Source organism: Lepidochelys olivacea (assembly GCF_965140295.1).
Source record: "Lepidochelys olivacea isolate rLepOli2 genome assembly, chromosome: 25".
In the NCBI taxonomy this organism is placed as follows: Eukaryota; Metazoa; Chordata; order Testudines; family Cheloniidae; genus Lepidochelys; species Lepidochelys olivacea.
In genome coordinates, this window is record NC_140435.1 from 14,901,846 (window position 1) to 15,042,133 (window position 140,288).

Consider the following 140,288-nt stretch of genomic DNA (forward strand, 5'->3'; position numbering starts at 1 on the left):
CACCACTTGGGAAAATCCCGTAGCAAGAATACCAGCAATCGGGACAGCTGCATCACAGGCTCCACGGAGAGCGTGACACCCCACTATCTGCTGTGGGGAGGGACAGACGGGATGGCCTGGCATGGTTTCCCTGCGGGTGGGAGGAAGACTTGTTTTCCTGCCAGCTTGCAGAGGGGAAAAGACAGGGAGTAGAATGCAGCTGATGCAACCCAGATAGAAGCACTATGGAACTGCAGCCAGAGCCACTGGAGAGCTACCCCAATCCTGCCTCCCTGCTCAGGTTTCTTTGCTGTGGATTGTTTTCAATTCCTGCTTCTGGGAACCCACCCCTTTTCTGGGGGAGGGGAATCACGGCACACACCTGAATTGGGGTGATCGCTTTCCAACTCGTTAGAACTGGTGCCAAATCAGGAGAAAATCACACATGGCTTTTTATCGTCACAAGGACGTCCTGTAGGCAGCAGCAGGGGAGCTCTGTGAAAGTGGGAGCTGTGGGCAGTTCAGCGGGTGACTCTGTTCATAACGATGGCCCTCTGCATTCTCTGTCAGCTAAGGATCTCCAGATCTATCCAGACAGTCATTAATCCTCACATCCTCCCTGCCTCAGGCATCCTTACTCCAGCATTCACAGATCAGGAAACTGAGGAACAGAGAGGGGAACCATCTTGGCTTTAATCATGTGGCAAATCAGCAACAGGCCTGGGAGTAGAACCCAGGAGTCCTGGCGCTCTTCTTCTAACCCCTTGACACACTGCCTCCTTTCCCAAGGGTACTGCTTTGGGTAAGACTTGGGCCTGGCCTACACTACAAAGTTAGTTCAACCCAGATACATCACTGTAGGGTGTGAAAAATTCACCCTCCCAAGCATGTAGTTAAACCAAGCTAAGTTCCTGTGTAGACAGCGCTAGTTTCATAGAAGAATTTTTCCGTCAACTAGCTACTACCTCTTAGGGAGGTGGATTACCTATGCTGACAGGAGGGATTCTCCCACTGGCGTAGATCGCATCTACACTGCAGCTGTGCCACTGTAGCTTTTCAGTGTAGACAAACCCTGAGCTAGCGGTTCCATTAAAAACCTCAAGACACAGGGGTTTAGCTCTGGCCCCTTTCCTTCCTGAATTAACAGTAAGACCTCTGTGAAGCTGGGACTCTGCCTGGAAGTTGCCAGCCAAGCAGACAGCCTGGGTCCATCTCCCATCACTGCAGGCCTCCTTTTGCAGCTGATTCTTTACCGCAGCACGATCTTGTGCTGCAGGTGACACTCATTGACGACATCTGCCCATATTTTGGCTGCTGTGTGCGCGCACTGAGGCTGGGATGTACAATGTCTAACTGCAGGCCCAGGGACATATTTCACTAACTGCTGCAATCAGCCGTCCCCTCAGCTAATAAAGAAAAAAACCTGGTCTGACGAGAGACCGTGGCACAAAAGTGTGTGGCAGGCTTGTCTATTACCATAATCTGGACTGAAATTCGTCCGTGTAGTTTGTAAGGCCATATGGCCTTATTCCTGCTCTAGGAATATTTTTGGGGCAGTTCTATGGCCTGTGTTAGGTCAGACTTAGATGATCACAATGGTCTATTCTGGCCTTAGAATCTATGGTCAGCTCCAGGTGACTGCCCCTTAAATGGCAGTTGGGTGACTTCTGCCTCTCATGCTGACTTTTAACCTAGACCCAGAGATGACCTGACCATACCACAAGATTTTTGGCTGGTCAGTATGAGACATACATACTTAGGGCCTGGCGTTCAAAAGCAGGGAGCCTCCACGACTCCGCTTGCAGTCACTGGGAGCGCTTGCTGCTGGCACCTTCTGAAAACTAGCCTAGGGAATCTCAGGCTGGGCACCCAAAAAGCCAGGCCCTCAAATCAGTAGCCACTTCTGAAAATGTTGGCCATGTGGGCCCACCAGCATGGTGCCCTGTTCGTTTGCCTGCACTGCCACCTACTGGAAGAATAGGAGTACTTGTGGCACCTTAGAGACTAACCAATTTATTTGAGCATAAGCTTTCGTGAGCTACAGCTCACTTCATCGGATGCATGCAGTGGAAAATGCAGGGAGCAGGGCTCCAGGCTAACAGCAGAGAAGGGGAATGGTTGCTGTTCACCTGTCCTTCCTCAGTCGCAAGGGGACAGTGGGAAATTCTTGACATAACATGTGCTGGAGGAGATGAAATTGCTGCGGGGGATTGCAGAGCCCACTGAGTAAATATGCTGGGGATCGGGTGGGCAAAGCAGCTGCAGAGCAAGCGATTTAAATTAATAGGTTTCAGAGTAGCCGCCGTGTTAGTCTCTATCAGCAAAAAGAACGAGGAGGACTTGTGGCACCTTAGAGATGAACCAATTTATTTGATGAAGTGGGTTTTAGCTCACGAAAGCTTATGCCCAAATAAATTTATTAGTCTCTAACGTGCCACAAGTCCTCCTCGTTCTTTAAATTAATAGGGTTACTGAAACGCACCTCCTCAATGAAATCCCTGATCAAGGTGCGGGAGGTAGAGGGGAAACAAACTTCCAGTCTCCCCACAGTGATACCTGCCAGGAATGTAAGGACTGCCATGGTAAGGCATTTCATTGTCTATAACACACTCTACAAAAAAACTCTGGGCTAGATCCTCAGCAGGTGTAAATCAGCACGGCTCCACTGAAGGCACTGGCACAACATCGACATACACCAGCCGAGGATCTAGCCCTATGTCATCTGAAGCTACAAATCAGCTGCCGAACCTCAGCAACACACCGCCACATGACTTGCTTACATCCAGTCTCTGCCACATCCTTGGTCCCATAAGATTCTGAACTCCTCAGTTTCTTATCAACTTCAGGGGGAGTTGCGGACACTCAGCACCTCACAGGACTGGGTCCACAAAGTACCTGTACTGGGTTGTAAAGTGTTTTCCCACCACTATAGTGCTTTAGGGATAACAGTAACTACAGGTGGTAATACCCTGGTCTGCTAGTCAGCCTCTGGCAGTAGCCAGCGTTGGATGCTTCAGCAGACAGAAGAACCTAGCCTCAGGCTGAGAGACTGGCCTAGTACTCAGAAGAGCTGGATTCAGGTTCTGGCTCTTCCACAGACTCTTTGTGTGACCTTGGGCAAGTCACATAATCTCTCTGACTCAGATCCACAGAGGTATTTAGGCTCAGTGGAAGTTGGGAGCATAAATACCTTTTGTGGGTCTGGGCCTCAATTCCCCAGATGTAAGATTATAATCCTCCCTTTTGTCTTTTGAGATTGCAAACTCTCTCGGGGAGGGACTGTCTCTCACTGTGAGTCTATACAGAGCCTAGCACAATGGGGCCCTGATCTCAGATGGATCCTCTAGTGCTATTATAATGCAAACAGTTATAGGTACAAAAGTATTATTAGCCCTATTTCACATGTAGGGAAACTGAGGTGCAAAGAGGGGAAGTGACATGCTGAAGGACACACAGTGAGTCAACAAAGAGAACCCAAGTCTCCTGACTCCCAGCCATGACCTTGATCCACTCCACAGTTGTGAGATAAGGGGGAGGAATTTCTTCCTGAACCCTGCTAGCAACCGCATTACACCATGAAGCATGAGGATTTAGGAACACTTGCAACTTTGAATCCTCACCCATGTCAAGGCAGATGCTGTTCTTGATAATCTAAGCATTCGATTCTTTTTGGAATCTTAGTAAGATAATTTTCTTAATGTACTGCAACAGATTCCTCTCCTTCATCAGATCTCCAGATTAGTAAGTAATTAGCACGTAACTGCATCGGGACCTTATCACTATTTTTGAGATCATTCATGCAGCTGTTTGAACTCATCCTGCTCAGCGCTCGCTTCCTCCCCGACATAACATGGGTAGTAGTGTCACTCCCCCCGGGAGGAGCCTTTTGAACACTGTAATGTCTGCCCAACTAACCCCTAAGGCTCACAACACTCAGGGCACGCTCTGAAATGCTTCAGGCAACGAAATTATTAGATTGGTTTAAAAATCGTGAGGTTTTTTTAAATTACATTTGGGGTACATTTTATTTACTTCTGGTTTTATAACCTTTACAAGCTTTTCTCCGCCAGCACAAAGGCTAGAAACCTACTTTTTTTTTTTAATGAAAGCTGAGATTCTCATGTAGCCACATGACTCCCAGAGCTGGGACTTTAAGATCAATATCAAATAATCTGAGGCTCATGATAAAATAATGAAAGCTGGCAAGGCTGTATCACCCTATGTATCTATCTAGCTACCCATATCCATCCACCCATCCCTATGCATATCCTTCTAGCTATCTAATCTGAGCGCATAGATCCCTTAAAAAAGTAAATACAAGCCAATCTTGCTTATATGATCCAAAGCAAACCCAGTGTGAAATCTACATGGGATTTTAGAATTGGCTCTTAAAAGCCTAAAATAGTCTTTTACTCAGTCAAATGAAACTATTGTGCATGTCAAACTAGGGAAGATTTCAACATTTTTTTCTTGCGTTTTGTAAACCACTGACCAGAAGCAAATGATAGCATCTGGAAAGAATGTGGAATAAGCAACACATCCTTAGAAAAACACATAAGCTACATTCATCCCTGGTGTAACTCCACTAAGGAGTTACACTATGGAACAATTTGCCCCTGATGATATTTATTCTATACCCCTCTTTGAACGAATGTTCTTCCTAGGTGCAAATCCACTCATTAAAATATAAGCAGAAGGGGCCAGATTCGTAAAGATTGATTTCTCTGGGAGTCAGGCATGCAGATGCTTTTGTAAACCCCACTAAGTGCCCAACTGTATCTTTAAGTGCATAAATACCTTTAAAAATCTGGCCCTATATCTCTAAAGTGTTTATGAAAATGTTACCCCTATTCTAATGCTGTTAGCTGTCAGCAATATGGAACATAAGAACGACCATACTGGGTCAGATCAAAGGTCCATCTAGCCCTGTCATCCAACAGTGGCCAATGCCAGGTGTCCCAGAGGGAATGAACCAAGTGATCCATCCCCTGTTGCTCATTCCCAGCTTCTGGCTTGGGACACCATCCAACTCCCATACAAACACTCTCTCTTCCTGAGCTTGACTTTACCAGCACCCAAATTCATGGGATATTGTCCACTTAGGCTCCAGTTCACCGAAGCACTTAAGCAGATGCATAAGTCCTACTGACTTCAATGCTTATCTTTAAGCACACACCCAAGTGCTTTGCTTAAACCAGGCCTCAGCCAGCATCCAAATGAACGGGCCACTCTTCATTTAGCTTAGGGAGATTGGAAGGGGGTAGTGTTTTACAAAAACCCAGTAGGGACAGAAATGTTTTCAGAATCTTTTGCTTAAATTTAAATCCCTCTTTTTGTTACTGAAACCTTCCGCCTAGTGTTGTGAACTCAAATACACTACCACCTGGCTACTACAGGAGAACCAGGATAGATATGTGTCTGTAACTGACTAGGAATCCACCAAGAGGCTAGTACAGAAGGTGTGGGGGAAATGTGAAACTGACTAGGAACAGAAAATTGAACTGAACTGTACTCTTTAGTTGCCAAGCTGAGTGCAGTGAGAGAAACTGGGCAAGTTATTTTATCTCCCTATGCCTCAGTTTCACTATCTGCACAACGGGGAAGAATGATAGTGACCTCCTTTGTATAGTGCTTAGAGATCAATGGATGAAAAGTGCTAGTTAAGAGCTAGGTATTAATACTATTACTTACAGTTGCGTCCAGGGTGTGCCAGGCACTTTCTAAACACTCCAGAAGGGATGGCTCCACTCCTGCATTAAGGATCTCACAATCTAAGGACAAACAGACAGGGGTTAGGGGGAAAGGGAACAACAATAGGCAATTTATATATGTCAACATGACTGGCTGAAGTGTGTCTTTAATAGGGCTTAAATGTGATTGAGGTGGAGCCCTGTGGGAGATGTCAGAAAGGTCAGACCATGCATGGGAAGCGGTATGGAAGAAATATTTTAAAAAATTATGGAACTAACCTGGCATTTGCTGCCATCCCACTGATCACTCTGCTTGTATGCTCTATCCATTCCCCCACGCTGTGTCTGTTTTGTATATTGATTATTATTTATTATTTGTATTATCATAGTGCCTAGGAGCCTTGGCCAAGGGCTAGGATCTCTTGTGCTGGGCCTGTACAAACACTGAACAAGAAGATTTAGATTGTAAATGCTTTGTAGCAGGGACTATCTATTATTCTGTGTTTGTCCAGCACCTAATGCATTGGGGTCCTGATCTTGGTTGACCCCCTCGGCACATCATAAACATGATTAACGATACGATAAGTTGGAGATTGCAAGAGAGGCTGACAAATGGGTGAGGAGGCTGGGAACATTACACAAATAAGAAACAAGCGGCATCCAGAATGAAAAGTAAATATGATTCTTTAAAATGTCTGTATAAATAAGCTCAGGTGTTATTAGTAACACGGCTAATAACTGCGTTTGTCTCAACAGAATCCCTTTCACCTACAATGATGGCAGGTTGTCAATTACAATGGAAAGAAGAAAAGCCACACATTTGAAGATCCTGCTGAATAAGAGACTTTCTCAGTGAAGCAGCACTCAGAGGGACTAAAAAATATCAGAATAACGGTAGCTGGAAATAATCTTAAAGCAAAATCCATGTATCTTCTAAATGATATAACTTCAAATCCATGTCTCGAGATGGTAAATTAATATAATTTCAGATTCTGTCTGCATTTCGCAGCTGTTAGATGTGTGAAATGTAGTTTTGTAGTCATTGTTCAGACCGGACTCCAAAAACATCGATCCATACTGACCCAAATGGAAATCACTAAGGAGATCCCAACGACATCTGAGCTGATGCCCCTGTATTAAAAGCAGCTAATCAATATCAAAGAGATAGGCAATCCCTTGGAATTTCCCAAGGCAGCCTTCAGATGATAGTAGCTTTTGATCACTGCTGATAGAGGATGGAGTTGAAGTAGTGACTTAAGAGGCGAAGTGCTCTGTAGCCTAGTATCAGCATCCTTGAGCCATCCTATCCCCCAACACCAGTCTCTTCTGATTGCTAAATAACTTCCATCACTTGGCATCAGTCTCTGAGCCAGGGTTAATCCAGATGTTCATTGTTGTGGACATCAGGATAAAGATAAAGAAGTAAGTGCTTTGTTTTCCATTCACAGGGCTTTTGTCTTACATTATTGCCATTCCCAGCCATGGCCCAGGACCCCAGTGTGATAGGAGAGGTTCAGGCACAGAGCAAAAAGGTGGTCCTTTCCCTGAAGAGCTTACAGTCAAAGGTCTTGATAAAGTAGTGGCACCCTAAGCAATCATCTTGCTCCTGGCCCATCATCCCAGCCCAACAATGATACTGAGGGCTCTTAAGATCACCCAATTCCAGCAGCTGGCGGCTTTAAGAAAAACCCCAAAACAGTGTGATTCATGGTAAAAATCATGCAAGTTGGCTGGCCCTTTGTGCTGCCCCATGACCCTCAAACTTTCCTAACAAAACTAGCCTACCCCCCAGAGCCAGCAGAGGTAACACCATGTGTTGGGATCATTACAGCTCTCCCATGCTGAGAAGGGTCTGGCCAGGACAGTATGAAGACAGGAGACCTCCACGGATTAAAGAAAGTGCTGTAGGAAGTGGTATGGGGGGATGCAACCTGGGACGCTCTTCCTGCTGTCTGTGCTGAATCAATGCTACTGTACAGGGCTAGGAGGCGCTTGGTTTTGAATGAAATGTAAAACCAAGGTCCCAAGCATGTGAAGGTAATCAAGATCACTAGAAGCTTTTAGGAACTGTAGGATTATGATTCATGAGCTCTCGTCTCCCAGGGTAGTTTCCAACTTGGGTAACTAACTTCTGCTGATCTATATCCTTCCCCATTTGCATTTAAAATCAGATACAGAATTCTTCTTCACTTCACTTCCTGTTGTGTAGCATAGTATGCTGTCCACAAGCTGCTGCCTTCTACCGCAAAGGTGGCTGCATTTCAGATGCTGAAGAAGCATTCCTTGCATGCATGCAATCTGTGCAGGGCATTGTGTCGAAGGTGTTGCGCTATTGTCATTATTATTATTTTTATATTTTAATTATTTACCGTCCAAGATTATCCTGAAGGGGGAGTGGAGCCAGTTAGATGCTGTGAAAAGACAGTGCCCTGAGCAAAATACGAGGCTGAGTGAGCTAGAACTGAAGCAGCCACATCAGGAGTATTTGGCAGAGTACAGGGGACGGGTGAAGGTGTGAAGTGAAGCAGGGAGAGACGGAAAAGAGGGATCAAGCTGGTGAAAAGCAGAAAGAAGAGGACAGGCCAGGAATTAGAAAGGAGAGGAGGGAAAGCGTATCCTGCTTGAGTGAGCCGCTGTAACCAGATCCCCTGCATGCATTGCTGAGGTTTTACACAGGTTAAATTTAGTACCAAACGTACAGCTCAGCAGAACAGGTTCCTGGGGAAGATACAGTTGGACTCGAAGGAGTTTGCATCATGCTTAAAACAGGCAGTGCCAAGCCGCTAACCATTCCTAACAGGGGTGGGGTTGGTGGAGCAGCCTTCTCACCTGCTTTTCCCTTATAGGGTGTTGGAAGAGCTGGACCCCACACCCTGGAGGGAAGCTTGGGCTGAGGACCAACTAGTACAATGCCTCAAGAAGGAAGGGAAGGGAAGTGGGCCAGGCAATACACCAACGCTGAGAAGTACCAACTGGTGCTGACCAAGGAAACTGCCACATCGGGACACACTAACGGTCCCTCTAGCTGGGACTCCTGTGGCTGATGCCAACTGCTCCTGAGCAGAGACATCCAACATCTGCCAGAAGAGGGTATTGTCAGTGTAATACTGACAACGGCCACCGGCAAAGTAAAGAGAGGGGCAGGGGTGCCTTGGGGTGGGCAGAGTTAGGATGGTTTTGGCTGTTCGAGTGGGGAGGAGGGAGGTCAGATTCCTCTTCACCAGGGAGGGTGTTAAAGAGGGGATGGCAAAGGAAAAGGATTAGAGGGGTTCGTCAGTGTGCAAAAGAGTATGCGGAGGCTCATTCAACTTTTTCCTTCTCTCACCCTGACTCTGTACTTGCCTGGTCAGATGTTCTTACTTGAGTGCCTGGTAGCGAGAGGATGTACTGATAAACTCAATGGAGGCTGGGGTGCTGGTCACATTATGAAAGCTGGGGTCTGGGTCAAATCTGCCCTGCCTGAAGATGATCTTCCTCCACCCTCCTGCTGCCTGTATAAAACCCTCACCTCAGCATGCCTGTCCCTCACCCAGGAGCACTGGAGGAGCTCATCCTGCTCCTGAGCGGCCAGCAAGCGATGTTGTCTGAGCAACACAAGGCACCTTTCCACCCCAGATGACTCAGTACCAGCGCTCTTGCCCTCCCCACCTTTTCATAACTCATGAAGCCAGAATGTCTGGCTCTCCCTCTTGGCAGGGCATAGACCCATCTACAGCCAGGGCAGAGCAGTCAGAAGAGCAGCGGTCCCTAGGTTGTCCATGGAGGGGTTCCGGTCTACAGCACCAGGCTAGTATTTTAATTACATGTGCATATGTAAATCAAGCACATGATAAATGACAAAAATCCCAGCAGCACAATGCATTTTATTGGCTGAATCCTAAGGGCTTGATTTCCCTGTCATGCCAATGTAATTCTTCTGACTTCAGTGGAGTTACTCCGAACCTACAGCAGTGTGAGAGCCAAATCAGGCCTTTAGTTCTTACTTAAACAAAGCTCTCCCTGAGCCGAATGACACAAGGCTTTCTGCCCTGGCCTGAGAGTACCAGCGCTGACTGTGCTACTGAAAGACTTGCTGGCTGGCCGACCATCCTATTTACACACTGTACCTTGATGTCATCACATTGGTCCCAAAGACATTTTAGGATGTTTCTAGGACAACATTTTAAAAAGAAAGTGCCTTACAAGTGTGTTCCATTCTGCACCTATGTTCATATGCATAATTACCACAACAGCATATGGGGTGTCTCAGATGGTGTGAGAGCCTTCTCCTCTGCAGATCTCACCAACAGTGGCCAGATTGTTTGGAGGAACAGATGAGTTCAATTTTAGTCAGCCAGCAGGAAAAAGGGAGGAAATATAGAGAGACAACCTCCGTAAGGTTGGCTGGAGCAACTCCGTGGAGGGTTTTAAAAACAAGTAAGGCACTAGGTGCTGCAGTGATCCCAGTGGAGTTGGCTTGAGTTTGGGGATGATGGAATTATTGTTTTTGGTGCGTCCAAGAAGGAAAGATGTAGCATCCTGCATAGCCTGGGGAGCTAGGACTCAGGGAGACCACAGAGGATGGAGTCACAGGAGAGCAATCAGGATAAGAAGAGAACAATGTTCATCTATAGCATGGAGGCAATGCTCATCCCAGCAAGAAGGGCTATATCTTCAGAATTGCAATCCCAAGTGTTCAAAAATCATCAGCTAGGCCTGAAAAATAGAGATTTTTTTTAAATTAACAATTGTGGGGTTCTTGTTATTTTTCTTCTGGTGTTGTAGCCTTCAGAGGTCATGTTGTTAGATTTTTTCTGGCTACAAACTTACTTTTAAAAAATGAAAACTGAGATTCTCATGTAATCACAGGACTCCAGGAGCAGGGGCTTTGAGAAAAGCACCCAAATGCCAAGAGTTGGTAACTCTGTATCTTGTTCTGTGCAGATGCTACACTTCATGCTGGGACCTGTTGTCCCCTCTGTGTCAAAGATGAGGTTGGCTTCTGACACAGTCTTTATTTAATGGGGATTAAGGTGTGCCTTCCAGGCTCCTGCCAAATCACCTACATGGATGCACATATCCAAGTGCCTTACGCAGTCCACAGGAATGCCCTTAGACAGGCTATCTATTCTATGAAGGTTCTCATACCACCTTCACCACCACAGTACCTGAGCACTTTTCAGTCATTCATTAAGTGGTATGACTAATATCTGACGTGCGAGTTGTTCTTGCTGTTTTCTCATGGAGACAACTGTGTGTGCAATCCAGGGTTTTGATATTTTTTTTTAACATACACACTGCTCTGGGTTTATATTAAAGAAGGCAGGTTGGAAAAGTGCACTTTGCCCTTGGAACAGAAGGTGGTGATGTTTGAGATGATTATTAATTCCTGGTGGAGTTTGTTCCACAATCTGGTCTTGGATTGGGCCCGGAGAAAGCTCTGTCTCCTGCACAGACATGCTTTACCCTCATTGTGGAAAGTTCCATTGTGCCACAGGAGCGGAGATGTTACCACGGTTTCCATTCCAGAGCTTTAGGCCCTTTTAGCTGCCCTGTGCCCAGACCATGGACCGTCTTGAAGCTCACCCTATATTCTATAAGAAGTCAGCATAGAAAGCAGAGAACAAGTCTGATGTGCTTGCAGTACCCCATGTTGATCAGATGTGCTGCAGTGTTTTGCACTAACCAGCAGTTCCTAAGGGCGGATGGCTTCATGCCAAGCGTGGCATTGCTATAGTCCAGACGGAAGTAGGTGGGATACCAAAGGCCTGGTCATCGTCCACCAGGCTGGGACAGAGCCTCCTGGCCAACTGAAGATGGCAGAAAGCGTTATGTGTGGATGCTGCTATGCGAGAGGTCAGCGGGGAATCCAGCAGCGCACCTAGCCCAGGTGCTGAGTTCCCAACTGAGGTGGTGCATCTTCAGAGGCCGCAAATGCTTCCACGTGCTCCCCTCTGCCCGCCAGCATCACCTGGGCCCTGCTCACCACGCGAGCTGGCTGGATGTGGGGCAAGCCTGTGTGAGGCAGGATGGGGAGCGCCAGCAGCCATGGGCCAGGGAGCTAGTAAAGCCCAGCCCAGCAGCCTACAGGGCAGCTCCCCGGTCACGCAGCCCCTTGGGGAGGGCAGCCCACCTAGTTAGGCCCACCTGTCTCTCCCGGTGATACCCAAATCCTTCTCCCCTTTGCCCTCTGCCCTTTGCCCTCTGACCCTTGCTCTCTGCCCTCTGTCATTTCACCTGCCCCACCCCACAGGTCCACCACGCGAGCCCCACCCTTCGGGTATGACTGAAGGCCTCTCCCAGCCTATTAAAACCCTCCGCTGCAGCCGGAGGCGGGGTGGGGAGAGAACACTAAATGAAACGATCCAATCGGAAGCAAGGAAACCTGGTCGACCCCACCCCCACCCCTACTGGCCAATCAGAGGAGGAGAACGCGGAGGCGGGGCTGAGGCCGTAGCCAATGGGAGGGCACGTCGGTCGCTCGGGAGGCGTGAGGCCCTGGAGTGGGGAAGGGAGGTAGCGGGACGGGAGTTAGAGGGTGGGGAGGGAGGTAAACAAAATGGCGGCGGCGTGTTAGCTGCGGCGGCTGGAGGAGGCGGGGGTGAGGCGGCCCGGAGCGCTCGGAAGTGAGGAGGGGGTGGGGAGAGCGGGGAGACCGGGGCCTCTCACCAGGGACAGGGCCGGGGGAGAGGCGGGGGCGGGGTGCCCCCTGGGGGGGGTCCCCTTGGGCCGTGTAGGGGGATCGGGCCCCCCGGCAGAGCTCCGGCTTGGGTAGGGGGACCGGGGCCCCTTGTTCAGGGAAGGCCGTTGAGGGGGGGGGAAACAAGTAGCCACAGCTTCCTTCCCATCTCTGTGTCAGAGTAGGGCCAGCTCCCCCCCCCCCAACTGATCTCCTGTCGGGGGGAGGAAGTCCTGCAAGGGGGGGACGGTGCACTCCCCCCGACTGATCCCCTGTTGAGGGGGGAGGCTGGGTGCGTTTTGGAGGGTAAAGGCCAGCTTCCTCTTGGGGGGGCTGGGGGAGGTTAACTCCTTTTGGGTTGGGTGTACTGGGGAAGTTCATTTTTTGCCCCTTTTTGTGGGGGGGCTGCTGTGTGGTGACAGTCGGGGGGGGGGAGAAATTAGCTGGATCAGTCCTTCCTGATTGACACCTGTGGGGAGGCTTGTGGGGGTTGTAAATGGGAAGAAAGATCTCAGCAGCATTAGCGTCTCCTGAGTGATCTCTCACTAAGGGTGTGTTTTGAGGTCTTGTAAGGGGGAAAGAGCCCATTCCTCCTATCACACTTTAAGGAGGGGTGGACAGGCTGGGTGAAGTTTTAATAGGATTTGTGTTGTCTACCTGACACCTAGACCAGTGGTGGTGACACATCATGTGTCAGGCACAATCCAAGTGGTTGAAGGATGCCCCTGGGAGATTTTGATAAGCGCAGAAGGCCTCAAGCTTTCATAGGGGGGGAAAGAGAAGAAATTAGAATAGGTGTTGAAAACGCCTTCCAAGAAACTTCGTTCCAGCTACCAAACGGCTGAGAAAACCATCCGAGTTCCTACCTGGGAGGTGAGGGTATCAGGGGAGAGTAAATGACCCTGCAGTTCGCAGTTTGGAATTGGGAACCATGACCTGCTAGTAATGGAAAGTCATGAAAGAGACTTGACCATCTTTTTGTTATCTGTGGTTCTAAAGTCCTAGAGGATGACCTAGCACTTAAGAACCAGTTTGTGACCCAGCTGAAGGACAAGCGAGAACAGGTTGACCTGAAAGAACCCAAGTGGTGGGATCAGGTCAAAAGTAAAACAAATCCAAACTGAGAAAGTACCTGGTGAGACTTTTTTGTTTTTATTAATGAGACATTGAGTTATTGGAACCAGGCACTGGAATTTGTAGGACCCTTGGCTGGAAGCAGCTAATAGTGTTTTTTTAAAATTAATGTTCGTACAATCTTCTGGATAACTTTTATTTCAAGAAGGAGTAAAAGGGAGCGTTGGAAATTAAAGAACCGGATTAAAACCCTGAGCACTTAAGGAAAACAGGTTAAGGAACATAATCTAGGATGGATGTGCAGGAGCCGCAGGAGCTGAGTATGTTTGCAGAGAGTGAACTGATGTCTGTGGGGATGGACACGTTCATCCATCGCATTGACTCCACGGAAGTAATCTACCAGCCACGGCGCAAAAGGGCCAAGCTCATTGGCAAATACCTAATGGGGGACTTACTTGGAGAAGGGTCTTATGGCAAAGTCAAGGAGATGTTGGACTCTGAAACCCTCTGTAGGAGAGCTGTCAAAATCCTAAAAAAGAAGAAACTCCGCAGGATCCCCAATGGGGAGGCAAATGTTAAAAAGTGAGTATGAGATTCCTGTAGCTAATAATCAAAAGGTTAACTTTGGTCAGTATTTTCCAGCTGGCATTCTGTATTTTGTACAACACTGTGTATAGTCTTATGTTTTGAAAGAGGTTTACGAACTATACACATGCAAGAGTTGCTTCCCCTTGAAGTGCAACCAATTGTGGGGTGAAGAGTGGCTCTCAAATACCACACAACTGTGGGGAACAGGGAAAGAAAGCTTCATCTCAGAGGCATGGCGGAGCAAATGTTTCTACTTTAAAAATTGGCATGTTAGGGGTTCCCTCACATGTCAGAGCAGAAAGAACAACCCGTGTTTCTAAAGTCTTATACAAAAGAGGCACATGGCTAATTGCATGGTGCTCACTTGATCTAATTAAGGTTGTATAATTAAAACAAACTCTGCCTAGTCCTGTACATTATGTAGTATTATCAGTGTGCATTGCATTTAGCAGCCTGTGCCCTAAGGACCTATTGTTATATGCCTAGGTACCTATTACATAGGTGGCAGCATGATCCAGTGCATTTGCACCCAGTGTGCATCAGGAGACCTGGGATCTAGTCCTGGATCTGCTATTGATAAGTATGACCTTGGGAAGTCACTTATCTCTCTGTCTCAGTCAGTTTCTCCATCTGTAAAATGGGGATGAAACTTGCCCACCCTTTGTTTTTGTTTTTTGCTTTTGTTTTGTTTAAAACATCCCTCAAGATTTTTGGTTAAAGCACTTTAAGTGAGAGCGAAGTTATGTGTTGGTAGGTGTTTGTGCACACACCGTCCTGCAAAGTAGTTAAAGTATGTTGTAGGGATAAACCTGGTCTGTTTCATTAGCAAACATTGTTCATTTTTCTTTCCATTTCTTGAAGTTACACTTAACATACAATGACCCTTCAGAGACCACTGCGTTTTCCACAACAAACTGCTCAGTATAGCCATGCAAGATATGATTGTTTATCTGGAGTGACCAAGACTCTGCTGCCGCCAAAAAGAATTAATTGCAATAGCTTATCTTGAAGTAGGAGGAACACTTGCAAGATGTTTTAGACGTCTCTTGTGATTTTTCTGGTGTTCAGCATGCAGCTGCTGCATGCTGTGTGTAGAGCCCTGACCTAGTGGACTCTTCATGTTTTGGTGTGGAGGGGTGTGTGGGGAGTGTGTTTTGTGTTGTGTTTTTTAAGATTAGCTGGATGATACTTCATCCTGTATTAGGCCTTCTGTCGATTAGCTCTTCAGGTTTACCTTCTAACCTTGAGAGTACAGAGTGAATAGGTTCAGCTACTGCATAATGAAATCAAACAGGGGGACTTTGCTGTGCTGGCTCCAGTTCATTATAAAAGTAAACTGCTGGTTAATGTGTAATAAAATGTTTCCTGCAGTGCATTTCTTGTTTTTTTTTCCCCTGTAGAGGCATGTGTATCACTTTGTCCCCTTCTCTTCCCCCCCCCCCCCCCCCAAGTTCTCCAGTTACATCCAGAATGTCTCCAGAAGAACAGAAAGGCTGCCTTCTCCTTAATTAAACTTATTTTAAAAGCTCCTCCCTCTCAGTTCATAAGAATTCCCTGAATTAACCTATCAGCTTAATGAGGGAGGGCAACTGTGGAAGAGGCCTTGTTCTGAAAAGAATCACACAATATCAGGGTTGGAAGGGACCTCAGGAGATCATCTAGTCCAACACCCTGCCCAAAGCAGGACCAATCCCTAAATGGCCCCCTCAAGAATTGAACTCACAACCCTGGGTTTAGCAGGCCAATGCTCAAACCACTGAGCTATTGCTCCCCCCAAACTTCGATGTAGAAATCTCCTGTGTCCTGTTTACTGTTTTCAGCTTCTCTGTGGATGTTTTTGTTCAGTTTTATCTAGCTTGTTTAGTTATCAGAGCAGTCTGGCCAGAAGATATTTTAATTTATGTGACCAGCATGGGCTGTCTATTCAGTTGCCGCAGGCTATTACTAGCCATAGTTCCAAAGCACTGTATCGGAGTCAGACTTTCACTTCAGTCTTCTAGCAAGGGTCTATTTTAGCTCTAGAACTGTGCTAAACTGGTCTGGTTTTTATCACCTTTTCTTCCCTCCCCCACTCGTTTGTTCCATCCACTTGTTCCATCTTGTCTTTTAGATCAGTCTCCACCAGTTTAAACTTTGTGCTCAAGGCTTGTTGCTGCAGCATGTAGAGATATGGGATTATCTGGCTGGGCAGCATGGGTGGGGACCAAATCCCAGTAGTGACCTAACCCCAATAGCACTGCATCTGAACACTGTTCTAATGTGGCTTGGTTCCAGTCATGCTATCCAGCCAAACTCCATTAAAACTTCAGATTTGAGCAGCCTTACTTTAAATGTGATTTAAACTGTTTACCCCAATGAGCTATTCACATGCTACAGAATGGTTATTAGTCCACTTTCTAAACTAAAGCTAACCTCTCTGACACATCCTGACAAGATTCCACTTCCTTACTCCAAGATTATGAGAATGAATGAGTCTGCTGTCTATAGTTTGAGCTGTAACTTTAAATATATTGGTGCCTACTCATAAACCGTGCAGGAGTGGTTCAATGAGAACACGGTTGGCCCAGTGTTGTTGGCACACTTGCAGTTGTTTGCTCTGCAGACCCTTTGTGATTGGGCCCATAGTTAATAGGCAGACTTCCCCCTTATTGCTCTGAGCTGAGTAGTAATTGTCCCATTGGATATGTGCCAACAATGCTTAAAAAGGACTGAATTGCTCTGAGCGGTTAGCTTAGGATACAGAACCTCTAACCTCCTGATTAGCAGTTTGTATGTGGTTCAGTTTGGTATGTCCTGAAACTTGCTGCTGCCTGATCGCTGCTCAGTGGCTGATTTGACCTAAGTTTGGTCTTGGCCTAATTCCCATTGGGCAGGTGTCCACATCACAGAAGTCACGTCTGTGACTAGCATTAGCTGGTCTCTTTTGGCCTCACCAGAGGGGCCCAAGATAGAATGGGCTACAGGGACTGAACTCCCTTCTCCTCCCTAGAGATATAATAACATCTTCCAGATGAGGTTGAGGCACACAACTGGGGGGAAGGGAGGCTTGGCTTGCACTCTTTCCCTTTACCTGCTGTGGGGATAAATGTTGATCTAACACCATTCACCAGCACAGCATTCATTACAAAGTTAATACTTTAAATTCTTTACAACTTTTTTTGTAATCAACCGATCCCAGTGAAGAACTGGGTGAAGAGCACTGCCTCTCTCTGCATAGTGGATCAGATTCCCAAAATGTCAAAGGATATCGGAAATAGTCCTTAAACCTCTGTTGTCAAAGGTGGCTGTAGTGTGTGACCCCATAAGATCAAGGAGACTGTGACTTGTTAATCCTGGGGGGGTCTAAAATTAACTTGCCTTGAGATTTCTCTTGTGTTCGTCATAATGAGAGACATGCGCTGTTCATAGAGCGCAGGGATTGTATTTCCAACCTCACCCCTGCATCACTGCTTTCTATTTTTGGGGAGGAGGGGTCAAAAGGTTGTAAAAGGCTCGTAGATTTTATTGCAAATGTACTGGTGAAGTTCCTGATTTGTCTCCTTAACCATGGGGCAGTCTGCTGCTGGGCAAAAGTTTGATCTGGCTGTGACTTTAGTTATCTAACCTTAAAGCATCCCGGTTGTTAGCTAATGCCATTTGAGAGCAAAATCTCTCCCTTCCTCTGGCATCAGGACCAGACCACTGCACACTATTCCTTCCCTTTCCATGCCCCCATTGATGCATGCAGACAAAGGGCTCCTCCAAGCAAAGTGAGGGTTGACATGGATGCATTGCATTTAGCAGATAATATGGCACTTTGCAACTGGACTTTCAAATTCAAGCATAACTGAGTTTGGATAGCAAAGTAATAGCTGAGTGACACAAGCAGTAAGTGGGAGATTTAGAACTGTAGAAACCTTGCATCTGTTCACCTCCAGTAAACACAAGAATGTATGAAGCGTCAATGAGTGTAGTGCTCCCAGTTGAATCTCTACTGGGTGTTTGTCCCCAGCACAGAATAACTGCATGATGGCACGATTATTGGTCTTTGCTCCAGCTAGACCAAGGACTCTAAATGTATGATGTTGCAAGTGAGGGTGAAAGTGTCTTGGCACGGTGTCTGGGGACCTGGGGAGACTGTACAGAACGTTCCTCCGGTAAGGTTGACTTCTCAGTGCTAAGAGACCCTTACTTGCTTGAGTTTTAAGGGCGCATCTGTCCTACATATGCTGTCTGGGCACCAAGTTGCAATATAGGCACTGTCCTCGCAGTGGTGAATAAGCCAACGATGCTAATGGCCATGCTCTAGCCCTGATTTCTTGCTGGCCATAGCACTGTCCTCTAATATGATTGTGCAAATGGGCCCAAGCCATAATACTCCTAATCAAACCATGTTATTACAGTTTGGCACAATTATATTGTAACCTGGTGCCCTATCATGGCTGCAGTTGGGTGAAGTTAGAGCCCTTTCTGAAATCCCATCATAAAACAATCATGCTGTCGGACCTGGTTACAACATGTGAGTCTGACTGTTAACACACAGTTTAATCCTGTCTACACTTTTTTTTTTTTTTTTTTTAAATAATGGTTTCTGGCTAATGTCCAAGGCTGTTAATACATGTCCCTGATTCATTTACGTGGCAAGAATAAGTCTTGTAATTTTGTCTCCTACCACAGGAGCTTCATGGGCCCAGAAGCTGTGACCTCAAATGTTCATTTGAGTCTTTTGAGCGATTTGTCCTCCCCCTGCTCTGGTTCATCATTCTGCTCATGGCAAATGATCTTTTAAGGTTCCTATAGATCCTGATGGGGATCTTGAGGGTCTAAACTCCGCTGTGTGTAATAGTGGGCATCCCATTTTGTGTGGGGAAAGGTTTGGCGTGGCCTGTTCTTCCAGACCGTGTTGTGGTTAGCTGCTACCCCAGCTAATACAAAAGGTGAGCTTAGGAGGGATGCTAAAATAGGTGAAAGAAAACCAGAGACTTATTTGTCTCCAGCAGCACAAGTTTAATAAAACTAAACCTTAATAGTCTCTCACTTAATTAAGTGCTTGGGACTTTCTGTGCATGTCCCAGGCGTCCTGTACAGTACTTACCATGCTCAGCAATCACATTCTGGTTTGAATAACTTGTTCGTTACAAACCCCTCAGGGTTTGAAATGGGTATGTCAGCGAGCAATGTGACCACTTGCTGCTTTGATTGACAAATCAAGAGCCTGTCAACCCTGTCTTGTGGGCAGCAGCCTATAACGGGGCTGGGCACCTGTTAGCGTCCTGCAATAGGTCATGCATTTTGCGCTTAGTGGCTGTCTAAAGCTGGCTTGTAATGCACCATCAAATCGCAAGTTTTGTTCTTTAGGTAAGTCAGAAAAGGCTTCGGTGCCTGACCTGCATGTCAACCTATTTGAAGCCAGATGCCTGGATTTAGCTGTGAAATAGTGGGGCCCTCTACCTAGTGTGTCAAAAGAAGAACTCCCGGGGGTGGTTGCTCCATGAGCATGTGTTTGTAACATCAGACACTTAACCCTGACAGAGGGTGTGGGGTGCGTCAGCGCCTGCAGCTAGTAAGGAAAAAGAATCCCGCTGTCTTAACCCTTTTCTAGGATTCCTCCCAGAGGCGCACACAGAAGTTAGAGCTGGAAGAAATCTGTCGAGCTCTGAGTAGATCTGCCTGTGCAGGCTTATATGCTAGTACATTTCTGGTGCTTAAACGTCTGGGAAGATGAGAGCTATCGGGATCCGATCACTGTGTTTAGTAGTGGCTGTTGGAACACTTTGTACCTGTATTTCAGTGTTAACCCGTCAGAGGCCTCCAAATACAGCTCAATAAAGAGGCACAGAAACAGCCGTGGGTATTTCTTGGTATCGCAGTTGAGGGTGGGGAATGGTGGCAATAGTGCTATACTAAGAACATGGCCTGGGCTGCTGCAGGAGAGGGAGCATGCAAGGGACTAAAGCTTGGGAAGACGATAGGTCATTGTTGACCATGCAATACAAAACAGTATCCCCCTGTGCTAAATCTGTGTTCATGTTAATAGAGCCTGGCCTATCCCCTCTCTCTCATGAGAACCTGTGTGATAAGGGTTTCTATCTCCAAAATGGGGCTAATGAGTCAAACCTATTCAACCACAGCAAAGTTTTTAGGTCAGTAGTATTGTTCCTGAGCTGCCTCTTCTATTCTTTCCTCCTCCTAAAATGAATCAGCAGTTGTACTGCAGTGTGGCCTGGGGCGTAGAAGGCTGACGGCTGCTTCTGAGGTCTCTGCAGCTTCAAACTGGTCATCGATCAGGTGCTTATGTGCACTTCCTGAAGGAGGAGGGCATCTGTTTCTGCAGGGCTCAGAGCACCCGCTGTCACAGATCGTAATATTCCTGCAGTTGTCCCCAAGCTTGGGCTCCTTGTATACTGTACTATCGTGCCTTTGGTTCAGTCCTACCCAAATGTTAGAAGCATAAAAAATGGGCAGAAAAACAGTTAAGCAAAGGGTGGTGAGCTGCAGTGGGGGAGAGCTCCCAGTGATGGATTGGTGGGTTTGGAAAAGAAGTCTTAAGGCTTCCTGCATTAACAGCGTCTGCAGCAACCAAAAAGCGGGGCTAATGCCAATATCTGCCAGGCTTAGCTTTTCTCAGTGGTGAGGTTTTCACTGGCGATAGGTAAAAGCAGTTTGCAGCAGATCATGCACTTTACTTTGGTTGGAGGGGAAATCCTTTGTATGGTGTAACTGATTGTGTATGATTTAAAAAAAAAAAAAAAGCGCTTCTGAAGTGACTGATCCTGCTTTGCTGATGGTGTGCAGCCTGGTTAGTCACATTGAATCTTGTCTGGAAGCTCCTGTAACGGGGGAAAAAGTGTTTTTTTGTATTTATGATGTAAACACTTGCCAAATGACTGGCTAGAAAGCAAACATCCATGTCTCACCAACAATCTCCACAATTGTCATTAATTGTCCCCTCCACTCCTCTTGTTAGCAATTTTTGGAAGACACCAAGGATTAATGAGTCTGAACTCTCCTCTCATTCACAGGCTCACCTTGAGATCAGGTTGAGGCATGCAGCTGGCAGTGTGAGAAAGTTTGCACTGTACCTGTTAAGCTGTATTTCTTCCTTGGATAAATGGAGAATTTGAGTTTCTGAGGCTGACATGATTTTCTATTACTACATTCACATGCAAAGCCATTCTAAATCTAGTAGAAAAATGTTCTTTGGACCTGTCTAGATTACAAAAGTTGTATTGTATTCAAACACATTTCTTTCTGATCAAGGAAGAATGTGATGCTGAACATGATTTGCTCTAGTTTAAGCTGACCACTAAGTCAGGGTCATCTAACTGGATTGTTCACAATAGTGTTCAAACACGATAAAATTTTTGATAGACCCTTGGTCTACCAAGCTCTGCAATGTGCAGCTCTGCTGTGACCCTTCAGTATTCCTTCACTTGATCTTAGTCAAGCATCTGAATACCTACCTTATCAGGATTTTACCTGCATTTGTGGGAATATGGATTTATTGATCAGAAGTCTCTTGCATCTCTAACATGTTTGATCCTCCACTCATCATCTGCATAAGATTGTTCATGTTTGCTAAAAGTCCATTTCTTTAAAGCAGTTCCTTACTCAGCTGACAAGAAAAACTTAATAGTAGCCAGAAAAAAATTAAAGGAAGATCTGTAAAAGAAAATGGAGAATAGATCAAAAATTTAGTTTTGATTCTTTACCTGTTTTCATCTGGAGTAAATAAACTTTCACCCCTAATTTTGCAATTTCCTTTCTCATCCTCTCCAACCTCATTCCATATACATACCAAAGAGTCTTGTATCTTACTGTGAATTCTTTAATTTAAAGAAACGATTCCTATATGTTTGCATCTAGACGCTTCTGGTTTAGTGCGGGCTTGCTTTTCCTGATTCTGAGGATGGTTTTGCAACTTTATGGAGTGATTCACTCTTTATTCCTTTAGGACATGGCAACTGTCAGTAATGCTTATGGGGGCTGATCCAAAGTCCACTGACTTCAGTGGAAGCCTTTCCATTGACTCACTGGACTTTGGCTCAGGTGCCTAGTCTCTAAACTGTGGCTGCAAGGATGTTTCCTATATTTGTTTATGGTGTTTTAGCAGGTGTATGTTCATTCCAAGGATAATACTGAAATCAGACTTCAAAGAGGTGGTCAAAAGAACCTTGAATTATAACAATTATCAGCTTACATCAGAATCTTTTCCTGTTCTTGGAAAACTCAATATTGACGGTACATATATTTGGGAGGGAGAAAATGAAGTTTTGCACATTTGTAAATGTTCCACTCCCATGTTTGCTGGCTAAAAGCTATAGCACTAGGCTAGCGCATGAGAATTGAAAAGTGAATATGATTAAAAACAAAAGTAACACTGACCAGTCCATTATTGTCGCAATTGAGTGAAATGTTAAAATATAATCTTCTTGTGTCCTTGCAGATAGCAAGATTGTTTTTAGCATGGTTTAAAAACTGATTTTAGTTAACTTTTGGGTTAGTAGCCAATAAACTTTAGTTTGTTTTGTCAAGAGGAAAAAGGAAAAGTTAACTTGTACTTCAAAGCAAAATCTCCTGGGGCCTCATTGGGTCACAAAAGCCATGTGGATAAATACCAATGTAGCTGTACACTCGTGAAAAAAGTAAATGAATGATTCATCATTCTTCATCAATACTGGCAACCCCTTACAACGAAATCTTAACAGGGTTAAACCTATTTATAAACTAACAGAAATACCTTGTGGACCTAGCGGAAAGGCATAATTTGCTGCTTTCTGTTATATCTGAAAGCAATTCTTGCCTGTAGCTCCAGCTTGATAAGCTAGCGTTAAAGTGAGCAGAAGGCCTCCCACCTCTCAAGGGGCAAGCGAAAGAAGATTGATGGCTGCTCGCTGACAGCTTTCAGTCGGTCTACATGTGGGCTCATTATAGCTTATTATGAATGATGTTGTATTGCAATGTGCTCTGTGTTGGGGTGCCCCTGAAGGTCACCTAGAAACTGACTGAGTGGCCCACCTGCTAAGTGGTGGAGTACATCACACTGATATGTGTCACTCTCTGTGGTCTTCCCCATCCAACAGGTCCATTTCAAGGTCCTGCCCCTTACCTTTAAAACCCTATATTGGGTAGGACCTAGTTATCTGCAAACAGCACCTGTCCCTGTGTTCAGGGATGCCTAACAGAACTCATTAAGGGCAGGGCATTCTCAGTGGAAGGTCCTCACCTGTGGAATTTCATTACTGAGGAGGTTAGGTTGAACTCAAATCCTGCTACCTTCTAGGGTATAGTTTAAGACTTTCTGCAAACTACTTCCTAAGAAGGTTGAATGGCCCTGGTTGCATTGGTAAACATTCCACCTAGAGCAGTGTCTGCCTAAGACCTTGTCTATGCTGGGAAAATGTCATGTTTTTAAAGTGTTAAGCGTGATTTTTTGCTCTTAGTGTGGTCAGGGATATTAGGGTTTAAAAACACATTAGCTGCTTATGATTAACTGTAGCGGGGACCTTAACATCTCATGCTTAAAGGTATATGCTGTTCACTAGCATGGGGTCAGGAAGGAATTTGCCCCTCCCACCATCTTCTTGCTCCTTCCCCCTCCCATCATGTACATTAGACAATTAGCTAGCTGCATTACAGGTTTTTTCCCTTTTGTCTGAAGTATCAAGTACTTGGTACAGCTGGAAGCAAGATACTGGACAGATGGGTCAGTGTTCTTATCCATTTGGGCAAGTCTAATAAGTTTGACTGGAGATAGCATAACCCTTCCCTTTAGAAGATACTGTCTTTTCCCTTCCCTGCTTATATTTTGGCATGAACCCATACTCTTGCAGTCTGCCTTGTCATGGTGGCAGTAAGCAGAGGTGACGCCCACATGAACTTGCTAGGTATAAGGATATTGCATGTGTAACTTCAACAACAAAGCAAATTCACAGCGTGAGGGACCTGTCTCAAATCTACTGGTTTCAGGAAATCTGACACTAAAGAGGAAATTTGGTGACATAAACCATTGTGCCCAGGCAATAGTGATAAATAGGATGTGTACAGAAGGAACCTCTGTATTATGATTTGAACAGTGCCCAGCCCCATTGATTGGTGCTGGGAGTGGAGGAAAAGGGGTGTGTAAATTTCTTCTTAAGATGGTCTGGTTATATCCTCATACGTTAAAAAAAAATACCCAAAAAACAGGTATGCCACTGGTTCAATCCAAAAGCAAAAATTCACCTTCTCCCTTCTTCATAAGTCTGGGTCAGATTGGTCTAGTTAGTATCCATAGAGGAGGGGAATCCCACCCCCGCACACATACTTCAGATAGCATTGGTGGTGGTCTCTGGCCTCAACTTAAAACTTCATAGAATATCAGGGTTGGAAGGAACCTCAGGATGTCTAGTCCAACCCCCTGCTCAAAGCAGGACCAATCCCCAATTTTTGCCCCAGATCCCTAAATGGCCCCCTCAAGGATTGAACTCACAACCCTGGGTTTAGCAGGCCAGCACTTTGTGTTGCATTTAAGTTGCATGTTAATTTTTTTTTTTTTTTAATGGTAGCAAGTGAGGGAGACGTGGAGCCAGAGCAATGGAAAGGGAAGCTTGGAAATTTTTAAACGAGTGTAAAAGCACAAGGAGATCATAGAGTAGGGAACTCTGCTGCCCTGGCTGAGGGGAAGAACAGGATGAGCTAGGGCCCATCCTGATGTTGGTGGGAGTTCCAGGTGCAGAGATCTTGCAGTTCCCTAAGGTTCTTTCCTATTGCCATTAACTTGAGGATTGCTAGGATGGATCAAATGCCTTACTGACATTTCTCCCATGAGAAGTTTGGAAACAGAAGTGCATTTGTAGGTGATCAGAGTCTGGCAGTTGTCTGTTCTTACTGCTTTGTATCACACCACTCGCTAAATTTAAGAATAACCATTCCTCTGGGAAGTGGCCTGGCTGATTGGTCTCAATACCAGAGGTGGGTGCATTTCAGTACCTTTAAAGAAAACAGCTGCATAGATGTTGCTGCTTGGACTGGAGCATAGGTTCTCAAGTCCGCCCCTTCTTTCTCTTTCTTCCTCACTTCCCCGCCCGAACCACGATGTCTCCACAGCTATTTTTAGAGCACTAGATTGAGCCCGTCCAATGCAAGTCTGTGGACCCAAGCAAGAAGAGATTCTCCCAGATGCAGTGTGGATGTGCCCTTACTGTGCAGTTCATGGAGTGCTTCAGGCTGAAAGGCACTGTAGGACTGTACCATATTTATTAACCTGATAGAGGCAGACTAATTTAATGCTTGTAGCAGTACTTGAAAGTATGAGAGAATGAATCACATGCGTCGGGCATTTAAGAGCCTCTTCAGTATTAGTAATTTTCTCTCACCTTCCCAGCCAGCAGTCTTTTAAACTCCCTATTCTCCACTTGTTTATCCTAAGCTCTCAACCTGTCTCCCTTCATTATGAAGAAACTTGTTAGACCTACTCTAATGCTGACTGCAGTTTCCATGCTAATTTAATCTACTTCAGCCTTTTGGTCATGACTATAATTAGAGCTGCTACATCACTTTGCAAATCTATCTACATGTAAACTAAACAGACTCTTCTGAGCTTCAACTTGTTATCTTACGGTCATGGGTTAGTTGCGGGATTTGTTTGTTTTGTTTTTTTAAAAAAGTGGTGGTGATGGTAAAGGACAGAGGGCCCAGATGGGATTCCCGTAACTGCCCTTGAATTGCAGGAAAATGTCTGTCAATTACATGATTTTGAGAAGAAGCTCTGCTTAAGCAGAGCTGATTGCACTTCTGATTCTTAGGGTTCTTTGGAAAGATCTGTTAAGGGCAGTTATTGGTATACCTTAACAGAATCTAAGTGGTTCATTTGCACTGTTGATGGGTCATTGCTATTACTAGCTGGCTAATTACAAATGAGGAGTGAGAGTTGTGGACAGCAGTATAAAACGCTAAGATAAAAGCAAAAATGTGAAATCACTGTTGCAAGTAAGGGTGTATCATTACTAGGGATCGGGGTGAAGGTGTGGGGGTTTATTTTTCCTCATACTAGCTAATGCATGATAACTAACGTGAGGTAAAAACCTAGTGAAGCCAAGGCAGTTTGTACTTTTTACGAGTCTTACCTTGTGTTCTTTACATCAACCTAAGAACAGACCTTTTCTCCTAGTGAAGGCAAAGACATAGCCTGCAATAGGAATGGAAATAGAACCCGCATCTGCTGACCTTCAGTGCGGTGCTTGATATTATATGTCACCAAATGCTATTATCACTTGATGCGTATAGCTTTTTCAGGAAGATAAACTATTTCCCTTTAAGAAGTGCTGGAAGGGTCACCTGGAACAAGATGACCAACTGTTGAGACTCTGTTCATGTTGGCTGGCTATGGTTTTGTAAATTCAGTGCTTCCATTTCCCGACTTGTTCCAGAGGCCCTTAAACTGCTGCTTAATCTGGCTTCTCCTTTTGGGTAGGCCTGGGAAGAGGTGGCAGTAGAGGTGGTAGGAAAGACCAGTCAAACATTATGCTACAGTTGAAAGAAATCTTGGGCTCTAGCTCAGTTCATCTCTACCTTGATGCCTCGGAGGGAGGGGGACAGGGAGAGAGACGTATACATATACACTCATCCTAAACGTTCTCCCCAGCAGAGCAATTTCTGGCATTTCATGGAGGACCCTCTCTGTCTCCACCATAGTTCCTCTGGTCAGAGGTTCATGCCCATGTCTCAGAAACTGGTGGAGCAGACATGTGGTACATGTGGCTTCAGTCAAAAGTACTTCCTAAGCAGTTTTAGACAGGGCTCTAACTCCTGCTTAACAGAATGAGTCAAGAGAACAGTCCTACCTCCTTAACCTGTTTCTATGATTCTTGGCCTTGGTTTGCTCTTGGCATTGCACACAGTTTAAAAAAGGAAGTTACTGGATATACTGTTTTAGCAAAGCTAAAACTCCTAGGAACTGGAATCGGGACGTGGCCTATAGCTCTGATCAACCCAAGCCTGGCTTAGACACTGCCCAGATAACAAAACCAGGGCTCTTTCTCACATCCAACTCTAAAGGTTGACGTGTAACACTCAGACTAGCTTGTTCCCACTTCTTCTCAGCGATTAGTACAGATACACCTTTGTGTTCTTCATTGGAGCCTACCTAAGGCTTATACAGGCAAATTCTGACCCTGGAAAATAATTAGGAAACCATTGCAACATTTTGATTTTTACAAATGACTCATTCTTCTAGTTTCAACAAAGCTACAATACACCATGTTGGTCTGGAGATGCCTTTTCTCTGTAGCTGGCTTTGTAGCAAGCAATAGCCTGGTTGTACCGTGTCCCATAAACAGGGCCCATTTGTTGTAACCATGCACGGAAGTTTGGAAGGTGAGAGACGATAAAATCTTAGGGCTTTTCTACATGGGGAAAATGACTGGTGTCACTGTAGCTGAATAACTATTGCACTGTAATTATTCCAGTATAATTTCCCCATGTGAACACTATTCTGGAATAAAAATTACTTTTATTTCAAAATATTCTGTTTGCAGGGTTCCCTGGTGCTTTTTTTTTTAAAGACAGAAACCACTCTTTGTAGATCACCTTTAACCTGTGTTGCACATTAGCCAGAGGTTAATGACTCGTAACTGAGGGGGTCTGTATAGGGGACGAAGTAACTACTGGCTACCAGTGCCCTCGCTTGTCCTTCCTGTGTTCTTGCTAACACATCACTAGTAATCAACCCGAACGGAATGTGACTCCCAAGGTTTGCACTGCGATTACTTTATCGTGCTAAAGGACATCAAGGACAGGTCTCCTCCATTGTTACACGGTTTGTCTGCACGGCAGCAGCACCAGCCCCGAGATATGATCCTCCACTGTGCAGTTGTGCTTTGGGGGGGTGGGGTGAGCCACTGCTAGACTCCTTTAGGGTATTGTGCGGTTGGGGTTTAAAGCTGAGCAAAGAAAGGCTGTCCCCCAAGCTGTTGAAACTGCCTTGGCAATATCTCTCCTCATGCCTCTCTGCTGCTGTCTCCTGGATCAGTACAGCCATCTGAAGCAGAGTCCAAGTCTTCAACACTATTACTTGTGTTATCTGATAGAAGAAGAAAAAATTTTTATGCATCCGATGAAGTGAGCTGTAGCTCACGAAAGCTTATGCTCAAATAAATTGGTTTGTCTCTAAGGTGCCACAAGTCCTCCTTTTCTTTCTGCGAATACAGACCAACACGGCTGCTACTCTGAAACCTTTTTTCATATTGGCTTTTGATCTTAGTGAGCAGCCCTTAGGTGGGTGGAATGTAAAAAATGCAGCTGGCTCTGATGTTATGCATTGCCTCTGTGTGCTGGCATCAGTCAGGCATCTTGCAATGTTTACATATTTCCTGAAAGAGAGAGTTTGAGGTCTGCTAGGCACTGTGTGTTATAACCCTTTCAAGGTAAAAAACTGTCTTCCCTTTCTCAGCACCTTCCAAGTGAGGATCTCCATGCACGGAGATGCAACTCAGTTCTTGTGAACCCTTGAGGGATTTTCAGGATTCTTTTTTTTTTTTTTCCCAAACTTTATTGAACATGGTTTGTTTCCAATGTCTATGATTTCTAGAAGTAAATGCATCAAGTACAGCACTGGAATTGTACCATAAGCCATCAGTCCATCACAAGCCACTTAGGGTTCAAACCTTTGGAGCAGCGGTTGCCCAGCCTCCTGCCATATGTCAGCTTTCCGACAAGCACATGCTTCACAGCGCTAAGCCATTTCTGTGTTTTCCATGCACTAACTGGACCAGTACAGTATTGAACTAGTCTATTCCTAGCTTGTAAACCTAGATGCAACAGAGCCCAGTTCCTTCACCCTGCTTTCTCTGCTGGATGCAGCAGGCAGGCAGGCAGGTGTCTCCATGGGATCTGTCGACATTCCCTTCTCCCCAAATACAAGAAATGTGTTACTAAGGTTTTGTCCTCAAGCCAGCAGAAAACTAACCAAGCTTATGACTGGTGCCGTAAGTGAACTAGGCCATTGGACTCCACTGGTTTCTGGGGCCAAGGCAATTGGAAACCCCAGGTACCTGTAAGTCCCCTTCCATTTGCTTGGCAGTGTGGAAATACAGAACGAGAAGCTAAGCTTGACAAACCCTAGCGATTATATTCTGGGGCATTAGCATCGAGATGTTTCTCTCTCGATAGCAGTAGGGAGAGAGAGGGAGTGCTTTAGGGTTTCTTTCTACGGGCTTGTCTGCACTGGCATTTCACAGCGCTGCAATGTTCTTGCTCAGAGGTGTGAAAAAACACCCCCCTCACCCCCCCAAGCGCAGCAAGTTTCAGCACTGGGGGCCACCCCCATGGAGGTGGCTTAATGTTGCCAGTGTAGACTAGTCCTAAAGCCTGTCAGTTGCAGGTAACCGTACGTTGGTTTACTATATATTTTTTTATGGAATATTAGTATCTACTAGTCTTAAATTGACTTTAATACATTGACTACTTAGTGACTGATAACCTGATTCTTTATCATCTTATGTGGCTGTAGCTTTATACAAGTTAGGAGGTCTTTTGGCCATTGTATAAAGAAATAAAACTAGGTGATTAACTTGCCATTTTTATGGATGCTGTAGAAAATAAAGGCTTGCACTACGCTGTCACATGAAGACAGTGGCATTGTTTTGGGCAATTAACTTGCTAAGTCACTCAGGAGATGAGCTGTGGAGAATTTGGTATGGAGATCTGGAAGGCACTTTGCTGCCTGTTCCTGGAACTGTCTGTCTTTTCAGATGCTGAGCCCAGGAACTGGGGAGCAAGATCAGAAACCTACTGTGAACTCTAGAAGGGCGGGAAGCTACATAAATCAGGAAGACTTATACTAATCTGAACCTGGCTTAAATGCACCCTGACAAAACGTTTTGTATTAAACTTGTGTAGGGGCATGGGCTGCCAGCTTCCAATGTTGTGGCCAATGTCATAGCAACTGTCCTTTAGCCACTTGTTGAATTCTGGGTTGTGCTGTCAATGAAAGAGCGGTGTTACAGCTAGGTTGCTCATGAAAAGGAAAACTTCTGTTCATAATCTTAACTCTTTCGCATTTCTGAAAAGATCCCAAAGCACTATACAGACTGATGCAGAAATGTAGAATTGCATCCTCTCCTAATGAAGTGCAGTCACTGCTGGGGTGGAACCCATTAGCAGTTTGACAGAGCACAGCAATTTAGAATGGGATGTAAATAATACTGTATCCAAAAGCCTCTTGGGGAATTTTAAGCAGGATATTTCAAGAAATGTTAGCATGTATACCGGGACTAATTTCTTTATTCTGTACTGAGGAAAAGAGTTACGTAAGAGCTAGCGGGTGGTGGTATTATTACATTACTTTATTTTAAAAGTGCATTGGTGGGATATTAGGCCCAGAGTCTGCAAATGACTCCACAGAGACAGAGCTCTGTATGGCTGCAGATTACAGTGATGAGTGGTTGGGATCTGTATTGTGTCTTATCCAAAAGGAGGTGGTGGTGACAGTGGCGGATTAGCCACTGAGCCAACGGGGCCTGTGCCCAGAGCTCCCGGCCAATTGGGAGGCCCCGGGAAAATGGGTGACCCCACATGCCGACCTGCTTTGTCTGCTCAGTGCTCCAGCTGGGGAGCGAGGCTGGGGCATGGGGGCTTGCCCTGCTCTGCCTGCCTGGCGCTCCAGCAAGCCACTGTGCCCTGACCCCATTTACCCAGCAGGAGTGCCGGGGGGGAAGGGGAGCTCGGAGGCAACTGAAGGTGGGGAGGGGCCCCCACTTGTTCTGGCCCAGGGACCCCACAAAACCCTAATCCATCCCTGGGTGTTGAGTGCTGGTTACCACTGAAAATAAGGCTGCTTATTTAGGCTCCCAGATTTTGATTTGGGTGCCTAACTTTGGACATGGTGGCCTGCAGATTTTTGGTTGGTGTATCTCTAAGTAGCATGGAGTCCCTTCCTACCTGTGTGTACATTCCCAGACCACCATGCCAGGGTACTTCAGTGCTGAGTGAGTTGACAGCTATTATGCACCTCCTGCAAACCCCTGTTTGTTCTCTGTTCTTGTTTATCCTCTTCCAAATATTGATCCAGTCTTGCTTCATTTGGGACATTTGGCAGAGTCAAAGCACAGGGTGATTTTAGCTGTAGGCCATGTTAATGGACACTGAGTGGGAATACTAGTATTAGAGTGGGGTGAAAGAGCTCTACTCTTAAATGAAGGAAGGGGGAGGTTGATTTAAAATTTCTAAATCACTGCACAGTGAAGACATTTTAGATGTCTATTGAGTCTACCCAGTATCCCCTACAACAAGTGAGAAGTCTTAACTTGCTGATTTCCAAACATTTAGTAGGACTAAGGGCTATCTTCTTATACCATTACCATGTATAGACTTGGAAAGGTTAATGCAGCCTACTTAAAAAAATTTCCCTGTATTGTCAACTTCTGTCCACAGCTTGAGGGCCATATTGTCTCTGTGATTTAGTTGGGACTATTCAAGCAACTTGTCTAATGCATGGGAGGATAATGTCATCTTTGTGTCAGTTCCAATTTATTGCAGATTTGCTTTTCTTTTTCGGATTTGTGGCATATTGTGGGCCTTTGTGGCAGGTTCATCAGAAATGTTCACAAGCACATGGCAGTGGAATATCCAAAAATGGAAAAGCTTGTTTTCTTCTATAGAAGACAAACATCATTTTGCATAACTCTGTCGTCCACTTTGGGTGGAAAAACACAAATCAACTGCCCATGCTGTAGATTATTTGGAGCTTTAATTGTTACATTTAACTCATTGGCTCACTCCAGAAGAGGCTCATTGACATTAGCTATACAGTTAAATTGTGTGGAACTTATGGTACTTCTTTTCAGCTGGTAGTTCACCTCAACCATAAGTGGCCAAACTAAGACTTGCCCATTTAAAATAAGAGGCCATGGAAACCTGTGATATGGCTATGGAGGTGTGGTCTGCAAAGCCATACCCCAGTATGCCGTGCTGCGCTTGGCCAGAATGGCATTCCATTCTCTCCTCCTCTCAGGCAGCACCTCTTCCCAGGGTGATGGTGGCTGCAAACTGTGTCACACTGCTGCTTGGATCTGGCTCTCTGCTTCCTAGCAACGTGCTTGTGGAGCCCTCAGTCCAACTTTGGGTGTCCCCTTTGTAGTCCAGTGAAAACACCAGAAAGAAGTGGGCTGCTCCTCTTCTTGAAGTATTGTGTCTAGTTTACATGGTGTTTCCTGAATGGCCCATGTTGAATCCCTTTGTGCTGAAAACAGGTTCAGTGTACAAGTCCGCTGTGTGAACGGGAATAGCCCATGCACAGTGGAGACATGGGTGGCTGGCTCTTCCTGCTGGAGAAGAAGATGCTCCATGAACCTGGGGAATGTGGAATGGAATAATAGCTTTAGTTCTGCTTGTTAGCAGGACAGACGTTCTTTCAGACAGAGTCCAGGCTCACCTTGTGGCCCTTTAGATTGGCTTCACTGCTCACATTGTTCCCCTACTTTCCATGTGTGTGTTTCGCTTGTAACCCCTTTTTTTCTGGGCTTGGGGCCCTTGTACCTTTTCAAAGCTCTGTTAAAGCCACAGCTAATCTGCCAGCAGGTTTTGCTACTGAGTGATTGGAGGTTAAACCTTTCGCAAAGGTATGCTGCCTGCACAAAGCTCTCCCCCCCCCCCTAGTTTTAGGGAGCAAAAGACAGAACAGGGCTGGAAATGGGTGGAGGGAGTCATTTAGGCAGTCCCATGATTCTATCTCTAACTAGTATCCACTGGATAAGAGGGCAGGGGAGGCACCCAAGGTTATTTTGCTGGTGCTACCGCTGTGGAGAGGGGGTGGCTTATCTCCCACTTCTAAGAAATGTCTAGCCGTCCTCTGCAGATAGTTCTGCAGCACCTAAAGCCTCTGGCTGTTGTGCATTTGCTCTCTTAGCATATTGCTTGTAATAAGAACTTGGCACATACATTACTATAACTCTGCAACATAAAAGGAACCCAAGCACTGTAAGCTGTATTTGCCTTCCTCATTATGTTTTTTTTTTTTTTTAAATGTGTGCTTGGCGTACAAAAGCCCAGCCACATGGATTATGTTCTAACGTGGGGAGAATATTTTGATTAAAAGGGAGTGTCAGATTCTACCTGAGGCTAAAAGGTCTACTTCCTGTCTAACCCTGTAGCTTGTGAAGACTGAATTTGAATGCAGTCTTCTTGCCCTGTGTTTTTTAAGACTTCTAAAAAAAATTTCCCACATATGTAAGATTTTTTTTTATGTAAATATCTTCTGTTATGCTTCGCTTGCTGTGGCTATTGAAAATAAGCCACTCAGATTCACTCTGTTTCTAGTTGGCTTCACTTTTCAGGCCCTCCTGTGTTAACACAATAGTTTCCTTGTGTGGACTGCAAATGCTATGGGGGGATGTCTGAATGGAAACAAATGTACTTTAAAAAAACTTAACCATTTTATGTTTTTTTAAAAAAAACTTTGTCTTCGGAAACTAAAATTAGGGCTTGAGATACCAGTGTCCCATTAAAATGCAATATTTTTTGCAAACACTTTAAATCCATGTGAATGTTTGGCATTAATTTGGAACAAATCGTCACTTCAGTAGAGGTTACTATGGAGCTGCCTAGATAGTTTTCTGTTGCATAAGAGGAATTTGGATTTTTATTCAGCATGATCCACCTGTACCTAATTCTTGCATCTGCAGTTTTAATACATAGATAGTAAAAGGTGAAGGATGTGGTTCTAGTCCAGTGGAGACCTCTGGAACAAGCTGAACACTAAACAACTCTTGCTGGGCTGCTGCAATGATGTTGTGATTCACCACTCCCCTCGCAGTCTCTGAGATGTCTGTCTTCCCTTTTATGGCTATGGATCCAATGTGCGGTGTGATATGTAATGCACTTGGACAGTGATGATGTTGCTCAGTCTCAAGGCACCATTGATAGCTAACTCTCCTGTGTTAAAGCAATGCGGGAGATGAGGAATGGATTACGGTAATGCAGGAAAACTATAGATTTCCTTTATACACACACAAGTAATCAAGGGTGCATCTCCTTGAATAACCACTCCGGGAAGAGCGGTAGCATGTGTAAGCTTTCTCTTTGCATAATTAACATTCCTTAATTAATTCTCATATGGAATAGTAACCAGGAAAAGCTTGAGTTGAAGTAACAAGTCCTTGTCCCTTCCCCATCCCCATGTATTCAGTGCATGTGGGTACCCATCGGCAGTGACTGAGAAGGGTGTTATGCAGGTGCTGACACCTTTGTCTGAAGTATAGAATGTTTAATTGCAAACTTATTAACCTCATATTGCACTCTTTACTGTTTAACTGTCTAATGAAGTATTCTTGTTTTGTCAGGACACCTTATAGAACACTCAATAGTCATCCTTGCATTTTTAAATTTTGTTTGATTTACTGTTAGTGATCGTAGCTGTTCCGTCTCTCTCTCTCTCTCTCTCTCTCTCTCTCTCTCTCTCTCTCTCTCATATATATTAGAGGGGAAAATATCTTACTCCAGTTTGATCTTGTGTTAGATAGGAGGTCAGACCAGATGATCTAATTGGTCCTTTCTGGCATTAAATTTTATGACTCTGAATTTCTTTAGTTGATTTTTGGCATCTGCCTGAAATCATGCAGAGTCAGTTGATTAGTTTCCTGTGTTTTGTGGAAGCCTTGTGTGCATGATGAACAAGGAAGGAGTAGTCTTAAAAGTGGCTATAAAACAGCAGTTGACCATAGGAATTAAGGTAAGGTGTAGTACTTGGAATTGGTTTTTTAACTCCTTTTGGAAAACACTTGATTTCAAGTTGAAGCTCCCTTAAATGAGGAACATAAGAATTGTCCCCCTGAAACAGAATGATGGTGTATCTGGTCTATTATCCCATTTTTTGCAGTGCCTGAGGTAGAATGTATCAAAAGGAGTAATGCACCTAAATATCCAGTGTTACCCTGTGTTGTGACACAGTACAGTCCTTTTTCTTGCTTCTCTTGCTGCTGATGAATGCACTGATAGCCCTAGCAATTTTATTCTAGCTCATGTAACCACAGATGATGGTGTTCATACATTCAGAATCATGACGTGCAGAGAGAAAAGGTTTATTAGAACTGGGCATCCAAACAGCTTGGTAGATGTTATGTAAAACTCATGGTCCATCTCTGGGGCACAGACACAGAGGCCAGCTGTGAATTCTAGCCTTCTAGTGTCTCTTGCTAGAGTGCTTGATCTGGGAAAAACTCCATGAAGCTGCTTCCTGCATATTATAGAATTCAGGGTAGTTTTGTGACTTCTACCCTGAACTATTGATTGGAAAGGATGCAGAGTCCATCTGTAGTCACTGGTTGGAGAAAGACATATCCTGTAAAGGCAAGCAGTCTGCAGGGCCTGGATGTCCCTGTGCAGTGTCTTCCTTTGCTAGCAAGCAGTGTTCTATCTAGGATGACATGCCAATGGAACCCTCTGATCCGCTTCCTATGTGGGGTGACATAGCATTAGATTGCTCTTCCTGTTGTTGAGCTTGCAGTTGCTCTGCTGTTCCTTGCTTGACAAATGGGGAGGAGACCTGCCCCCAGTCTTCCTCTGTAAAACATTGAGTGAAATAAGCCTAGCCAAACTTGATGGATAACCTGGCAACCAGATCGACCCTGGAAAGAAAGTTGCAATGAAAAATGAGCTTTAGGTTGACAGATGCTGTAGTTCATCCCAACACTGTGTGCCAGCACGGCTGAATCTTGTGAACAATTCCACCATTTCCTTACTCTCAATTAAACATCCTCTTGCTGTGTTGGGAGGAAACGCAACAGCTTTGGACTAGTGCATGTGATGCAACAGAAACTGCCTAGAAACAATGCAAATACTTAGAGTGCTCTGTGTGTAAAACGCTGTCTGTAAATGTTAAAGCACTCTAAAGTATTATCTTTGTTTTTCAGAAGGGGGGGTAACTGAAGCCCAACAGGTGGAGTGTCTTGCCCACAGTCACGCTGATCTCTATCCTTGCGCATGAGCCTGCCTAAGCGAGTTAACTTTTTTGCACTTTGCTACAGCTTTACAGAGTGCAGGAGTTACCTAGACCAAAATCTGGACTCTGTGTGTGGAAATTGAAAGTTGGTACATAACAATAGATGGTGAAAGTAAATGAGATTTAAAAAAAAAATCGTCTGTTTTAATGAACTCAGGTGTTCTCAACACAAGCTTATTTTAAACCTAGGATTTATCTTGAGGGTGCCCCTCCTCGGATCAGAATTCTCTCCCTAGAAGCACCTGTCTTATCAATCCTGTAAACCGAGTAGCAGGGTGAAGTTGCATTACTACAGTTTTCTTTTACATCTTCAAAGAAAGCTAGATGTCTGTCAGAATTGAATCTGTCGTTTGACTTGTAACTGAAAGTTTTGGAATATGTAGGTACTGGGCAGGGCCAGCTCTTCAAAGTATTACTTGTGGTGTTCCCCCAGGCTTCGGTTTAGTTCCTCTCCAAGGTTTGTGGAGGAAGTATGGCACTATGGGTGGTCAGGAGTATATAATGGGCAATGTGGTGCAACATTTCTGGTGGTAGTGGTGAGTATCTGTATTTTGAAAAACAACCAAAGGTGGGGCTGGAACCTGGGTTCCCAGCTTCTAACGAGTGACTGTGCTGCTATCTAAATGTAGAAGAAAGCAGCATATATCTGCAACTGACTGTTTTTCTATAGTATTTACTGCTAAACAGGATTCTGTTATTGATCATGCCAAGCCAGGTCCAGCCACTACACTAGACTTTGGAGCTTGGTTCCCTGTGGAGTTTCTGGATTTTGGTGCACCAGGGCAGCTGCAGTTGTTCCCTGGTATAGTTCTGCTTTTGTGCACTGGTGAACCAGAATGCCTGTACCAGGAGTATTGAGTGGCCAGGCAGCAGTAATTTGAAAAGGATGCCTGCCTTCGATTGTAGTCAACTAACACAAGTATTTTTAGGTTCTGACCCTGGGTTAACAAACCCCAAAAACAAGCTCAAAGCTCTGTCAGTCAAACAGAATTTATCGCTAATCTTGGGTGAAGCAGCTGGGATTAGCATGGTCTAAAACTACTTTACAATTGAAGCAATTCTACTCTTATTTTTTTTCTTTCTTCCTCCAGGGAAATTCAGCTCCTGCGACGATTACGACACAAAAATGTCATCCAGCTGGTAGACGTATTATATAACGAAGAGAAGCAGAAAATATATCCTTTTGATTTTCACTCAGGTGTTGATATGAAGGTTTTAATGCTTGTTACTTAGATTGTGACAGTTCTAAATCCTCATAGATTTGATGTTCTGTGTCTCTAAAGGATTCTGCTTTAGTTGGTTAACACCCATTTTAGTATTTCCTGGGCTTGAAATTATTCACTAGTGTTAACAAACATTCTGCATCTCGGTAGCACTTTCCATCCAAGCACAATTCCTCAAGTTCTCCACATTTCCTGTCAAGTAGAAGAACTGTCTATAGATGGGGCACAAAGACTGGAACTTCTTGTCGGTCACACAGTAAATCAGAGCTGGAAATAGAAGCTAGGTGTCTTGGTTCCCAACCTCCTGCCCTTACTACTAGCTAACAGTGCCTTCCTCTTTGTAAACAGATCCCACACTGTGTGTGCAGCAAAATGGAGTAATTTCCTTTTTGTAATGCTGTTCCCTCATGGCCTCAGGTGTGGTGTTCTTTCCTTTTTTTAAACCATCCAGTTGTTCTCTGGAGTACGGATGCCTGCCAGCACTTCTGCCTTCCTTGTGCAGGAGTGTGTACTACTGAATTCTGGAGTCCTTCTCTAGAGGCAGTCTGCTGCTTGTTGTTCTTAACGGGTCAGAACTAGCTTCCAGACTGACTAAAGCCACCTTGTGTTTTTTCCAGATCCCTTGAACGTCCCTTGACGCTGCTTTAGGCTATGTCTACCCTGCACTTTTGTCAGTCGGGTGTGAAAAAAACACCCCCCGACTAACAAAAGTTTTACCGTCAAAAAGTACCGGTGTGGGCAGCACTTTATCTGCGGGAGATGCTCTTCCGCCAACCAAGCTACCACTCCTGTTTGGAGATGGTTTTATTATGTTGGTAGGACAGCTCTTTCTTGCCAACAAAGAGCAGCTACACCGTGTACCTTAGCGTCACAGCTGTGCCGCTGTAAGGTGTGCAGTGTAGACATGGCTTTAGACAGCCTAAACCTGATGATAGACCTGAGAGATGGGAAACGCATCACTCCCACGGAATATGCAGCGTGACTTTTCCAGACCAAACCATTATGGTTTTGAAACCGAGCCTTGGGTTGTGATTTCTGAAGAGAAACACCAAGACATCAAAATGATATTTGGCACTTCCATGGCCTGCTGCATCCTCAAAGCTCTGCACAAACGTTAAGAAATTAATTAAATACTCTGCTCTTTTACTTTGAAAAGGAGACTAAACCAAAGTGAGCAGCCAGACAGTTCCTAATGAGGCTGTTACACTCCAGCAAAGTGCCTTTTGGCTTAAACCAATTTGACCTTATTGAGTCCAACCATTGTTGTTTTCCATGTTAAATAGTTGCATTTATTTTCAATAATGGCTTCTAAATACGGAGTGCTCCCTTTACAGTACATCAGTGACCAGCTAATTTAATCCGGCACTTAATTAGATCGAAGCCTTTGTAACCAAGTCATCAGTATTAAAAACTGCATCACAACTTTTGCCCTTATTTTGATCGTTTTAGTCAGTTACTTCTGGATAATTCAATTACTGTCCACAGAAAGCTGCCATTTAATTTAATAAGCTGAAATTCCGAATGAGAAGGGAAAAAGAGCCCAAGGGAGACATCATGTGTTTGTAAATGGTGATGACAGCTCATAGCTGTCATTCAGAAATGCTTGCGTCAATAAGCAAAGCCAGAGAGGGTGATTTCTCCCCCCCACCTTTGCTTTCCTTCTTCTCTGTACCCTAATAATCTTTGAACACCTCTCTCCACCAGCACTGTGCTCTTGGGTAACACTGGAATTGACTGTTTAATTTCCAAGCTCCGGCTGCCTTATTTTTGTTCAGTCCACTGGATTTGCTTTTCTCCCATTTCTAAATTCCCGTGAGGCTTCTGAGTTTATTCCCAAGCCTGCTTGCTTTCCATGTGTAAACAGCTACATTGAGAGACAAAGCGAGGGCAGCCATTGGGCAAAGTTTCATGTTGCAGGAGGGGTCTTTACACTGGAGAAGTTATCTAAGGTTATGCCTTTTTCAGTGGAGACATGTGTTTATCACGTGATAACGAACATGGGTTAGCTATCCCACTGTGAAAACATAGTGGAGAGAAGGCACTTTTGTTTTACTGGCACATAAACTAAGTAAGGTCAGCCATGGATGGGGGTATAGTGCTAACCTCTCCTAGATGCCTTGCAGTAAACAGTACATGTGCCTTATGTCTACTTAGGATTTTACTGTGAACTAACCAGATAAGTAGCTGAACTAATTTTAAAACCAGTTAGAAAATTTCCCCAGTGTAGACAGCCTCCAAAGGTCCATGTTTTATAGCAAGACCTGCTAAGGCCCTGTCCACAAGGGAACTAGCATTGTGACAGGTCTGCTAGGTCTGCTTTACAAATGGTATAGTAGCGTAGCTGCACAATGCAGTGTAGATGCTTCCTACACTGGTGGGAGGGTTTTCTCTGACAATGTAGTTAATCCACATCTCCAAGAGACAGTAGGTAGGTCAGTGGAAGAATTCTTTCATTGACCTAGCTGCGAATACATCGGGGGTTAGGTTGACCTAACTTACGTGGTCAAAGGGCAAAATTTTTCGCAGCCCTGAGCGACCTAGCTAAGCTGATCTAATTTTTAAGTGTAGACCAGGGTCATAGTCGCATTGTATCCATGGCTGTTGCTAGCATGGCTCTCTGACTGCAGTCAGAGGGGGGACTCTTGCAGGTCAAGGAAATTGTTGTTCTAGCACGAACTGTCTGAACGTGGCAATGGCTCAGCTCATGTGAACAAAGCCTCAGCGTGGATTTTGAGGCTTTGGGGAACTGGATAGCAGGGAGGGGAATGATTTAAGTTAGATGTGTTGCCTACAAACATTGTCCATCAGAATCACCCTTTTTTTTTTTTTAGTTTAGAATTTGAATAACTCTTGGTGCGTCTCCTCTCTCCTCCCCCACTTCCCTCCCGCCATTATAAAAGACCATCTTTGGCTCTGGAAGCAAAAGGTTTTGCCATTGAAAAGTGAGTTTCCAGAAGAGCAGCAGAGAGACCTATTTTGAACCTCTGCTCCACCATGGCTTTGCCAGTGTCACCCACCTTTGGGGCCACTAAGGTGGTGGTAGTGAAATGCTTACGTTTGGCAATGCAGTGTTTAACAAGTTGCTTGGCTGGTCACAGGCTTCATTGATTGTGGTACCAGGAAAGCTATGATAAATCGATTTTTTTTTTTTTTTTTAAAAAGGGCTTTGGCAGTTAACAGGCCATTGAGCAGATCTGCTGTTGACGGGAGGGCGGCACTGGAGATGAATGGAGAGCCTCATCCAAGCAGAAAATAAACCCAATTTAATAAGCAAACTCCCGGCTGGCACCCTCTCCTGATGGCTTCTATTATCAATAAATGCAATTGTGTGTGGGAGGAGAGCCCTATTGACTGGAAGAAATGAGAGCTTCAGCCTTTTCATGGTTGCCTGTAATCAATATACTCAGTAAAACCTTCCAGCCTGGATGATGTCTAGGTTCTAATCTAGTTAGTCAGCTAGAGAAGGATCAGCTCCAGATAAGGGCAGGGAAGAAGGCACAGTCTGGCAGCTAGTTAAAACTGGAAGCGGATTGTTCTTTCTAGAAAGGAACAATAGCTGGCGTTCACTCTGGGAGACTCCCATGAAGTAGGAGCTAGCTTTAGCATTACTTGTTTGAAGGTGGGAAAGTTGCTGTCTTCCCACTTATTCCCTTCTTTGATGCAACCAGCCTGGTTGCTCCCTCGGTGGTTAGAACAAGTGAGTGAGATTTGAGAGATCTGGTTTCTATTCCCACTTCTGCCCCTGATTTGCTGTGAGACCTAGGGTCAGTCACATATCTTCTTTACCTCAGTTTCCCGCTCTGGAAAAAAGCCCTGAATGAGATATGCAGTATTGCTGATTTCATAGGCTTTCAAAGTGCTTTGAGAGCCTAGGATGGAAAGTGCTACAGAAGTGCAACTTCTTCATGAGGATCCCGTTTAAAACTGTGCTGTCGGTAGCCCTGGAACAGTTGTCACAGCATCTGTGGAGATCAGCAACTTGTTTTTTTGTCCTAGGCTGAAAAGGTATCTGCCAGGAGTGATTAAAATGGTGAGACTAATGCTCTGCACTCCTAGAGACCCTGTTCCCAGAGTTACGTTGCTCCCTTGTCTGCATCCCAAAGATGCTGTGCCCTTCCATAGCCACCCAATGTCTCAGGCTACCCGTGGGTTTAATGCGAGTGCCTGCAGGGTTTTCTGTTTGCCCGAGAGTCCCGTGGGAGGAGAAAAAAACAGCGACTGTTGCTTTTGGCAGCCAAGTTGCTTCAGTTGTTTACCCGCTAGGTACCTCACAAATGCAAAGCTTGTTCTGGAGAGGGGAACAAATGCCAAAGTGTCTGGGTGGCAAAAGCCACTTTATAACGCCTGACGTTTTAGTATCCAGAGGCTCCCAAAGCAGCTTTTCCCCACCCTAGAAATGCTACTGCCTCTGTGGTAATAAGCTGCCGCTTTTAAACAGCACACGGCAATACCCTGTAAATTTGGGACAGGAACTGAAGAATACCACGCTTCATTGCACGGCTGACTTTAATACACTGCTACTTCAAGAGGGAATATTGTCCAGGGAATTGGGAATAACCACTCCTAGCCTCCTGAAAGGTGTCCTGGGATCTCTAACTTCTTCAGCATAGTGAAGTCCACAATGTTTGCAATGAGACTTCAGCCTGCTGGTGGATTTTAGACCTGTCATTCGCTGCTTTAGGGATACACATCTTCAGGTGAAGACCTGCCAGTTTTGTTCTGCCTCCGCAGCTGCAGACAGGGTGGACAGACCTCTTCTTTGCAGAGCATCCTGGTCTTTGGATCAAAAACTTTTCTAAACCAACTCCTTCAATGTGACATTTCTGGTATATGTTGGGCTTTAATTAGCCTGGATCTGTGACACTGGTTGGCTGGCTTTTGGGGCTGAGCCACTTGATTCTTGGCTTTTTTCCTCATGAGCACTGCAGCAGCACGTGTCCTGCTTGACCCTAGCATGGCTAGTAGGCTGGTAGAGAGAACATGCTCATCCTGCAGCTTGTGTTCGAGAGTGAGATCTGCCCAGCACAAGAATAGACAGCCAAGGCCCCCCTTTCCTGAGCTAGGGAAAGCTGAGCTAGCTGGATAGTGCCCTTCTCCCTGTACAGTGGGGAGCACACAAAGCAATGGTGTAAGGGCAGTTCCTCTCTAAGGCCATCACCAACCTGCCTGCCCCTTCCTTGTCACAGTTCTCATTGATTCCCTGGGATTTGCCATTCTGGACAAAAATTGCTGAAGAGGAGCTCTGGCAAGTATTAGCCTTCTCTTCCCCCAGCCCTGGCCTGTGAGTGCCCGGACCTGGAGATCAAAGGAGCAGATCACCCCACGGAAACCCAGACCTTGACTCTGGAAAAAATTTCTCAGCCCTGTTTCTGAGTTCCCTGTCTCTATTGGGTTTGGACAAAAGCCATAAAGTGAAAGCAAGAATGCTTGGTTTCTTCCTAAAACAATGCCACCCCCCCCCCCCCCGCCCAAATCCTGTGTCTTTTAATCTGAGTCCAGCTATCTCTTTCAGAATGGCCAAAGGTGCTCTAGGAACCATGGGCCCCATCAAAAGTGCTGGTCTCAAAAGAGAGAGGCAAAAATCAGACATAGCCACCAATATTAGGGTTAGATGATGACACCTCCTCTTCCATAGGATCAGAACTGGAGGGAAATGCAAGGGAGGTCATTCCTTTGGGAATGCCGCAAGACCTAACTAAGGAAAGTTACTGCTGCATGGAGCCACCGCCACCGTGAGCCTTCCCTTTAAACAGGCAAGCGGCAAAATGAGGGAATCCTTTCCCCAGCTTCAAAATTGGACCCATGCATCCTTTTAAACGCTGTCCTAACGAAGGCAGAATGGGAGGGCCCAACAAAACATGGGCTTTGTGGCATAATGACCCATGCACGTACCATGCAAGGTTACTGCCTGTACTGCTGCTCTCCAGCAGCACAGAATCGGAACTGTGGTGATAACACAGTGCTTGCCTGGGTGAGCATTTAACCTCTGTGCTTCCTTAACTCTGCTTTCACGTATATGGTGATGGAATATTGTGTGTGCGGGATGCAGGAGATGCTTGACAGTGTCCCAGAAAAAAGGTTTCCAGTCTTTCAGGCTCACGGGTAAGTGCAGCTTCAGTTCTTAACCCACATTGTGTCCATCAATCTCTCCCACCTTTGCTCTGGCTCTTGAATTCAAGTGGAGGTTCTTCTGCTCTGTCACTTAGGCTGCTGGCTGCACTTTAAAGCAAAATTTGTTATGAGCAAAGAGTACATCAGGTACCATCCATGGAGAAAATTAAAAGCTGATGGGTGGGGTGGAGTGGGGGGGAAGGTTCTGGGATGCAAAAGCTTTTTTTCTATTGTGTTTTTTTTGGTGCCTCAGCAGCCTGAGATGCCTCCTTAATCCTCTTTCTGAAACTCTGCCTAGCATGTGCCTTAGCAGCTACAAAGAGACAGTTGAGGCCGTGCTGGGTGCTGTTGAGCTGCACCTTATGGAACTCCCTGCTGCATCTCTGTGGCTTGACAGAGGTCGATTCCTTCAGAACACTTTCTGGTGTGATCAGGTTTTCCTCTGAAAATGAGATTCCAGTTTGGAGAAGGGAAATAAAAGTCCCATCGCTAATCAATTGGCACAGAAGTAAACGTGAAACTTGCTGTTAAGTTAGATCCAGATTTTGCAGCAGGTAAAATGTATCTTACTGGTGTTCCATGGTGATTTTGTTTTACTGGGAGGGCATGTTAAGTGAATATGACAGAAAATGGAGAGCATCAGCAGTGTGACTCCAAATATCCTGCCCTGCACAACCTGAGTGGGGCATTTAGAATCTAAGTGAAATCCTTTCCTCTCAGGCAAGTATGGTAAATGGAAGGGGACAAAAAGGAAAGCCCTTTGGAGCCGTTCAGCCAAAGATGAGGGAAATTGAGGCATTTTACTGATGAGACTGACCTCTTGTGAACTGAGAAGGGAGATGTAGAGTTAAATACCAGAGAAGAAATTACAGATCTTTGCTGATGCTTAATCTGTCTAGTACCCAGTCTTGTTTTGTGTATTTTGGTAACGGCACACTAAGACTTCATGCTCCCTTGAAGCTCACAGCTGAAGAAACTTAATACTTAAAGGGTATTTAGTGCTCCTCTGCAGCTTGCCAAGTGCTGCTGCACCTTTAGCTATGGGGCGAAGTAGGGGTTGAAATGAATTTAGTTGCCCTAAGCTCTCCTAAGGGTTCTCCTAACAGTCAATCCTATACTTCCCTTTCTTTCTCGTTCTGCTTCTGCCAAATCTTGTAGCTTCCAGCGAGTAATTCTGCCCCGTACCTTGACTTTAAACAAATTGGCGATGTGTTGAGAGAAGCCACTTCAGGTTTGTGGTTAGATGCAGAAGTAGACTGCCTCGGTGCAGCACTTACCGGTCAGAGTTTCTGCAGAGGTTGGATGTGCATTTTCCACAGTGTACCCCAGCAGCAAAGGTGAATAGGCTCTGTCACTTTATATCTGTGAATGTCCGATCAAAGGACAACTGCTTGTGCGCCCTGCTTTGGATAACCCGCTACATAAAAGGGCAAGGAACGCAACTGTGTCTCACTTTGAGACCGCATGAGGTGCAACCTGTAATGTCTACAGAGCGCTAGTTGCTAAGAGTTATTGTAAGGAAGGTAGGAGTCCAGCACGGCTTGCACCACGTGGAACTGTGCATGTTTTAAACACCTGCTGAGCTGCCGCGAAGTAAAAAAAGAATTCTTGCAAACTGTACTATGCTGCCCGTCATGTGAACTTGCAACAATATACAGAATAGGAAGAGAGCTTTGATCTAGAAGAGTTCGGTGTCCCAAGTGGGGGGGGTGGGAGTGTCCTGATGCCTAACTGCAGCAGGTAGTCGCTTCTGTGCTAAACATACAATGGACCTAATCTCTAGTTTCCCAGCAGCAAAGGCTAATGTTGGCCCAACCTGTGTTCCTCACTATGCAAATTGGCAATAGCTCTTATGGAGCTTCAGTCACTTGAATCACTTATCTTTTTTTTTCCCCCTCTGACTTTTTCTAGGTACTTTTGCCAGCTCATAGATGGCTTAGAATACTTGCACAGCCAAGGGATTGTCCACAAGGATATAAAACCGGGGAACCTCCTGCTAACAACCAATGGGACACTAAAAATATCCGATTTAGGAGTGGCAGAGGTATGTGAGAATGGCTTGTGAACCCCATTCCCGTCTCTGTCTGTAGTGTACCAGCTGTAAACATACACACTGGAGACTTGGAGGGACACAAGCGTGTGTGTCCAAAAAAGCTACATCAAAAGAACTTCAAGGTTGCAAAAGTCAAGCACTCAAAAGTTAAGAAATTCCAGAACTGAGGTTTCCTGTGCCACTTTAGTTCAACCCCTTGTGCTATGCATTATTCATTCACCTGTAGTTACAATCGACTTTAATTACATGATTTTATACTAAGTTTTCCACATTAGACCAGGTGAAAACTGAGATTTTTAGAGTCTGATAACTGGGCTGAGTTCAGATGACTTTTCACAGGGACAGCAAAAGGCATATCCATGTCTCTAACATTCAATTTCAAGGCCAAAGTCCAAGCATCTAGGTACTAGAGTTTCTCAACAAAAGAGTTGTAAGAACCTTTTTAACATGGGCAAAAAAATGTATTTTTCCCTGATCTCATTCTTTGAAATGGTTAAACTTTTACCTGAAACTTAAAAAATCAGACTGGGAAAAAAACACAGCATAAAAAACTTCGGTCCAAACAGTCAGTGGGGCAAAGTTATAAGCAACTGAAAATATGCCAACACTTTCTAGTCAAAGAGCACATCTTAACTATAGGAGACCCCACCAGATCTGCTTGTAATATATAATACTGTCGGGGGTCTATTGTAGTTGGACCCACAAGATGGACAAAGACTCGCCTGGAGTCTCACAAGGGTAAAGCTTTTATCGTGGATATTATCCTTGATCTCTGAAGAGTTTGTGATTGTATGAGAGTCACTCAAATGTCTGTCTCTTGCCGCAGGCATTGCATCCGTTTGCAGAGGACGATACGTGCAGAACGAGCCAAGGGTCGCCAGCATTCCAGCCGCCAGAAATTGCCAATGGCCTCGATACCTTTTCAGGCTTTAAAGTGGACATCTGGTCAGCAGGGGTCACGTTGTAAGTACCTGCGCAGGAACCCTGGATAAATCTTTACTCCCGTTCCAAAAAAAAAAAAATCCTAGTTCAGATTTGTGCTGGCTAGTAGGAGCCCTGATGATGGACTAGTGTTAATGTAGCCCTGCACTCCCTTCTGCCACCTGTGGGATTCTTCAGCATCTGAGTGACTGTGTTCTGCTTCCATGGGTGACTTGCTTCGGGCACAGTGTTGTTCTGGGACCTGCAGCTGGGGGTGCTATGTGAGCATTTAGGGCTCCCACTCCCTTTTGAATGGTGGGTACGTCCAGGAGCAAATGCCCAGAGTGCTGGAGAAATTGAGCCAGTCTCTCTGCCTGTAGCTGCATACCAGGCATTTCTCAATCCCTGTCTGTCCAGGTGTGTTTGGGGCTCGTAGCCTTGCAGTATCTGAGCACCTCACAAGTATTTGCTTAAAGTCTTTTCCTTTCCAGCTTGTAGAAGAAATAGCTTGGTAAGTTTCTGGTTCACGTGTATGTGTGTGAAGTTTCTGTCAGAAAGTGATGTTGAGAGGAGTTGGAAAGCATTTGAGTCCGCATCTGTCGTCCAGTTTTCCTGATTTATCTGCTTGTTGCAGAACTAGAACCTGTTTCATATATTTGTCCTCACACTGTTCTTTCTGCATTTACAGATACAACATTACAACGGGTCTCTATCCCTTTGAGGGGGATAATATCTATAAGTTATTTGAAAACATCGGGAAAGGGGACTACACGATTCCAGAGGATTGTGGTCCTCCGCTCTCGGACCTACTTAGAGGTGAGCTTCTCTTTCAAATGACCTGAATGAAAAGGGGTAAAACTGTGGCTGTAACAAATACCCAGCAGGCTTAGTACTGATGGAGAACTGCCTCACTCAAAGCATTCTATGAATGTAGAGAAGTCTGTTTATCAGCCTTTGCCCCTTTCAGAGTTTAAGATTAGGCTTTGAATGTTCTGTGGTGCTGTAGACTAATCCTATGAAATGAGCTGCAAGTATCTCCTTTATAGAAACAAGTCATATACTATGGCTCCAATTTCATGTGCTTTCGAGAGATTTTAAAACCTGGAGGGCAAACCCACCAAAGGGTGGATTTAAAGCAGCATCAGCGCTGTAATGCTAATTTTTCTGAAGCAAGCACATTCAGTTAAGATCCTTGCCCAAGCCTTATAAAGCAAGACATAAGCATAATGGTGCCCATTGGGGGCACAGCTTCTGCTTTCACTTTCTTTTCAGCGTCTGCTCTGAACTTCCTCCCTTGGAGCCTGAGACAGGGCGTTAATAATACTGTCTTTCGTGGCTTGCCATATGAAATGCTTCAACTGGTATTAAGTGCACTAATTCTAAGGAGCTGCATCCTGCTGTGCTCTTGACGGAGGGAGACTCCTCTAGGGTCTGCTTGGTGCACTTAAAAAGCTCAGCATACAGGCCTGAAGAGCGAGTCTGCTCTTCCCTCTGCAGCTCAGCTTTTTGGAAGAACTTTGTGAGCAGTATAGTCATCAGCTGAGCTTCCCATGATAGAGACCAGGCAGAGGTAGCACTGTTCAGTGTATAGGAGATTTGACTGGGACATAGGAGACCAGGGTTCCATTCCCAACTCTGACACTGACCTGCTGGTTGAGCTTGAGCAAGTCATTTGCCTTCTGTGAGCTTCTGTTTCCCCTCCCACCCTTTGTCATCTGTTTAGACTGTAAGCTTTGTGGGGCACAGATGGTCTCTTATTGTGTGTCCAGCATCTTGCACAATGGGCTCTGATCTCATTTGGGGGTTCTTGGCACTGCTGTAGAACAAATAAAGTAACTGAGGGAATCAACTTACTTTTTGTCTTTAAAGAGTAGTCATGTGTGCAGGCTTCAAATCCACTGACTTGTGGGGTATTCCTGCTCTTAAAGCACTGCTTCTACGTAAAATAATTCTGAGATTAATACTTTGACCTTCTGTTGTGGGGAGTATCTCTGCTTTGTGCAAAGCTTTTTAATCTTCTCACTTCTGCCACTGACTAGCTGTGTGAATGTGAGCAAGTCCCTTTGCTTCTCTGGGTCTGTTTCCCCTTCAGGAAACAGGAATAATGGTGGGGGAGCTGAGGCAAAGCAATATGCCCACACTCTCGCAGCAAGTCAGTGGCAGAGCTAGGAGCAGAACTCGGGAGTCCTAGTCCCACTGCTCCAACCATTTGATGCAAGAATGTTCTTTGAGTAGTGCCCCCGTGGGTGCCCCACGTCAGGTGCGCATGTGCCTCTTGAGCCCTTGATCGGAGATTTTCGGTTAACAGTGTCTGTTTTGGCCCGCACATGCGCTCTGTGCAAACTAGTGCCTCACATCAAGGCTATCTAGAGTTCTTCACTCTCCGCCATCTTGAATTACCTGTTGGATTTGAAGAACACACTGTATTAATTAGCTCTGTTAAGGTTAATCTGGCTGTGATACTAGCATATCATCCCCCACTAGAAGGGTTTTCAATATTTGCTCACTCTGTCCTCTAGACTTGTTAAGGGAACCTCCACACCTGGGATCTCCATCTGAACCTGTAGCAACTTGCTCCTTGCTTCATTTATCTGTGACGGCGGCCTTTCAAATACCTATCACGTCAGCTTGCCTGGATGGCACCCCCATTCACTGTATTTTTCAAGGACGAGGTCTCCTTACAGCCTCAGCCAAAATTCTTAGCTAAAGTGCTGTCGGATTTTCATCTTAACCAGCCCATTCATCTACCAGTGTTTACCTCCCAACCACATCAATCTCCATGTGAGACCTCCGTTCGCACATTAGATGTACCATGGTCATTGGCCTTTTCTGTAGATAGGACCAAACAATTTTGGAAATCGACTAGACTGTTTGTCTCCATCACAGAGAGATCCCCGGGATCCATGATCTCTACTCAGAGACTTCCGAGTTGGAGCTCTGGGTGCACCATTGCTTGCTATGGTGTAGCTGGTGCTCCGCTCCCCCAGAAGGATAATAGCCCTCTACCAGATCACAGGCAGCTGCCACAGCTCTAGTCAAGAACATTCCAGTGTCTGAGATGTGCAGAGCTACTTTGTGGGCCTCAGCATATACTTTTTCTAAACACTCTGCCTCGGTCCATGCCGTCAGATCTGATGCAGCACTTGGTGCTGCTGTACTGTCTTCAGTCTTAGACTCCATTCCAAAGCCGCCTCCTCCCTGTGGGAGACATTGCTTGGGAGTCACCTGAAGTGGAGCACCCACAGGGACTAGTAGAAGAGGTCAGTAACTGGCTCTTTTGAGATGTGTCCCTCTGTGGGTGCTCCACTGCTCACCCTCCATCCCCTCTGTTTTGGACTGTGTTTTGTTGGACGTTTGGATAGGGAAGGAGCTGAGGGCGGTGAGCCCATGCCGTTCAGTAGCCCCTTGGCGTGCGCCACAAGGTTGTCTAGAGCCCACGCGCAGGCCCAACGGACACTGCTAACAGAAAATCTCTGATCAAGGGCAGATGTGCACCTGAAATGGGGCACCCATAGGGGGACATATCTTGAAGAACCACAGTTACTGCACAAGGTGAGTGTAACCTCTTCTTTTGAGGGTTGGGATGATCGTTGATATTTTTGCTCCTGCATAAAATAGAATGCCAACATGGAGAGCAGTTACATGTTAATATAGCAGCTGAATCGGTGGTGTCCACTTAGGAGCAGCGTGGCATGGGGCTAGCATTGGTCTGGCTCTGGGTGCTACCACTCAGGACACCACTCACTCCATAGGATGGGCTTATTGTGTTCTCTTCTGTCTTACCATATAAAAGGCGCTGATAGTAGTCAGTGATAAGAAAGGTGCAGAATAACAGTGATTGAACCCCAGACATGACTCTGATCACACTTGGACACCTGCACTCCTCTGGCGCAAGCCCCAGAAGTAGCCTAGAAGGAAAGCATGAGTGGGTTAGTGGTTGAGCACTGCAAGCCTGCCCACGCTACAAATACAGCAGAGCCGGAAAACTGGCTTACAACACTGTTCCCCTCTGACCTGGTTCCAACACTGTTGCAATTTGTAGTTAGATGGACTCTTAACAACCTTCCGGAGCACTTCACAATTGTGGTCATCTATGCTACAAATTGTAACCATGTCATGTCTGTGGTGTGGATAGGTCGTCTGCTGCAAGAGATGCCTACAAAACAAACTTGAATCTCTTACGTGATGGATTGTTCACCTTTTTGCCACTCTCAGGGCCTGAAGGTTCTAGTTCCAAACTCCCAAATCAGCCTGACATTTTTAGGGGCCTAAGCATACTGTTCTCAGCTGCATTTCCATAGTAGTTCAGTAGGTGGTGCTATCTGTATAGATTGAAGCTTTTAATGCATTTTGAGGAGATGATTTTGCCCATTGTTTCGAACAGCCCCTATTTATCTTCCTTTCTAGGATGTTGCTGACCCCGACCATTCAAGTAATCTGGAGATGATTTTAACTTCTCTGGCTCCATACTGATTATGAAATAAGTTTATTTCCCTGTATTTTGCAAAGCATTAATCAGCTGTAATAGCTTCAGAAACCGTTAGTAAGGCCTAGCTCGAGATTGCTCTCAGTGCAGCTGGCATCTTGGCTACGCTGCTGAGACTAATGTGGCGATTGTCTAAGGCTTGGAGCTAGTGACTGACGCATGTCTCGTGTCATGCTCACATGTGCTGGTGAGTGATGTCCAGATCTATACGTGGCATTTTAGTCGGCAAATGCTAACTCAGAAAAGCAGCCCCTCTCATGGGAGCATGGAAATTGCTCAACTGGAGCAAACCCACTGGCCCATCTCGACTGGCGTCCAGTCTGATGCCAGCTGGATCTAAAATAACGGCTGGATGCTTCTGAGACAGGCGATAAGCCTCTCTAGTGCCCTTGGTATTGAACTCCGGTGTGGCATTTTCTTCCTGAGTCCTGGTGCAAATTGCTTGTGCTCTGAAACATGTGGCTTGAAAAACGGCTAAACCTGTGCCCTAGCTTAGTTGCCTTTTTTCCCTTTTGATGATCTGCCCTGTCCTTGCTCTTGGAAATCTCCTGCCTCTCTCTCTTTCTGCTACTTTCAGGCAACAGGGGCGCCGTCGCCCCCTGGCCTCAGAAGATTTGTTTTTGGTTAGCAGCCTATTTTCTTTGCTCCCCTTGTCCTCTCTGGCATCTCTCCCCTGCTGCCTTCTGTTTCCAGTGGCTGGCAGCTGTGTGCCGCCTATTGGGTGACGGCTAAAGCAGATAAGCTCTCTGTGCAGGAGATGCTCCTGCCTGTCTGCACCGAGCATTCTTCCCCTGCCCCCTTGATGAAGTCCTGGGGACCTCTTCAGTTTTCTTCCACCCCTCCCACTCCACATGCTTACTCCCTGCAACAATAGGCTCGCTTCAGAGCTTGCTGGAGCCTCTCAACGTTGCTTTTGAGTTAGTTTGAGCCCCTTCCCTTTCTGTAGAGATCAATGTACCAAATAGACATGAGGCGATTTAACTCTGTGGTGTCCCTCCCCACTTTTCCTATGGGGATACCATGGGCATCACAAACTGCTGTCGCAAGGCATGAAGTGTAACCCAGCTTGCAGGGATCCAAGTGTTCAGCATTGCCACATCCCCTCGTGGGTAGCACTGGTGACAAGGCAGAGGACTTTTGCCACGTGCCCCTATTTTTCTATGCAGTACATCCGCATTCCTTGCTATGCTCCTGCATCTTCTGCAGCTGGTGAAATTGAACTCAAGCGTACTGTTTGCAGGCTTGCCAGTGCATGTCTGATAGCTTTTGGAATGAACAGCACAGATCCCCGTAGCTTGGCTCACTCCCCCTTCCATTGCCTCAGGAGGACTCTTCTAGCACGTAGCAGAGTGATGAGCACTCCTCCTGCTTTCATCGTAAAGAAGGCTACAGTATGTTGCAAAGTATTTGTTTCCTCTCTGGCTGGAAGTGCTGCATTGAGCGGGGTGCCAGCTTGGTTGGGAAGCAGATACAAGAAGATGCTTTTTAAAGCTTTGTTTTTCTGTTGACTACTTTTTTGCAGCTGCTCAAGCTGTTGTGTGGTTTTTCTCCTCACCCCTTGAGCTTGTCTTTACCAGCCTTTATCTTTCCAGAGAAGACGCAAGATTGCTGAAGGCCAAGAGTTTCTGGGGCTTCTAGCCCCTTCACGGGTCTATTTCAAACTCCTAGCAAGAGCAGTACTATAGTATTTTAGTACAAGTTAGTTGGGATGCTGCTTTTCAAGAGAGAAATGAATCTTGTCCTTTCACTGATTGCATTAGAGGGCTAGCATGGGTAGGCCCACATTGACGAGCTACCCCCACAGACAAGGTAGAAGCCTCCCCAGGTGACCTGAAGCTCTGACATCACCATTGCATGACTTGTGTCCCAATAAGATTCATTTCTGGGCAAGAAAAATGAGATTTTAAAAATCTTCTGTTTGCCAAATTCTATTTTGAAATAGGCTTCTCCTGCCAGGAGCCAAAGGAAGGTCGGCCCAGTGGTAAGGGAACTGGTCTGGCACTTGGGAAACCTGGGTTCAATTCCTCGGTCAGCCATTGACTGCCTGTGTGATCTTGGGCAAGTTTCTTTGTGCCTCAGTTCCCTCCCTGTAAAAAAGACATGATCTACTTCCCTACTTAACAGGGTTGGTGAGAGGGAAAATGCGTTAGAGGTTGAGGTGCTTGAATACTACAGAAATGAGGGCTGTAAGAGTCCATAGTTGACATACTGGTGTCTAGGAAGTAGTCCAGTGTCACTGTGTGTTAGATCCCTGTGTCTGTCGTTTGAAAGACTCCGCTAGTCTCCCAGCGTGCAGGAGGGGAGCCAAAGCTTGAGGAGGGGCGAGTCTAGAGGTGTTCCCAGGAGGTCGAGGGAGCAGAGCTCCTCTCTTCATGCTCCCTCCCAAAAAGGGCCCGTAAGCATGAATGAGTTTTGCGTTTACTGCAGAGGGCACCCTTTCAACCAGAACACTCAGCTTTAACCCTTGCAATACACTCAGTATTAACCCTTGCAATACGTCTGAGGCAGATACTCTTGTTCCCATTTTACAGATGGAGGAATTGATGAGGGAGATGACTCGGCCAGGATGTGGCGTTGAGTCAGTGGCTAGAACCTAGAAGTCCTGAATTACAGCTGTTACCACCTTTGCCTACTTAACATGTACCTGAAGAGGCTCCTGGCTGCCAGAAGTTACTCAGCTACATTGTGCTCTATCTTTGTGCTTGTCCAGGACTATATAAAGGTGCATTGGTGGTTGTCAGTGGCAAGGAGGCAGGGCGGATTTAAGGTCTTCTGTGCTCTGGTAGTCCTTGGCATTCCTGGAAAAGGGATTCATGCTACCTGTAGTTCTGTATTTTGTGCTGGGCAGAGGATCAGAGATGGGATGGGCACGCTTAACCCTTCTGAAATGCTGTGGGAGCAGAGATCTAAGAGCTGGGCATCCATCCGAAGAATCTCACTGCTCCAGTGTTTCATCTCTCCTCCCAAATAAACCAAATGGAAATCTTTACCGTAAGTGGTAGAGAATATCTGTGTGGTTATTGTGGGCAGACACTTTTAGATGATTTGACTGGTGAATAGTACATGATGTTTTGCCTTTATGGAGTCTCTCTCCAGTGCTGGGCTTTAGCCACACAATTGCTATATATGAGTACAGATTAATCCATGAGTTTTAATTTTCACTGATTAGATTTTCTTCTTCCAGCATTGCCCAAAATACAGTACTTTCCCTTTAACTAAAGACTTTTTGGCTCAAGTTACCTTCATTGCTCCTTTAATTGCTGAACCCTGTCTGGGAACAATGTATTGCACCACAGCTGCTTGTAAGAAGTGCTATTATTCCCCTTTTTTATAACCTGTTTTAGACACTTAATTCCTTTTTTGCCTACCCACATCCTCTCCCATACCTGTTCCATCTAGTAAATGCTGTAAATCTCTTGGCAAGCACTGGCATTTTCTAAGCAGTCTTTGAGTTGATGCTTGTGCATTATTCGGATGATCTGAGCAGGCTTAGATTGAAGATGCTTACTTCCAAAAGCCACAACACCCCAGCAAAGCTGTCTCAGACCTGTAGATTAGGGGTTCTCAAACTGGGGGTTGGGACCTCTCAGGGGGTTGCGAGGTTATTATCTGGGGGGGGTCGCTAGCTGTCAACCTCTGCCCCAAACCCCGCTTTGCCTCCAGCATTTATAATGGTGTTAAATATATTTAAAAGTGTTTTAAATTTATAAGGGGGGGTTGCACTCGGAGGCTTGCTGTGTGAAAGGGGTCACCTGTAAAAAAAGTTTGAGCCACTGCCATAGATACTATGAAAAAGCACCGCAGCTTTGAGACAACCCCATTGTCTCTGGGATCTTGGATGTGCTATCCTGTGCAGGTTTTCATGTTTTGGCTTGCAGAAAATTCTGCTGAAATTGAGACAGGTTTCCAGAAATGCCCTCTGGAAATGTGATTTTCTTTTTCTTTTTTTTCTTGTTTTTAAAGTCTCCACTCTAGAGAGAGTCTTACCTGACCATATCCCTTTCTGACTGCATTAAAAAATAAGCCATCCAGTATCAGAATTCAGTGTCTCTGGTCCTCATGAACAATCTGCCTTCACCTCAATCGTATCTTTTTAATTTTTTTAAATAAAACAGCCTGGGCCGTTCAGCTGTGAAGTGACCATCTAATAATCGTACTGATCGGGTATTTAATTAGGTGTGGGACTTTTCTAACCGCTCTTCCAATTACTGCTTCTATACGATGAATAGGGAGGGAGAAAGTTGGGGCTTGGTCCTGCTTTGAGCAGGGGGTTGGACTAGACAACCTCCTGAGGTCCCTTCCAACCTCGATATGCTATGAAAGCTGCTGGGCTGTGCCATGCATGTCTGATTAGAGGAGAAAGGGGAAACACCCACCCGAAGAAGCACAAGTTTGGCAGAAGAGGCCCCTGATCAAGTCCCTGTCCAATATTGAGCTGATACCAGGTTTGACGGTAGCTAAGAAGTTGGAGTTGCCTTCGCGTCATGGGGGAGCCGTTCACTAGGGCCTCGTTGCTGCTTGGAGCAGCCATGATAAGATGAAACCGGTGACCTGGCGGCGTCCTGAGACACGGCTTCTGAGGGCACAGGAAGCCTGTGAATCTCTGGCACTGCCCCACAACAGCTTTGAAACGATCGTGGAAAGCGGCACAACTTCGATGCATGCCCCTGTCACACCCTTGTCGGCCCCAGGGTGTGGATTCATGGCTTAAGACAACAATCTATAACCCACCAACAACACCCCCAGCAGCTTTCCATCCCTGACTGGACTGGGATTAGTGGGCCACTTCACCTTGAATGGCCCCTTGAAATATCTGTTAACTACTTGTGCTAAACAATCTGTTCCACCTTGTATGTAGGTGTGACACTCTGAAGGCTTGTCTACACTGGCACTTTACAGCCCTGCAACTTTCTCACTCAGAGAAGTGACACGCACACACGCTGCAGGTTTCAGCCCTATGAAGTGCCACGGTAGACAGTGCCCCAGCACTGGGAGCCATTCCCCTCGCAGAGGTGGGTGGTTGTTTTTTTTGTTTGGTCTTTACACAGCCACATTAAAGCACTGCTGAGCCCAGTGCTTTAACGCTGCTAGTGAAGACATGCCCTAGTCTGCGCGTCTCCTAGTGCAGACGCGCTCTGCCAACAGAAGAGTGCTCTCCCATCGGCATAATTACTCCACCTCCCCACTGACACAGCGTTGTCCACACCGGCACTTAAGTCGGTGTAACTTGTGTTGCTCGGGCGTGGCTTTTTCACACCCCTGAGCAACTTAAGTTATACCGAAGTACACACTAGCGTGTACAAGCCTTCAGTCAGTTTCCCAGACCTGAAGAAGAGCTCTGTGGAGCTCCAAAGCTCATTTGTCACCCATAGCAGTAGGTCCGATAATAAATATTACCTCGCCCTCCCTGTCTCTCTAATAACTTAAACGTGGCTAATATCCCAATGGAGAAGGGAGGGGTAGGCATTAGTAAGACTTTGGCTCTAATTTGACAGCCAAGTTAATTGTGTCTGAGCCTAGTCAGCTCTCTCGGCCTGGAGAGGAGAGCATGGGTGACGGTCACCACACTAGTGCCCCAAGTGTGTGAGCCAAACTCCTCCATGGTTTAGTGCCATTACACAAGGTATGAAACTAACTCAGTGAGGCTAAAAAGCCCATTGGACTGGTTCTGAATGGATTTTTCATCTTTGCCACTAAAACGTACTTTGCACGTACCACCGACGGAAGGAGTTGGTTAAATTTTCAGGAACTGTTCTGGAGAGGGGCAGAAATAATAGGCTAATGGAGCTTTGAAGGATCGCCAAATGGAACAAGGTGAGCCCTTCTCAAAACGCTCTTGAGATCGGGGCAGGGCGTTCAGCTCTTATGGGGGTGGATTCATCCTGTTGTTTGTGGCGGAAAATATCCGATCTTAGGCCAGGGATTCTCAGGGCAAATTATTTGGTGGCCTCAGAGTGTGGCCACCAACTCTTGCTGGTGGCTGCTCTCACACTTGTTTCTAAAATACTTAAATTACCTTTAAGGGGGGGGGGAAAATGCACAAATACACATCCAAATCATTGTAATTTATTTATTGCTAGCTAGTAATTCTGCTGTGAAAAGTGATATTAACAAACATATAAGTATCACTTTTCACAGTAGACTTACTCAGCCCCAGCAAGTCTGGGGACCAATTAAGCCCTGGACAGGGGCTGCGGGTGATTTGGGCAGGGGGTGGGGGAGGTTGAATGGGGAGGCTGTTGGGAGCCAGAGCCTGAAGCCCCACAGTTTGGGGACAGAACCCAAACCAATGCAGCCAGAGCCTAGGGATGGAGCCCAAATCCCCGCAGCCAGAGCCTGCCTTCCATGCCACCGCTGGGTTAACACCCAAAGCCTGAGCCCCACCACCCCTGGGAAGCTGCCTGCTCCTCCAGCATGGTGCCCCAGGTGTCTCCAGAGCAGGGCAGGGCCCAGCTGGAAGCCCCAGCAGCCAACACCAAGGCTGTGCATCCAGGAACACCAGGGAGCGGGAGGGGCCACTGCTTCTCTCTCTCCCTTCCCTCCTCTCCTCCCCCAGTCACAGCCCAGGAGGCTGTGGCTGCAAGAAAAGCCCGTGGTGGCCACACGTGACCACGGTGGCTGCATTTGAGAAACACCGTCTAACACCTACCCAGTAGAAACGGATCTGAGGTATCCATTCCAAGGTTGCATGCCCGGCTGTGGTGAGCTCCTGCCAGGGGAGCAATCTAAAGTAGCTGTGATTCATGGTTATATTTTCTGTGGGGGAGGGGAAGGGGAGGAGGTGGCACATAAGAGCACTTTTAATCCCTCCTCCCTGCCCTACTGCTGCAAGGTTCCTCTGTGTTAACCCTCTGCTCTTTGAACTGTTACCATTCATTTGAAAACAAAACTACTTGGAATTCCTCACTCCAGAAAAGCACAGTGCGACAGCAGCTGCATCCCCACCATATGGTGCCTGGAACCCTATTTATAGTTCCCTTGGCTTCTGTCCCTAGACTGTCATGTCCCTGTGTTGTAATCTGTGTGCAGCACCACGCATGTTGTTGGTGTTCAACAGGTTAGTAACTTGGTGGTGGTTTCCATGGGGAACGCCTATATCTTGCATGCAGCTGATGGAGGTGCGGGGCACTGGACTGGTTAATGCCTCATTGGCCAGTTTCTGGGGAGTGGTGTGAAACTTTTTATTTCTCTTCTTGAACTGTGACTCTTTAAAAAGAGTTTGAAGGGTGGAGGTTGCAATAAATGAGTCTCTGGGGATGTGGGGCAGCCTGTGTCTGAGGGGGAATCTATCCCCCTCTCTGTTGGATGGTCTGGGTGAGAGAGAATGTATTGGCCAGCTCCTTTCCCCATGCCCAGATCTCATATAACTGATCGCAGACTACAAGGTCCGGCGAGCAGGGAAAAGCATTGTTCAAGAGTCCTTAATTCGAGGGGCTTCAGGGAGATACCTGTCCCTAGAATGCAACCTCTGGCTTGCTGTGTAGTTGAGTATACACCACGCCAAAGCCTTTGGCTCCTCTATGGTAAGGTTTGACCAACGTTGATGATCTGTGGCATTAGAGACCCTAACCATTCACTGGCTGGGAATGGGAGAGAACTTGACCTCAGTCCTCACACTGCAAAGGAGGGGAGGATTATCCCCACTTTGAAGGTAGAGCACAGCCTTACTCACATCCGCACAGCTAGTCAGCAGTGGAGTTGGGGTTAAACGCTGCCTTTCCTGACCCTCGCTCCATCCCATGCTGCTGCCTCTCATTTTAAAGAGGAAGGTCTCACTGAACTCCCATGGCCAGGGGGACTGGAAACCATGGGTGCTGTTATGGGGGAATTGGGAGGGGTGGGGCTTTGTGCTTCCTTTCTCTAAATTGGCTGAGAGCACCTGTGAATCTCACCTCAATTTTTTTTCCTCCTTTTCAGGGATGCTTGAATATGACCCAGCGAAGAGATTTTCAATACAGCAGATAAGGCAGCACAAGTGAGTGTTCAGCTTCTTCCTATTAGTCATTCTCTTTCTGCTTCTTATGCTAATGTACCCGTGCTATCGCTGTGCACTTGTTTTTTCTTTTGACAGCAGACACATGGAAGTCACTAGGTATCCTTCCCCCAGCTCTGCTGGAGCTCTGGCAACTTGCATGTAAATCTAGTTGGCGTTCTTTTTTTCTTTAAGCATCGAGCTGGAGCATTTCAGTTAACTGGTAAATAATGAAGGTGTTTAAAATGTGTTTCTCGCATGAATAATGAGATTTACGGGCCAGATAGTAGCAGTGTGGGCAGGGGAGGGGGTGGGTCCTTGAAGCTGAGGATATTGAAGTAGGGATTTGGATTAATGTTTTCTGTCTCTTAATGTCCAAGAGATGGAACAACTGGATTTCAATGTAGTTGCAGAGTTGCTCCATATGGAATCCAGTGCTTGAGGAAGGGTTCCAGGACAGGGAATATTTTGTCTGTCTTTTTTAACCAATCATTCTCTTCCTTCCTCCCCCCGCATTTCCACCCCACATCCCTGCTATTACTTTTTTAAAAAAAACCAGCCTGTTATCGCTGAGGTTTAAGGATCGGTTTGAACATACTGTCTCTGAGCAGAGATTTCCTGGCTGGATGAAAGTACAAGAACAAACAGTGTTCTAAGGATGCTTCAGCAAGGAGGCAGTGTGAGCTTGTCTCCTGTTTGACTAGGAAGTGCTCCTGTAGGGGGACAGAGCGGCTGGCAAGAGTGCCCCTGCTCAGCAGAGCTCTTGCATATGAGCTTGCCCCAGAACGCTCTTGGGAACGCTGTAAAGACCAGGATCTGATCCTGCAAGGCACTAGGCGTGCTCTGCTCCCATTGGCTGCGGTCAGAAGCATCTGTGTCCCCTTGTCTTTCCTATGGAAAAGCTGCAGCTGAGGTGCTGTCGTCTGATCCCCTAGTGACTGTCATGAGGGAGTGTGGGATAGGGGGCTTGCGGAGACCTTGGGTCAGAGCCAGAGAGGGCTCTGAACTTTGTTTTCTGTAGAGCTACCTCACCCTAACGCCTAGAAAGAGCAAAGCTCTGAAGAGCAGCTGCCTTTAAGAGACAGCTGCCTGGTCCATTAAATTAACAGGCAAGCTGGCAGTCCCCTTTCTGAGACACGTGCATGCTGGCTGTCTGACTGGGCCTGAGAGAGGAATGTGCACTTGCAGTAGAGGAGACCGGGGTTAGTCCTGTAGAGGGGACTGTTTTAGGGGCGACCTTTTGAACTGTGCATGAGCAGGAAGCGTCTGGCTTCATGGCACCATGATCCTTGGATCGGGGGCTCCTGCAAGTCCATGCAAGTTTATTTTTGCTGCACCCTAATATTGCTACTAGCTGCTCTTCCCCTCTCCACCATTGACTCCTTCAGTGTCAAATGCTTTTGCTGTTCCCTTCTCAGGACCCCTCCCATCGTGCCATCTTGCTAGTCCATCGCTGCTGGTGCTAGGCTCCTGCAGTCAAGCCAGTGCCTGGTCAATGAGTGCTGCATTGTAGCACGTCTTGGGCTGTCTGTGAAATGGGCTAATAGATGCTGAAAACCATTAATGCACCGCTTGCCATTGTCCCTGCTACTCAAAGGTGGGGCTGGGCCACTGGCTTCCATGTGTCGTCAGCTGCCAGGTATTTGAGCTACTTATCCAACGCTCTGTGCACTTGATTCCCTTGTGGCAAAGAGCTTTTGAGTCAGCCTCGCTAGGCTGCAAGCGAAGAGAGAGTTTCTCTAGAGACCCTGCAGGTAGTCAGAGCAAGCAGGAGAGACAAGAAAGTAGAGCAAGCTCTAGGCACAAAGGGCAGTGGCAAACCTCACATGCTCGAACGGCAGTCTTCCCACTAACTGGGCACAAGTGCTGCTCTTGAGGCTTTTAACCCTTCCAGTACCGAGAGGAAGGGTAATGAGTCTCTCTCTTCCTGCAAATACAGTAGCTGGTATTTCCAAGGATTAATCTCTTCTTAGTTTTCTGTTGGCTTAGCCAGTACCTCTTAACAGGCTCTCCCTCCCCCCCCCCCATTAGTAAATGCCTCCCTGCTCCTGCTGTGACATCCCAATAATTACAATAGGCACTGCAAACTGACATCCTTGGGCCCAGGGCAGGTCTGTCGATCACCCTCATGCGAATGCTGGCATGGCAGCAAAGAATGTGCTTGGAGAAGAATTCATGCCTCCTGGCTTTGTTTTAATGAATTAAATGGAAGGACTTAGTCCCAACTTCTAAATAAGCCACAATCAGCTTAAATGCAATTGACCATAGCCAGTGGAGAGTTTTGGGTGTCTGTCCATATATTGATTGGCAGACAACTTTTCCGATGAAGTGAGCTGTAGCTCACGAAAGCTCATGCTCAAATAAATTGGTTTGTCTCTAAGGTGCCACAAGTACTCCTTTTCTTTTTGCGAATACAGACTAACACGGCTGTTACTCTGAAACTTTTCTTCAAGCGCATTCCTAAAATGATCAGCTTTAATTCCAGGGGCAGGGCTGGTCCTGTCTCTTCTGAGACCTTTAGAATAACACTTTGCCCTCTCCAACACCTTCCATCACAATCAGTAACAGCTTCATATTTACACCCTCTTTCCGCCCCCTTGCCCACAAAGTCTATATTTATCCCCATGTTACACGTGGGAAACTGAGGCATAGAGCAATTGAAGTGACTTCCTGAAAGCCCCACAGCTGAGCTGGGAATAGATTCCCAACTCAAGCCTGAGGTAGCTGGCATCTTTCCTTATCCCTGGTATGCTGTTTCTAGAATTTTGATCCTTTGGTTAAGATGCTGAATTGATGTCACTGGTGATTGCCCATGTGGACGGTAAAGGTCCTTGGGCACTCCGAGAAGATTGCAGGACTAGCCTCTGGCATCCAGGCCAGTGTTTTCTCCAGCTTGGAGTCAGGTGGGTATGAGCAAGAACAAGGCTCCCATCGGTATGTGAGAGAGGTGTTCCCTGAGTCATCCTTGTCCTCATTCTGTTCTGTGCTCTGTGGTGCAGGAAACTGCATGCTATTAAGGGAAATAGCAATCTGGTTGGAACAGTCTTGGGAGCTGGGAGACCTAGGATCTGTTCCCAGCTCGTTAGCAGATATGTTACTTTGGACAAGCCAATTCTCCTCTCTGGGACTGTTTTCCCCAGCTATAAAATGGCAGTTACCTGCCCCCTGGGTGCAGGCAGAGATGTGAGAACCAATGATAGATCGAATGACGCGCTGTGGAAGTGCCTAGTGTTCTGTTCACACTGCAGAGCTGATGGCAGAAAGGGCTTGGTAACATTTGGTGCAGACTTATTGTCCACCCTCCCAGCTGCTGCCATTCTCCACACTTTCTTCCCAAGACTATTGCTTCCCCCCTTAACATGCAACTTCCTCACACCACATGACCTGGAGTGGGTGAGTAGAGGCCTATGACGTCTGTGAATGGGAACAGAGCCTGCCGTAGACTCTCTGGTTTCTGCCAGACGCCTTCCTCACCTTCCCCTTGTTCCCCCAAACTAAATTAATTCTCTTGCATTAAATTTGTATTTACACAGTGTTTGGGTTTGTTTCAGCTGTACCAGCCCTTTCTGCACTCTGGCAGCTCTCTCAAAACTAGCCGCTCTCTGTTGCAGTCTCATGAACCATCAGCTGAACTGGAATGAATTAAAATTCTCCTAGCCCGCCAGCCAGGGTAAATTATTCAGTCTAAGCTGAGTATAGTCGACCCATGAGTAATAATGACAGAGCCTTGGAGCCTGCTGCCTCCAGGACGGTGCTGGTTGGGGAAAACCAGCCTAGTAGCACATCTTTATGAAATTTTTTTTAATCAGGCTTTGTTGTAAGCCACTCAGACAAGTGCTGGTGTGGACACATGGCCCAGTGCAGACATGCTGCCGAGAGCTAGGGAGGCAGAGCCCCTGGTTCCCTGTGGATCGCTAACCCTCTCCTCTGTGCCCTGCGCTGTTACTGAAGGGCTTAATGCTCGTAAACTGTATTTGGTAACTTTAATTCAATGACCCTGCAGTAGCACTTAAAAAGAAAATCGAAAGTGATGAAGTGGCTGCAGAATCCTACCTCTGCCCCTCGTTTCCAAGGCAACCATCTTGCCTTCTTCCCCACAATGTCACGCTTGATTTGTTCAGCCATAGATATGATTGCAATGGTTCATAGCAAGCGAGAGGGAGCACTTGGCTCTTTATTGGCGGAAGTGGAAGCTGGCCTGGCCTAGTGCAGGGGCTCTGCTGGTGATCTCCCAGAGGCTAGTGGGCCACCTCTTCTCTGACTCACCAAAAAGCCCTCAGCAGCAGATGCAAAGGGTGTCTGTGGAAAGGCTTTCCTTGCTGCTCGGATGCATGGACTGAAAGCCTACAGAATCTGTGTTCATATTGCCACAGTAATCCCCTTCAAAGGCTCTGAGCATATTTGGTAATGCAGTAGGTAACGTGCCTATATTCCAGGTATCCTAAGGGGCTATCCAGCGCTCGCTGGGCCATGGGCTTGAGGTCTAATAGGCCTTTCTCATCTCTCCTGCCTGTGGCAGTGTGGGAGGATGCAAACCCCAAATTCTCCCCTGGATGCAAGGTACTGATGGGAAAGCACCTGCTCCTTCTCTTCTCCTGCTCAGCCCTCTGGGTCTTGCTTATTTCTCGGTGTTTGGCACAGAGGTTGGAATTTTTAATTCTTCTACCCACACTCTGCAAATGACTCTCTTAATGCGAGTGTGTTAAAGGCATTAACGCCTCCATCTGTGCTCTGAGCACCGTTCTTCCTCCGCACTTTTCTTGTGTTGGAGTCTGAAGTATGACCTCCGGATCCAGTATCGGCTAGAGAAACAGCTCCCCTCTTCTTTTGTACTTATTTCCAGTTTTCACTGAACTGAGGCTGGAGAAACCAGGGTTTGCCCCCGACACCTTCTGGCTGTTAAGTAGGAGTAGCTAGTGCACCCCCACCAGAATACACATCTGATTCGCTTGCCATTCCCAGCAGAGAGCTATTGTATGACTTCCTTCTCCCTCAATCTCCTGCATAATGTCTTTGGGATGAAATCAGAATGCTGCTTGCTGGTAGCTCTGTGCAATGGTACTGACCTTCTCCTAACCCAGTTTCTGTTCATGGCCCATATGACTAGAGGGTGGAGAAATGCAAGTAACCTGCCCTTTTGATAAGGGTTGAATAGCCTGCAGCTAGGCATCTGGTTGTCAGTCTTCCCTATCGTAAAGAAGTAATTTTAAAATATTTTTGACCCAGAAGAAGTGAATTAGCCAGCAAGCACTTTTAGATCTCCAGCCGTGTCTAACAAGTCTGGGTGTGAGGGAAGATGAAATGTGACTTGAAAGGAGCAGGGAATCATGAGTCTGCTAAGAATTAAGGCTTGGGTTTAGAACTCAGCTTGCAAGCCAGGCATGCTCATTAAACACTAGTCTGCCTTCAGAACCTTATTTTTCATTCCAGCCTTGGTTTTCTGTCCTCAAGCCTTGCCCTCTTTAGCTCCCTGTAGATTACAGCAACCCTGCTGGACGTCATTCCGCATAACCGGCTTCTTTGTCACTAATGCTTCTCTCCCAGTGCATTTGTGCTTCATGTGTCCTCCCTCAGCCCACAAAATGGCCAGAAAGGGTTTCTTCCCCCTCCTGCTACACTTGGTTGCAAATTGTTGGAGGTGGGGAAGAGAAGCAACAGGTGAATCTGCCTCTCCCAGAGACTGTGCTTTCTGTGAGTGGTGCTTCTGAGACCTTCAAAAGCTTTTCTCCTGTCCACTCCCATAATGGGAAGCAAGAAGGGGCGGGTGTGACTGTCACTGAAGCATCAGCCTCTTAGCACTGAGTGAATTGATGATTTTGTGTCCTGGTGCAGTTCCCCTACAAAGCAGCAGTAAAATGGTTGGGATTAAGCAGTGAAATCCTGTTGTCTCGTCTCAAAAGCTTTCAAAACCAGTCTCTTGCTTCAGGATGTCAGCTGATCAATGCAGGGTCAGGCAGGGATTTTATCCCACCTAGATTAGCACAGAATGAGTGGTTGCCTCACGAGGAAGCCGTGGCCCGTAACTTCTCGAGCCAGGCTCAGACTCGATGGAGCAGTAGCCTGACCTGCAGTAGCAAACCCTTTGCCTGCTACCAATAGATATGCAAAAAATACAGAGTGACAGGCGGAACCTTGAGTCATGTCAGAGAATTTTCTCTGCCCCGTCTGAGACTTGACAGGAAATACTGTCTGCTACTTCGTGTCAAATTACTTGAGGGGCTCTTTCCAACGGGTTTTTGGTTTCCTTTTGTACTTCATTGAATCTCTCCTCACACTTTACATTCTGATTAGCATGGATACTTATGTAAATGGTTGAATTCCTTTCCCAGAGGATGCTATCAACATGACTACAGTACAGCAATTCAGGTTTCAGTTGTTAATAAAACCTATTTTTACTCTCCTGGAAAGTAGGACAGGAGGAAGGAAAGAGGCAGAGCTGAAATACAGGAAAACAAACATCACTAGCTGCTAGACATTTCTAGCCCTTCTTTCAGAATTCCTTGGTTATTGGCAACCGTGAGCATCTTTCCACTTTCTCACTTCTGCCCCCTATTCTCCATCCCCTCAAAGTACCTAGCATTTATCCCTTGGTTCCCTCCAGCCCCATGCCCACGACAAAAATCAGTGGTGGCTCTGCTAGATGACCCCCCGCATATCGGCCCAGAGCGAAGCTGTGTCTGCACAGTCACTTCCTTGCTGAGAGCCGTCTCCCACGGAAAGGAAATCCAACCGCCAAGTCAGTACGGGGTTGTGTGCGCCAGGTACGTCGAAGAAACCCCATACCCGGAGCTAGGCGTAACTACTGATTAAAATGCAATTGGGGTGGACCTGCCCGCTTCTGCTTTGGTGGCCCGGTGCCGCGAAAGTCTCGCTCTTCATTTTAGCGGTGTTATGTTTAGTGGGCCAAATGGTTGTAATTGACAAACCAAAGTGGTGTTCAAATCCCTCCTTTTCCACCAAGCCTGCCACTCTTGTTTCACCTAAGGTAGAAATACCTGTAGACCTATGTCAATACAAAATGGGAACACCTTAATCTTCCAATCATCCAGGGCAGTTTGTGTCTGTATTGTGTGGCCTCTTCCACTCGAATAGCAAGCTTTTAGGACAGGAATCCTATTCGTTGCGTAGCACCGAGCAAGTCGGTGATCAACAAAAATAAGTCTGCCTGTGACACTTTAGGGAACAGGAAAGAGCAAGTGCATTTAAGTATCTTCTGTTATTGGTGGTGAGATTCTTTTCTGGGGGAGTGACAGGCTGATCTTAAACCTAAGAGCTCCAGGCAGATAATGGGCAATATATCGAGGGAGTGTTTGCATTCCAGCTTCCCATATAACTCTGGAAATCTGGAAACAATCTTCCTACTGTGCAAGAGGTCTGAAAGCTCACAAGAAGAGTGGGTTTCCCAGGCCCTTGTGAGATCTTGGAGCCTTTACTTCCCATACATGAGCATCTCTTCCACATTCCTCTCTAGTTTAGTCAGAATGTAGAATTCCGTATTGACAAATCCTGGGCTTCTCCCGTCCACGATCACCAAGAATTCTCCTTCAGCCTCTTTGGCAGCATTGGGTACTCCTGTCTCATCTTTCCCAAAAGGCAGCTGCAGCATAGATTGCTTTTCCAAGCTGCCAGTGCTGGTCTCCAATCCCCATGAGGATGCTGTTGTTTCAGAACTATATGGAGCTGGCAAACGAAGCGCTGCTTGGAGGTCATGGAGCTGGTACTTCCTGCAATGGAGCGCTGCTCCCTTCATTGCCCATCCGTGAAACCCCACATCTGCCATTTCTCCTCTGAGAACCATCTTCAAACTCTTGGCAGGAAAAGCTGCCACTGTGAATTACTTAAAATGCTGAACCAGTGCACCAGACCCTTCAAAGAGGCAATTTCTACTGTCTCCAATATAACTGCTTGTCCGCCTTGTCCACCCACCCAAAAAAAAGGGGGTAGGAAATGATTCTACCATTGGCTAAGAAGTCGTGGCACATACATATCAAATGTCATCTTCTCAGTTTAAAATGACAGCACATTCTTAGGTGCAAAAAGATCAAACACCTTTTTCATGAGTGGGGGAGAATCTTTCTAGACAGATCATATTAAAACTTGAATCTATTTCCCCTTCAGGCTGCTTCATAGCTTTATTTTCAGCCATGCTTGCAAAGCTGGGTTTTGAACAAGGTTTGCTCCTCCTTTGAATATTGATTGGTCCGTCCCAGTAGAATGAGACACGTGTGTGAAAATGTAATTAACTGCTTGTTTTCACTGGACAAGGTTTACTAACACCATATTTTTAGGCTTACTGTCTAACCAGCTTAAGTCTCTAACACAATCATGATTGCATTTGTGTTGTGGAGGAGACCTGTGTCCCAACTTAATTCCAGGTCAGGGCCGGGGGGGGGGGCGGCGGCGATTTAAAACAAACCAGGATGGCGTACGTTCCCAAGAGTCCATTCTGGATCTCTCCCATCCCCTTTGGTAAACCGTTCAAATCTGTCTCAGGTTGGTAGTAGCCAAAACCTGTTTCTAATGTTTACATATGTGACCCAGTATCTAAGCATTCATGTTGCACCTGGTATTACTTGGAGCAGCAGTCTCAGCAAAAAGGCCAGAGCACCAAATGGGTGATGGAGGCAGAACTCATGGACCCTCCAGGTCAGGTCTGAGGCACATTGGTGGAAAATGGGGTGTAGCATAGGGGGGAGGGAGGCTAGTGCTGTGCTTTCTACACCTGTTCCGTGGGTAGAGAACATAGTCTCTGACTTCAAGCAGCACCTTTCAGGAGCCCTAAAATGAATCTAATAGGCTGGAGGAGAAATCCTAGAGCCTCGTTAGACCAGATCCGCTTACAATGACAAATTACGGTGTCCTTTCCCAGCAAGTGCGGGGCACCTCCCTGGTATTCCCAGGCAGCCCCGATAAACAGCACCGTTGTCTTTACCAAGCTAGTGCTGGGAAGGATTGGCTTTCGTGGATTCATTACTTTTCAACCGATGGCACAAAAGCAGGGGGTTAATATTTAATGCTGGGATAGCAGCCCATCCGGGGACCCAGCTGCTCTACACCAGACACTCCTTAAGTGAGAATGCTTTGAACGCCCCTGTCACTTCCTGTGTGTGGGATAACCCTCCTGGGCAGAGCCCACAGAACTGCCTGTTGAAATTGGAGGACGTGCTGCTCTGCATGCCAGATTTGAAGCTGCCCAGCAGCGTGATTCACATAGGATGTGGGAAGAAGCAATTGGATGACCAAAACCTGACCACCTGAATGCTTAATCCATAGGCATTGATCCTTCAGGCTGGTGGAGTCGTCAGGGTGCGTGACTGGGGGCTCGGGCACTTGTTACAGACAGCTGAATGTGTGAAGGCTGGGTAAGGCATGTCAGAGAAAGCTGCATGCTGAAGACTCCATGAATTGTTACAGGCAAATGGTATTTGGAATGTAGCTGAGAACCCAAGTGCGCTGGATTCCTCTGGACTGTAGATTAGGTGTACAGGGACTCCAATGGTACTTCTAGGAAATGTTTTTTTAACTCCACTGCACAGCCCTGAGAGCTGTACAGGAGCACATCTATTATAGGGCAGTGAAAAGTGGAAAAGGCCACCCATCTGGCTCCTGAGATATTGATGTAATGCAAGACTGTTAGACTCTTGATCTGATTAATAATGGCATTTGGCGCTGAGATTCCTCTCTGGGCAGATGGCAAGTTAGAACAGCGCTATGGGTGATGGATTAAATGGTGGTAGAATTCCAACGAGACGGGTGAGGTGGAAGGGTAAAATATTGAGTGACTGTGCCATGATCCCACTGTATATCCCCATGAAGGGGGAGATTGGGGTCAAGATCCATAGCTCTTAAACTCATAGGCTGCAAGTTCCCTTTTCTTCCTGTTATGCTATTTTATGACTCTCTAAAGCTGGGAGAAAGTGCTTGATTCTCATCACTACAGACAAAAATCTCCTGTCTGCAGATCAGGTACAGCTCAGAGAGCACCAGTAAGTGTTGGCTTCCCTCACACTGCTCACTGCCAACCCTGCTCTTGAGGAACCCCCTGTATATATGCAGTGGCAGTAATTCATTCTCCATGTTCGTTCAGGCCAGGTTGGAATCGGTGAGCTATTCTTGTCCCCTGAGCCATCCTATTGTGGGTATTTGTCATGGTCCTGTATATCTAGCAGTGTATAGCCATTGCTGCCATAATGCTAGAGTTGGTTTTGTAGATCCATCAGAGGTTCTCCTTAGCTCAGTGGCAGCCCTCAGGAGTGGCGCGCTCACCTGGTACTTTCTTTTCTGCTGCAGAGACAAGAGGCCCCAGGATTCACCTTTTTTGCCACTGGTCTCTCCAGACTATGCCCTGTGGTGAAGCCTACAAGGGCAAAAACCAGTGCAAGATGTTTTCCATTAATTTTAAAAAAAACCCAGCATCGCTCTGCTAGGATTGGTAGGGGGCATCTCAGACTCTGAGGGCTTCCTGTTGAAAGGGAGGCCATGCTGAAAACCTGTCCCTTGGACTCTTTGCAGCTGGTTTCGTAAGAAACACACTCAGGCAGAGGTTCTGGTCCCCATACCTCCCAGCCCAGAGACAAAGGACAGGTGGAGGAGTATGACGGTGGTGCCTTATCTGGAAGATCTCCATGGCTACAATGAGGAAGAGGATGATGACTTGTATGACATTGAAGATGATATCATCTACACTCAGGACTTCACAGTACCAGGTAAGCAAGAAGAAGGTGACGGGACTGGGGAGGGGGAGGTAACGTTTCAGGCCAATTTTAAAACCTTCTGGAGAAAACATGGTTTGAATGGCCAAATGCTTTCAATAGCTGAGAAGCCGCCTAATTATTAAATGATGCACGATCTTTGAGCCAGCTATGGTGCTCCGGATGCATCGGTCCTTTATTTCTTAAATAGGAAACCCTTTCCTGTGTGCTACTCATGTGCCAATTTCCTTCATTGCATCCAGTAATAGCCTCTACCTGATGGATTTTACTGTTCCACGTGCTTCATTCCACAGCCAGTTTTACAAGACCATCTCAAAGTTATTCTGAAGCCCGGTATGATGACTCCGTATTCATAGCAGATAGCATATTTGTGGAGGAAGGGGAAGTTCAGAGAGTTATGCTTAACTTTCAGTTTTGTTGAGGCTTATGTTCCCCTGTCCCAGTCTCTGAAACTGTCTATAGTTACAGAATTGCCTTACAGGAAAAAATCCCAAATTCTAAAAATCAGTAAACAGCTTGAGGTCTTCAGAGCCAGATAGAATTTAACCATGCAACTCCCGTTGATCAGTGGGAATTGTGTAGCTGAATACCCTAGTTGGCTTTGGAAATTTCAATGTCTGGATGCATGTAAATCCTGGAACTTGGCTGGAGAAAAAGAAATGAAGGGTATGTGGAGAGCTGGCGGGCCAAGGCGCCGGGAGGGCACAGTACAAAGACTTGGCTTGATCACTTTCATTCTTAACACCAGCAGCCATCAAATTAGTTGCTCAGTCTTCTCGCTCCTACTTTACCTGCTTAATAGATTACAAACTACGTACCATAAACATGTCAGTTGCTCCCTTGTCTTCATTCTGCTTCATCCGGGTATGGGTGGTCTGATGGTCACTTTGCAAGGAGATGCTACGGTTAATGCCTGTACAGGAGATGACTTCCTCTACGACGAGGTGATCCTAAGTGTCTGAGGATAGGTCATCTCTGCTCTTGGGAAGACTTCCAGCTCCTGCGGTCTAGGATTGCCAGACTGAGCCAAATTCACATGGACTTCAGTTGGGTCCGAGGTGACCTGTGCCTGCCAATAGTGGGGGGACAGAGTGAGGGCAGCCGGCTTCAGCAGTGTTACTGAGCATGCTCAGTACAAGTCAACCGGCGTGGGGGGGGGGCACCCATAACCTCACATGCTCCCCCTCCCACGTCGCCTCTGAGTAGGGTATGAATAAAGGTGAGATCGGTGTCCTCAATGCAGAAGCTAGGCCTTAGGACAATCTGTGCCTTTGCTCCCTAATTAGACTGTGGGTGCTTCCTGACTGCATGTGATCTGGGAACTCATCCCTGAGCACCATGAAGGTAACCTGGGCAGTTTTTAGCTTTGAGTGGCCTATACATTTAAAGGCGTGGAGTAATAACCCAGCCTTGGGCTGACCTCTCAGGCAGCTACCTACACAGGTAGGTGGGATTTTCCTTTGTTTGCTGCTGCTTTGGCAAGTGATCAAAGTGAGCTAAGCCAGCAGAATCTTAGCTCCTTGTAAAATCCACCCCAGGGTAGTGTCCATGCAAATATCCAGCCAAGTGGACATGTACTTCGGCAGGGTGGAGCCTGGCTTTCCAAGACTAAGGGAGTTCCATCAGAGTGAAATTTTCCAAGTGGTGGTTCCCCTGTGACAATCGGCCATTCCTAATAACTAGGATTTCTAATAAGGATTTGTGTATCAATACCAGCTGGGCAAACTGCAGAGCTCTCAACACCTTGGGAAGTTCTGATTAGTCTGAAGGCTGCATTCTCTTCCTCTGTCCTCACTCTCCACCAGTACCATTGACCAATGTTTATGGTCTAGGAAGGTGACCATTCACTAAGCCAGGGCTTCTTCAGGGAGGCTCCTTCTGTTCCATGTAAAAACTCGTTAGGCTCCTGAAACTGCCCCATCTCTAGAGCCTTTCTAACAGCAGGCGCGGTGGGGAGGAGAGAAGAGAATTTGCCAGAATATTTTCTGTACTGTCCAGGACCTGGGCCAGGGACTCGGTTGGTGCCTTCTCAGTTCCTCTGGGGGGCCTTATGAGGCTGCAGTCAGTGCTTTCAAACCTAGGAGTCTAAAGCTGGCTATAGCCAGCCTATAGCCATATTTAGACACCTGCTTGAGGGACCTGATTTTTTTGAGACACACCCAGCAGCTCTAACAGGAGCCTGACTCGAGGCAGCTACGTTTGAAATTCTTGTCCAGTATTTCTTTCCCCCGTAACTCCTGTCTGTGTGTCTGATGGGGCTACATGCTCCTGTGGCAGCCCTTGGAGGACTAGAACAGTGAATGGTGGGAGTCAGAGCCCCCACTTTTCCCCTCTTCCCACCCAGCTCTCTTCCTCCTCAACAGAGAAGTTGAATCATGTGAATTTATTCCCTAAATTAGCGCTGCTTCTCCCTGATGGATCTGTTGTACTTAGCACCTCTGACAGCCCAGCGAAGGGCCCACAGTGCCAAGCTCCTTGTGTCGTCATTGCCCAGGGTCTAGTGTAGAGAATAAGCATCTCTTTTTCTAACCACGTTCTGTTGCTTTCCTGTGCATTCCCCAGGTTCAGAGGAGGAAGCTGAGGCAGGGCTTAGAGAGAACAGAGCAGAGCACAAAGGGGATCTTGCCGAGCCAGTTGGAGAGGAAGCTGAGCTGCCAGTGGACGGGAACGTTGAAGAGGCGTTCGAAGTTTACCCTAGTTTGTTACGGCTACCAGAGAGAACAGATAGTTGCGTTTTCTGCTTGAACTATAGTGTTGGCTTAGAATCTCCTCCGGACTTCTCTGCACCCCAGCAGGATCTTTCCCACCTGTAACAGGGCACCATTACTTTAAAAAAAGCCATATATCTGTTCCATGAGGGAGTCTGCTCCTTTTGTTAAACAAAGATTAGCCCTATGGTCCCAGAGTACAGGTGACCTGAGAGAGAACCAGCATTGAAGTCCCAATGGCACTTCCTGTGACTGATGCATACTCTAACCAGCCAGACTTGCTCCCTCTTAGTTCTGTCGATAGGTTGCTACAGTGAAACACTACAGTTGTCTATTTTGAGTCTTATTTTTAATACAGAAGCTTTTTTTTTTAAACAAAGGTTATCGGGAGTTGAGTACTTAAAGGTTTGCTTAATCCAGGTATCTATTGCCACCAAGGGAGATCAAGCCCCTTGCTGACTGGCAGCTCCATCTTGTGCTGCTTTGATTGCTTTCTGTACGGCCCCCATGCCGCCTGGACCCCCTGGCCAACTAATCCTTACTGCCTAACCCTGAAGTGTTTCTGGGTTCCCCTCCCTGTTGTCACCCCAGCTGAGATACTTAAGAATTTCTTGTTTGTTCTGTGCTGTTACATTCCTTTACAGTTCAGTGCTAGAAACGGTGCAGCTCTGTGTACGGGTGCGGCTGTAGAGAGCGATCACACGTGAACATGTTCACAGGGATGGCCCTTACGCTGGTTCCGGTCACACACAAGCCTGCAGAACCTCCGAGCTGTAGCACTCCAGCCTGGTGTTGCAGAGTTCCTTTCAAGTCCAGAGGCAATAGAGGTCCTGGTCCTGTGGTTCCTTCTGTGGCGCACAGCAGGGCGTGTAAGATTGTCTCTGTTCAGGGCAAGTAAAGCCAAGCACTAGGCATAGGCTCTGCGCTGAGAAGTGATAAGCCTCAAGCCCCCGTGCCTAGAATGTGTCTGAGGAGACACGGTCTTAAGTGCAGCCACCCTGCTAATGTGCCCCTGAGCTCTGCCTGTCCTCCTTGGCTTCCCGCCTGCTGTTAGATAGGAGTTCCTTCGGGTACAGCCGCACTGGCACTGGAGGTGTAATTTCCAGCTCAAGCAGACAGGCGCGTGCTAGCTTTGCTCAAGCTAACAATAGAAGCGTAGCCTGTGGCATGAGCAGCGTGATGGGTTAGCCGCCCAGAGGACAAGCCCTCCCAGGCCCCTAGGTACTTGTGCAAGTACCCCAGCCTCCACTTGTGCCACTGCGGCTGTACTTCTGTTTTTAGCATGCTAGGTCAATCGAATCTAGGGCGCAGACATCAAGCCGGAGGTGTGCTTTCCATCTCCGGTGGAAGCCTGGCTGTACGCTTAGTGGCGGTGCGGCAGGGACTCGGGACTGCCAGGTCTGTGGTCCCCGTGCTCTGTGCTCTTTACCTTGCCTGGGCAGCACCCTGCCCTGGGCAGGGCTGAGCCTCCAGCAGCACTATCCTAACGGCAGCATTCATCCACTCATCTCAGCGGATGTTATGCCCTCGGCAGGCAGGTGCTTTGTAACAAGGGAAGATTGTAGCTGGAGCAGCCATCTCTACCATTATGTGCTTCTGATGCAAACAGCATTTAAACCCAAATAAGAGCTGTCACTCAGCAAGCTGACATGCAGATTACTGAAAGATGTTTGGAGTTCTCTTGCATGCTCTGTACATCTTCAAAGGGATAGAGCACTCTGGTTAATAGCAGCTGCACAGAGCAGCACTCATTACAATTACGTGAGTGTGGTAACACATCTTTTGTTGTATTAAGACTTGGCTGTTGATGTTCCTAGAACCCCAGTTTCCTAAAGAACAGTTGTACAGTGGTGATGAGATAGCTGGCGCAGGCCAGTGCTGAGAGAGTGACTGCCCGAAACGCCCCATCACTGTTTAGCCCTGACTGCTCATCTATTGTAGAGATGCCTTTGCTGAAATAAAGGGCACAGTTCCTTCCTGATTAATATGGTACAGCTCCTTCTTAAGTCAAACAAATGAGCTATGGCTTGGCTCATCCTGGGTGTGTGACCTACAAAGGTTATAAAGCAAAGTACATACAGACTGCCTCCATGAGCCTGCCAGAAGCTGGTTTGATCCAAGTTTGGGTACATGACTAAAGAGACCTGCTGCCCACTTTATTCCGTGGCTTCTGATCAGCCCCGCCGAGGGATGGTCATTCCACAGGGCTCCCTAAGACCCTTCAAATAGGGATAGCTATTAAGGCAATTATAATGGTACCAGTGAACTGGGATACGGTGAAACTGCATATACAGGAAAGCCGCTTTCAAGGGTTGGATATTTGGTGTACGTTTTTAACAGTGAATAATTAACCATTGGAACAATTCACCAGGGTCTCCATCACTGAGAATTTTTAAATCAAGATTGGGTGTTTTTTCTAAATGATCTGCCCTAGGACTTATATGGGGAAGTTCTGTGGCCTTTGTCAGACACAGGAGGTCAAACTAGATGATCACATTGGTCCCTTCCAGCCGTGGCATCTGTCAACTTGTAACATGCAGATTGCAGTTCCGGTGAGTGAAACCTTCCCTGGGAATGGACGTTTGGGGAGCAGGAGGGAGAGGACACGGGCGTCAGTGCAAGCTGAGCTCTGCTCTGTATGTGTGTGTGTTTCCGAAATCAAGGGACAGCTTGCAAAGAGAACAAATTATCTTCCCTTCCCAGCCTCGTGAACTTGCTCTGCTTTGCCAGCCTTCGCTTTCTAATGGAGTGAAATTCCATTAAAATAGAACACTTGCAAATGGCTCTGATCAATTGAGCTGTGGTTCCATCGGGCAGCAGAGAGCGAGCGAACAAGTGACTCATAGGTGGGGGTGGGAGTTCTGTTGGGGGAGGAGGGAAGGAGCCTCATTAAACCTTACATTGATCAGAGGAAGAAGGGGATTTTTAGAATGTGCTTTATTTTTAAAGGGTTCTTTAAAGATTTATGCTGGTCTGCAAAGAGCCTTAAACATGGTGTCCCTCACTCAATATCTGTTAAATGTCTCCTCGGAGGAAATTGTTGGAGAGAGCACATTCTGGTGTCTGGCACGTCACAAACCATCGCTTCCAGAGGTGTTCACCTTTTTCAACTCCAAGGGTGACATTAAGTGAGGTTAGGGATCCTGCTTGCTGGCTTTGTCTCAAAACTTCAGGTTAAAAGGGATGCACCCTGTCTCGTCCATCCCCCGTTGTTAACCCTCTTCAGCCTGAACCGCAATCCGCAGGTTCATGCAGACACAAATGGCTGCTGTATTTGTTTGTTTTTGTTTTCACTCCCTGACATCCAGGAAGGGATTGGAAAACGAAGCCTAGACGAGAGTCTAAAAATAAGTGTCAAGTGTTTGCAAAAGTGTATTTCTATCCTTTGTGTTTGTGCGTGCAGTCGGTTCAAAAGCACTTTGCGAAAGAGGCGTTTTCATTTGAACCTGCTCTGTGTCTGTGAGCTGGACCGCATGCAAGCCTGAGTGGTGGCAAGGACAAACACGCACGCTCTCAGTGGCTGTTGTCCCTCTTTTTTTGTACCGCCGCTTTGCTGATAATGGGAAGGCAGAATAATGCTTGTTCTAACGGCCGCAACACAGTGGGTCACAGGCTTCCGTGTGGGCGGAAAGATGCCGAACTCCATCAAGTGTTAAATTTTTAGTTTCATTGAGAGCTGCTGACGCTCAGCGATTGAGAAAGGAGATAAAATTAGCTTTGTGAGATGTTCGTGTCTCCTGCCCCCTCCTTCCCCCCCAAAATCCAGAGAAGCTTTCTGGAATTCTCCTTTTGGGGGGGCAGGGAGCCGTTGCACAAAAGACAGATGAATGAGTCGGATTTTTTTTCCCCCAGTTGGAAGCGTTAATTGATTTGGCTCGTGTTCAGATGAGCAGGGAAGAGGGGAGCTTTAAATGCTCAGCTCCGATTTGAGCGGGGTTATTTGAGGTGCTGCAGCCACGTAATTGGGGTTTGGCGAGAAGTGAGATAAACCCCTGAATCCTCTCCGTGGGGAGGTGTGGCTGTGGGGTGCTGTCTGGCGCAGTGGGCTAAGCCTATTGATTTTGGGGGGGTCCCACCAGGACAGCTTTATACAGGGGCCTCCTCTGCCAGAGGATGGTGCCCAGCACTTTGTTATGCGTCAGGCTGGGGCTTCCAGAATCACATGCTGCTTTGGACCGTGGCCTAGGACAGCTGGGTTTCACGGTCTGCCCTGTGTGCTCTTATGCAAGGCGCTTAAACCAATGTGATCCAAAATTCTCCTCTCGGGTTGGGTGGTCACCCTGAACCTCTTGGGGCTTGATTGTCGCAGGGTGCTGAGCTGATAGCTGGAGTCCCCGTGCTGGGCCCCCATGACTGTCAAGTTGGGCACCCAAAACTAGTGAATTACCCCTAAAAATGTCAACCTGGGCCTGAAAGACGGATCCCACAGCCAGCCCAGAATCTGAATGCAAAACAAAACTAACTGCCATGTTCTCCAGCAGGTTAGACGGGGCATTGGGACAATGGCCTTGGATGTGAAACTGGTGCGGGAAGGACCCCTTCAGACAGGCAATGGGCAAATGTTTGTCCTGAAATCATCCCGAGGTTAGGAAATCCCCCTCCCCCTTCCCCCCGGCACCAATCTTCAGTCTTAAATGGGTCTCAATCTTTCATAGCAGGACATCCGCGCCCCCCCCCCCCCCAATCATCATGTAGCTGAGATCTAGCCAGGAGCCTCCACCCCATTCAACTATATGAGGAAAAGGGAGAGTGGTTGTGACCTCCTGACTGGCCCTGCTCTAGAGTATTTGTCTTGCTAAAAAAAAAATCAAGCGAATGAACTGCAGCAGGAGGAAGAGCGAAAACTATTTTGCTCTGAATGGTGTTACCCACTCTGTGCTCCCTCTGCAGAGAAAACAAAGGGACTAGTCCACACCCCTGGAGGGCATGCTAGTGTGACTGCAGGACCGGGGCCCTCCCTGCTTTACATCCCTTCTAGAGCCATGGGCCATGGTTTCCACATCACACTCTCTGGCAACTGCTATTTTGGCTCTGAGAGCAAGGAGCTAAACCTGCTTCTGACAGCCGTAGATTTGTAAGGCCATGATGCTATTCTCGTCTGGTCTCCGGTGAACAGAGCCCAGGGACCCTTCACTCAGTCATTCCTGCCTCAGCCCAATATCCCAGGGTTGAGCTCAAAGTGTGTCTCTTAAATCAAGATTGGATGTTTCTTTCTAAGGTTTCAAGGGATGGCGAATCTGCCATGTTTCCCAGATCAGATATTCTGGGGATAATACCCCCACTGTTAACATGCACTTAATTTCTAGCCTGAATTTAGCTAGCTTCTGCTTCCAGCTCTTGGATCATGGCATGCTTTTGTATGCTATCACATTCCCTCTCCTGTGTCAGAGCCTCTGCGTGGGTTCTGCCATCCCTTGCCATGTGGGCACCCCCTGCCCCAATGCTGTGCCAGTGAAAGGCAAATGCCGGGGTTGGGGGAAGGCAGGCTGGATGCGTTCCCTTACGTGGCAGGGAACGCATTGTGTTGTGTGTGTTAGAGCACAGCATCCCCTCCCCTCCTTCATGGCTTATTGCTACCAATGAATTCTCTGAGATCATAGAAGATTAGGGTTGGAAGAGACCTCAGGAGGTCATCTAGTCCAACCCCCTGCTCAAAGCAGAACCAACCCCAACTAAATCATCCCAGCCATTGCTTTGTCAAGCTGGGCCTTAAAAACCTCTAAGGATGGAGATTCCACCGCCTCCCCAGGGAACCCATTCCAGTGCTTCACCATCCTCCTAGTGAAATAGTTTTTCCTAATATCCAACCTAGACCTCCTGCACTGCAACCTGAGACCACGGCTCCTTGTTCTGTCATCTAGTACCACTGGGAACAGCCTAGATCTATCCTCTTTGGAACCCCCTTTCAGGTAGTTGAAGGCTGCTATCAAATCCCCCCTCACTCTTCTCTTCTGCAGACTAAACAAACCCAGTTCCCTCAACCTCTCCTCATAAGTCATGTGCCTCAGCCCCCTGATCATTTTTGTTGCCCTTCGCTGGACTCTCTCTAATTTGTCCACATCCTTCCTGGAGTGGAGGGCCCAAAACTGGATGCAATACTCCAGATGTGGCTTCACCAGTATATGTGGCCTCGCCAAATAGAGGGGGGAAATCACTTCCCTCAATCTGCTGTCAGTGCTCCTACTAATGCAGCCTGATATGCCGTTAGCCTTCTTGGCAACAAGGGCACACTGCTGACTCATATCCAGCTTCTCATCCACTGTAATCCCCAGGCCCTTTTCTGCAGAACTTTCGCTTAGTCGGTTCCCAGCCTGTAGCAGTGGATGGGATTCTTCCATTCTAAATGCAGGATTCTGCACTTGTCCTTGTTGAACTTCAGATTTCTTTTAGCCCGAACCTCCAATCCTCCAGTCTAGGTCACTCTGGACCCTATCCCTACCCTCCCGCATATCTACCTCCCCACCACCAGCTTAGTATTATCTGCAAACTTGCTGAGGGTGCAATCCATCCCATCATCCAGATCTTAAATGAAGATGTTGAAAAAAAACAGCCCCAGGACCGACCCGTGGGGCACTCCGCTGGATACCAGTGCCAACTAGACATGGAGCCATTGATCACTACCCCTTGAGCCCGACAATCTAGCCAACTTTCTATCCACCTTATAGTCCATTCATCCAGCCCATACTTCTTTAACTTGCTGGCAAGAATACTGTGGGAGACCATATCAAAAGCTTTGCTAAAGTCACGCTATATCACGTCCACCACTTTCCCCATATCCACAGAGCCAGTTATCGCCACAGAAGGCAATCAGGTTGGGCAGTCGTGACTTGCCCTTGGTGAATCCATGTTGACTGTTCCTGATCACTTTTCTCTCTTCCGAGTGCTTCAAAATGAATTCCTTGAGGACCTGCTCCATGATTTTTCCCAGGACTGTGGTGGGACTGACCAGTCTCTAGTTCCCCGGATTCTCCTTCCGTTTTCTAAAGATGGGCCCTATATTTGCCTTTTTCCAATCACCACGAGTTTTCAAAGATAATGGCCAATGGATCTACAATCACATCAGCCAACTCCCTCAGCACCCTCGGATGCATTAGATCCAGCCCCATGGACTTGTGCATTTCCAGCTTTTCTAAATGACTTTTTTTCCAACTGCCACTAGGATTTGAAATGCCTAGCACTGGGATGCATGTTAAAGCCCGTGCAGTAATGGGGGGCAGGCAGGGGAGATCAGAGTGAGGCCGAGGGTGGGGGGCGGTTTGCGGACCTGATGGGGGTAGAGACGATCTGCTGCGGAGACCTATGAGGTAATATGCTGCCCCGCGGGAAATCTGGGGTTGGCAGAGGCTGGAAACATGATCAGGTGTGGCAGGATACACTGTGCTGCCCTCTCTGGGGCTTTGACGCTTTGCTGGTGGGAGCCATGGTCTCAGCGTGGTAAAATCCCCGAGCTGTCCAGCCTGTCCCAATGAGGGGACATGAAGCCTCGGAGGGAGCTATAGCCAGGTGAGGACAGGGCCACCCCTTCTGGAAGGGGTGTGCGTGCAGTGACTGGGGTTTGTGGTGCATCGCCCCCTGTTGTAGACAGTCGAAGCCATTCCAGATGAACCCGGTGGCCCTTGAAACTCTCCCCACCCACCCCCATCCCCACCTAAGGAAACGACATCCACCACCACCACCATGTATCACTCTCCTCCCTACCGGGGGGCTCAGCAGAGATGGGGTGATGGTTGGCACACGCACAGTGATGACGTGACACGGCCTTGGTGGGGAAAGGATCTGCGCATCCTTTTAAAGAAAATTATACATAATTGCCTCACATCCTTTGCTTCCACTCAAGCCTCTGAGTCATAACTGAAGGGCCCTGGAGCGTGACGTTTCTGCAAGATGGAAATTACCTTGGATGGGTCTAGTGGCGAGGCAGGGAGGGGGAGAGACAAGCAATGTGACAACTCCTCTCCTCGCGAGCCCTACATCTGATGGGGGTAGCTTGAGCAGCAGGGCAGGCTAAGCCAACATGCATTGTGTGCTCCTCAGTGCCTGGGACCCCGCTGAGCTGGGTGGGTGTTTGCCATTCTCGTTTAATGTCACTCCTCCAGGTCCCTGCCAAACACACGTTACCTGAGCCAGAATATGACCAGGCTGTGAAATTGATTCCACTGGAAATGGTTTCTCTGCAGAGCTGAGTCACTCCTCTGAGCTGCCGCTGGGTCGCTCGGCACTGGGGGCGTGATCCATGCATGGGGTTCTCTAGGGCAGCTGGGGTGCAGTTCACTGCCATGCAGAATGGCCAGCACCAGGCCTACCCCCCACCCCCTTGGGTCATAAGTGGCACAGAGGCCTCTGCGTGGGGGTGAATTGCATCCTTACTGAAGTAGCTCCTGCTTCGAGTTAGTGCTGTCTCTCTTGCTGCTTGGTGTAAACTCGTTTTTCCCCTGCGACCCTCTCCTGATCTGGGTCGTTCAGCCCCCTTTCCAGATGGGGAGCCAGCAGCTTCCCTCCCAGAGTCCCAGATGTCCTGTTAGCGGCGCTCACTTTAGATGAAGGAACCCGCTGCAAGAGCTGTCAGTGCATCAACCCACCTGTCTCCTGCAGCAAGGTACGGCTGCCTGCTTGTGCCTCGTACTCTTCTGGGATGTGGGGTTCGGCTCCTCTCAGATCCACCAGGGAACACACAGGGAAGGGACGTTCCTAACTCTGAAATGCTGCTCTCAGAGCGGAGCTTCTGAAGGGAGCCTCTGCAGGATGTGAGGAACGTGAACACTGGTGAGGGCAGGGAATGGGCATAACCCAGGTTCAGCAGCCACAGCAGATCACCCTGAGCCATCCAGGTTCAGTGATACCAGACTCCCGGGAACCCCTCCAGCTGGTAACAGCCTGAGCCTTGCTATACACACGCGTTTCTCTCTTAGCACCTTGGTTCAGCTTGTGCCAACCTGGAGTTACAACGATTATTCAGGGGAAAGTTTGTAGTGTTCCTGCCCCAAGGGGGCAGTGTGGACCAGGACCGGGCTCAAAGAAATCCCACGTGGATCATTTGATAATTACCTGTTCATTCCCTCTGAAGCACCGGGCATTGTACACTGATAGAAGATGGGATGCTGGGCTAGATGGACCTTTGGGCTGACCCAGTGTGGCCACTCTTGTGAGGGTTAGAGGCACCGGTTGAGCTCCAGGTGCGTGCAAAAAAAGTGAGAACACAGTGTGAGTTTTGCAAACAGCTGTGTCTTGGGAATCCCTTGCTCTAATGACTCAGGCCACTAACCCTACCCTGCGTCCCCATGAGGAACAGCAAATGTCGAGTAATCCCAGTGAATGTATGGATCCTAGAGCACTTAGCAAGCAACATCCATCCAGAAGTACAGCAGAACGGGTGTTCAACTATAATCCACCAGAGCATGCTGCCTCTCCGCCTCTCCCACCTGCCTAACCCTGGTTCCTGCTTCCCTTCCAGGACAGGTGCCTGACGAGGAGGCAGCGCCAAATGGCCAGAACCGCAGCAAAGGGCTGCCCAAGCCGGTGTGCATGAATGGGACGGAGCCGGGACAGCTGAGCACCAAATCGAAAGCGGAGCGGCGGGCGAGCGCCTCGTCCAACCCCTCACGCAAGGCCTGCTCTGCCAGCAGCAAGATCCGCAAGCTCTCCACCTGCAAGCAGCAGTGAGCCCGATGTGCGCATGCTCTTCGCAGGTACGCATCCTGCGCCGCCCATAGGCAATGGGGCATGACCAGCAAACCCCCGCAGCCTCCCCCTTGTCCCCTTGCCAAGCCTGCTGGGGGTTAAGAGCAGTGCAGCTCCTGGTTGGGAGGAGGGAGCTGGCTGCTTTGCTTCCTCCCCTGATGATGTGGGGGGCCCCCTCCATGCAGGTGTCTCCATCTGCCGTGGCCAAGCTCTGAGGAAAGCAGCACCCCACGCAGGGGCATCCCAGCCCAGGGCGCTGGGGTCTCTGCCCTTCGCAACTGTTGGAAGCCAACGGGAAGGGCAGCCTCTGTTGCCCTTGGAGGGCAGGGATGGTGCCATTCTGCTCTCCCTGTCGGCACCCAGGTCCCACAGTGATGGAACCAGGTCTGAGAACCTGCCTCCATTTGCTCCAGCCTCCCTGACCTGCTACCTCCTGGGCTGGGGCAGTGGGTCAGACTCAAGCAAAATGCCCTCGCAGGCTCCTGTGACCCGAACCCATCCACGTGCGTGCACACCCCCCTGCTGCTACCATCACCACCCCGCTCCCTGAGGAAGTGGCCAGTTCAGCTACCTCCGGTTAGCAGGCCCAGGGTGAATGGAAGTCAACCGCAGAGCAGCGATTGGGCTGCACCCAGCCTGAGGGGCACAGGAAACCCTGGGGGGCAGTGAAAGGCCCATCATATCTGCCCCCAGAGAACTTCCACTGTCCCCACGCCCTGTGTAGCCCTGGCATATGGGCAGTGTCCTCAGGATGCAGGGAGAATGGGCTGAGTCTGCCTGTTGCCTTCCAGGAACGGGTTAAGTCAGTCCCCCTGTGGCTGGTAGCAAGGGGGCCCAGCTGAGTCCTGGCTCAGGGCTCCAGCCCCCAGCTGCTCCTCTGCTCAGGCAAGGTGGGTGATGGATCCCCTGCTTTCTGCAGCCTCACCACCGGCTGCAGAAGGGGACCGGGGAAGAATACCACAGACATGTGGCCCCCCAGGCCCCCAACTCCCCTCGGCTTTCCATGGGCCTTGAGTGCCAAGCTGCCCTTTGGAAACCTTGCCAAATTCACATGCCGCAGCAGCGTCTGGATGAGCCGAGAGGGGCTGCAGCTGCTGCACTATGGCTGTGGGGAGGGAGTGGGCGTTGCGCTGACCCCCAGCCCTCACCCCCCCCCCCCCCCGGCCTTGCCTCTGTTCCACAGGGACGCTTTGGCAGAGTTGATGCGTCAAAAGAAGCCTTGCCGTACGGCTGAGACGCCAGGCCAGAGCCGCTGGCATAAGCCCAAAATTCACCCCATGCCTCCCCCCTGGGCTCAGGTTAAGGTCCCACCATGCTAAACCCCCACCCCAGGGCCAGCTCCCATTAACACATGCTCTCACACTCCTGAATAGGGTTTGAGGCAGTTTGAAGGGGTCAGGGGCAGAAGTGGGACAAGAGTTGCTTAAGACAGGTGAGCTGGTTCTCCCCTGAAAACAGCCGGGGCATGTTGTCTTTGGGAAAGCAGCTTTAGCACCAGGGTTTGTAGCTCCAAATCCCAGGCGGTGGGCGCGTGGGCCAGCAGCCATGCCAATCCCCTGCCCATGTCAGCTGGCTGACGTACGTGGCCCTTGCTTCCTGGCTGTGGTGCTCGCAGAGCCGAGCCTGCCCTCCACCCCCTCCAGCGGCTCTGCTGCCGCTCCAATTCACAAGCACAGGCAGCGCTGACTCATCCCTGGTCCCCGCTCGCTCGTCACACGCGCTCCATGGGGCCAGGGTGCTGGTGTCTGGCTCCCAACCAGCTTTCAGGGGCAAGCCAGGAATAAAAGCCCATTCCTCCCCCTTCAGCTGGCAGGCTGACGTATGAGGCCCATGTGGTGACTTTAATGTTTAATTCATGGCTGGGAGTGAGTCACCTGGGGGGGGGGAATTAGCACTGGGGGGAGAAACCTCAGCTGGTTTTCCTCTCCCTCCTGCCCAGCTCCCTAGTGCTGGAGCTGTTCCCTCCCTCCAGCCCCTTGCTGAGGATTGACCCTTCAGTCTGGTTACTTGCAGTCAAATCTCAAAGCATAATTCCCCAGGGCTAATCAAAGGGACACTCCTGTGTGGCTGCTGCTGTCCTTCCCCTTTGGTTTACACCTTGAAACATTAAAAAACCAAAACAAACCAACCTCATCTGTTCCTTGCCTTTAATGGAGCTTTTTGAACTCGTTTTCTTGCTGCCCATGCTGGAGAAGGAGACTAGAGCAGTGTGATTGTGGACAAGAGGGCCTAAGTGCCCCTTCCGAGATGGGGGTTCCCAGGGTGCCAGACACTGGCCCTGCCCTGCCTACAATCTCCATAGACAAGGCAGCTAATGGGAGGAAGGAAGGTTGGTTATGCCCATTATACAGCTGAGGCCAGAGACGTGCCCATGGTCACATGGAGAGTTGGGGGCAGAATCGAACCAAGGGCTCCTTAACCACACGGTCAGACTCCTTCCCTGCCTTGCTCTGGTTCTCCTGCAGGCTGGCGCTGCTCGGGGAGGGTCGTGGCTGGCGCTGGGGGGGCGGGTCATGGCTGGGTGGAAGGGAGTCTTCATCTGATGGTTTGAACAGGGACGTTTCTCAGGACTGGGGGTGTTCATAGTCTTTTAACAAAACCTAATTCTGGGTCATAAGTTCCTGCCCCCTCCCCAATTTAACCCCCTAGCTGTGAGGCAGAACGCCCTGCTAGCCCTGTTTTATAGAGCCACAATGGGCCTTGCCTGTGGTCATGCCACAGAGTCAGGGTGCCTGGGTTCTAGTCCCGACTTGGGCACTGGCCTGCTGGGTGACCCTGGGCATGTCACTTTCCCTTCCTGTGCCTCATTGTCCACAGAGGGGTTAGTGAGACTGACCTCCTCCAAGCACTGGGAGAAACTGATGGCTGAAAGGTGCGATGGAAGTGCAGGTTATTTTATAGGGCTGGGGGCAGGGGCTCCTGTCCTGGCCTGGAGGGGGCTGCCCTAGCTGTGGTCTCCTGATCACCCCTTGCCCCTGGGGCTCTGCATGGGGCTTATCCTTGGTGCTGCAGGGGAGTCTTAGTGAGAGCTGGCCTCTGGAAGGAGTCTCTAGGGGTACCTCTGCACTGCACACCGAATCAGAGCCCAGGTCAGCTGGCTCAGGCAGGGGCTGCGGGGTTACAACTGCAGTGTAGAAAGTGGGACTCTCGGATCCTGGCCCCTCACTGGCTTTCAGCCCAGACATCTACCTGGCCTGAGCCGGAGACTCAGCCCCACCTGTTTTTCTTTGCAGTGTCCCTGTTCCCTTGGAGGCTCAGTGGTGCCTGTGTGTTAACAGCTGGGCTTCGCCCATGCCAAGACATGCTGGACAAAGTGGGGGCTGCAGGGCTGTTGGGAATTCCCACCCAAGCCCCTTCCTCCCTCTCTCGCCTGCCCTGCCCAGGGTTATGGCAGAGCGTTAGGCTGAGATCCCACCCACTGCCCAGGCCTCAGGGTGGCCGCTGACTTAGCCTGGCACTTTACCCCTGTGTGTGTGTGTGACCCCCACCATGCTCCCCACTGTAGTCAGCCGGAGTCTCCAGTCACCAGCGGTGCCATTCGCCCCAGGCTTGGAACCAGGCCAGAGCTGCTCTGGGGGAAAATCAGGCCTGTGCCACCAGCCTGCTGCCCAGGCCCCATCCGCCTCTAACAGCGTCTTGTCTCCTCTCCCCCAGAGCCTGTCTTGGAGCCTGGGCCAGCCTACGTCCCGCCATCCTCGCCCCAGCGCCGTGTCTCCCGGTAGCGGACTAAGCTTGCAATCCAAAAAGAGAAACCCTGGAGGAAAACAGAACCACCCTCTCCTTCCCCCTCCCAATCCCCCCTCTCAGCGGCGCCGGACCCCCGAAGCTGGCAGGGGCCTTCGACCTCCCCCACCATCTCTCTCCAGCTGCGCCCAAGCCAGCCCCTCCTCTGCATCGACTCTTTGCCAATCAAGACACCACCTCTGTTTTTTTTAATTTGGGATCTGGAGGGTGAGGTGGGTGGGGGAGGGCCTGGGTGGAGGTCTCCCCCTACGGGGCATGGGGGTATCCCCCTGCCGCCCCTCACTGAGTAGAATTGTGTAAAGCCATGGCTGTGCACTTTATGGTTTAGACTACTGTTCTATAGATACATATATATATATATATATATATTTTCCTCTTTTTTTGTTTATATTTGCGGTATATTTAGAGATTCCTACACATCGTGATGTGTTTAAAATAAATCCGACGAGGAAAAGAACCAGGTAGTGAGACCATCCAAGAACTGCACGCTGCCCGAGGGCTTGGGAGGGGGATTGGCCTGCGCTCTGCTGCGTCTTTTCTTTTTTTAAATTTTTTTTTTAAAAGAAAATAAACCAATCTTGCGAGGTGGATCTCCTGGTCATCCTGCTGCGGGCAGCCACGGGCAGCAGGCACAGCTGCCCTGCCCGCATAGTGATCCTGACCCTGTGCTAGCCTCATCTCAGGGTGGAGGAGTGGGGACTCCTCAATTCTGTTCCCAGTGCTGGGAAGGATGGGGGCCTGAGGGGCTAGCACGGGGAGAGCTTGGGTGTCAAGGCTCCTGGCGTTTCCCTGGGTAGGGAAGGAGTTTCTCAGTGGTAACCGTGTTAGTCTGTATCCACAAAAACAACAAGGAGTCCGGTGGCACCTTAAAGACTAAGAAATTTATTTGAGCATAAGCTTTCGTGGGTAAAAACCTCACTTCTTCAGAGTCTTTAAGGTGCCACCGGACTCCTTGTTGTCCAAATGTACATGGTGTCTCCCTATCTTTGTGTAGCCGGCACTGCCCTGGTCAGGAGCTCTCTGCTTCCTGTCAGGCCAGTGACTGTCCAGGCCTGAGCCGGGATAGAGACAAATCTCTCCTCTCAGGCTTCCTCCTTGGGGGAAAAGTCATAGCACAAGACTAACAGTGGGTCTGTGCTGGGGTGGCTCTGGCAGGTAGGGCCCCAGCTCAGCCCGAGCTCCTCAAGTAGAATGCACCCCCCTGGATGCTGCGAGCCTAGGGGAATGCCCTGCAGCTGCTCTTGCTGCCAACGCTGCCCTGAGCCAGCTGTAGGGGGCAGCGGTGCTGCTGAATCCTTGAGGGCCTAGGGCTCTCCCCATATAAGGGATGGGGCAGCAGGTCCCTGAAATCAGCTTTTGCTGCAGCAGCCAGGCCTGGCCCTCCCTCTACCTGCTCTTCGCAGGAATCCTGCTCATCTACCCTGCACCTTGCATGATGGGCCTGCTGCCGGGTCTAGTGCAGTAGTTCTCAAACTGTGGGTCACTACCCTGTTTTGATGGGGTCGCCAGGGCTGGCCTTTGGCCCTCTTAGGGAGGCTTGGGTGGGCTCAGGCTTTAGTCTCCCATCCTGGGGTTGTGCAGTAATTTTTGTTGTAAGAAGGGAGTTGTGGTGCAATTAAATTTGAGAACCCCTGGTCTAGCGAACTGTAAATAGTCCCCCATACCCCCTGTTCTTTACAGGTGCTGGTGGCTTGTGTCCAAGTCCATCCTCTTGCAGGACAACTCTCCATTCGTTCACACAATGGATGACTTTAGGCTTCCGCTGCCTCAGCTGAGTCCCATCCCCACCCTCCGGCTTCTGTCAACAGCTGCTCTGCCTGTGCCAGGGAGTTGGTGCTGGGCACACCCTGCCACTGCTCATCTATCTCCTGCTGTGGTGCTCACCAGTCGCCAGCTTCTTGGAGAGGGCAGCCCCTTCCCCAGGCCTGGGGAGCTAGGCCCAACTCATCCTGGACCCACAGTGGAGTGCCCAGCATTCACCCCCAGCCCTGGAAGGAGCTGTCAGCCCCTGAGCCTCGCTGGGCTCCGTTCCAACAGTTGCAACGGGCTCTGCCAGGCTGGGTTGTCCTTAGAAAGGCAGGTTCAGCCAGTGCCGAGGCCTTGGCCAGGGGCCCTGGGCCCCCTTTGCAGGAGCGGAAGCTGCTACCTGCCTGCAAGAATTGCTTCCAATGCTGGTGTCTTCTGCTCTGGAAGGGGTCACTGGGGAGAGGGGACATGCATGTCCTAGTTTCTGCAAGCTGGAAGGGCCTGGGGTGCTCAGCCAGGCTGACCCCCGGAGCATAGGCCAGAGCACCTTCTCCAGGAGCCCTGCTTCTGGCCCAGGAATTTGGGGTTGGGCTAAAATAGGTCTTTTGGAAGGAGCCCTCCTGTCGGGTTTAAAGGGCCAAAGTCGCTGTGCCATCATTCTCTCCAGGGCACTGGGGCATGCCCAAATCAGAACAGCCCCCACTTGGTACTGGGGTAAATGATAGCAAGAGCAAATGGACCCTCCATGCTGAAAAGTTCCAGGGGCCCCAGGCAAGACTCACCCTCCTTGCTGTCAAAGCCTGGCACTTTAGTCCTAGCTTGGCTGCCTCTGCCACCAGCTCCCTGCTGTGGGAGCCTGCCTGGTGCCCATCCTGCTGCCCAGGAGGCCCCTGGAGCATGGTCCCAATGGGGGGGCTGGCCCTGGCTGCGTCGGGGGAGCTGACAGAAGGAGCTTAGGCAATAACAAAGCAGGGCAAACTCTCGACACTTGGTCTTTATAGGTTGAAAAAGGCAGAGTTGTGGTTTCATGTTAGTGCTTTGGACAGACTCTGCAGAGGAACGACCCAGCCTCTTTGATCACATGCAAATGTCGAAGCGCAGCCAGGAACGGGGGTGACAAGAGCACCAAGATGGGGGGGGAGGGCAGGATACGAATGTGGCTGGCATCTCCTCCCCGACACCCCACCCTGCCCCTCCCCCTCCCCTGCGCTGACCGAGTCTTTCGGATAACAAAGCTTTTTGCTTCTCATCCTTTGATACGTGAACAAAACCCTATAAAAAGCGGAACCTGCCCCCCCATGGAGCAGCAAATCCATCCAGTTCTATAAAAATCAATAAATAATAAATAAAGCCCATCACTTTGCTCCCTGGGGGAGAACTGGGGGGAGCCAGGTTTGGGGGGAGAGCAGTTCAAGGAGAAGCAGGAGGGGGGGTGTTGGCTTTCCAGGTATAAAGTTGTTGGGGGGAGAAGGGGAGTTAGGAGATCTGACTCCCCCTTTGCCCCATCTTGCCACCAGCCCCACAAGGCATGCTAGATCTAGGCCCTTCTCCCACTTGGGCCCAGTAATATAGGGAAGGAGAAAGGAGGAGCCAGTTAGTTTTTTGGGGGATGGGGAGCAAGCATTTCCCCCCCCCCCGGGAAACTGATACCTGGGGATAGGCTCCAGTTCCAGGCCATCCCAGGAGCCGCCCCGCCCCATGGCACTGTGTGAGTGTCCATCCCACCCTCAATTTGGCACCTGGAGAATGAGATTTTTCTAGCAGCAGTTGCTGAAGGGCCTGTCCAGTTGGAAGCCTCAGCTTCTCCCCGCTTCCCGACCCAGGGGACGCAGCCCGGGGCAGATACTCATTCCAGCCGGGGCTCTGGTTACCCTCTGTATGGGGGTACCGGAGGCAGAGCTGCGGAGCAAGGCTCCTTCAGCCTCACTCCTCACTGGTTTTGGTGCGGTCCCCCCTCTTGCCCCTCCCTGCCAGGCCCTTGGCCTGGTTCAGTCTCAGTCCCAGGAGGGAAGTGAGTGACACCTGCCACCATCTCCTGCTGGCCCCTTGATTCTGCTTGGGACCTGGCCTCCCATCCAACTGCCCCACTGCTCCTTCCTCCCCTTTGGACCATCATCTCCTGGGCCCCCTCTCTAGCTGCTCCATGTACCCCCTGTCCCGTAGGTCCCAGCACCAGAGCTTCAAGCCAAGAGCCCATGAGCCCTGCCCTGGGTCGAGATGTCCCCAGGGTGGGAAGAGGGAAGTAACTGGCACAAGGGGGCAGCAGCTTTCTCAGGCCTCAAACCTCCCCCACCCCCCTAATGCGTTGCTGCCCCCAGCAATGCCTCCCTCCGGGAGAAACTTTGGAGCTGCCCTCCCCCTCCTTCAGTGGCCCAGCACCGCGGATCCCAGCCCCGATCCCTTCTTTGCGAGGACGATTCCGGACAGAGACGTTATTGCTTGTAAAAAATCAGAGAGAGAGAGAGGAGGGTGGGGGGGCGTGGGGTGTGCAGGGGAGGGGGCCATGCCCCAGGAATGGGGGGGAGGGGGGTGTCATATGTGCTACACAGCTCTACGGTGTGAGGTAAGAGTTTGGGGGGTTATTAGTACAAGTCCCTTAAAATCAACCTCCTGGCCGTGGAAGAGTCGCCTGCTTTGGCAAACACTCCTTGCCTCTGTAACAACCCCTTCCGGCTGCCAGGCCTGCATGGGGCCAGGGGCTGCTTCACAGGGGATCCCCCCCAGGGCCCCGCCCTTGTGACAGGTGTGCCTGGGTGGATCTGTGCCCCCTGGAACCCACCCACATTGCAGGTGGGTCTGGGAGGATCTGTGCCCCCCTGGACCCTGTGGCGGGTACATCTGGGTGGATCTGTGCCCCCCTGGATCCCGCCCACGGGCGGGTACCTCTGTACAGATCTGCGCCCTTCAAAGCCCTTGAATGCAATGGGTACATCCAAGTAGACCCCCCACTCCAGACTCAAACAGGGCGGGCTGAGCCTGCCCTCTGCCCTGGACCGTTCCAAGGCGACAGGAACGTCCAGGCGGAGCCCGATCCCCTCGAACCGGGCGCGTCTGTCCGGGCAGATCCACACCCCCCTGCCGCCGTTCGAATGCCCTGAACGTGCTGGCAGTGCCAGCTGTGGAAGGGGTTGAAGCCCTGAAGCCTGACTCAGTGGATGAGTGAGCTCGGTCTGCTCTCCCGCCCCCTAGACGGGGCTGTGGTCGGGAGAGGCCACGGCCACCAGACGCTCCGGACTCTCTCTCGATTTTCTCAAGTGCCCGTACAGCCTGTCCTCGAGCCCCCCCATGATCTTGTCCATCAGCTCAGCCCCTAGGGGCTGGGGCCCACAGTTTGGGCCCTGGCCATCGCCAGGGCAATCTTCGTCGTAGGGATCGGAAGCCAGCTTGAGGTCGCCAGCCAGTTCGGGCGGCTCCTCCTCAATCACCTGGATCTTGGCGTCGGCGTCGGGCACGGCAGAGCCGTTCCCGGCCTCGCCCGCCGCCTCGGTGCTGGCGACGCGGGGCCGGGTGCCGTGGTAGCGGCTGTCCGGAGGGTAGCTGAGGCTGCCTCCCCGGCGCAGCGGGGTCCGGTGGCGCTCCAGGGCAGGGGGGTAGCGCACACCGGGGTCGCTGTGCTGCTTGGAACGCTGCCACTGCTTGCGCAGGTGGGTGCGGGAGCGGTGCTTGGCACGCAGGGGCGAGTCGTCGAACTGCGGGTCGTGACGGACGAAGGCGTTGAAGAGGGCGTCCGTCTTCTCGTCGATGCTGTAGTCCCGCCGGGGCAGCGCATCCCGGGCTAGGAAGATCTGCCCATAGGGGGACCGGGCCAGGGGGCTGTGGGGCAGCGGCCCCCCCACCGCCCCCTCTTCCTCCTCCTCTTCCTCGGGCTCGTGCCCCTCAAAGCTCTCAAAGATGGTGCCCTTGCGTCCGGCGCTGGTGAAACAGATGCGCTTCTCCGAGGCCGTCTGGCCCTTGGGATGCCCGTCCTCACCCGCCCGGCTCGGCGCCTCAATGGAGGCGTAGCCACTGTCCATCTGCAGCAGCTTGCGTGTGCCCGGCTCTGCTTCCGCGCTCTCCTGCCTGGGCCGGGCCCACGGCCACTCGTCCAGGCCCTCGGCTTCCTCCAGGGAAGAGGGGAAGGCGGGGGCGCCACCCCCGGCCGAGCAGACACCGTCGCCCCCGTCGCTGCGCACGGAGTCCCGGTCGTTGCTCTGCTCGGACGAGGCGCACCGCTCCAGGGAGGCCCGCAGGCTCCAGATGTCGTGGTAGATGGTCTGCTGCTCCGTGCTGGGCGCCCTGGGGACGCTGCCCCCGCCCGCCTCTGCTGGCTCTAACCTGGGGGCAGAACCCACGAATGTTATAGCACCGGCAGGGCAGAGGGGCTGCCCTGGGAAGCAGCACGCAGACGCTGGGCCAGCATTGGGCTGGCACCAACTCTGCACCGGCCTGGCGCCTTACGGAGACATTTTCATTTCTTACCATCCAACTGCAAGTCCTTGCAAGCAGAAATTCCCACCCCTCTTGGTCCCCACACACCCACTGCCAGCCCCCTTTCCCTCTGTCCTGATCCCCATCTCCCCCCACCCCGCCTTCCCCCCTCAGCATCCCCAGCTCCCTTCCCTTTCTGACCCTGCTGCCCCGTCCAGGCCTAGGCAGAGGGTAAAGGTTGCCCTGGGTATCTCTCCAGCTGACCCTGAGGCTTAGGTGCAGCAGGAGATGGCCCCAATCCCACGACTGTTCTGGCCACGCTGGGGCGGGACTGGCTCTCCGCTACGCAGCTCCATGTGCCAACATTTAGCCGGGCAAAGGGAGTGACTGTCTCTGCCCTGCTTGGCCCTGATGGCACTAAGAGCACCAGGGGGCAGTCACCCAGGGGGAGGGGCTGGATGAGCCCCTCTGCCCCAGCAAGACAGGGCTTGGGGTGGGTGTCCGGCTCCAACCTCCTGCTGCCCCCCCTGTGCTGGCCAGGGTCCCTTTCCTTGCCAAGCCCATTCCCCTGCCCTGCACCTCCCAAGCAGCTGCTGCCCCAGAGCTGTTGAGGGAGAATTCCAGGGCTCCCTGGGTGGATTGGGGGCCTCACCGCCAGACCTACAGAGGGCCTGTCGTGGGGCGACACTGGCCCTTGAAGCAATAAGAGGCCAGTGCACCTGTGACTGATAAGCCCCCTCCCAGCCGCTGCAGGTGGGCCAAGCAAAGGAGGAGGCGGGCCTGGGCAGATGGGAGGAGCCCAGCAAAGGGGTAGACGTCCGGCAGAGGGGCTGGCCTGCTGCCCAGCCCCAAGAGCTGCAGAACCAGAGCCAGGGGGCTGGCAAGGAGTCATGAGATTGGCCACTCTGCGGGAGATGGGCTGGAGGAGGGGGCGGGAGGTGCTGAGAGGAACAGGACAAGGGCAGAGAGGAACAGGACACCGAGCGCTGAGGGACACCCAGGTGAGGGAACCTGGAAGTGATGGCCCTGGAGCAGGGGTGTGGAAAATCGAGGTATCTTCCGCTGCTTTACTGTGCGACCTGGGAGGGCGGTTTTACCGTGAGCACCCTCCAGACAATTGGACATGCCTGTGAATAAAATATGCCCAGGGTGCAACTTTGCATGGGACATTGAGAGACTGAGTGCTTGTTATGGCTGAAATGAGGGGAAACTGAGGCAGGTGCTCCTGTCATGCCAGAGGGTGCCTGAAGTGGGGGGGGGAGCCCTGTGACAAGGCCCTTCCAAAGGGGAGTGTGAATGTGGCTGAAATCTCTCTCCACCTATGACCTGGTTTCCTGGGGGTGGGAATGTCCCCTTCATTGACATCTGGGAATGAGACAACCCATCCCACCCCCTGGCCTTGTGCCCTGACCCAGCCATCCCTATCCCCTCTATCTACTGAAAAATACCTGCCGAGAGAGGGTGGGGGGCTGGAGGGGGATGGCAGGAAGGGCCCAGCCATGGGGCGGAAGGCTATGTCGTCTGTCCGGGCAATGTACTGGATAATGCCAGTCTGATGGGCGTCTCTGTCCTCCTGCTCCATGCTCTCGCTCGCCGCCCGCTGCCTCTGGAACTGACGCCGCTTGGGTGAGCCTGAAAGGCAGGCAAAGGCAAGGGGGGGATGTTAGGGGGGAGCGCCAGGAGAGGGGGGGCTGAGGCGGTGGGGATGTCATTACAAGGCAAAATGGGCTCTGGGTCATTTTTGCTGCGTTCGCTGGCCATTTCCAGGGATCACCTCACTGCTCTAATCCTACTGCCCCTACCCCGAGCACCTCCCATGGCAAATATGGGGTTCCCGCCCTGGGCATGCTGGGTAACAGACCCCGCCCAGGCTAACCGCTCTGACCCCTCTGGACAGGCTGATCTCCTCCGGCTTGTTCACTGGCCTTCACTAATGCGGCAGGGACCCAGCTGGGGCAGATCAGAACTGGCCTCCGTGGAGCCTCGGCGGATTTACACCTGCTGAAGATCTGGCCCGTGTCTGACAGGTCACAGGGGGCGAGACCCACCTTGCTCTCCCCAGGGCCCCGGCGAGGCTGTGGGGTCCACTCCCGACGGCGGAGGTGGCCTTAGACAGAACCACCTGGCAGTGACCTGGAGACGTTCCCACGGGGCCCCAGGGGATGGGAGCTGGGCAGACGGGCACATGGGGCACAGAAGCGAGCCCCCCTGCCGCTGGGTCCGCCGGCCCCTGTGTCTGGCAGCTGCCTGGGAGAAGCTAAAGGCTCAGTGGGGCCCCTGAGTTTGGATTCAACCGGATGGGGGATGGGCGGCCCCACCTCCTGGGTCCAGGACTGACCCTCCCTCCCACGAGGATTTGCGGGGGTGGGGGTGGGGCACCTACCTCTGGTTTCCAGGCTGGATGCCCGCTGGTTGCTCTCAATCTTCCACTTCTTGATCTTGAAGTAGGGGCTGGTGCCCTCGAGGCTGGCGTGACGCCGCAGGCGGGTGAAGAACTGCAGCACGGTGCCCTGGGCAGGGGGTGGCGGGGGCTCCCCGGGTCCGGTGCTGCCTGCGCCCGTGCCTTTCCCACTCCTGGCGGCCCCTTCAAACTGGGAGCGGGGGAAGGGGAGGGCCAGAGGGAGGGGGAGGAGTGACTCCTGGGGGTGGGTGCCGCAGAGAGCGATTGGAGGCGACGGGGCGGCAAGGAGCCAGGCACGGCACAGCGGACACGCACAATGCCAGGGCTGCCTGCCGGCCGGCCGGCCAACCATGAACAATGCCCTCAGAGCTCGCGCCTGCCCCATCCTGCTCCCAGAGCGCGCTGGGCACAAGACCCTGCCACCCCGCATGGGCCTACAGAGGGGAGTGGGAGGCAGAGCCCATATTGGTCTATTCCCAGCTCCCCTCAGCGCCAGCAAAAGGCTCTTAGGTCACCATGCTACGGAGCGAGGGTCCCCCAGTGTGACGGGGGGGGGGGGCATACACTGCAATAAAGACTGGGACAGTCCCACAACATTCAGGCTGCGTGGGAGGGGGCTACCCCAACTAAAGCCCCTGACTCCCAAAGACCATCAAAGTGCTTAACTCTGTACCTAACTATAGAAATGCAGCCACCTCTGGGGAGGGAGGGGGCCAGGCAGGGCCCAGCACAACAGGCAGGAGGAGGAGGGAGCTGGCCAAGGGCTCCCCCTCATGGGGCCTGAGGGGCATTGGCTTTTCCTGGGCTGGTTCCACACTCGCCCCCTTCCCTGTTCTGCAGCTGGGACAGGGAAGAGTTGAGCTCGACCTGCCTGGGATCCGCAGCCGAGGGGAGTGGCACCCGGTGCTTGGCCTGCTAAGTCACCCCTCCAGGGCACGCTGAGTCTGTGTGGGGTGCAAAGGGGCTGAGAGAGTCCCCACCCCCACCACTTCCAACCTCCTGCCCCCACTCCCCCTGCCATTCACTCCCCCCTGCTCCCCCAGCACCCACGGGTGCTGTGATCTCTCTCCCAGTCCATGGGGGGCGGGGGACTCACCGAAGGGCTCTCCCCAGAGGAGGAGGAGATGGATGGGCTGGCTTCGGCAAAACTGGTGTCCACGGTGGAGTTGTAGGTGTCACCAGGCAGGGCGGAACTGGGGCACATGGTGTGGGCGGTCAGGGCTGTCTGGGGCAGGGTGTCCCCCGGGGGCTGTGGGATGGAGACACAGAGAAACCACTGAGGGGTGAGAGGGCAGAAGCTGGGGTGGGACTGGCCTGTCATTGCCTCCAAGGTGCCTCCTACCCCATGACAGGAGAGGCTGTCTCTGCCCCCAGAGCTCCCCGTCTCCTTCCCCCACCGGGAGGGCTCTCACTGCCCCTAGAGCCCCCCTCCTGCCCCCTGGGAGGGGCAGTCTCTGCCCCCGGGGGCGAGTGCTGGCCCCAGCCCCGGCTCACCTGGAAGATGGCGAGGCTGGGCTTGGCCGGGGGCAGACGGGGCGACATGGCCAGGCTGTTCTCGGTCGACTCGCACTCGTGGATGGTGATGATCCTCAGGGCGGGCGGCGGGACGTGGAGGTGGGTCAGCCGGGCGTTCTTGAGATGGTGGAAATCCCCCTCGGTCAGCGTGTACCTGCCACGGGGGGCACCAGGTGATGGGGAGTCGCCAGAGCCAGCCCCCTGCTCCCAACGCTACCCGCAGCCCCCCGGGCCTACTACTCCACATGCAGGACCCTCCCCATGATCCATCCTCCTGACGCCAGCCCAGGGCCCAACCTGAGGCGCCTGCCCAGCCTCGTCCCTCGTCGGCCCAGCTCCTCAGCCTGCCCCACGGAGCCGGGGCATGGGCTGAGCCATCCAGCTAGGCGATAGACTCACGCCCACGTTGCAGGGGGCACTGGGTCAGTGCCCATCTGGGGGCCCTGCACTTCCTCCCCTGCCCTGCCCCGTACCGCCCCCACATACCCTTCCCTCACCCCAACCCTGACCCATAGTCCCCCACCCCCTTACCCCAAACCTGACCCATAACCCACCCTTTCCACTCCTCCCGTTCCCCATCCCCCACCCCAACCCTGACCCATAGTCCCCCACCCCCTCACCCCAACCCTGACACATAGTCCCCCACCCCCTTACCCCAAACCTGACCCATAACCCACCCTTTCCACTCCTCCCGTTCCCCATCCCCCACCCCAACCCTGACCCATAGTCCCCCACCCCCTCACCCCAACCCTGACACATAGTCCCCCACCCCCTTACCCCAAACCTGACCCATAACCCACCCTTTCCACTCCTCCCGTTCCCCATTCCCCCACCCCAACCCTGACCCATAGTCCCCCACCCCCTTACCCATAACCCACCCTTTCCACTCCTCCCATTCCCCATTCCCCCACCCCAACCCTGACCCATAGTCCCCCACTCCCTTACCCCAAACCTGACCCATATCCCACCCCTTCCATTCCTCCCCTCCCCTCCCCATCCCATCCCCCCCACCTTTCCCTCACCCCCAACCCTGACCCATATTCCCACACTCCTTCCTCCCACGCCCATACCCCCACACCCCCTTACCCCAAACTGGACCCAAATCATTCACTCCTGCCCTCCCCCCAGCCTTTACCCCCTCCCTCTCCCCGCTGCACCCCTCTGCCCCTCCCCCCCTTCCCATACCTCCTCCCCTTCTCCTGGGTCTTCTTGCTCTGCTCGAAGAGCGCGGCCTCGTTAAAGGAGACCCGGCGCCCGGTGGAGGAGCTGGACGAGAGGAAACGCTCCGTCTCCACATCCCGGTAGCTGGAGGCCGACAGGCAGTCGGGGTCGTCCACCTTGATGGTGATCTCTGTGCAGACGGGGGAGCAGAAGTTCAGCCCCCCATCTCACCAGGCAGGGGGGTGGTGGGGGAACCCCCTCTGGTGGGCACAGGGCCGGCTGGTTCAGCAGCCTGGCAGCTCCGCGGCTGTGGGGCAGTGGGATGTAGAGAAAAAGGGGGCGAGAGCCTGGCAGCCCCCGACCCACAGGGCTGAAGCAGCACAAGCCAGTGCCAACTGCTGGGAGGCTGGTGTGTGACACCAGCCCCTGGGCTGAGATTCGGCAAACTTGCTCCACCCAGGGGCGTTCAGGGAGCCCGTAGGCCAGCGCCCTCAGGCCCCAGCCAGCCGCTGGAGGGGACAGGCTCAGGGTCTCCTGCCCCTGGCTATGGAAGCCGGCAGGGGGCTGGGCAGAGCCCAGCCGATATGTGTGCCCGGTCCGGCCCTTCCCAGCAGGGGGCACTGCTCCACCGTGGCGGGTATTTAGTAACAGCGCCAGGCAGCTGAGTGGAGTGAACAGCCCCCATGGCTTGGCCCCGGTGGCGGGGCTGCAGGGGGAGGCATGAAGCACCCCAGCAACTTTCAGGTGGCAGCTCCTGGGGCTCCCCCACCCCAGTCCTTCAGTGCCATGGATAGGGGCAGCCAAAGCCCCCTTCACCCCGTCTCCCCCGCAGTGAACAGCAGGTATATTTACACGTGATGGGGGTTGAGATGTAGGGAAACGGTCTCCATGACAACGCATAGCCAGCCCTAGCGACCATCTCCATGGGCAGGGCTGGGGCTGGCCGGGCTCGGGGGCTGGGGGGCACTCACCTTGCGGAGGCTGAGAGTCATCCAGGTACGTGGTGTTGGTTTTCTCAGGGTCATCACTGGCTCTGCAAAGGGAGAGGGAGAGACAGACGCATGGGGAGGGACAGAGAGATGGACAGAGGGAGCAGGGCCCGGAGAGGGGAGGGAGCAAAGGATGGATGGAAAGGAGAGATGGGTTATTCTCAGTGTCCCTCACCCCGCAGGCCAGTGGTGCAAGGGGCTGCTTAGCCACGCAGGTCCCTCCAATCACGCCCCCCCCCACCATGCACACACAGGCAGGGAGCCAGACACCGGGCCACATGCCCCGTTGGCAGGGGAGTGGGTGCTGGTTTATGCACAGTCACAGACTGGTGCCCTCAGTACAGCTCCCACGCCAGTCTCCAGGGCACATCCGTGCTCTCACACCTGTGCCATATATCGCACGCCCCCACACCTGTGCCAGTCCATTCAGCTCACACCCCAACACCTCTGCTGGTCCATACCATGTGCAAAAACACCACCAGCCCGCCCAGTGCACACCTACCCCATTGCCGGTCTGCACAACACCCCCAAACTGGTCCATTTCGGCACACACCTGGCATGCTCATTCCACCCCACAGCAGGCCGTAGAATGTGCTGGTCCGTACATTGCAAACACATTCCGGTCTGTAGGGCACACACCCCGACACCGGCCCATATGGCACACACCCACACACATACTCCAGTCTACACAGGCATTATGTACACATCTCCATGCACGGGGTCTTGGGACTGGATTCTGGACTCCAGCTGTCCCTGGGAGGGGAGGGGGAAGCTATTCTGGGGCATCTCACTTTGGTAGCCCTGGGGGTCTCTCATCCCAGGAGCCAGTGGGAGATTTCAGGCCTTTGCTAAGGGATTTAATCTGTATTAGGAAAACCCAGTTGTCTCTGGGATGGCTGTGGACCATGGGAACTGGGCTGGTACAGGGCATGGCGCAGAGCTGCGGGCAGGGACTGGGTGGATGCAGGGAACTGGGGTGCTGGGCTGGGTACAGGGCGCATGCATGGGGGTGCAGGGTCAGGTGCAGAGCCGGCTGAGGGGCAGAGCGGAAACACAGGAGGCACCTGGATTGGGGACTGGATGCAGTGCAGGTGTATGGGTCCAGGATGCTAGGCTGGGTGTAGGGGATGAGAGTTGAGGTCAGTGCAGGGGCACAAGGGTGCCAACTTGGGTGCAGCGACAGGCTCTGGGCTCAATGGACAGCTCAGCATGGGCCTTGGCTTCAAGCCGTTGGCAGCTGGGAGAGGCGCTTTCTCCGTCTCTCCGACTCAGAGGCCAGGGCTGTTTGTCACTGGGCGAAATGGAGCTGCTAATCAAGGGAATTAAATTCTTCTACTCCACTGGCATCTCCGCAGCCATGGTGGATCCTGATCATAAGCCCCTTCGTTCGCACTGTTTTATGGTAATGCTGTTGCTGAACTCAGATGTCTGGACCATATGGGACCCCTGCTACCGAGCTCCCAGCTATGCCAGCCCCGGCCTCTCCCAGCAGGGGCATTGTAGGGACCGAGGCAGACGGGCTCCGGGGGTTGTGGGTGGTGCAGCGCTTGGCAGAGCCCCCCCTACCTGGAGTGCCTGCGGTCCGTCTCGCAGCACCGGCGGCAGACAATCAGGATCCCGGACAGCAGGACCAAGGTCCCTCCGATGAAGATGGAGAGCAGCACGAGGAGCAGCACATACCCATCTTGCGTGTTCACCTCGCCGGGCACTGTCTGTGGGCAGAGCAGACTGAGCTACGGGGCCCGTGCACTCCCACCGGCGGTGCGGGGCAGCCCTGCACAGGGGCTTTCCCTTGGGCTCAGGCAGGCGCCTCCCCAATGGCTGCATGGTAAAGGCATTCACAGGCTTGGGGCACGCGAGGGTAGGAGGGCCCACGCTCTGACAGCTGGCACAGACAGCTCCTCACCCCCCTCCCAGCTGGCCAGCAGTGGGCCCTCGTGAAACATGCCTGTGGCACGAGCCGATGGCAGCGTGCATGAAGGGGACTCCTGGGGGCAGCCGGGAAGGCAGAGCAGAGGCCCATCTCTGGCAGTGTGCAGTCCTCGCTGGCCGTGCATGAACCATTGTGCATTGAGCTGCTTACGGGAGGCATCTCTTCCTCCCCCAGGGACTTGGAGGCTGGTTTATCCCCCATACTGAGAAAGCTGATGCTCCTGCATCAGGAAAGCCCCAGTTTGCTCCACCACCTTCCCCCGCGGAACCTGGCATGTTTGCTCCATAGAGCGATGGCTGCTATTTTCCAGGGGTCTCATCCACTGATCCCCGCTCCCAGGTGCCAAAGTCTCCCCCCGCCACCGGACTGCAGCCAGGACACTCCTAGGAAACAGTGACTCCTCCCTGGCCAGAGTCTCACCCCAGCCACGAACCTGGCAGCCCTCACTTGACCTGACTTCACCCCGATGATCCCTACTGACCTCCCTTTACTCCTTGGCCCCCATGTGCCCTCCTGGGAACGGAGTCTGACTGGACCTCACCTGGGATGAAATTCCCTCCCATATCCTCTGGAACCAGCCAAGGACATGCATGCACGGAGGGCAGGCAGCATGCAATGGGGTGGGGAGGGGAGGGGAGGGGCACGGACTCTGGGTAGGCCCTTCAGTAGCCCCTGCCAGCCTGTGCAGGGAGAGGCGAGAACTCAGCTATCCTGACTCCCAGCCCCTTGCTGTAACCACTAGATCACACTCTCCCAGCAGAGTGGGGGAACAGAACCCAGGAGTCCTGCATCCCAGAGCATGGCCATTAACCCTTAGTCCAAACTTAGGAGGCAGGAGAGGGCACGGGGGCTGCCCCCCGGTTTAGCCCATCCCTGCTGGGTGGATCAGCTGGGGCATCTCTCACTGGACGGAAGTGACAGCTGAGGTGTGGGGGGTGGGAAAAGGGGGAGTGCTGGGGCTGTCAGGGGAGGGGAGGCCAAGGGGGCGGGGGAGAGGAATGTAACGTTGAATTGGTCTGGTGACAGGGGAGCCTTTGCCATGGCAACGCATCGGGATGTCAGGAGGAAATCAAAATCATGTGACTTATTTTTTAATTCAGCTGGAAAACGGAACGATAACCGGCTCCAGCCAGAGCCCCAGCCGCGTGCCCTCTGCCCCCGGGAGCCACCCCTCTGGGCCAAGGGCACTGGGTGGCAGCGGGGAGGGGAGCCCGGGGTGGGTGGGACAGTGACCGAATCCCAGTGCTCTCCACGCAGCAGCAGGATCAACCAGCTGAGGGTGACCCGGGCTATTCCTCTTCTTTTTCCTACCCTGACATTTGAGGGTTTCACTGCTGCCCGGGCGGGACTCTGAGCAAGCTGGGCCAGGCTTAGCTTTAAATCAGCCGCCCCGGTGCAAGGGAGAATCTTGGGGGTACCCGGAATCACACACGGTATGGGGGAGGGGACCCTGGCCTCCTGCCAGCCAGTCTGAGGCTCCAGTCCTGCCCTGGTGGAGACGAACAAAGGCATGATGGGATATTCACCCACCCCTCCCTTCCCCACACCCCCATCTGTGTATCCATCCACCCCTCCCTTCCCCACACCCCCATCTCTGTATCCATCCCTCTATCCCCACACACCCATCTATCCTTCCACCCCTCCCTTCCCCACACCCCCATCTGTGTATCCATCCACCCCCCCTTCCCCACACCCCCATCTCTGTATCCATCCCTCTATCCCCACACACCCATCTATCCATCCACCCCTCCCTTCCCCCACACCCCCATCTGTGTATCCATCCCTCTATCCCCACACACCCATCTATCCTTCCACCCCTCCCTTCCCCACACCCCCATCTGTGTATCCATCCACCCCCCCTTCCCCACACCCCCATCTCTGTATCCATCCCTCTATCCCCACACACCCATCTATCCATCCACCCCTCCCTTCCCCAACACCCCCATCTGTGTATCCATCCCTCTATCCCCACACACCCATCTATCCTTCCACCCCTCCCTTCCCCAACACCCCCATCTGTGTATCCATCCCTCTATCCCCACACACCCATCTATCCTTCCACCCCTCCCTTCCCCACACCCCCATCTGTGTATCCATCCCTCTATCCCCACACACCCATCTATCCATCCACCCCTCCCTTCCCCACACCCCCATCTCTGTATCCATCCCTCTATCCCCACACACCCATCTATCCTTCCACCCCTCCCTTCTCCAACACACCCATCTGTGTATCCATCCACCCCTCCCCCATTCTGTGTATCCATCCCTCTATCCCCACACACACCCATCTATCCATCCATCCCTCACTTCCCCAACACACCCATCTGTGTATCCATCCACACCTTCCTCCCCCTGCATCTGTGTATCCAGGCACCACTCCCTCCCCGACACCCCCATCTATCCACCCCTCCCATCCGCCCCACACCCATCTATCCATCCATCGGCCACATACTCACCCCTCCCTCCCTCTCTCGGTCTGTCCCTGCCCCCACATACCAACCCCTCCCTCCCTCGGTCCATCCCTCCCCACACATACCAACCCACCCACCCATCCATCCGTCGTGATACACACGCATCTATCTAGCTAAGCTCTGGGCACCCATCTGGGCCCAGCCCTCATCCGTGGCTCCCGCAGAGTCATCTCCCCAGGGCCCAGCGGGAAGGTGGATGACTCATGCACTTTGCTTGCTAGCTCTTAGACTCCCTGCTGTAGTCACTGAGCAGATGTCCACTGCTGAGTGGGCGGCTGCTGCCATGGCTGCCCTGGTGTCTTACGGCCTCTGGCTCCCTCTCCCACTCGCCTGGCCCTGGGTATCTTCACCCCCATCATCTCTCTCTCCTCTGGCTTGTCTTGCACTCCTCCCCCTGAGTCTCTGTCACGGGCAGAGTCTGGCCTCTCCTCCCTCTCTCCCAGGACAGTCAGTGACCTCAGTACCACGTGCCACCCTCCTCCTAATCTGGCTGCATGAAGTCTTCCTGCCCTGGAAATACCCGCTTGCAGGTGGCGTTCTGTGCTGGGTGGGAGCTGCTGTGTGACATGACACAGGCAGCCCAAGTGGCTTTCTCCGGCTTGCTCTGATGTCATGGCAGGGTAGTGCCCGATACCCTGAGGGGTGGGCTAGCCCTGGAGAGGGAGGGGTGGAAAAACCCCAGGGGCTCCAGCTGGATACAAATCATTGGGGCTCCCCTTTCCGCCCCCCACCCCAAGAGCTGAGCTGGGGCCGGACTCCTGCATAAACTGGAATAGTCCCCTCATCTGGAGACCCCTGGCGGCTCCCTTGACTAACAATCATGTAAGACAGACAGGTCAGGGTGAATCCGGAGTGACCCCACTAAAATCATCGAAGTCAATCTGGATTTACTCTGGTTGAAGAACAGGATCTGGTCCCCGTGAGCACAGACCGATTATTAGCCACAGAGCAGGTGTAGAATGCCCGATGTGGGGTGTTTCCATTTGCACTGTGACTTTGTGACTCAGCAGAGCTGACAAAACCATGCACAGAATCAATCCCTCCCCTGATCCCAGCCTTGGGGGTCTGTAAACCATTGTGGCGGCATCAGAGGGATGACCCTTTATCAGAGCGATGACCGAAGTAGCCTAGGATGGAAGGTAGAAGGCCCAGCCCTGCAGTCCTTTCACCAGCAACCTCCATTGATTGTGGGATGTACCTGGGTGAGGTACTGTGGGTGAGGGTGAGGGGGCTTTAAGCTTATTTTCCTCTTTACCTAAGCATCAGGCCAAGGTGCAAGTGGGATTAACAGCAGGTACCAGAAGCAGGTATAGATTGCCCCAGCTTGGTGGTATGAGGGACGGCGTCCCTAGCCTCTGTTTGTAGAAGCTGGGAATGAGCGATGGGATGGATCACTTGCTGATTCCCTGCTCTGTTCATTCCCTCTGGGGCACCTGGCATTGGCCACTGTGGGAAGACAGGACACTGGGCGAGATGGACCTTTGGTCTGACCCAGTGTGGCCACCTTTATGAGGCTGAATCAGGGCCTTGGTAAAGTCAGGGGGAGTTTTGCTATTGTGTTCTATGGATAGAGGGACATAGGAACTGCACCTGGCTAGACAGATGGACAGAATTCCACCTCTTGGCCACTCCCATCTGGTAGGACAATACCCAGGGCATCACAGAAAGGCCCTCACTTCTCATAATGCATTAGGCCAATTGTGACAGTGTTGCTTGTGGGGGGGTTAAAGGGCTTCCTGATCCCTGTGAACAAATACCTAGCCAAGGCCCTGGAGCATGAACATTGATCCCCATTCGGTGGCCTAGCTGCTGATGTTCGTATTGATCACCAAGTGACCTGGCCCTGTTTTCAAAATCCTGCCAGAGTGTTTGACTTGCTGACCCCCAGAGGAAGGGGTGTGTCTATCACGGATGGGGAAGCTTTGTTAAATGACCTGTCCCTTTCCCCCACCCCACCCCCCAAAGAATTATATCGGTGGGTACCAAAGCTCCCAGGCTGCAGCTTCCCCTGGCCTTTTCTCTCTCACTGCACTCAGACCCACACCCTGAGCAGCTGGCCCCACTTCACACCACCCAGAACAGCAAGAGAGTGATTTCCAAGCAGCAGGTGCGTCTCATTGGGGACAGGTGCTGTGGGATAATCTGCTGGGATGTCCATGGGAAGATCCGTCTCCCCCCTATTCCTGAGAACAAGGGGAAGATCCCCTCCAGCTTCCTGAGCAGAAAATCTTCCCAGGAGGTGCAGGGAAGGGAAAGACATGGATCTCAAACAGCCTCAAACCTGGATCTCCTGCCTGGGAAGGAGGCAGGTGCAAAGACTCACATGGGGCAGGCAGGGTGCCCGAGGGCAAGGGGCCAGGAGTGATGGGGGGGGGATCCAGCTCCCCCCCCTTGGGGCACTTACCGTTGTGCTCTCAGTCGTGTTGTCCCATGCAGTCAAGTCATTGCTCATGGTCTGTCCCAGCTGGAAAGTCCTCCTGGAACCCGGAAGAGAAAGGCAAAAATGACACCCCGAGAACAAAAGAATGAAAAACCCGCACGTGGAGGCGAGAAGTGAAGGGGAAGCGCTGGGGCTGGGCTGGGCTGGGCTGGGCTAGGCTAGGCTGGACAGGTCCGGTCCGGTCCGGTCCGTCCTCCTCCCGCCTCGCTTCGGATCTGATCCCGGTTCACCACCCCGTTCACACGGGCTGGGGCGGCAGCACCAACCGCGGGTGGGCTCGGATGCTGCCTGCGTCCAGCCCCCGCCCCATCGCACACACACCGTCTCCTCCCTTCCCAATCCCTGCACTTCCTCGCGGCTAATGCCTGCCCAGGTAAATCGAATTAGAAAAGGGAGGAAGAAGCGGACCCAAGGCGGATCGTCCGGAGGCTGGTAGGAGTCAGGGGGCTCCTAACACAGGGGTGTGATGGGCTCGGGGTCCCCCCCGCCCGCCCCTTTCTCACTCTGGTTCCCTGCCCCCCCCATCAGTTCCTCTTGCCTGCTCCAGCGCGCCGGGGGCTCTGCTCATCCTCTGCCCGGCAGGGAAGCCGCCAGCCCCTCTGCTCTGCAGGTTGCTGCTGCGCAGACACCGGCTCCCCCTCGCCTCCAGCCCCGGGGAATGAAGCGTCCCCTCCCCACGCGGCTCCATGAGCTCACCCGCCCACCCAGCCGCTGCAAGCCGAGAGCCTGACTCGAGCCCACGCGTGAAAGTGACTCGGGCGGGGGGGTGCTCCCAGCTCAGCGCGGCTGGATCGCTTGTGGGGAGGGGTACAACCGGGCCCTAAGGCAAGGCGGGGGGGCCGGGCTGGAGGGGGGGCACAGTGCTGGGTTGGAGGGGGGGTGTGGACCGGGAGGGAGGGATGAATGGATGGTGTCTATATGGGGATGGATAGCTAGGGGAGGGAGGGGTGTGTGGATGGCGATGAATGGGTGGGGGACATAGGGGGATGAATGGATCCGGGGAAAGCTGCCCCCTGCAGGGATGACGCCCTGGCCCATTCACGGTCTCCCACTCTGTCATGGCTCCTCCCCAGGAGCCATCTGCCCTGTGGAGGGAGAGGAGACGCAGCCTCTCCCTAGTGAGTCCCCAGCACGGAACAGCAGTTCCTTGAGTCAGTCTCACTCACTGATCCTGGGGCCACCGTTCCCCTTTTGGGATGGGAGCTAGACGTGCCATGGAGAGCAGGTCGGTGGGGCCACCCCCCCCTCCCAGAGCTGGGGCAGAGCCCAGGAGTCCTGATACAGCCCCCTGCGCCAACCACTAGACCACCTGGCTGCCTCTCTTTTGCATGGGGCATACCAAGTTTTCCAGTGCTCTTTCACCTTCCAGCCCCACACTGTCCCCACACAAACGGCAGCCTCCACATCCCGGGCCTGAATGATCAAAGGTTAAGATGAGTCACATGGTGAGGTCACCTCCTTATGCACACGCAAACACAAACTCCCTCTCCCATCTTGTCTGCACTTGGCTTTTTGCACCCCAGTCAGCCTCCCTTCCAGTTGCAACAGCCTCAGGAGAAGCCCTCCAGTAGACGAGGTGCCCGCATTTGAAACAGCCTGGCAACAGCCCCAACAGCTGCCCCCGGAACCCTCTCTTCAGGAGGGGGTCCCCCCAACGCTGCCATGAGCAAAGCTGAAACAGTAGGTGATTGGAGAACCTCTCCAGCCATCTCTCATCAGGGGCTCAGAAGGGAAAGAACCGGATGGCTCAGGGTAGGGGTGATGGTCCATGGAGTTTTCATTCTCAGGGGCCCTGGCTTACTGCCATCCCGGCTCAAGTGGCAGTGTAAGGGAAAGGTGTTCAGGGGGCCCAGCTAGGAGAGGAAAACTGTCCGTGTGCTTCAGGTACTGGCTTCCTTAGGTGGGGCTGGGTTTGATTCCCACCGGTTCTGCGTGACCGTGGGAGAGTTACTGAATCTCTCTGGGCCTTAGCTGCCCTCCTGTAAAATGAGGCTAAACGAGCCCTTTGTCTAGACGCTGTGTGCGTACAGCACCTACCGCCGTAGGGTCTCCGGGAATACTAACGAAATAATGGGGCTGTGAGGTCTCCAAAGCCCCCACGGCAAGTAGCACTAAGTGGCAGCTGGACTCCACCTTCTGGGTCACAGCTGGGGCTGTGGGTCAGCGGTTTAGGCTGCCTCTCTGGAAAGTCACCCTCCAGTGCAGCTAGCCCGGCTCCTCTGGCTTGCTCTGCAACTGGTTAAAGGGAAGCTGGCTCCTGGCTTTCACTGCCCTAGCTGTCACCGCGGAGACGTTCATGGGCAGTGTTTTAGCCACCACCCACGGGCGTCTCCCAAGCCCGCATCCAATGTTAGGGAAGAGCTTTGCAGCTAATTGCTGAGGGGTGGCTTCTGAAGAGAACTAGACAACATTTCAGAAGGGGGAGGGATACTGTAGCTTTCACTGCTGCCACTTTACTGTGATCTTGTCCATTCTCATAAGCTAAGTAGAATCAGGCCTGTTGAGATCTGGAAGAGGAGACCTGTAGAGGAGAAACACAGGAGCCTGTTCTCCTACTGTAGCTTGTAATTAGCTTCAGTGGATGTTGCTTGTGTCCTAGAGTGAAGCAGAGGAAGGGAGTGGTGGGGGTGACTCAGTACCAATAAGCAGTGCCCTTCTTTGAGTCAGTGGGATATTGGTGCCCTCTTTAGGACCAGATTGGAAACGAAGATGTCCTGATTGCTCAGGGTTATTAAAGACTTAGTGGTGCTTTCCACAAGCACCGGGGCGAGAGAACCTGGCTCAGTGGTTGCAATTACATTCTGCCTCCCTAGCTCCTTGAAAGCAGATGTATAGTGTTGTGTGCTGTTAACGTTGTAATCCAGAGCAGGCTGCATTTCAGTGCATGAGCAGAGCCTGGCCCTGTTAAACTCCTGAGCATGCTGCAATGTTAATGTTATCTCTGGGATACTTGGCGGGTGTGGGACTTGAGGGGGGTATTTAGATGCCTGCTGTAAGGCAAGGATTGGATTGGATTTTGGATGTTAAAATACAGAAGTGTGTACCTGAGCCTTCCTCTCTAGAGAGAGCTGTCTTCTAACTATCAGCGCAGGCTTGAAAGTGGGCTTGGAACTCCCTCTCCCTGGGGCCGTGGGTCTGTTTCATCTGCCACGTGGCCTGTTGCCAGGGACAGGAGTTTTCAAACCGCGGGGCGTTCTCCCCCCATCTCTGCTCTCCTCTGGTGACGGTCGGGGCTATTTGAAAATCCATTTGAAATCAGATCAGGAATAAAATATTAATTGAGCAGGTGACACTGGTTTCCCTCACATCTTTTGTGTGTCCTGTCTACCGGGACGGACTCTCTCGGAGTGTCTGTGAAGCACCTGGGACAACAGGGTCCCCATCGTGGGTGGGCCTCCATGTGTTGCTGTCATACAAATAGTAACAGTTAAAGAAGCAGGCCTCTGATTTCACGTAGCGCCAGATTGGGATTCTCAGCCACAGAGGCCTTTACCTCTGAAGGTCCCGGGTTCACTCCCCTAGGACGACTCCGTCATTGCACAGATGTTTAGGAACAGCTGAGCCAGCTAGGCTGAGGTCCTGTCTCACGGACAATCAGGGAAGTTTCAGAAGAAGTTATGCACCTGTCTGTGTGCCGCTATGTGCAACAGGGAGAAAAGGCCTTCCCGACCCAATGTCAGTTTCTATCTTTGCTACTTATCTGGTCTTTGTTACTATCACACCCGTGCATTTCCCCATCTCTTCCCAACCCCTCACAAGGTAGGCCAGTGTTATTATCCCCATTGTACAGATGGGGAAACCAAGGCACAAAGAGGCTAAGAGACTTGTCCTGGGTCACGCATGGCACCTGTGGCAGAGCCAGGAATTGAACTGGGCTTCCCACAGCCTAGACTGGTGCTCTAGCCACTGGACCAACCTTTCTTCCACTAGCTGCTCTACTGTCAGGGGGTGGGGTGAGAGAAGGGGTTGAGATGGGCACCCCTCCTACCTCCCTTCCTCCACCCCCCCATGCATAGATGAGAGCACTCGCCCTGGAAGGGGGAGCATGCAGGAGGGGTGCCCATGAAGATGGCAGCAGCGTAACGAGTGAAACAGCACCACTCTCTTAGCCAAGCGGTGCCACCAGCCAGGCGCTGACGCCAGCGATGGACCATCCTGGGGGGTGGCTGCTGTGCATCAGGGTCTGGCCTCTGAGCCTCTTGAGACCAGCCCCAGTGCAGGAGGCCCCAGATCAGGGACTCTGCTCCTTCTGCTCCGTCCCTGCCTGGAGATGCACCCTGAGCCTAGCTCAGCAAGTTCCTCCCCTGCTCCCAGGAGGGAGATCCCAGCTGCCTCCCTCTCCCAGCTCTGAAAGCTGTTTCAAACTGCCCCGTATCATCATCCTGGTCAGTGCCAGGAGCTTCCAAGGGCAGGGTGGAGGGCTTGTGCCAGTGGGAGCTTTTGCTCACTGCACCCCTTTGTCCATACTCCCTTGGTACCCCCAGCACAGGGCTCTAGATTCTTGGGCGAGGGGCTGGCTGCCCTCCCATCCAACCCGGGGCTCCAGGCAACATAGTACTGAGTGGGGTCGGGGAGACTTGGGCTTTCAGATTGCGATGGAGAATAAGATTCCCACCCACCCCCGGAGTCCCCAGAACCCTGGGATCCCCAGCGAAACGGAAAAGAGGAGGAGCTGGAGATCAGGGGCTGGAAAGAAAGGAAGAGAACAGAATGGAGGGAGAGGGAAGGGTGAGGAGGGGACAGCAAAGCCAGCCCTATGGAGCATGGCTAGGACAAGGCCTCCCTGCCTCAACTGGCCTGAGGTCACCCCTGCCCAGGACATCTTGAGCTGGTGCCAAGCTCCCACCCCAATCCTAATGGCAGCTGGGTCTGGGCTGGCCTGCCCCCCACTCCTCCTTGCAAGGGGGCAGCTGGGGAAGGGCCTGGGGGCTGTTGTGACCAGGGAGGTGAAGGCCGATGAGAAGAATGTTGGGCCTGTTTCCCCGCATCATGGAGGAATTTCGTCTCCATGGTGACATAAAGGGGGAACAAGGCCGCCATTGTCTTGGCCCGAGCGCCGCAAGGAGACAGGCTCCTGGGCTGGCGCCGCCCGGGAAATGTTTGGCCCCAGATGAAAGGGGCCCGGGCGGGGAGGCGTGGCGATGCCGCGGCAGGCGGGCAAGAGGCCGCTTCACACTTGGTGGAAACCCAGGCCCCAGTCGACGCTGCCTGCTGCAGGACCCGGGGGGAGAAAGGAAGAGCTGGTGGGGCAAGAAGGGAGGAGGCTGGGCTGGGCCCACCAGGCCTTTAGTGAGCTAATGGCTGCTGTCCCCTACAAGCTGGGCTCTGGGGAACCCTTGATGCGAAGCAGGGCTGGGCCTGGTTAGCGCTTGGGCAGGGGATCGTCAGAGACACGCCAGGAGCAGTCGCTCCTCTCTCAGCCAGTGCTGCGTTCGGGGGTGCAGCGCTGCAGAGAGTGGGGTGGATGACCCACCCGGGGAGTTCTCCCCTTGCGGGCAGGGCTGACCCTAATGCCCCAGCGCAGTGCTCGGGGGCACTGTCCTGCAGGGAAGGCTGTAGGCCACGCCCTGAGGGAGGGCTCTTTCCTCTGAGTTGACCCCCCTGGCATTAGGGGGTGCTGTGCTGTGGGGGAGGGGGTTGCAGGGGACTCAGTAGGAGTCTATGGACCCCAATGTCATTTGGATGATACATAAAACAGGCTCTGGCCATCTCGTTCTCACTGTATGGTTTTAACAAGCTCATCACCAGGGTATTGGGGCATCAAAGCATCTTTCCCCCCTCCCCGGCACCGCCCCCCCGACTGCTGCGTCTGCATAGGCAGCCTGAAGCAGGGAAGGCCGCCAAGACTGGCTCCAAGGTGGGTCAGGGGATACATTGCCTGTCTGGACACCCTGGGGCTGGCTGAGCAAACCCCAAGTCCCTCCAGCATATCCCAGCTCCAGGCATATCCATGCCGAGGGCTAGAGGGAGCTGCAGGAATGCGAGGAGGAGGAGGGGGCAGGAGGAATGAAGGAGTCCGGCAATGCTAAGCAAGGAGCCCTGGTGCTTACTGACTGGAAGGGTTCTTGGTTTCCAGTGGCTGGCAAGGTTCGGGTATATTTGGCAACAGGCTCTCCCTGCAAACTGCCATCAGCTCTGAGCTTCCATGAAGACAGCATCAGTGGCCGGCACCCCTCTTTCAAAGGGGACCTCGCCCCAGGGCTCTGGCCACTCGTGGTAATTAAATATCCCTCCCCACCCCCTTCCAATGCTTCTTGGGTGTTAACCACAGCGTCCTGCCTGAACCCTACTCCTCTCAGTCCCCCTCCAGGTAGACCCAGTATCCTTCGGACAGAGGGTCTTCCAGTTCCTGACCCAAACTGCTGTGGAGCTGTGTTGTCCATGAACGCCCAGCCTGCTTGTGGCTGTCTCCAATTCCAGCCAAGGATCCAGTAGCTCTTATCAGGCAGTGGCTCTCCAAGAGCTTTATGAAGGAGGTCAGTATCGCTACCCCCATTTTACAGGTGGGAAAACTGAGGCACGGAGCGGGGAAGTGACTTGCCCAAGGTTACCCAACTGGCCAGTGGCAGAGCCCATGACTCCAGCCTTTTGGTTGTTCCTATTGGGCTGAGGCCAGCTGGTGAGAGATGAGGCAGATTGAGCGTGGAGAGGAAGTTGTGGCCCTGGTGCTGGACTAAGACTCTGGAGATGTGGGTTCAGTTCCTACCCTCTGCACTTGTGGGAAATTCACTTACTCACTCCTTGCCTCGGTTTCCCCACCTATGAAATGGGGATAATTCTGTCTAGTCTATTGAGCATGTCAGCCCTTCAGGGCAGGGACTATGTCTCAAAACATTGTCCATACAGCTCCTAGCCACAGTTAGAGGCTACCATCGTGCAGATGATAATAATCCCATGCTGGGGCCTTCGTACACACCCACCATCTCTCTCCAAGGCCAGCCCAGGTTTTGATAAACAGAAGTAAACATGTCAAGTTGGGCTGTATCTGCCGTGGGAGCATCCTGCCAGTCAGGCAGCTGGCGCTGTTTGATTCCCTACAATCCGCCCCCGCCAGCACCTTGGACGGCTTCCTCGGCCAGCCTACAAACCCTGTTACACGCACAGAGCGCCGTGTATGCAGCAAGCCAGCTGCTACCTCAGTTGGGCTCTCTGGGGACTGCATGGCAGCTGGGGTCTGGCTTCCAAGGGGCTTGGCTGAACAAACCTAACTCCCCATCACCTTCAGGGGAAGCCAGAAATAGGAGCATCAGTGCCACCTGTGTGAGACAGGTCTCCAGAACTAGGCCAATCCCCAGCAATGTGGCGTCAGAGGAGAGATGCAAGGCTAGTGAGTTTGGGGTCTGCCTGTCATGGGTGGATCTATCCACCTACCTACTCCCATAGTCTGGGTAGCTCAGTGCTCATGTGCCCCATACCTCCATTGTAACTCAGACCCCAAAGCTCCCCATGTCTGGCAGCAGGGAGGCAATTCATAGCCTGCCCCCACTCCACAATGGGGCCAGAAGGGAGGCCTGTGCCAGCCTCAGGGAACTGACCCCCCTTATGAGGTGGGGGAGGAGAGCCTTCCTTCACTCCAGAGGCTGATTCTCCTGTCCTGTCTGCCTCTGAGACTGTTCTGGTGAGGGTGGAAGATTCCTCACTTCCTGTCCAGAGGCATCACACACTAGCGGGGGTGTGAACTAACCTCAACTGTGGATAGATCAAAGGGGAAAGCAAAGTCACAGACATGCAAATGTGCACACACTCATACCCACGCACCCGCCTTCATGCCAGGGGGCTGATCCTGCCAGCTCTGGGCCATCATGTGCCATCAGCCATGTTGCAACCGGGGTTGCTTGGTCTGGTAGGAGAGCTGTGCGCAAGGCTTAAAAGGAGCAAAATTCCTTCCTGAGAAGGTGAGCATGGATGTCGGCAGGAGGGGTGTGTAAAGGAGCAGGGTGTGTGCGCTTGTGCACACGGGTGTGTGGTGTGAGTGACCGTCAGAAAAGGGACATAACATGCATGCGTGTCTGGATGTAAGCATATGTTTATGTGTATGGTGTGTCTGCAATATGCGTGCATGCTAAGTGTAATATGCCGGCAGATCTGTGTGTGTCCCTCTGAGTGTATTGTGTTAATGTGTGTAACACGAATGCATAACTGTGTCTGTGGCCTTCAGCGCGTACTGTGAGATTGTGTGTGTGTAGTGATTCTCTGCATATTGTGGGTGATACGCATGCAGATCTGTGTGCATATGTCCCTCTGTCTGCACCTGTGTATGTATTCCTCTGTGGGCAGGTTCCTTTCTGTGTTAGCAAATGAATCCAACAAATACAAATCTGGTGGGGGTTTTTTTTGTTTTTTTTTAACATTATGATTCCTGCTTGGTTTTTACTTGACATTTCGTATTTCTCTCCAGCTGGGAGAGAAAAATCGAGGTCAGCTGACAGGGTGGATATAGGCTAAGAGGTATTTGCTGTTTTTTGTTTCAACCAGACAAAAATAACCGATAATACTAATAAGGAAAGGGGTGGACAGACTCCTGTCACAGACCATTAAAAATAATAAACTGCTGTTAGCATCATGGCCCAAAAGAAAGCCATCTCGCCTCCCCAGGGGCAGAATTCAGAAATAGCATCTCGCTCAGAGCAGGGAGGGGGGATAAGAAGAAGCTCATGCTGAGGGGGGCTGAGAGCCATTGAACCAAACCGTAAACCCTTTATAGGATGGAAACCACATGAAGCCAGGGGGTGCAGAAGCCCCCCTCATTCCAGCACCTATGTTCAGCCCCCCTCCCTGCTCCGCTGCTTCCTTTGTACTCATGCTTTCAGCAGATAGTTCAACATCCTATCACCCGAAGTCAAAAATCAATTGTGAAAGGATGGGGCAGCTGGGCTGCCTTCTTGTCTCCCCACACCTCTTTCAAAGAGGTAATATTTGAAAGCAAGGCAGCTTCCCACCCCCACCCCTCCCGGCTCGCCCCAGCCCCCGCACGACCCCTGGAGGTTTTTTCCCCCCCCCCCCCTACACAAAAGTGATCAACTCCCATCTCTCTCTCTCACCCCCACACACGGATGTGACTGCATCCCCCACACAGAGGGCCAGGAGTAATACGATCAGCTGATCAGAATCGTAATCCATTAATTCTCCCAGCCAGGCTCTATCTTTTGACTGGGGCTTGGAGGGGTTTTTTGTGGCGGTGGTTTTTGTTTTTGTTTTTTGTTTTCTCCCTCTTTTAAATGTATGAGCATAAGGGATGGCTCGCCCGCTGCCTGTTCGAAGGATGAAGATGATGATGGCGGGCGGCCGTGGTTTCACCCAGCACTCCTGCATCTCGGTGAAAACACCCAGACCTCACTCGCCCTGGGTCCCGGGGCTGGAAGCAGCCTGCGGAACAGACACACGCAGCCCGCCTCTCTGCTGCGCCCGACAAACTCCAGCGGCTTCATCCGCCCCTGGCTGCTATTTCTCGCCCCGGTCACACGCTGGGTTGCTCCCTGGCCACCCCCCGCTCCCTGGCGATCGGTCCAAAGGCGCCTTTCTGCTTTGCCGGGCGGCTGGCAAGCACACCCGGCCCGAGCGCTGTTCGCCACTTTCACCTGCCCGCATTCCCTGGTGTGCCCGGAAATCGGATTCATTTGTGGAGCCCTCTCCGCATCGCTCTGACGGGGGCGAGCAGCCGCTCCCCCCCCCCTTTTCGGGTCACCCTCAAGTCCGATCAAGCTTTTAAAAACAACGCGATCGGCAGAAGGAATGGCCATGCAGCGCCCCCGGACCCCCCCCCTCTGTAAAGAACCACTTTTCTGTCTGGTCGGCCCCCCCCGAACACGCGCTCCGAGATCACGCATGCAGGTCCTCAGCCAGGCACCTGATCCGCGCCAGAGGGGACCCTGCTGCCTTTCCGTTTCTTGTTAACTCTTCTTTCGCCCCCGGCAAGCGCCCGAGGGTTGAAAGAGAGAGAGAGAAATGACAGCCCCGAGGCTTCTCTGCCTGGGTCGGAATCGGGGCTGGGGCGCGGGGCAGGGGGGCACTCACCTAATTGCAACGCGGGGGCTCCATGTACGGGGGGAACCAATGAGCTCCCAACGATCTCCAGCACCTTAATTTTGATTGAAAAGCCAGAGGATTTATGAATGAAACGGGTTCCGCCCACCTCTGAGGGGGGCGGGGGGGAGTCACGTGATGGAACGCTCATACAAGAGCCGCGGGAGGGTGAAGGGGGGGGGGGATGCTGAAAGCATTGCACATCATGGGGGGGGGTGTAAAAGACTTTCCCCCCCCGCAATATATAGTCCAACCGTTCTGCAAAAGAACCTGCCTAGAATAAGGGATGTTCTGCATCTTCCCTAACAATCCAGGCTGCCCAGCTGTATAAACCATGGTCCCCCCTCCCTCACCCCAGCACGACTCCACTCCAAGGGAGGCTCAGAGCCAGGGTACCGCTACACTACAAAAAAACCACCCCATGACAGCGAGTCTCAGAGCCCGGGTCGACTGACTCTGGCTTGTGGGGTTGGGCCCTACAATCGCAGCGCAGACTTTCCCCCCTGGAGCCCCCCCCCGCCGCCGCCCCTTGCTGGGTTTTAGAGCCCGGAGTGCAAGCAGGACTATCTACACCGCGATTCTTAGTCCTGTCGTGCCAGCCGGGGTCAGGAGACCCAACTCGGAGATGGCTGCATCTGGGTTTTTTTTGCAGTGTAGACGTAGGAACCCTCAGCCCCGGTGGGGCCTGTTCTGGGCTGCATGCCATTCTGTCAGCATCAAGAGGCCTTGCGGGTGGAAAGGTCCTCTGAGGCCCATTCTGCCCATGGGGACACCCCAAGCTGGTGCAAAGGCTGTGCTCTGGGACTGCGCCCAGCCCCTGGTGTAGGGCATGTGGCCAGAGCGCTTTGCACTGGGATAGTTCTCTGCATCCCAGGGAGCCATGGGAAGCCAAGCATAAGCTAGAGCAGCCCTGAATCAGCTCTGATTTACACCACAAGCCAGGTGGGGCTTTGCACGGCCCCTGAATATAGAGAGTGCACAGGTGGCTTCAAGTCACTCCCTCACCCCTGTGCTGAGTGTGGGGCAGGGTAACTGAGAATCAGGCTCCGTGTTCCCAGCGCGTCTTAACCCTTTAGGGGAGATGTGCTTTGAGTTTTCTTTCAGCGCTGGCTAGGCTGGGGCCGAAGGCCACCAGAGTTTCACTGGAATCTTTGCTGACTCTCTGGTTCCTCTGTTACAAAATAAGGAGTGACAAGTTGCTGATGCTGGGCTGGGGTTGCCAGCTACCAGGGCTCTTCCTGGAAGTCAGCAGCCGTCAATGCTTTTATCTCCTCAGCCGCAAGAGAGCCCTGGGGGAAGGAGGACTTTTGGTGGCCGCTTGCAAAAATAGAATCACCCTTGTGAGGGGACGCGTGATGACGGGATGGATGGTGTGACTCGCTGGCAGCATGTGTCACGTCCCTAGTGGCTGGGTGCCCAAAGTTCGTGGCTTTATGCCCGTATGGGCCACCACTTGTTACATTCGTAGCAAGGATGGAACATGGGCCTTCTGGATCTGAGTGCATGAGCCTGTCCTAAAAGCACCATCTCTGTGGGCCAAGGCAGTAGCGGGCTCGTCAGCCTCTCTACACGTCCCAGCCACCTCTAGAGGTGCCGCACCGAGTGGATGTGGTGGGCTACCCAGAGGATAACAGCCTCCTACTGCTGCTGGCTTCTGGAGTTTGGCCTTTAACTCAAATGGTGGAGGCTGGAGCTATGGTGCGGAAGATTGCAGGTACCCAATAAATAAAAGGCAACAGCAGTGCTGGGGTGGTTGCTGCACAAGCTAGTGGGGTAGGGTAGGGGTGGTTTTCTAGGCGTGAAAATGCAACAGGGGCAAGGCAGTTTGGAAACTGTTTCCCCTTGATTGCAAACTTCTTTGCCCAGACCATATCCCACTGGTTAGATGTCTATAACCTGCAGGGATCCCCTGAGCAAGCACCAGAGCTTGTGGGAGACCCTCTCAGGAGGGCGACAGTATTCTGTAAGCACCTGTCACCCAGAAGAATCCCAAAGTGCTTTCTAATCTACAAGGATCTCCAGCCCCAGGGAAATGCGGCTGTCTCTAGGGAGGTGTGCAGCAGCCAACAAGTACACAGCTTGTGCAGGGAGAGGACAGCAGGGCAAACCCTTACAGGGATCATTAATAACCATGGATACAGACATGAAGTAAAAAGAAAAGGAGTACTTGTGGCACCTTAGAGGCTAACCAATTTATTGGGTTTTTGGGGCTGCAGGAATTGAGGAGCACTGGAGCATTGTAGTAGAAACACTCACTACTGAGATGGGTGTGGCTTTTCAAGTGCTGTAGTAAATCCACTCCCCCCAGAGGCAGTCCTTAGGTTGATGGAGGAATTCTTCAGTCACCCCAGGAGGGGTCCATACCAGGGCTTAGGTTGGCTTAACGATGGCTCTTACCGGTGTGAATTTTCACACTCCTGAGCAACATCACTACATTGACCTAAGTTTTAGGTGTAGACAGGCCTGAGATCACAAAGGGAACAGAGAGATCTGGGAATGGGAAGTATAGAAACTGTTAAAATTTTAAGCTATCACTTTAAGTGTCAGGGGGTTTCCTGGTCCTGCTGGCCAGCGAGGGGCTCTGTAGGGAAGTGTGAGATCTGGGTCTCAGCTAGCAGCAGTCAGTCTGTAGACATCCAGCCTAGCGTAAGGTGGGGTTGGGTTGTGCCTTGTTGTTTTCGGGAGCAGCCTTCTTTCTCTCTCTCTGTTTTTAGGTTCTTGTGTGCTATCATTCTGGATTCTAAGAAATAAAGTTGTGTTACATCACAACCTTCCAGCAAGAGGATAGTAGGGTTTTATTTAATCCGTCTGTGTGGGTGCTGGGAATATAATGGCATGGGCTGTAGATGTCTGGCTCCAGGAGGTGCTGAGCCAACCCTCCCCTGGGACGCAGATCCTGGGGTTGCCGGGGGCATCAAGGAGAGCGAATGACATTGGCACAAACCTAGGCACCGCTCCGGCAACATATCCCAGCCTGGAATTGTGTAACATGAACTGGCTGCTTTTCCCCTTGCCCTGTCCTAGGGGTTAAGCTCCAGCATAGGGACATTTGATTCCATCCCCAGGGGAGGTGTGTTGGCTGCTGGAAAACTCCAGGGCTTGTCTAGACTAGGGGAACTGGCTCTGGTGTGACTACGTCGCTGTGGCTATCCTACTACGCCCCTCACATAGGCCCACTGTGTTGGTGCAAGCCCCATCTCACACCTGTGCAGCCCCATCTCACATCTGTGCAAGCCTGTCTATGCTGGGAGTTGGCACTGGGTGCAGCTGCTTCAGTGCACAAAACACCCAGCGTAGACAGGGGCTCAGCTGACTCCAAACCACTGACCTTAGCTCAAGGTCTGGAGGCCTGGGCTTTCAGGTCCAACAGCCTGCAATTCTAGCCCCGCTGGCAATCCTGGGCAGTCAGAACATGGCGATTGCAGGCTGAACTGAGCGGAGCCCAGGTGGAAGAGAATGACTCCCAGGGTGCCGTGCCCCAAGGTCACATTTCCTCCTATGAGTAACTGAACAGCCTGGAGAGTGGGCAGGGCTCCAGAATCCACCCAGGCTTCCTTCCCTTTGCCAACTGGAAGCCCTGTGGCTAAATCCAATCACTTGGATTGCATCACCTCCCTTCCCCAGGGAGCCTGGTGCAGCCCAGAGCCACTGGCTGCAGCTCTGTTCCCCTGCATGCGGCAAGGCTGCCATCCCTGCCCCGGAGGGAGTGTGAGACAGTGGGCAGGAAGCTGCTAGCGAGGCCCCTGCCCTGGGGAGGAAGAGACCCACGGGGCCAGGGGCTTGCAGGAGCCATGCTTCAGGGAAGCACTATGCGCTGCCAGCCAGCTGGAGTGGGAGTCCCTGGGAGCCCCTTCCCCACCTACCCACAAGCCCTGGCACCCAGCGGGGAACGCCTACCCCCAGCACAGGGGCTGCAGAGCACCCTTTAAAGCGGGGGAGCCATAGATTTGGGTCCCCCCCACACCTGACCACCCTCTTCCTTTCACAGGTGCCCCCCAGCAGTCTGACCCACCCACCCCATGAGCCCCTATACCCGCCCCTTCCAAATGGGAGTGAGTGACATTGTCACCTGGCGCATGGGGTCACAGTGCCACCCAGGATTACCCCAGCCAAAAAATGATCCGGCCACAGCCCAGGTGCCGCCCCCCTGCCCCGGCTCTGCAGCCTGCAGCCCCACAGCAAATAAATCAGCCCTGCTCAGAGCAACAACCGCACCACCAGCTACTCGGTTTGTCCCAGCCGGCTGGCCGGGGTGCGGGGCCTGGCCTGAGAGATAACAAGGGCTGGGCTGAGTGGGAGAGTGAGGCACAGCTCTGGTTAAAGTGGCTCAGGTCATCCCTGGGCTGGCCTGCTACAGACAACAAAGCCAGCTCCCACTGGGCCCCTTGACCTGCAGTTCTGAACTCAGGCGTCAGCTCCTTGAGCGAAAGGAGCGCTCCCTGCCCTGGCAGTAGTAGTAGGTCCTTTATCGTCTCTGTGAGCTTGACCTCTAGGTGGCAGCATGCTCCTGAATGAAAGCAGCAGGTTAGAAGCAAGCTGGAGGAAGCCTATACCTCAGCCATTGGAGCCGTTCAGCTGAGCCGTGCCCCCTTCCCCGGGACAGGGCTCCCAGCCCCCTGTGCAGAGGGCATGTGTGCGTTGTGGGGAGACAGATAATCAACCCCCCCACACCAGCCCCTTGATAACAAACCAGGAGCCTGGTGGAGCAGGCTGTGTGTTTGTGCCCCCAAGTGGGGCTGAAGAGGGAACGGGGGGTGGGGCTTTGGGGGAGGAGAGGAAGGAGAGCAGGGGGAGAGAGGGAAGGAGGTTTAGTGGGGGAGCCAAGGGGAGAAGAGGCGGTTAATGGGGGGAGGCAGGGGGTTAATGGCAGGGGGAGGGGCTCGCTGGAAGGAGAGGATTAATGGGAGGGGGTGGGCAGCCCTGGCAGCCTCGCTTCTGCTCCCCCCTGGCTCCCGCTGAGGTGCGGTGCCCACACAGTGATGCCGACACCTCCAGATGCCTTTGGTGGAGGAGCTGGTGCTGAGGAGAATGTGAAGAGGCTGCCAGAGGCTGGCTTCAGCAGGGGGCCCAGGCGGGAGACAAAGCACAGCTGGGGGGGGGAGTATAAACCCCTCCTTGGGCTGAGCCACCCCCTTCCCCAGGCCCTCTGGTGAGCCCGCTTGGCCCCCGGCATCCCACCCGCCCCCGAGTGCCATCTCTGGCAAAACTCTCATTGACTTCAGTGGATTTAGCCTCTGCTTTTAGAGCCGCCCCTTCCCTCTAGCCTGGTGCCCTGGGGAGAAGCAGCCAGGACTCGAGGGGTGGGGCAGAGCTGGCAGAAAGGGGGCAGAGACCCTCTCCCAGCAGACCCCAGGGCATCTTCTTGCCTTTCCCTTCTCTCAGTTCCATCTTCTCGCCCCTGCAAAGAGGCCCCTGCTACCGCAGACCTAGAGGCCAGATACCCTGGTGAGGGGCACCTCTAGGAATACCCTGCAATGGGCCTAGGAGACAGATCTGGGCTCTTGCCTGCTGGAGGCAGTGGTGGCTGGTCAGGGCAGAGGCAGACACCAGCTGGGTGTCCCCAGTGTAGCACCCAGCTGGTTCTAGAGACAACCCCAGGGGTTCTAGGGCCAGGGATGGGAGCTGGTTTCTAGCAGCCCCACCCCCCATACACTCAGTTAAAAGTAGGAGAGCATTAATCAGGTGGTTTGTTCCTCTGGATTGTAACTGGGTTAGGAATCCTCTGCCTGGCACATGGGTCAGTCCTGCAAGGGGCTCAGTGCCGAGAACTCCCCTCAGTTACTGGGAGTCGAAGGCACTCAGCACTTTGCAGGATCGGGCTCTGACAGGCCAGCCCTGTTCAGACACCCTGAGGTCTCACTGCATGTTTGGCTGAGTCCCGTCTGATGCCCCAGTTCCCCCCACCCCCACTTAACCCCCTGCAACCTTTAATCCTGTTGGTTCTGTTTGTCCCTCTTGATCCTCCTGTGTCCAACCTGGTGCCACCCCAATGACTCCAATGGAGTCTCACCAAAGATTGGGATCTGGGTTTGGACTGCCCCGATTCCTAGGGGTGTTAGGGACTGGCTCTGTCCTCGTGGAAGAGTCAGGGTGTAGTAGGCTGGGGTCCATGCAGGTTTCTCTGAATCTGGAGTTTGGTGATTACCTTTAAACATCCAGGGCCTGAGTTACCATTACTCTAAGGCACCTTTACAGCATAGAGTGTCCAGAACTAGCCCTCTTAGGCAGGGGCCTCTCCAGCCAGTGTAGAATGGCCACAAGGGTTTTTCACTGTCCCTGCTCCCAGCCCCTGGCATGGGGTGCGTGTAGGGTGTGTGCATTACAGCTATTTTCTGTAAATAAAACCCTCAGGCTGCTCTAACTTCCACTGGGGGCTGGGCATGGCCTCAGAATGCAACAGAGCACCCCAAGTGCAGGATCAGAGTAACAGAGACTCAGGTCCACAGAATGCAACAGCAGGGGAAGAAAACTGTGAATCAGGCCACCGCAAGCCACTGGGGCTTTGGTTTATTACCATGGTGTCAGCTAAACTCCCTTGATGGATCTGTAGTGCTCTCTCTCTCCTCTCTCTCTCTGACTGGAAGCCCTGGATCTATTTTCTTTGTATCTGACAAATACCGATAGAAACCCATGCACTGACAGGTGCAGAGGGAGGCGGCTAAGGAGCTGGAGGGAGCTGGGTCTTGACTTGGGAGTGAGTGATAATTGATGAAGGAGTGGATGGGGTTTTCTGGGGTCAAGGATGGGGGTGCGGGAGGGCGCATGGGGGGGCCAACTCTGAGGCTATGCCATGTATCTGAAATTCATATTCCATTCTCAAATCTAATTTGTACTCATACAAATCTGACACAATGGATGGGACTGTCCTGGGGACTCATCCCATCTAATCTGATCCATCTGCCTGTCCCTGCAGCTAGCAAGGGATGTGAAGGGTAACCAGAAGGGTTTCTACAGGTATGTTAGCAACATGAAGAAGGGCAGGGAAAGTGTGGGAACCTTACTGAATGGGGGAGGCAACCTAGTGACAGAGTATGTGGAAAAAGCTGAAGTATTCAATTCTTTTTTGCCTCAGTCTTCACAGACAAGGTCAGCTCCCAGACTGCTGCCCTGGGGGCAGCACAGTGCAGGGAGGAGGTGAGTGCCCTCAGTGGTGAAAGAACAGGTTAAGGATTATTTAGAAAAGCTGGAAATGCACAAGTCCATGGGGCCGGATCTAATGCATCCGAGGGTGCTGAGGGAGTTGGCTGATGTGACTGTAGAGCCATTGGCCATTATCTTTGAAAACTCGTGGCGATTGGAAAAAGGCAAATATAGGGCCCATCTTTAGAAAACGGAAGAAGGAGAATCTGGGGAACTACAGACCAGTCAGCCTCAACTCAGTCCCTGGAAAAATCATGGAGCAGGTCCTCAAGCAAACCATTTTGAAGCGCTTGGAGGAGAGGAAAGTGATCAGGAACAGTCAACATAGATTCACCAAGGGCAAGTCATGACTGACCAACCTGATTGCCTTCTGTGAGGAGATAACTGGCTCTGTGGATATAGGGAAAGTGGTGGACGTGATATACCTTGATTTTAGCAAAGCTTTTGATATGGTCTCCCACAGTATTCTTGCCAGCAAGTTAAAAAAGTATGGATTGGATGAATGGACTATAAGGTGGATAGAAAGCTGGCTAGATTGTCGGGCTCAATGGGTAGTGATCAACGGCTCCATGTCTAGTTGACAGCCGGTATCAAGTGGAGTGCCCCATGGTCTGTCCTGGAGCCAATTTTGTTTAACGTCTTCATTAATGATCTGGATTATGGGATGGATTGCACCCTCAGCAAGTTTGTGGATGACATGAAGCTGGGGGAGAGGTAGATACGCTGGAGGGTAGGGATAGGGTCCAGAGTGACCTAGACAAATTGGAGGATTGGGCCAAAAGAAATCTGATGAGGTTCGACAACAGCAAGTGCAGAGTCCTGCACTTAGGATGGAAGAATCCAATGCACTGCTGAAGGCTGGGGACCGACTGGCTAAGCAGCAGTTCTGCAGAAAAGGACCAAGGGGTTACAGTGGACGAGAAGCTGGATATGAGTCAGCAGTGTGCCCTTGTTGCCAAGAAGACTAACAGCATATTGGGCTGTATTAGTAGGAGCATTGCCAGCTGATCGAGGGAAGTGATTATTCCCCTCTATTTGGCACTGGTGAGGCCACATCTGGAGTAATGCATCCAGTTTTGGGCCCCACACTACAGAAAGGATGTGGACAAACTGGAGAGAGTCCAGCGGAGGGCAACGAAAATTATTAGGGGGCTGGGGCACATGACTTATGAGGAGAGGCTGAGGGAACTGGGATTGTTTAGACTGCAGAAGAGAAGAATGAGGGGGGATTTGATAGCAGCCTTCAACTATCTGAAGGGGGTTCCAAAGAGGATGGAGCTTGGCTGTTCTCAGTGGTGGCAGATGACAGAACAAGGAGCCATGGTCTCAAGTTGCCAGTGGGGGAGGTCTAGGTTGGATATTAAGAAAAACTATTTCACTAGGAGGGTGGTGAAACACTGGAATGGGTTCCCTGGGAAGGTGGTAGAATCTCCATCCTTAGAGGTTTTTAAGGCCTGGCTTGACAAAGCCCTGGCTGGGATGATTTAGTTGGGGTTGGTCCTGGTTTGAGCAGGGGGTTGGACTAGATGACCTCCTGAGGTCTCTTCCAACCCTAATCTTCTATGATTCCTTCATACCTAGAGACACCTGCAAACACTTCCACCAATCAGTCATGCATGGACAAACTGGGTTTCCTTTTAAAGATGGAGCTTTTCCGGTTGATGTTTCCTCCTTGTGGTGTATGAAATGCCTGGCACTGGAAAAGAAGATTGAATGGATCCTATCTCCATGCATGGAGTGCCCTCTTCTGGTGCCATAGGGTTGTTATGTATACACTGCCAGGTAACACTCACCCACACACACACTATCCTTGTGAGGCCCTCTTCCCATTCCCCTCCATTCATTGTATCATGATTCAGAATTGGGCATAAAGACTGCTATTTCTCAGGCCTTCATGCTAAGAGCTGTAATATGCACAGTACACAGTCCCTCCGTGTGTCCATTTCTGAACAGGTAGCTGGTATCTGCTGAGTCTCAAGCACTGTTAGTGGCATGGTGGCTCCAGAGACTATCGGACCAATAGCGAAAGAATTGGTGGAGTTTAAACTGAACTGATTTTCTTTTCCTGTTGCACATTTCGGGTTTTGAGGGACTGCGTTTCAAGGCTGTTGAGATGTAAGAGACAGACACCGTGAGATTTCAATACCCCAGACACACACACAGGCTGCAGGGGAAAGAAAATTAAAAAGCTTTCCTCGCCAGAGGGAAATACTTTTCTTTGGTCAAGTGATTCTCTCCCTGTGCCTTGGTTTCCCCATCCATAACATGGGGATAGTCATACCGACTTCCTCTGTAAAGGGCTTTGAGAGCTAAAGATGAAAAGCACTGGACATGAGCTAACTATATTTATTAATTAATTACATTATTACTATTAACACTGCCTAAAAATTAATGCAAAACAGTGGCACAGGGACTCTCCCTCCCAAGAGCGTTGGCAGGGCCAGGGCAAGCTGGCTGAGTCCCGTTACACAGCTGTAAATCACATCATTTCTTTATACGTAACTCCACTACCCTACTTTTATTAATAAAATGGTCTCTGCTCTGCATGCAACGGGCCCTGTGCATGCCACTACCCGCCAGGTGGAAATGGATGCTGGGACAAAGAGCCCTGGTCATAAATACTATGGAGTGGTTTTGTGGGGAGGTAGGAGGAAAACCCGACCCTACAATAAACAAATAGGTGGGAAGTAAATAGCAAGGCACGGGAGGAAAAAACTACAACTCCCAGGAGTCCTAGAGGCAGCGGAGGCCTGCCCCAGTGCATTGTGGGATTCATAGCCTCAGTATTATTTTGATGAGTACTTCAATTCCCACGAGGCCTCGCGGCGGCAAAGCCCCCTGGCCCTAGTGCATCATGGGATTTGTAGTTTGGGGCGTTATCAGGACTACCATTCCCATGAGACCTCGCGGCAGAAGAGAGGCCCCCCCACACACACACACCTTGCCCTGGTGCCTTATGGGATTTGTGGTCTCCAGCGCGATCAGGGCGGCCCCTCGCGCGGTGCATTGTGGGCGTGGCAGTCCGTCCCTCTCCCAGGGTGCCCCGCGCTGGCCCCGTTGCCCTTGGTGGCCTGCCCGCCCCGCGCCCGCCCCGGCCCCGCCATGCTGCCCGCTCGCCGCCTCCTGGCCCTCGGGCCCCGCGCGCTGCGCCTGCCCGGCCGCCGCGCCCCGGCCCGCTCCTACGCCGAGGCGGCCGCCGGCCCGGCCCAGATGTCCTTCACCTTCGCCTCGCCCACGCAGGTGCCGGGGCCCTCGGCCGGGCCGGGCCGGGGGGTACGAGGGGGGGCGTGGGGGGGTCCTAGGCCGGGGCCTGGGGGGTACGAGGGGGTGTGTGTGGGGGGGGTCCTAGGCCGGGGCCGGGGGGTACGAGGAGGGGCGTGGGGGGGTCCTAGGCCGGGACCTGGGGGTACGAGGGGGTGTGTGTGTGTGGGGGTCCTAGGCCGGGACCTGGGGGTACGAGGGTGTGTGTGGGGGGGTCCTAGGCCGGGACCTGGGGGTACGAGGCTGTGTGTGTGGGGGGGGTCCTAGGCCGGGGCCTGGGGGTACGAGGGGGTGTGTGTGTGTGGGGGGGGGTCCTAGGCCGGGACCTGGGGGTACGAGGGGGTGTGTGTGGGGGGGGTCCTAGGCCGGGACCTGGGGGTACGAGGGTGTGTGTGTGGGGGGGGTCCTAGGCCGGGGCCTGGGGGTACGAGGGGGTGTGTGTGGGGGGGGGTCCTAGGCCGAGGCCTGGGGGTACGAGGGGGTGTGTGGGGGGGGTCCTAGGCCGGGACCTGGGGGTACGAGGGGGTGTGTGTGGGGGGGTCCTAGGCCGGGACCTGGGGGTACGAGGGTGTGTGTGTGTGGGGGGTCCTAGGCCGGGGCCTGGGGGTACGAGGGGGTGTGTGTGTGTGGGGGGGGTCCTAGGCCGGGACCTGGGGGTACGAGGGGGTGTGTGTGGGGGGGGTCCTAGGCCGGGACCTGGGGGTACGAGGGGGTGTGTGTGGGGGGGGTCCTAGGCCGGGGCCTGGGGGTACGAGGGGGTGTGTGTGTGTGGGGGGTCCTAGGCCGAGGCCCGGGGGTACGAGGGGGTGTGTGTGGGGGGGGTCCTAGGCCGGGACCTGGGGGTACGAGGGGGTGTGTGTGGGGGGGGTCCTAGGCCGGGACCTGGGGGTACGAGGGGGTGTGTGTGGGGGGGTCCTAGGCCGGGGCCTGGGGGTACGAGGGGGTGTGTGTGGGGGGGGGTCCTAGGCCGGGGCCTGGGGGTACGAGGGGGTGTGTGTGTGGGGGGGTCCTAGGCCGGGGCCTGGGGGTACGAGGGGGTGTGTGTGGGGGGGTCCTAGGCCGGGGCCTGGGGGTACGAGGGTGTGTGTGTGTGGGGGGGTCCTAGGCCGGGGCCTGGGGGTACGAGGGTGTGTGTGTGTGGGGGGGTCCTAGGCCGGGGCCTGGGGATACGAGGGGTGTGTGTGGGGGGGGTCCTAGGCCGAGGCCCGGGGGGTACGAGAGGGGTGTGTGGGGGGGTGTCCTAGGCCGAGGCCGGGGGGGTATGAGGGGTGGGGCACTGAGTGTGTGTGTGTAGGGCAATCCCGGGGAGTGAAGGGGGGAATTGAACCCCCCCATCACATCTCCCTGCACTTCCTGGCCTGGGGGCTCCCTAAGTAGGGGAGAGGCCAGGCCTTGCCCCCGGCTCCCAGCAGTCTGCAGTGTTAGAACTGGTCGTGTTGGTCCCCAACCAGCCAGGCCTCTTCTCCTTCGAGGCTGGGCTGTTTGTTTTCCTGTCTCCTCTGTGAGCTTCCCCTGGGAGCCTGCCTTGTGGCTAGCACAGGGCTGTTCTCTGCAGGGTGCTGGTACGGCCCAGTTAGACCTGTGCCAGAACATGCAGCCCCATGCTAGAGCAAGCGGCGGCTGTGCCATGTGGGGATGGCAAGGAAGAGTCCCCAGGTGTGGAATTCTGTCACACACAGACACACACCCAGATACACACACAATCAGGAGCCTGGGTGTAGTGACCTTCAGAGCATATGCAGGGCCCTGCGAGAGGAAGGGGCTGTGGCAGTGCTTGGGGAGGGAGGTGGGTGCGGATCCCGAGGCTCTGAAGGGAGCCATGAAATGCCATTTATGCATCTAACCTCTGTGGATTGTTCCATAGCGATAACAGACCCTGCAAAGAGTGTCCACCTGGTAGAGAAATGTTGTCCACGGCCTGTTTAAACCCAGCACGAGCTCTCTGCAAATGGAGAGAAGTGCTTGAGCAGATGCTGGGCAAAGGATCTGCCCTGGCTGCCCAGTGCAAGCAGGGGGGAAGGCCGGGGTCAGGCCCTAATGGAGCAACCATTGGGGGTGAAAGGGATATAGAAATCTTATTATTTTAAGAGATGGAGACAGTAGTTCAGGCACAATACACTGGATTATCAGATTATAACCTAATCTTCCAGGCTGCTTTGCTAGTGTTCTTCGGTCCTGGTCCTGAACCCCCAGCCTGCTAGCCTGGTCCTGGGGCCCCCATGCAGCTCAGCCAGTGCACCTTAACCTGACCCTGCAGCACCCAGTTCTGAAGCTCCCCAGCTCTGTTGTGCGTTTGTGCCGCAGTAGCACTGGAGTCCCCAGTTGTAGATCAGGGCCCCGATATGCTGGGCCCTGCACACACAGCGAAAAGGCGAGCTCCGCCCTGAGGATCTTACAGCCGAAGTACATTCTCGACCCTGCAGCACCCCCTGCTATGCCAGCTCTGCGCCCACACTTCTCCACTTTGCCACACCCCTTACATTCAGCATTCCTGACGCTCCAGTCCTGCCTTTTTGGAGCTGCTGTGGCTGCTGTGTTCCCCGTACCTGTGTAGTCAGGGTTGGCTCACAAGCGAGATGTTTGGTCTGTCTGATTCCTAATGGTGCTGGTGGCTCTTGTGTGTGGGTTGGCATGGCTTGCGTCTCCTGCCACGGAGGTGCCCAGGGTTAGCATGGGGCCTCAGGACTGGGCTAACTGAGGTGCTGTGGGTTGGGATTGAGGTGCACTGGCAGAGCTGTGTGGGGGATGTTCCGGAGCTGGGATAGCAAGGGGTGCTGCAGGTTAGGATTGAGGTGCATGGGGGGAGCGGGGTGGGTGCCCAAGGGTTGGGCCAGCAGGGGGTGCTGCAGTTCCAGTCTGAGGTTACACTGGCAGAGTGCCTTGGGGGGGCGGGGGATGCCCAGGGCTGGAACAGAGCATTAACATTGCAAGGCAGGACTTGCGAGGAGCCTGCCTCGCTATCTCTCTCCTATCAGCCTCCTCGGCCAAGGTTCACTTTAAGGCCTCCCTACGCTCTTCCCAAGCTTCTCCAAACCGCTCCCTTTGTCTCTCTCGCCCACTCCCGACTCCATGACTCCTCACGCCGCCCCCCTGGGCTTGGAGCGCTTTCCCAGTCAGTGTTTGCCAGGCCCACTCCCTCCCCACCTCCCGAGTCCCACCCTTCTGAAGCGTTCTGGCTGTACGCTTACGCTGAACCCGCTCGACCCTTCAGCCTGGGAGGGCAGGGCAGGGATACTGTTAACTCAGCAGGTCGTGCCCATGCTGTGAGAGCAGACTCCCTGGGTCCCTTCTGGCCCTTGCTCAGCCAGTGAGCTGCAGGATGGGATGAGGGACACTTGATGTCTGCCTGGTACTGCCTCCTGCTGTCGGGGTAGAGAACTGCTCCCAACCACCCTTCCCCTCTCTCAGGTGTTGTACAACGGAGCCACTGTGAAGCAGGTGGACGTTCCCACACTGAGCGGCAACTTTGGCATCTTGGCGGCTCACGTTCCCACCCTGCAGGTCCTGAAACCCGGAGTTGTGACGGTCTTTGCCGAGGATGGCACAGTGACCAAGTACTTTGGTGTGTGAAACTGGGTGGGGTCCTGAAAGTGTGAAAGGAGGCCTCAGGGAGGAATTGTTGTCTGGGAAGGACTCCCCTTTGGGGTTACCGTGGGGGAGAATCTTTGCTTCACCATTGATCATGGGAGCCTGGACTCCTCCTAGGTCCTGTCTGTGGGTCTGGGAGGGGGCTGTTGTCCAACAGATGGATTCTTGGGAATCTGGACTCCTGCGTCCTATTTATGGCTCTAGTACTGTGTGAGTCTGGGTAAGCCACTTCATCTCTCTGCCTCAGCCCTCCTGTCAGTAAAATGGGGATAATCCCTCCTTCCTGGGGCAGGGGAGGGACTCTGGCAGGCTTGTGAGCCCTCTGCGAAGTGCATTGAGGTGTTCAGCTGGAGGATGCTGTAAGAGTCCTAGAACAAGCGAAGAAATGACCTGGGTGAGTGGCAAGTGAAGATCCACCATTAGAACGTACGCCAGTCCCCTGGCAGGTCTGGGTAGTCTGTCCTGGTGACTAGAGCACCTGATGCCTGGGGTAGTGATAGTTGACAACAGACCTGGTGTGGGGGCAGGCTAAGAATGTGTAAGCTCCACTAGATACAGACGGGGGTGCCAGCCATTGTGACTCCTTCCTGCCACCGTGGTCCTGTGACCTGGCCCCACAAACCAGGCTTAGCTCACAGCCCTGCCCTGTACCTGGGGGCCACCCAGTACAGCCACTGACTCCGACCCCCTGCTGTTGTGTTTGCAGTGAGCAGTGGTTCCATCACAGTCAATGCAGACTCCTCTGTGCAGCTGCTGGCAGAAGAGGTGGCCGCTTTGGACATGCTGGATCTCACTGTGAGTACCCTGCAGTTGCCTGCCCACCCTGGGTGGCGGGGAACAGGCTGGGCTGGGCCCCGCTTGCTAGCAGGGCAAAGAATCAGACTACATGCTGAGGTCTCCTATGGGAGATTCGCTCCCCATTCCTCCTGCGTGGGCTGCCTGTCTCAGGAGCTTCTTGTGGCTGAGGAAGGCTTTCCCAGATCAAGGTCTGTTTCCTCACCCTGAGCTCTCCACCCACTGCCCAGGATCATAGAATTAAACCTTCCTTTAAAGGATACAGGGGACAGAAGCTGAGTTAACCCCTCCCTGCAAACTGCCTCCCTTTGTCCTAGAGTGTTCAGCGATCTTTCACAATGCCACACCTGCTTCAAAGTCTTGGGGGGCCCATCTTTTAAACCTGGGGCCCTGTAGTAGGCTGCCCGATGCCCAGGCTGGCCTCAGACCCACGGAACAGGCCTCTCTACACACACTGTGTGTGGATGAGTGCCGGTGCGCAGGGCTGGCCTGCACTGCAAAGGCTGCAACATTGGGCTGCTGGGGTTTGCTGCTGCAGCCAAGGACAAGCCGCCTCGGTGCCCTCCCAGGAGGGTTTTAATGCTGCTGGCTCAGCAGTTGCCTGGTGTGGCGTTGCTGAATACGCCCTTGCCCTTTAAGAGTGGTTTGTTACTGCAGCGCTGCTGACTCTCTTAAAGTGACAGCTGCTCTGGGGAAAGGGGCCTGGCTGGCTGACTTGGGGCAGCAGGTCCTGTCTAACCACAGCCCAGGGACACCCCAGACAGTGCCCCTGACTGAGAAGGTCACTTGGTCTGTCTCCATGGCCTCTGCTGAGACAAATTTGTCCTCGTAGGTTCTGTGTGCTTGAAAAGGGGCTTGACTTGAATGAGCAGTGTGTGGTATAAGGATGTCCCTGAGCACCCACCCTGGGCACCCAGTACTGGTGTGGGGCCCAGCTCGTTATGTCCAGTCCCCATAATAACAGCCACCCGCTCAGCTCAGTGATGCACTTCAGGGAGTAGCTGTTCCAGCCCCAGAATCCCCAGCAGTGCCAGAGGCAGCTGTGATCTGACGTACCTTCCTGCTCCTAATCTCCCAGTGACCACTCTTCCCCTTGCTTGTGTGTTTACAGACTGCTAAGTCGAATCTGGATAAGGCCTTATCCCAGCTGGCTGCAGCACCTGACGAAACAGCTAAAGTAGAAGCCCAGATTAACGTAGAAGCCAGTGAGGCCCTTGTAAAAGCCCTGGAGTAATTAGGGTAAGCATCTTCTGTAACAAGAACAGGAGGACTTGTGGCACCTTGGAGACTAACAAATTTATTTGAGGATAAACTTTCGTGAGCTACAGCTCACTTCATCTGTAACGTGGCCTGGTGGGGAGCTCCGATCTTTGTTGTTAACTCAGTCCTCTTTGAAGCCCCATCTAGAAGGGCTGAGGCGGCACGGCGCAGGGCTACTCAGCCCAGTGGGAGATTGGTGTATCAACAGCCAAGCTTCCCTGACTGCCCTGATGGAGGAGGGAACCCTCTTGCAGCCCTGGCCCTTGGTGAACAACCAGATGCAGACACGAAAGCAGTTGGGGGTATGCCCCTGCCATAGCAGACCTCTGCCATTAGATGGCAGCATGGGCCAGGTCAGTCTCTGATCATGGCTGCAGGGCAGGAGGGGTGCCTGGTTAGCGAATGACTGGAAGGTAGCTAATGCCTGGACACAATCGGTTCCTGACCCAAGCTGGAGTCTTTGCATTCATAGTGGCACTCTGATTTCACTGCTATTTACAGACTTCGCTGTGGGGTCTGAAGGCTTCTAGATATAGCCTCGGACACGGCAGGGCAAATTTGGGGATGGGCTGGTAGTAGGAGTCTGACTTACAGGTGGGGGGTATGGCAGGCTGTGCCATCCTAAGCTAAATAGCTACACATGCCTCCACCCCCATTTTGACGCTGATCTCCTCAGTGAGAGCGAATTTCTCCTGTCTCTGTGGTTCTGCCCAGTGCCCCCTGAGCTCAGTGCACGATCCTGCCAGCATATGGCATGCTGAGCCTTGGCGCTTGGCTGAGTGCCTGCTGGGTTTGAAAGGTGCTGCACGGGAAGCCCCAGAGACCACCTGAGCAGGTATAAGAGGACAGGTTGCCCAGCTGTTAGCCCCTGGTCATCTTCATGGATGAGAGGAGAGCTTGGTCTGTATGGCCGGTTTGCTCCTTGTCCACTCCCCTGGGGCTGTCAAGGGTGCTCGTGGTTCTCAATGCCTTGTTTCACATAGGCCACAAAATGGCTGTTGGCCATGAACAACTTCCAAGCCCCCAGAGGAAAGGCACTGTGTTCCTCATTGTTCCCTCAGCCTGGATCCCTTTCAAACCTTTCCACTTGTGTGTGTTGCAGGGATTCTGTTGTCGATGTGCAGAAGCCATGGACTGGGGCTGGGCCCGACTTCCCCTCCCTCCCCCGCCCGTTTGTACAGATGGCGTGAGACAGATTGATGCCGATATATCGCTTTGATCAATTAAAGAAAACAAAAGCCCCAACTTGCCGTGTGTGACCTTCTTCTGAGGCAGGTTCAGCCTGTGGAACGGAACCCATGGTTTGCACCAGCCAAATTGCACAGTGCTCCTCTGCAGGTGACGTGCTAATTGTGAGGGTGTTCCTGCCCCAGCTGTGGTCTGGATGGGTGAAGCTGGGAGCGGTCGCCCCAGAGGCATGTAGGGTTGGTCTGTGAGGGGTCCCCTTAGCGGGGTGCATCTCCATGGAGAACCATGCTGAAGGTTTCGTCTAAGTCACATTCTTCATCCCCTGGCACCAGCTTGCAGAACAATCCGCCTGAATGGAAGGATTAGTGCTGTGCAAACCTAGGTGCCGACGGCCCAGTGGGGCAGCCTTAGACTCGGATCTTATCTCCTTCTGCGTAGTAATGGCTTGCAGGGAGTTAAAACCAAAACGCTACGTCCCACCTGCCCTGATCACCCACCTCAGCTCTCCCTGTGAAATGGTCTTCTGCATATGCCTGTAGGGATTCCTGTCAGCGCTCGTGCTACTGTCTGCATTTCTGGGAGGAGTGTGCCGCTGGCCAGAAAGTGTCTGACCCCCTCCCTGGAGCATGCTGCTCCATCTTCCCCAGACACCAGGCGTCCTGAGAGCTTCCCAATCCTCCAACATGGAAGCTCTGAGTTGGCTTCATTCCCAGATTAGGAGAGGGGGACAGATCCTTCCTGAATGGCATGGGAGTACCCAATATATTTCCATGTACTGGGATGGCCGTTGGCTGTGGCCCATCCCTGGGATTTTTGACCCTGATATTGGTGAAGGCTCCTTAGCTCTGGCCAGTGTCTGAGGCTGGATTGGTGCTGTGCTCAGCCTTCCCGCTGGGAATAGGAGTGATCTGCTTAGTGTGTCTCCCTGAGGGCTAGCGAATCCCCACCTGCCACCTCAAATGGCAGAGAAGATGAGCATCACCTAGGGGGAGGAGTGGGCTGGAACAGGGCGGAAAATCTGGTTCTCCTCCTTCCTGTCCCAGAGCCTGTGCTAGGAAGTGGGTCTCACAAATGGCACCATCTGCCTCCAGAGTCTTAATCTGATACTGACCTCCTAGCTCCTTCGGGAGAAGGACTGCAAAGCCCTCTCTCAGTGGGGCCTCCGGGCGGTTGGGGAGTATCCTGAAGCCCACGTGAGGCACAGAACAGGGAGTGACTTGGCTAAGGACGCCCATCAGTCGGCCCTCCCTCTTCCTGTGCTCTTATCACCTCTTCTCAATCTTTTGGCATCCACTGGAGACCATCCAAGTCCTGTTGCTGGTGATCTCAATTGGCTGAGACTCCAGGAAAGGTCAGTGGGCGGCAGAATTAGTGGCTCACTCCCCTCTTTGCGGTGTGCCCCCCACCGTCACTCTGTGCGGTAACGGCGCCTGAGTGTAACATGGTTATTTTCAGCGCTGCCACCAAGGATGTACCCTTGGCTGCCGCCTCGTCTCCTCCCCCTCCCCTCCTCTTTTTCTTCCCCTGATCAGAAATAGCGCCAATGGTGTTAAATTCCTCACTGTCATTTATTAAAAGCCTCTAAATGCCCGTTGTATTTGGAGCTCTGCTGACTTCTCTGCTGCCACAGTGCGTTTTCCTTTCCCATCGCTGCTCCTTGTAAAGGTCAGGCATTGCACTGTGCATAAGCAAAGCCTCAAAGTCAGAACGAGTGCTAATTAAAATGTCTTGGGAGTAACTGGGGATGGAACCGCTTTGATTCCTCTTCTGCGCGCTCTCCCCTGCTTCTATTTGTGGCTCGCGTGTGCCTGCCTGCATCTCTCTTTCCAGCGGAAGGTGGGTTTTTTTTTTCCTTTCCATCTAATGGAAGAGCGTTGGCGAGGCCGGGAAGCTGGGGAAATGGCCAGCTGCTATTTTTAGGACCAGAAAAGTGTCTCCATCAGCAACCCATCTAGCTATTCAGAGCATCTTTTGCCAGCTCCGGCTAGCAATGGCAAAGATGCAGGGTGATCGTGGGCACAGGGACCGTCAGAGACGGAGACTCGGGGGTGTGCACCTCTTTTTATGGCAGAGGATGGCCAGTGTCCACTTCTGCACTTGCCCTTCTCTTGCGTAAAGTGGTGGGTGCTGGGAATTGTAGTCTCCGCAGATTGCACTTCTGGGCAGCTGCGACTTGCTCTGTTCATCTTACCAGGCAAGCGGTGCCCTCCCAGAAACCTGACCAGCCAGGCCCCAGATCCCTCTGCGACGACTGACAACAGAGAAGGAGAGCTGAGAACTTCCGGGCTGGTCCAAGCTCCTTGCTCCGGGTGTGTGGTCATTAGGATTTTAGCGCAACGTGATCGGGCTGCCCTGGTAAACATCGGCATATGCTGCATGGGGGCTGGAAGACTCTCAGCCCTTACAGCAGCACTAGATCTGTGTGCTCTCTTGGTTATCCAGAAATACTTCCTGCTACGTGGTGTGTACATCCCACCTTGCTCACTACTGCCCCGGGGGGCAGTGCTGGAAGCTGTCTTCCCATAAGCTGGTCACCTTGCATCTTGCAAAAGTGTCCCCCAGTCCCTCTGTCCCCTGGGAGTAATTGCCACCCCCCATAGCCTGCTACCCCCCTTGCCCAGGCTCTGGAGATACTGTCCCCTCCTGCTAACCTGTTTCTCCTTCCCCATCAGCGCTGATTGCCAGGATTGTTATGTATATAGCAATGTTATCCTGTCCCCCAGCTTATTCTGAGCTGAGCTTTCTGCCCACTAGGAAGCCAGCATCTGTCCCATCCTTTCGCTGCCACGGGCTCTGGCTGCTGCTTGCCCGGAAGCTACGGCTGATTTGCTCTGCTCAACGATCTCGCTTGTATCTTACCCAAACTAAAATAACCTGCCCTAGTGCTTTGGCATCTACGCTGATTGGGGGCATGGCAGGGGATTTAAAATCTCCTTCCGTGTACATGCTTGGATCATGGGACAGAGAGAGGTGAGGCAAAGGGCCCTTTGTGGTGGGCCTAGCAGCTGTTCATGGTTCTCTTAATTTCCCGCTGCTTACTTGCATTAAAGGATAACTCCTTCCCCATGGAGACAAGTGCGGGGGTGCCCCATGAGACATCTTGGCCGGGATGATGTGATTCATGCTAAGGAAAAGCTTGGGAGTCCCTGTTAGAAGTGCAGGAGTACTTGTGGCACCTTAGAGACTAACAAATTTATTAGAGGTTACACCTTTCTTTGAAGGCAGCAGCTCCTGGCTGCTGCTGGGGGTGGAGATATGAGACTCCTTTGTTTCTAGGAAGGCAGGAGGTTGCTCAGCCAAGGTGCTTATGATAGCTACAACTCCAGCAAAGAACAGCTCTGGTTCTCCTGGGATGGGCATGAGTACAAGGGGAAAGGTACAACTACAGAAGGGGTCAGAGGCTGGTCTAAGGGAGAAAAGGGGCACCCCTTGCTGTCAGCGAACATGGCCCAAGGGCTAGGGCACTGAACTGGGTCTTGGGAACCCTGCATTCTAGTTCTCCCTCTGGCCAGCTGTCTGACTTTGGGAAAGTCATGTCCCTTCTCTGCCTCAGTTTCCCCATCTTGTACAGACTGTACAAGAGACTGTAGAGCACTGTGGGGTGGATAGATGAAAAGCATTGTTGTTATGGGGCAGGTTGGAATTTCTTTGCCTTGTGGGCTTTACATGGCCCTGGGTGGGCATGAGAGGGGAATGTTAATGAGGAGTGAAGGGCTGACTGGAAAAAAGCTGGATCGGTGGTGGGGGTGGGGTGGCTGGGGAGGAATTTATTGCATGCTGGAGCAGCGGGGAGAGCATGTCATTTATTTCCATTAGGGGCTTTTCGGTCATGACTTGCATATCTCAGCCAGATGGACGGCTGCTGCACAGGGATGGGGGAGCCAGCGGAGAGGGAACGGTTGGAAACTGAAACATCAGTGTCTCTTAAGGGCCTGGTGGCAGCCGATTTGGCGTCTCTTCTTGCAGGGAATAATTTACAACAGGGGGTGGATCCTGCTAGGGAATGTTTCCAAAGCACCCGATTTCCCCACCCCTGTAGTTGGGAGCGACGGTGAAGGGGGAAGATATTTCCCTGGTTCTACCCGGATTTCCAATGCAGGGGAAAGGCTGAAGAGGCTGAGCTGTGGCTGCAGTGGTTTTAGCAGAGCTCTCTGGTTGCTGTTGGATTGACTCCCCTACATTCTCCCCGTACCCCCCATGCTCTCCGTGCCAATTCTGAATGCTGCAGGGCCCTGTCGTTCTAGTGCGTTTCAGAAGGGGATACCTGCTCTGACCCAGTTGCAAAAATATATTTTAGAACTGGAAAAAGTACGGAGAAGGGCAACAAAAACAAACAGGGATATGGAACAGCTTCCATACAGGGAGATTAAAAAACGGGGACTGTTGGGCTTAGAAAAGGGACGATGGCGGGGGGATGTGGTAGAGATCTGTAAAATCATGAGTGGTTTGGCGAAAGTGAATAAGGAAGTGTATTTCCCCTTCCGGTAACACAAGAACCAGGGGTCACCCAATGAAATTAATAGCCAGCAGGTTTAAAACAAACATAAGGCATTACTTTACGCGACATGGCCCGCCTGCAGAGCTCATTGCCAGGGGATGTTGTGAAGGTTCAAAAAAGAACTAGATAAGTTCATGGAGGGTAGGCCCATAAGTGGCTATTGGCTAAGATGGCCAGGGGTGCAAGGCTCTGGGTGTCCCTAAACCTCTGACTGCCAGAAGCTGGGACTGGACTAAGGGGATGGATCACTCAGCAATTGCCCTGTTGTGTTCATTCCCTCTGAAGCATTGAGCACAGGCCAGCGTTGGAAGACCAGATACTAGGTTAGATGGACCATTAGTCTGACCCAGTCTGGCCGTTCTTATGTAGTACTTACGCTCCAGTGTCTATACACCGACACTGGTAGCACCCTCTGCATGCCTTGTGTGGGACAGGAGCAGTTCAGAGGGGAATGACTATCACACACACACCCCCCACCATCTCCCACCCACCCCCATCCATTGCTCCCCTGTGCAGCTGAGTCTGATGTTGGCTGACTGGGGCTCCTCTCCACTAATGAGGTGTGGAGCAGGGAGGGCTGGGAGGCTGACGGGCTGTCTGGGAATGCTGTTCTCAGGAGCCTGCTCTGCCTTGATAACTTCCTCCCCAGTCCCAGCCCTTCCACTCTTGCAAGGCTGAGGCTTTCCAGAGTAACTCCACAGAGCAAATTCCTAGCCCATCTGCTGGCCAGCCCAGCCCTGCTCCAAAAGGCCCAAATAACGGGGACTCTGCGTTCTCTGGGGTAGCAAAACATGGTGCCAGCTGGTGTGTTTGGAAAGGCCAGGTGTGCGGTGTGCTGGAACAGCAAGGCCAGGTTAGGGTGTTAACCAGTATGTGTGTCCCCAGGCACCCTTGGGTGCCTCTGAAGGAGTTTTCTGGCACTTCCTCCTCCAAAGGGAATGCTGGGCCCTGCTATTCCATGGGCCATTGGCTTCTTTAATGATTAACCTCCGCTTCGTTAATTGTTCCATCCACATAGCCTTGCTGCCTTGTTTCCAGCACTGGAAAATACTGCCTCCCCCTTTCCACCCACACACCCCACCCAGTCCACACAGCAGGGAACAGAGATAAACCTTCACAGAAGGCCTCTGTTCCTGGGAGCCGATGCTGGGGTGGAGTGGAACCCAGTGGAAAATCCCAGGCGGTGTTTGAAATGCCCTGCAAAGCAGGGACGGAGTGGGAAGCTTGTCACCTGGACACACGGCGTGTGTGTCTGCTTACGATCGTATTAATACAAGGCTGTGAACGCCATGCTCTCGGTTTTCCATTACCATGGATTCTCGGTTCTGGTCACTGGATTTCCCTTGGTGTTGGTTTTTCTCCATGCCTGTAGGTGGTGCTGGAGCTGTAGCGTTTCAAGGCCGCAGGCTGGTGGCCTGTCAGCAGTTTAGCTGCTAAGGGGAGGAGATGGGTTTTTCCTTCTTTTTCCCACCCTTCCTGCTGGATTTTGTCGGTGGCAAGCGGGGAGGGGTGGGGGCGCGGGCGCCATTGCCAGAGCGACTGGCACTTGTAGAATGGCTTTTGGCTAATGATCTCACTGCCTTGGAAACCCTCCAGGTTGGGGAGATTATCCAGTTGGGGAAACTGAGGCAGAGATTGGGGGTGTGCTGTGCCCAAGGCCACATGCTGAGGTAGAGCTGGGGATAGAACCCGGGAGTCCTGGCTCCCCTGCCGTAATCACCACACCTCTCCTGGGCACTGGGGCTCTCCCACTAGGGGATGATGCAGGTCAAGATTGAGGGGCATCACCCCCTTTCTGATGCGAGGGTTTTAGGATGCATCCATGCCAAAGCAGGAGGTTGCCATGCAAGGAGCTGGCAATATCGAATTGGGGTTTGGCGGTGTCCTGCCAGCTGGTTCTTTGCGGGTGCTGGACAGATGCATGAACATCTGGACCAGGTCAGCCCAGCAGGGGTGGGTGCAGCTCTGGAGCGGCGGGAGGCGCTCTAGGGCAGGGCTGAGGTGCACCAGAAGAGCAGAGGCTCTGGAGGGCGTCTTGTGTAGCAGCAGATGGAAGATCTGAACTGCCGGAGTCGTGTAGCGAGGGGGTGCGGGGAAAGGCTGCGGATCAGGGTTAAGGAGCCTTTTGCAGTCACTCGTGATCTCATTGCATGGAATTTGGAGCAAGCCACAGTGGAAGGGGGCTCGGCTGGGACCTGGAGCGGAAGTGCGGGAGTTTTCTAGAGCGGTGTTGGTAGAGGTGCAAAGCAAGCTAGGTATGGACTGGTAGAGGGAGGCCACTGGCCAGGACTGAGAGGTAGCAGCAGAGGACAGGAGCCCAAGGCTAGGATACGGGTCAGGATTGAGGGGCATCAGCAGGGCTGTAAGTGGGAGCCCAGGGGCACTTGGCCCACGGTGGCAGGGCCCTGGCTGGACACGTCAGGGGTGTGCTGTGAGGCGCTGGAAGCAGTTGGCTGCTCTGTGCCGTGCTGGCATGGGAGCCAGGGAGTGGGAACTAACAAACACCCAGAGGATTATTCCTCCTCAGAGGAGGGAGAGGAGGCAGGCTCAGCCCAAGACAGGGCAGAGAGACGCTGTGTGGCCTGTGCCCGCGGGGGCCCTGTGGCCTGCCCGGGGCCGGAGGGAGGGACGTGAGGAGGAAATGGCTGCCGGCCGGGCTTCACTGCCTGCCCCAAAGCCCGAGCGGAATGCGGAGGCAGCGGGCCAGGTTCCCACGGAGGCCCTGGTTAAGAAAATACACGCAGAGCTGACGGCGGATGCCATGGCAACTGGCCGGCTGCCACACCACGGAGGGGCTGGTCGGCCCCAGGTGCACCCAGCGCCAGGTTTCACCAGCGTGGATTTCGCAAAGCGGGGAGGGGGGACCGAGCGCCGGGGAGCTGTGCCCCACTGGCGAGGCTGCATGTGCCCATCTGCCTGCTGGGGTGTCTGATCTGTGGCTCCGCTCCTGTTGGGGAAGGTCAAATATTGAAGTGAGCCGGCAGGGCGCCGCTTCCACCGGGAGCAAAGAATCCCCCGAGGCGGCTGCACCAGCATCTGGCCCCTGCTCTGGTCTCCAGGCGCTTCGCTGGGAGGTTCTCAGGCAGTTACTGGGAGGGGAGACTGAGACACCAAGCGCTGGGGCTACGACCAAGCCCTTTAAAGCTGGGAGTAGGATCCAGGAATAGAACCCAGGAGTCCTGGCACCTGGCCCAACAGCTTCATCCTCCCTATGCTCGGCTCCCCTCCTCATGCCCTCCCTGCAGCATCCCCTGCTCCCTGCCGGGTCCCTGCCTTCTTCCCCCACAGCGGGGCGGCGCAATGTCTCAGGGCAGGTTCTGCGCTCTCTCCTGGGACGTGGAGGGGAGGAAGCAGCAGTTGTTTCGTGGGTGGCGGCTGGGCTGTTGGCTGTGTGAAAGCCGACGCCAGGCTGGGGTGCTGGGGGGGGGAGCGCCCAGACCTCAGGAATGCCCCCGAAATAAGCACCGGGAGGGGAACAGCATGGCTCTTTCTTCCTGGCTTCCTAAAAGCCCTTGGGCGGAGGAATGCTTTCCTGTGGGCCGGGTATGAATAGAGGGCTGGAGGCCTGAGGCAGTGCTGAGATCGCGCACACTTGCACCTGCTCTCCGTCCCCACCCCTGGGCCCTTCTTTCCCCGCCCCCCACGCACACACATGGGGACCTGAATGAGGTAATTGTGTGGGCCAGGCCCTGAGTGGCTGGGACCTGCCAGAGTCGAGGCCAGCAGCGGGCAGCGCTAAGACCCACAGAAGCCTTGAATGGCATCTGGGGTCGCCTGCCAGGCGGGGCTGTGGGGAGGGGAACAACTTGACCCCAGTCTGGGGAAGGTGTTGGCGGGGGGGGGGGTGCCATTCCCTAGCCAGGTATTTCATAGAACGTGATGTGGGGATTCTGCCCTGTGGGAAGGGATCAGACAGGTCA

General features: G+C 51.7%; 3 protein-coding genes across 5 annotated transcripts; 2 read left to right on the top strand and 1 right to left on the bottom strand.

Moving 5' to 3' along the window:
• The first annotated feature begins 12,388 nt into the window (after positions 1-12,388).
• Positions 12,389-86,118, top strand: STK11 (serine/threonine kinase 11). Of its 2 annotated transcripts, XM_084614876.1 has the most exons (10): positions 12,398-13,983; positions 37,036-37,119; positions 43,180-43,269; positions 45,190-45,322; positions 46,158-46,294; positions 46,941-47,068; positions 58,656-58,713; positions 69,223-69,416; positions 81,582-81,816; positions 85,463-86,118. In XM_084614876.1, the coding sequence occupies exons 1-9, from the start codon at positions 13,694-13,696 to the stop codon at positions 81,788-81,790; spliced, it is 1,323 nt and encodes a 440-aa protein (XP_084471002.1). In that variant the 5' UTR covers positions 12,398-13,693; the 3' UTR covers positions 81,791-81,816; positions 85,463-86,118. The 2 variants fall into 2 exon arrangements, with proteins under 2 accessions (XP_084471003.1, XP_084471002.1); XM_084614877.1 differs by lacking the exons at positions 81,582-81,816; positions 85,463-86,118 and adding an exon at positions 71,985-72,250 and having other exon boundaries at positions 12,389-13,983.
• A 2,156-nt stretch (positions 86,119-88,274) lies between these two features.
• On the bottom strand, positions 88,275-114,742 carry CBARP (CACN subunit beta associated regulatory protein). Of its 2 annotated transcripts, none has more exons than XM_084614532.1 (10): positions 114,630-114,742; positions 104,580-104,652; positions 99,338-99,483; positions 97,754-97,815; positions 96,807-96,972; positions 95,601-95,775; positions 95,203-95,355; positions 94,089-94,296; positions 93,154-93,337; positions 88,275-91,612 (listed from the first exon to the last, which is right to left on the bottom strand). In XM_084614532.1, exons 2-10 carry the CDS (start codon positions 104,625-104,627, stop codon positions 90,484-90,486), a joined length of 2,271 nt encoding a protein of 756 aa, XP_084470658.1. In that variant the 5' UTR covers positions 104,628-104,652; positions 114,630-114,742; the 3' UTR covers positions 88,275-90,483. The 2 variants fall into 2 exon arrangements, with proteins under 2 accessions (XP_084470658.1, XP_084470659.1); XM_084614533.1 differs by lacking the exon at positions 114,630-114,742 and adding an exon at positions 105,154-105,270.
• A 10,118-nt stretch (positions 114,743-124,860) lies between these two features.
• Positions 124,861-131,927, top strand: ATP5F1D (ATP synthase F1 subunit delta). Its single transcript, XM_084614716.1, has 5 exons — positions 124,861-125,018; positions 128,448-128,601; positions 129,334-129,422; positions 130,534-130,661; positions 131,785-131,927. Exons 1-4 carry the CDS (start codon positions 124,881-124,883, stop codon positions 130,654-130,656), a joined length of 504 nt encoding a protein of 167 aa, XP_084470842.1. The 5' UTR covers positions 124,861-124,880; the 3' UTR covers positions 130,657-130,661; positions 131,785-131,927.
• Positions 131,928-140,288: the final 8,361 nt, after the last annotated feature.

What these genes read in the sequence shown, in the direction of transcription:
- STK11 (XM_084614877.1), top strand. Translation starts at nt 13,694, where the DNA reads ATGGATGTGCAGGAGCCGCAGGAGCTGAGTATGTTTGCAGAGAGTGAA. An exon ending in AACGAAGAGAAGCAGAAAAT is followed by an intron (nt 37,120 to 43,179) that starts ATATCCTTTTGA and finishes CTCTGCTTTCAC; the next exon opens with GTATATGGTGATGGAATATT. An exon ending in CCGATTTAGGAGTGGCAGAG is followed by an intron (nt 45,323 to 46,157) that starts GTATGTGAGAAT and finishes CTCTTGCCGCAG; the next exon opens with GCATTGCATCCGTTTGCAGA.
- CBARP (XM_084614532.1), bottom strand. Translation starts at nt 104,627, where the DNA reads ATGAGCAATGACTTGACTGCATGGGACAACACGACTGAGAGCACAACG. An exon ending in ACACGACTGAGAGCACAACG is followed by an intron (nt 99,484 to 104,579) that starts GTAAGTGCCCCA and finishes CTCTGCCCACAG; the next exon opens with ACAGTGCCCGGCGAGGTGAA. An exon ending in CCAGCCTCGCCATCTTCCAG is followed by an intron (nt 95,356 to 95,600) that starts GTGAGCCGGGGC and finishes TCCATCCCACAG; the next exon opens with CCCCCGGGGGACACCCTGCC.
- ATP5F1D (XM_084614716.1), top strand. Translation starts at nt 124,881, where the DNA reads ATGCTGCCCGCTCGCCGCCTCCTGGCCCTCGGGCCCCGCGCGCTGCGC. An exon ending in CCTTCGCCTCGCCCACGCAG is followed by an intron (nt 125,019 to 128,447) that starts GTGCCGGGGCCC and finishes CCCCTCTCTCAG; the next exon opens with GTGTTGTACAACGGAGCCAC. An exon ending in CACAGTGACCAAGTACTTTG is followed by an intron (nt 128,602 to 129,333) that starts GTGTGTGAAACT and finishes TTGTGTTTGCAG; the next exon opens with TGAGCAGTGGTTCCATCACA.